The 144,179-nt window shown below is 37.6% G+C and overlaps 1 protein-coding gene and 1 long non-coding RNA gene across 3 annotated transcripts; one reads left to right on the top strand and one right to left on the bottom strand.

The window, feature by feature from the left end:
* Positions 1-7,680: 7,680 nt before the first annotated feature.
* LOC131381905 (uncharacterized) lies at positions 7,681-10,023 on the bottom strand. Its single transcript, XR_009210946.1, has 2 exons — positions 9,891-10,023; positions 7,681-7,992 (listed from the first exon to the last, which is right to left on the bottom strand). It is a non-coding gene; the product is annotated as an uncharacterized LOC131381905 (long non-coding RNA).
* A 32,161-nt stretch (positions 10,024-42,184) lies between these two features.
* MCHR2 (melanin concentrating hormone receptor 2) lies at positions 42,185-111,962 on the top strand. 2 transcript variants are annotated; one of them, XM_058430330.1, is made up of 7 exons: positions 42,596-42,644; positions 62,599-62,661; positions 80,243-80,450; positions 88,440-88,649; positions 92,899-93,093; positions 101,991-102,110; positions 109,232-111,962. In XM_058430330.1, the coding sequence occupies exons 3-7, from the start codon at positions 80,269-80,271 to the stop codon at positions 109,545-109,547; spliced, it is 1,023 nt and encodes a 340-aa protein (XP_058286313.1). In that variant the 5' UTR covers positions 42,596-42,644; positions 62,599-62,661; positions 80,243-80,268; the 3' UTR covers positions 109,548-111,962. The 2 variants fall into 2 exon arrangements, with proteins under 2 accessions (XP_032020961.1, XP_058286313.1); XM_032165070.1 differs by lacking the exons at positions 42,596-42,644; positions 62,599-62,661 and adding an exon at positions 42,185-42,472.
* The last annotated feature ends 32,217 nt before the right edge of the window (positions 111,963-144,179 follow it).

Here is a 144,179-nt window from a genome sequence, read left to right as displayed (position 1 = left end):
TAGGAAGTTCCAAAGTTTCCCACATGTTTTCCGTCTTCTTCTGAGCCCTCCAAACTGTTCCATCCTCTGCCTGTTACGCAGTTCCAAAGTTGCTTCCACATTTTTGGGTATCCTTATAGCAGTACCCCACTCCTGGTACCAATTTACTGTGTTGGTTCCATCTCATGCTGCTAATGAAGACATACCTGAGACTGGGTAATTTATAAAGAAAAGAGGTTTAATTGATTAACAGTTCCGCATGGCTTGTGGAGGGGGGCTCAGGAAACTTATAATCATGGCCGAAGGGAAAGCAAACACGTTCTTCTTCACATGGTGGCAGCAAGTAGAAGTGCTGAGTGAAGGGTGGGGAAGCCCCTTATAAAATCATCAGATCTCATGAGAACTCACTCACTGTCATGATGCCAGGATGGGGGAAACTGCCCCCATGATTCAGTTATCTCCATCAGGTCCCTCCCAAGACACATGGAGATTATGGGAGCTGTAATTCAAGATGAGATTTTGGTGGGGACACAGCCAAACCATATCAGTCAGTGAGGAATCTACTGGAAAACTCCAGGAAAAGATGATGGTGTAGCACAAAGTTGCAGTAGGGAGGTTTTACAGGATGAAGAAAGCAGAAATGACTTGTCTTCCAGGCTTAATTTAGAAGCTGAGCTCTTAACCACTGTCTGCTGCCTCCCACTGAGACCACTTTCAGCTCAAAAAATATCTAAGGAAGTAGGTATAAACTGCCTTTATAATGGCTGATCATTTCATGAAGTGAAGCTTCAGACCGTTCAAGGGAAAACTATTTTCATAGCCAAATTTCAAGTCCTTTCCACCCATCAAAGCCTTTATCAAGTTTTAAGAGTTATTCTGGCTCTAACTTGAAATCCTGTTGCACTATATTTAGTACTGCATGGTCTCTTTCACATCTTTATGCAGGTTTTTATGATTCCTCAACTGTATTATGAACCCTTTAGGGAGGAAGACAAGATTGCATTTATTCCCAACATTGCCTGAAATAACATAGATGTCCTAAAATAAAATAGATGCATTGAAATTTTTAAAGATTGTCTGATTGATTGATTTTCACTGGAATCTCACCTTGAAAGTGGCCTACAAGTAGTGCAGATGTAAAGTTATTTTTAAATTCTGATATAGAAAGAAAAGAAGAAAATAAAATGTTTGTGCTGTATGTGTAAATACATGCAGAACAATAGGAAGAGGAAATAACAATATGTGATAATTAAAAAAGAATTTATTATAAAAGTAAAATTCTTCATATTTATATAGCACATTATTGTTTACTTAGTCCTTTTATTCAAATTATTTAATTTTATCACTGTAGCTCCCCATGATTTTATTCTCATATTGATATTTTTTTTGACAGGATCAAAATTATCTGATGAAAGATACCTAATGTATTGAGGGAAAAATCGATCTATGTATTTAAATTTCATGCAGTGTAGCTTTAGGATTTATATTTTATATTAACTAGTGAAAAGCAGAAAAGATAATTAAGCAAGAGTGCATTCTGCTGACCTGAAAGCAGTGTTAGTTCTACTGTAAATATTTTTACTTTCTTCAGATATGTTCCATGCACAGATCTGCACACATTGGTTCTCACAGGTGAATTAAGCACATCCTTAAAGATGATCTATCTGTCCTTCTTCAGGACCTCACCACTTGGTGTGGGTTTTAAATGTAATTTACTATTATATCCTTTTTTTCCTCAACCACACAAAGACCATTAATTATGCTCATCTGTGTGCAACATTGCACAGTGTCATATTAACTCCTATGCATGCCTGTAGCTCCGATGGCTCTCAGATAGAATTACCACATCTAGAGTCTCAACACTTCTTCAGCTTTTCACCATGCATCGCTTCCATTGAACTCTTAATCCCTTAATACAGCTCTCTCTCTATTATCTGTGCTAATGACATAGCAGGGTAAGTGACAGCCACAGAAAACTTGTAACCTCAATTTAGCCTTTGATCCTCCCCCTTACTGCCCTTTACATGAGTTGCTAATGAGCAGTGAAGTTGACAGATTGAAATATCACCTTTTTCTGCCCTCTGATACAAGTGTTAATAAAAATGAATATGACAAGGGTTTAACAGGACATTAGGAAGAGGAAAGCAAAGTCCTGGCTGACCTATATGACTGTCAGCTCTCTTTCATAATTAAGTTTATTTTAGATATTTCCTTTACAAATTATCCCGTAAGTTGGGGTTGAATATTGTACTCTTCCCGTTTCTGACTCTGTGACCGAATAAGTCATTGAGTACTTTCAAATCACAGATTTTTCATCTATTCAGATCAGTCAACTAAAATATTCATGGCAATTTCATGACTCAAAAGTATAGGACGTAGCTTTCCATTTCAGATTTGGTCTCTTCCAATTTCTCACTAATAGATTCATAAAAACACAAAAATGGATTGCAAGTCATAACAGAAAATCATGACTCAAAGCCATCTTATTGCCAGGAAATGAGAGGATTTTCTACTAACTGCATGATCAATGGAGCTGATTCAGAATCCCACATGGCTGCTTATGCATATTTTGCTGCCATAAGTGGAACATATCTACCAGGTTAAAGACAAAGAAAGGGAAATGTTGTACCCTCATAACTCCCAAAATCCTTCACAGAGACTCAGAGTATATCGCAACAGGAAATTCAACAGCTACTCTTCAGAACAGGATACTTTTCGAAGCAACCCACTTCCCTAATGCCTCTTTTTCTACTTCTCTTCAGAGACTGACCTGGAAACCAACACAACAGGAAATACGAAGTAAAGAGAGCTAACAATGATTTACGCCACATTAGAGATCTAGCATTTTACTTCTTTGAGTCATAACAACACACGGTAGAAACAGACTCTGGAAACAATACATATTGATATGTACAAGGCCCCTCTCAGGAGAAAATACCACTAAATTCAGAGCTATTCTAAAGTGATGCCTGTTGGAAGATGGAATTTGAAGAGAAACTATAAAATACCAACCTGTCTTCCAGTTGAAGATCTGAGAAGGTGATTTTATCAAGGTCCAAGTAGCCAGGAAGCTAGATGGGGAAGAAACCACTTATCCTGCTTATTGGTAAATGTCAGGATTGGAGACAAGTCATGCCATTTCAGCACGAGTAAATGAAAATAACACGGAATTCTGAAAATATGGAGCAGCAGAAGAAAGGGAAGATCATCCTGAAAATTTAGAGTAAAAGATATTTTTCAAAATAATTTGCTACCATAACCAGAGAACATTTTTTAAAAGAATAGTATTATCAAAAGAGGTTGTAAGATTTTATGATTTCATTTATGAAAGAAAATCATGAAAAAAGAACATGTCGATTGAAGACAACACAATAAGTTATAAATACAGTATTCTGAGATATATTTTCTGATCTGAGTGAAATAAAGAAGGATTAAAAGGAATTAAAAATGCAAAATGAGAAAGAAGATGATGCTAAAAAGAAGAGACAATAGAGATTTAGTCCTCAAGTGATAGGTATTCTCAAGGAAGAAATCAAGATATTGATGAAGAGGGAATCCCTAAAACTGTAAAACATTGTCTAAACGTGTCAATTTAAATCATTTATCTTATTTCTTGAAAAATTATTGAGAATAGACCCATATTGAGATACATGTATTACTTAAATGTTTTAAATATAATACTTTAAATATACAAAACATAAAATTATTATAGTGAATACCTTAGTACCCACTACGCAGATTTGGCAAAAGCAAACATTTTGCTGCACTTGCACAAATACTTTTCTTTAAGAAGTAAAGCTTTATATGTACTATTAAAGCTTCCCAAACTTATTTCCTTCCTCCTCAGAAATAACAACTATCCTAAAGTTGATATGTATTCATGTTTTATAATGTCCTATACATATATGAATTCATAAATCATACACAGGACTGATTTTTATATTTTAACATTACATAAATATCATCTGTGTGGTCATTGTAGATTATTGTAAGAATTTCATTTTTCATGTTGAATGAGTTAAGAAACCATTGGAGGGCTTTGGGCAAAGGAATAGCATGCTCTCACTTAGTTTTAAAAAGACTGTCTGACAAACTAGGAAGCTAACGGTAGAGGCGGATGAGATTAGCTTGGATCAAGAGTGATACAAGAGTAAGAGTAAGAAGTGAATATATTCTGAATCTATTTTCAAGATACTGTCAAAAGCATCATTTCTAGCTTATTCATACTTGTATCCCCAGTGCCCATCACAAGGTATCGCACACGGTAGGCTCGAAGTGTGCTATGAATCAATACTCCTTCTATGCTACCCCAAATTTTCAACCTACATGTGGTAGGAAGGATTAGCAGGAGGCAAGAACTGCTAACTGTAATGTAGTCTGCATCACACATTGATGTAGGTAAACTTTCTCTTAATTATAGTCTACATAACAATGATACTATCCGATTATATTGATTAATTATTTTGTGGATAAGCTGACTGTTTAAATTAGATAAATTAGAATATTCAAAATATACTTTATGTAGAATCAATTCTCAATGATGACTGTATAGGTTAGCTGGCTGTAGTTTATCCTGGCCCTTAGGCTCTTGGAAATGTTCTGTAGTCTTGATACTTGAAGCTTGATACTTGAGCTTGGCTGAATATATAATCTCGTTCATACTCTTTTTCTCTTGAGTGTTTTGAAAAGGCTGCTTCGTTGTTTGTTTTCTTACTTTGATTTTGAGAGGTCAAATGCAGTCTGCTATTTTGCCCTTACAAATTACTTACTATTTTTTTTTTGGCCTGGAGAAGCTCATGTCATTTTTAAAGTCTAATAATTATATTAGGATACGTCTCAGTGCTGATCACGGCAGGTCAATTTTCCCTGATACTGGGCCTTGTTTTGTTTTTTTTTTTTTTGTTTCGTTTTGTTTTGTTTTTTTTGAGAAAGGGTCTCACTCTGTCACCCAGGCTGGAGTGCAGTGGTGCGATCTTGGCTTACTGCAGCCTTGACCTCTCGGGCTCAAGCGGTCCTCCCACCTCAGCCTACCGAGTAGCTAGGAACACAGGCACGTGCCACCAAGCCCAGCTAAGTTTTGTATTTTTTGTAGAGATGGGGTTTTGCCGTATTGCCCAGGTTGGCCTTGAACTTCTGGACTCAAGTGACTCACCCGCCTTAGCCTCCCAAAGTGCTGGTATTACTGGTGTGAGCCACTGTGCCTGGCCACTTTTCTCTTTCATAAAACAGAAACAAAGAAACAATTTGTAACTTCAGATCTTTAAGGAGAATGTCACAAAATGCACTCACAGAAAAGAGCAGTGACAAGAAAGTGTCGGGAATGAGCATTGGCTGTTTTCTGGACAGGACCAGCCCATGAGTGAAACATGGCTCTGAAATGAGGCAGCATCTTGGAAGAGCAATTATTGAGAAAATGGAAGTTCCTGTCATTAGAAGAGAGGAAAAAAATGCTAATTTTTTATTCAGACTTAACATTTTCTTTCCAAAACCACAAAGTTCTGCCTACTTAGCATAATTGGGTTTATCACATCTTATTTTTTAATACAAAATTTAGAAAAATCATATGTATTTGAAAAAGTAAAAACCATAATAAAGACCAAGATAGAAAACCCTCTAATGTCTTATTTAATAAAGTTTATCGCACATAATTTTTAAACATTTTTTCAAGTTCAAAGAAATTCTTCGGTATAATATCTAATTTGTGGTGGCTTTTAAAAAAAATCTAGTGAGATAATTGATACCTTTAAGAGAAATACTGGATTTTTCTGCATTTTTTAAGTGCTTTGGGTTTGTTGCTGCATTTATTAGGTTCTTTTCCTAGCATTGCCAACTCCAAACATTTACTTAAAATATGTAACTCTCCCCAGTAAACTATGCTTAGTCTTTTTTATTGTGGTAAAATACACATTACATAAAATATACCATTTTAACCATTTTTAAGTGTACAGTTCACTGGCACCAAGTAAATTCGCATTGTTCTATAGTCATCACTGCCATTCATCTCCAGAACTTCTCATCTTCCCCAACTGAAGCTCTGTACCAATTAAACACTAGCTTCTCATTCTCCTCTCCTCCAGTGCCTGGCAACCACCATTCCATCCTGTCTGTGAATCTGACTACTCTAAGTATCTCATAAAAGTGATATCATACAGTATTTGTCTTTTTGTGACTGGTTTATTAACTCAGCATTATGACTTCAAGATTCATCCATGTTGTAACATATGTCAGAATTTCCTTCTTTTTTAAGGCTGAATAACATTTCATTGTATATGTATATCACATTACATTTATCCATTCATCCACTGATGGACACATGGGTGGTTCTGCCATTTAGCTGTTGTGAGTAATAATACTATGTACATAGGTATGCAGATATCTGTTTGAGCCCTTGCTTTCAGTTCCTTTGAGCATATACCCAGAAATGGAATTGCTTAATTGTGTAATAATTCTGTTTAACTTTTCTGAGGAATCATTATACTGTTTTCCATGCAGCTGCACCAGTTTATATTCCCACTAGCAATTCACAAGGGTTTCACTTTTTCTATATTCCTGCCAATATTTGCCATTTTCTAGTTATTTTCCTTAACAGCCATCCTAAAGGGTATGAAGTGGTTAGTCTTATATCTTAAATGCCATTAATAGTCATTAATATATCTATTCAAGTTTACATGTAATTAAAAATTCTTACAAGATAGCTGATGACTTTTTTTAATTTATGGAATTGTATTATTAACTTTAATTGAAATTTACTCAACATTGAACCACATTTACTCCAGAACACTGCTATTCCAGATCTACCAACGATATTTCTGAAGACTAAGCAGACAAAAAAATTACTTATGGCTGTCAGAGAGAAGGTTACTGAGGCATCAGTGCCAGAATTCTTGCTTTGTTAATTTAATTCAATAGGCAAAATACACTCGGGGTGAAATGAAGCCAATGAAATCCTAATGTTTCCTTTCTGTGACATGAGAGAGAATTCCCAATTTAATCCTAATGACTATATTTATTAAGACATTCCCCCTCTTGCTATCATTATTTATTTTCTATTCTTTTCCCAAACTCTTTCCAAAGTCCAAGTCTCAAAATTGGCCAGACTTTGCCTTATTTCCACCTTAAGCCCAAATGGTTTTTTAACTAGAGAAAGAATGACTGTCAAAGCTGAGTTAAGGAATAGGCCTTTAAGGTGAACTAAAACACCACCTAAATAAATTAAAATGATGCTTTCACATCACTTAGTTTCTTCATTGACTTTCTTACATAAAGCTGACAAATTGTAAATTGGTTACTTTCCTACCAAAGTATGTGGCACTCTTGAGTTGGGGAGGGAAGGTAGTGGCTCTAAACTCTCTCTGCTGAATACTCAATTTGATATTGGCAAAAGTCAATAGCTGCAGTCGATTGAAATTCTGAAACCAAATAATGCATGACATAAACCTGTTTACTGGTGATTCAGTGGGATATTTGTTATATAAATCAAAATTTAAAAGGCTTTATTACCCTTCCTTAGAAGTTTCCTGGTTTCACAAAAGAAACTGAAGAGATTAAGAGACACGAAAATATAGAAAATGTTTTGCACACATGGAAGCCAGAGAAAATATGATTTAGACATGAACTTGATTTGAAAATGACTTTGTAACTAAGGTCATGAAGGTCACTATATCAGTTAAAGTCCATCAGGAAAGAGACTGCACACTCAAATTGGGTAACTGAAAAGGATTTAATAGAGGGAGTATCTACAAGTTGTGAGTAAGATTTAGGGAAGCCAATAAGAGACTTTGCCATCCAGTGAGGCATCATCACTCCTAGGACTGCATGGGCAATGAAGGAGTGTTTTCCAGAAACCAGGGCAAGGATGAAGTCCCTCTGCAGCAATCAGCAGGGAGTAATCCAGGGGAATAGGTACCCCAATTTTTCCTTTTGGTCTCCCATTAGCTGTTGATGCTTCCTGTTGTCTGAATCTAATTGGAAGCTAGAGGACAAAGTAGCCCATGGATGTAGTCCATCAGCCTCCTGTAGCAAAGAGCAAGGGGTAGAAGTGTGGTGAGTGTATCCAACAGGGCTGCCTCTGTTTTTAGAGATTCTGTGTAATTAACACTATTCAGTTATACGTAATAATTGAGAAATAACTACTGAGAAAAAAAGACTATCGAAATAAGTTAAAATATGCTTTATATTGCATGGTTACTATAAATTTAAAATGTTCAATACAAAGAGATATGTAACTTCTATCACATAAAAAAAATTTTTTTTTCTCCCACTGGTAAACAAATGTGAAACCAATATCTAAGAATGGAAATTAAAGAAAGTCTCAGTTACCATTCTGCCTGAGACTCTCATCTACTGAAATCCACTTCTGGTTGGGCTGATCTAAAAACAATTGGATGGCCCTTCCACTTACTTCTGATAAATGCAGGTACATTGTTTTAGCACCTTTGATGTAGTGAGGTGAATATTTTTCATAAATGTTTGTTAACAGTAACTCCATTTTGATAGACCAACAACATTTCTTCATTCTTAGTCTATAATAAAGTTTCACCTTAGACCTTGTGGTTTGCATCTCTAGATGTTTAATAGGGCTCTTCTCTATATCTTCTGTCTCCACTTAAATTTTTAAACACATAGAATACAATTATAATAGCTTTCAATGTACTTGTTGGCTAATTCTAACATCTGTGTCAGGTCTGGTTTGGTTTCAAATTGACTGGTTATTCTCAATACGGGTTTTATATTCAAATATTTATACCACTACTTTTTGCATGCTAATAATTTTTTATTGGATGCCAGAATCTGTAGATTGTAACTTTGGGGTGCTGAATATTCTTACACTCCTATAAATATTCTTGAGCTTTGATGTAGGATATAATTAATTTACTTGGAAACAGTCTGATCCATTCAGATCTTGCTTCTCAGCTTTATTAGGTGGGAACAAAGCAGCTTTTAATTTTGATCTAATTTTGCCCCACTACCGAGGAAAGACTCTTCTGAGTATCCTACACAATGTTTGATTTATGAGGTTTTATACTCTGGCTGGTGGGAAAACAGGAATTATTCCTTGTCCTGTGAAATCTCTAAAGATAATTACTTGTAGTTCTTTCCAGCAGTTCATGTCCCAGCCTTGGTGTTTTCCTCACAAGTGTGTGATGATCAGTCTTCAGATGAAGACTCAGAGACCCTCTACAGCTCTCCAGGGTGCTCTGCTGTGCAGCTCTCTCCTTTCCACTGCTCTGCAAACTCTGACTACCTTGGCCTGCCTGGAGTCCCAGCTCCATCTCCTCGTCCCAGGGATACTGCTGGGCTCCACCTGGGTCCCCCCTCCCTGAGCCACGGCCTCGAAACTCTCATGCAGAGGGGTAGTAAGCTGGAGAAATCATGCCTCATTAATTTCCTATCTCTTTGTGATTGCTGTTCTTCATTGTCAGATGTCTAAATTCTTGAAAGATAATTGTTTCACATTTTTCCCAATTTTCTAGTTATTTTAGGTGTGAGGATAAATTTAGTCCCTGCTACTTCGTGTTCGCCAACGGTGGAATTTCTTGCCACTGTTAAGCACTGCTTTTATTTCTAATTAGAAGAGGATTTTTAATATAATTATCAATATTTATTTAGGCTTCATATTTTTAAAATATGATACAAATTACTTTTCCCATGGATGACTTTTAAACTACAGAAAATAAGTACTAGTAGCCATTATTATTGGATTTCAAGTCATTTTTATATAAATGTCAATCTGAGGACATTAACTTTTTTCTGATAAGTACAATAAAATTATGCTGCTTCTATTTCCAATATTTTAGAACATTTCATTCAAGCAATATTTCTGAACCCAAAGGAGAAATTTCGAAATAGATGCCTTTCATCTTTGTGCCTTGACCACAGCCTTCACCTTCACCAACATCACTTTTATTTACCTTAAAGATAAATTGTCTTCTGGTTTGTGGTGCCTGTTTCCACTACAAGTAAAAATTAGAGCTCTCACAGTCTTTTCCAACATGGCACTAGCTGCAACTGTAGCCAAAGGACAGTTTAACACTTCAAAGTAATGCCAACTAATTACATCATGGGTTAGCCAACAATTCAAACATTCCATGCATCCCTTCTTCTCTAACATTCCAGTGTGTACTGGGACTTAGAAAGTATAGATGTGGTCTGTCCTGGAAAAATGCCAGGTGTGTATAATGATATACATTATTCAAGAATAAGCAATCTTTATGTGAACACTGGTTCTAAATGATGCTTAACTACCTGCTGTAGTCAATAAACACAGGATGTGCTGTATATATATCAGAACCACATCCATAATCAAAATTCTTTAGTTATATCTACTATAGTATTAAAGATTTTGCCTTTTACTCTAGAGCTCTGAGATTATCAGGGATTCTTCAGGAAAATCTACCTATTTTAACCAACACATGGCATTAATTAGGATTAAACTATTGAAGATGATTGGAAAATAAAACAATACATTTTCTACTAAAAAAGTACACAATTTTCTGTTAAATTTCTCCTTTCTATGTTGATGGAATCATAAGAAATGAAAAAATATTCAGTTTTGCAATAAACACTGGCTAAGGGGTGACTGGATCTCTTCTTTGGTAATTAACAGGAAAATCCGAATTGTCCAGTTCTTTAAAATGGGGCCTGCTTAATTTCCTTATTTGCTTAAACTCTAAACAGAATTTTTTACATGTAATAAAATCTGTATTTTACGTTTGCATGGAGTAGGTAACTATCTTGCAAAATAAGAAAACAATTGAGGACGCAAGATAATCAATATATGTTCTGAAATTTCAATAAATAATGTTTGCTAAATGCTTTAAAATAAGACAGATGGAGAAATGATTATTTTTCTGAAAAAGAAAAAAATGATATTGGAATCTATCAATCAGAGCTTTTCATCTGGCAAATTTCTAACAGAGTTTCCTTCCTCCCTGATGGGGTAGACCAGGCTTTCCTTCCATATGATGTGTGTTCTGACCCCCACATCACATTCCCTTCCCTCCCTCTTCACTCAGCCTCCCAGGGAGCTTCCTAGTCTCAAGAAGTCGGAACTGACACAGCCTCCACCCCTCTTCCTGGCTGAATGGGCTAGTATCCCCAGTTTGATTGCTTCCCATTCTCCCTTTTTCATCCCTTCAGTGCAGTAGTCAAATGTAGAATTTTCATAATCCTGGCCCACCACCTCACCCCCTCTACTTCTCCACCAGTACATCACTGACTACTCAGTCACCTATTGTCCATTGACAATTAATGCTTTCAGAAATTTTATCATTGTTCAGTTTCCCGGGGTATATGTAGATTATTCCCTTCATAAAAATCTCATCCAAATTCCACCATTGCAGTTGTAATAAAATTCAGAAGTATACAAGTGAGACCAGAATGCAAGTGTCCGGGATGTCCCAATTTATACAACTCAAAGGTCATCAAACTATAGGCCTCTTGAGGACATAAGTCAGTGGCCAATGATAGCTGTTGAATTATGCAATTAAAACCAATAATTTAATACTTTAGTTTTCATCTAGTTATTGGCATGTAAACACTGAATTAGATTGATGCAATAAAATTTTATAAAATTCTAGTTAAACTCTAACACCTAAAATAGCTTAAGCTAATTAAAACTTGATACATTTCAAAATCTCCAAAGACATTCACGCATCGTAAGAAACGACTTGAACAATGCTATGTATGTGTAAGTCCGTAATTAGGACAAAGATTAATTTGTAGTTATTAAATATAGCATTTTTCCCAAGTAACATAGAGAACATTTTTTTTTAGATTAATCTCTCTGCCTCAGCTCTTTGGCCTCTTCATTTCCTGGCATTTCCAGGCTCTAGTGTCTATATTCAATAAATTATTACACTCTGTAGAGTGTCATCTATTCATTTTGTTTTTCACAGTAGTATTTTTTGCATCATTAGAATTAGTATTCCGTTTTTTCAATCTGGCTAAGATAATTCCTATTTTAAATTGATCCTATACAGCTTCTATATACTATATTAGCTGTTAATTTCCTATTAAACTTTTCATAAAAGTAGCAATAACCTTCCATGTGTCTTGGTTTTCAAAAGCACCTATGACAGTACACACCTCACTCCAGCCTTACTTGCATCCTAGCTTATAAATGATTCATAAGCGGGGCTAGGATGGTTGCAGGTCAGCCTGGACTCAGGGTTTCCATGTCAAAGTACTCATCTGTAACCAATACAGTGCCATGCATTCTCTATACTTTTCAATCAATGTCTGCTAACTGAATTAAAGGGAAACACAAGAATTTCTCTCATAAAGCAATATGCAGAATTAGGCAGTATGCAGAAATTTATCAAAGCCATATGCAAAAATGTGTAGTGTAGAATGTGCTTGTTTCTTAGGGCATTAAAGAATACTGCCTTACTAGTTAATTAAGGAGAGTGGAAAACTTTGAAGATATAATTTTTATTATGTTGATGTTTAAATTCAAGATACTTTCTGGAAAAATTACGGAAAAATAAGTGTATCAATGTCAAGCTTTTGACTATGTGCTTTCCTGGAGCTGTGACGTATCTATAAAGCATTGTTCTGTGAATATATAACTTTATGCTTTTAGATATATGAAGAGTTTTCAAATGTACCCAACACTGCTCAAATGGTTTATATGCAATAATTTTTTTTATATACATGTTGCTCTGCCTAAATGATTTCTATTGTAAATATTCAGATCTCAAAAAAGTCATTAGAAAAAATAACCTGTTGACATTGTAATTAATGTTAATAGTCTCTGCTATAAATAATTAACTTATATTACTAAAGTTAAAACCACAGATATTATTATTACGGGTTATTCTAGTAAAACTGCGCAAACTACCTAGAGCAGAATAGGTGGCCTCTAACTTCAGCACAGCCCCTCCAGACCACAGGCAGACAGGAGATATGCCTTTAATCTCCACAGCTGACATTTGATATTTTTTTCACCTCAAGAGTTTCTAATTTATTTATTTTTATTTGTTTTAATTTTTAATTTTTGTGGGTACATTATATACATAATACATATATACAAATATCCTATGTACTCTCTCTATATATTTTTTGATAAAGGCATACAATGTGTAATAATTACATCAGGGTAGGTGGCATATCCATCACCTCAAGCTTCTTTTCTTAACAAAAATCCAAATATACTATTTTAGTTATTTTAAAATGTATAATAAATTATTGTTGACTGTAGTCATCTTGTTGTGCTATCAAATACTAAGTCTTATTCATTCTATCTAACTATATTTTTCTACCCACTAATGAGCACTATTTCCCCACCATCCACTACCCTTCCCACCCACCACATTTCTGTGATGATCAATGATGTTGATCATCATTTTACTCTCTGTCTCCATGAGGTCTGTGTTTTTAATTTTCAGTTTCCACACTTGTGAAGTTAGTTTGCCTTTCTGTGCCTGGTTTATTTAACTTAACAAAATACATCCCAGTCCATCTATATCGTTGCAAATGACACTATCTTATTGTTTTTTATGGCTGAATAGTACTCCATTGTGTTTATGTAACACATCTTCTTTATTCATTTATCTATTGATGGACATTTAGATTGTTTCCAGATATTGGCTGTTGTCAATAGTGCTGCAATAAACATGTAAGTGTAGACATATCTTCTACATTCTCATTTCCTTTCTTTTGGGATATACCTAGCAGGGGATTGCTGGATCATATGGTGTTTTTTTGAGGAACCTCCAAACTGTTCTCCATAATGGCTTTACTAATTTACATTCCTACCTCCAATTCTCTTTTCTCCACATCCTAACCAGCATTCATTATTCCTATCTTTTGAATAAAAGCCATTTTAACTGGGGTGAGATGATATCTCATTGTAGTTTTGATTTGCGTTTCTCTGATGATCAATGATATTGAGCACCTTTTCATATACCTGTTTGCCATTTCTATGTCTTCTTTTGAGAAATGTCTATTCAGATCTTTTGCCCGTTTTAAAATCAGATTATTAGATTTTTTTCCTATAGAGTTTTTTGAGCTCCTTATATATTCTAGTTATTGTTCGTTTGTCAGATGGGTAGTCTGCAAATATTTTCTCCCATTATGTAGGTTGTCTCTTCACTTTGTTGACTGTTTCTTCTGCTGCACAGAAGATTTTTAACATGATGTGATCCCATTTGTCCATTTTTGCTTTGGTTGCCTGTGCTTGTAGGGTATTTACTCAAGAATTCTTTGCCTAGACCAATGTCCTGGAGAGTTTCCCCAAAGTTTCTTGTAGTAGTTTCATTGTTTGAGGTCTTAGATTTAAGTATTTAATCAATTTTGATTTTTTTTGATATGGTGAGAGATAGGGGTCTAGCTCCATTCTTCCGCACATGGATATCCAGTTTTTCCAGAACCATTTACTGAAGGGATTGTCTTTTCCCCAGTGTATGTTCTTGGCACCTTTGTCGAAAATGAGTTCCCTGTAGATGTATGAATTTATATCTGGGTTCTCTACGCTGTTCCGTTGGTGTATGTGTCTGTGTTTATGCCAGTCCCATGCTGTTTTTGTTACTATAGCTCTGTAGTATAATTTGAAGTCAGGTAATGTGATTCCTCCAGTTTTGTTCCTTTTGCTTAGGCTATCTTTAACTATTCTGAGTCTTTTGTGATTCCATATAAATTTTAGGATATTTTTTCTATTTCTGTGAAGAATGTCATTGATGTATCTTTGTATGGTTTTGGTATCAGAGTAAAATTGGCCTTGTAAAATGAGTTTGGAAGTACACCCTCCTCCACTATTTTTCAGAATAGTTTGAGTAGGATTGATATTAGTTCTTCTTTAAATGTTGGGTAGAATTCAGTAGGCCCCAGGCTTTTCTTTGCTGGGAGACTTTTTATTATGGCTTTTATCTCATTACATGTTCTTTGTTCAGGCTTTGGATTTCTTCAGGGTTCAATTTTGGTAATTTTATGTGTCTAAGAATTTATCTATTTCTTCTAGATTTTCCAATTTCTTGGCATATAGTTGCTCATATCAGCCTCTAATGATCCTTTAAATTTTTGTGGTATCAACAGTAATCTGTACTTTTTCATCTCTGGTTTTATTTGTTTGGGCCTTCTCTCTTTTTTTCTTGGTCTAGCTAAAGTTTTGTCAATTGTGTTTATCTTTTCAAAAAAACAACTTTTCATTTTATCAATTTTTTATTGTTGTCTTTGTTTCAATATCATTTATTTATGCTCTGATCTTTATTATTTGTTTTCTTCTACTAATTTTAGGTTTAGTTTGCTCTTGCTTTTCCAGTTCTTTAGATGCATCATCAGGTTGTTTATTTGAAGTTCTTCTACTTTTTTAATATAGGTGCTTATTGCTATAAACTTTCCTTAGTATTGCGTTTGCTGTATACGATAGGTTTTGGTGCATGGTTTTTCCATTATCATTTTTTTCAAGAAATTTTTAAGTTTCTTTCTTAATTTCTTCTTTGACTCACTGGTCATTTGGGAGCATATTGTTTAATTTCCGTGTGTTTGCATAGATTCCAAGGTGTTTCTCCTTCATGATTGAAGGATATTTTTTCCAGATATATTATTCTCATGTAAAAAATTTTTCCTTCAGCACTTCAAATATGTCATGCCACTCTCTCCTGGCCTGTAAAGTTTCCACTGAAAAGCCTGCTGCCAGACATATTGGAGCTCCATTTTATGTTATTTTTTTGTTTTCTTTTGCTGCTTTTAGGATCTTTCTTTATCCTTGACATTTAGGAGTTTGATTATTAAATGCCTTGAGGTAGTCTTATTTGGGTTAAATCTGCTTGGTGTCCTATAACATTCTTCAACTTGAATATCATATCTTTCTCTAGCTTTGGGAAGTTATTCATTATTATCCCTTTGAATAAACTTCCTACCTCTCTCTCTTTCTTTACCTCCTTTTTAAGGCCAACAACTCTTAGATTTGCCCTTTTGAGGCTTTTTTCTAGTTCTTGTAGGCATACTTCATAGTTTTTAGTCTTTTTTCTTTTATCTCCTCCAAATGTGTGTTTTGAAATATCCTGTCTTCAAGTTCACTAATTCTTTCTTCTGCTTGATCAATTCTGCTGTTAAGGTACTCTGATGCATTCTTCAGTATGTCTAGTGTAATTTTCAGTTCCAGAATTTCTGCTTGATTCTTTTTAATGATTTCAATCTCTTTGTTAAATTGAACTGATAGGATTCTGAATTCTTTCTCTATGTTATCTTGAATTTCATTGAGCATCCTCAAACCGCTATTTTGAGTCATCTGTCTGAAAGGTCACATATCTGTCTCTCCAGGATCGGTCACTGGTGCTTTATTGAGTTCATGCGGTGAGGTCATATTTTCCTGGATGGTCTCCGTGCTTGTGAATGTTTATCAGTGTCTGAGCATTGAAGTGTTATTGAAAAGTTATATTATTAAAGGACTTCAGGGAAAAGAAGTTTTTGTTTAGTAATTCAGTGGGAGAAAATTGGATTGGAAGAAACTAGAAAAATGTAGGATCCAGTTCAGTCTATAGGTAGATAATAAAACTTGAAAACATGTTTCAGACTGTAAGCCAATAACAAGAACATTGTATTCATCTCAATTTTTGCCAAATATAATCAGATTAAGACTAATTTGCTCTAAATAAATATAATTTTATGAGATTTGGTCTTATTATTTACATAAATGTAATAATAATAGTGACTAGATTTCATACTGGACTTAAGAAAATTTTCAAGTCTAGGAAAACAAGTCAAGGAAGGCTTTAGGTTTTATCTGTAGTACCTATAAACTGTTTTCTGTTTTCTAAAAATCTTTTTTGTGATTATAATTTATATACCATAAAATCAACTGGTTTAAAGTATACAATTCCATAACATAGTACCTACAAACAACTTTAAATATGACAACCTAGTTAAATCTTGCTACTATTTTAAATTATATCTTGTTATAAAGAAAACATTTGCATTGAACTTATGTAAATAAATATAGGGTCATAAAATAAATATAGCCACAAATAGTTTTTGAATTTTGAAGGGACCAGATAGAGAGAAAAGGCAAATATTTTAATTCTGTTCACAGTATATTTTACCAAATTGTTGTACACTGGAGGGACCTTATGAATTTCCTCAAATCTGAAAACTAAAGAACCATAATTCATTACAGAACCATAAATATTTTAAATAAATATGATAAAAATCATATTCCTTTATCAGTTTAGTCCATATAATTAATTCTTGCTTTGTCTGATCTTGGTTAGCAGTTTCATGAACTCCTCAATTATTTTTTATAAGCATTTTGGACATTTTTATTTCATGCATTGATTTTAAAGTTTTCAGAAACTGTATTCAAAAGTACTTGCTAGAGTATTTGCTATGAATCTGATTGGAGATGGCTTTAGAGAAAAATCAAAATTGTAAATGACAAAAACTTAAAATAGCCATGGTTAAAAATCTGACGAGAATTCTTTGTAACTAACACAAGGAAATTTAGTCACTTCTACTGTATTTTAAGATGACCAGAATTATGACTGACAGTGTCACAAAAGGACTATCAGAGCTTTATAAATTTTACATAATTTTTAAAACATCAACACATCTGCATAAATAAATTTTAAGAAAGATTTACCATCACTAATTAGAGATGATTCAGTTTTTCTAAGTAATCAAAAACCTAATAAGGACAGCAGAAAGCACAAGAAACTATATGAATAAAACAAAAAAAAATCCTGTTTCTTAGGCTTATTACTTAAAACATTAAAAAACAACCACACGCACACACACACACACACACACACACACACCCCTCCTGCAGTATTAGTGCTTCTCTTTATTGGAAGCCCATTTAGATAACCTTGAAGTAGAAACCTGTTGAAAAGGTACTTCAATTAAATTGGACACTGAAAGAGTATATGTCCATGATTATGAGTGTACACCATATTATAAAATAACAATGCAAACAAGAGAACCATTACCTTGAGCAGGGGAATCTACAGCTTTGAGAAAAAGTAAAAGCATGTGAAATTGTCTGGTTACATAGAACAATTTAGAGGCATCAAGAAAAGCCAAGAGTGTAGAATCAAGTTATAATGGAAGAAATATTGTTTTCTTAGTCCTTTAAGACAAACTTTCTCAGTGTTAGACCACAATAGCAGAGTCAAACCTGGAAAAAAGCTACAGAAATGGATGAAAAGGTTAAGGAAGAAAGTAACCACTCTAGTTAAGCAAAAATATGTATCTTATTTTCAAGGAGATAAGGAAGAAAAGCAGAAAGCAATGATGCATGACCTGCAAATCACACGTAGTGAGATGCAGTAAAAAGCCAAACCCTAGGCATATGAATCTGAAAGGCTTTAAGAGGAAAAGTCTACCCCAAAAATGTAATTATCATTTTAAGTGAAAACAGCACTTCCAACTTGAAATTAGGTAGAAGCCGTAAAACAAGGAAAAGCTGTAGGTCAGAAGATGGTTGAAAATTTAAAGAAATGGATTTGAGAATTAAAATCCAAACCTCTTGCAATTTTTTTTTTTACTAAGAGTAGATCAACATTCTAGGAAAACCTTGTTGCTTCAAACACAGAGAATCAGATTCTGGTCCTGTATCAGTGTACCCCTGACATTAATGCTCAGTTCTTAGAAAAACTTATAAGCAATTCCCTTCTAATCCCAGCCAACCCAATTACACACAAAATTCTCTTTACAAGATTTATAAACCCCCCATGACTTGTTTATACTTTTCATTATTCTCTTAAACCCCAATCTTTGTCCTATACTGTGACAATTCATAAATTAGAACTGTATAGGTCTAGATTTCTTAGTAAAAAGAAAATATTTTCTCTTATCTATCAGAATGGCCAAACCACAAACTCATGAGAGAAATTCAATCAGTAGTATTCTAAGGACTAACCTGATTCTAAAACTCTGGTCGTGACTTACTGGGTACTCCCATAAAGACAGAGTTTTAGATGAAATGTCTATTTGCATTTGGACTTTTTGGTAGAGTGTAAGCAGTGTGAAAGGAAAAAAACTTGGGATCCCAATTCACTATGCCAAAAGGAAAGAATTAAGCCAAAAGCTGTCATGCAAAAAAACCACCTTTCCTAGGGTTCCTAAGCAGATAGCTACGGATAAAAGGTTAAATATCTGCACAGGTAGCTACTCAATGTTCACCTTATCTTATGTAAACTGCCGATTTACTGAGCGTGAGACTATTACATAATTCACGATTCCCCCGTCTGCTTCTTTTCTCTAACAACATGTGGATTACTGTACCCCTCCTCTTTCTCTCCAGCCTGCTTTTCCCCTTTAATTACTGAAGCCCTCAAAATCATCTTTGGAGAAAGGCACAAACCACAGACTGTTTCTGCGATGTTATGTTCTTTTCTTCCAGGTATGCCCTTAACCTTGCAAAATAAACTTCTAAATTGATTGAGACCTGTCTCAGATACTTTTTGGTTTAGAACAGAAAGGCATTTATTAACACTTCCACCTTGTTTCTGAGTTATTCCCAAACAAAGCCACAAATAGAGTTAGAATCATAAGAACAGTTAAAAACGTTTTTAGTGATTTTTGTTTCACATGTGTATGAAGTGAGGCTCAGAGACACAAGAATTTTGGTGCCACAGTCATCCTGGAAGTAAGTGGAGCAGGACCCCTCAGCCAAGGCCTCTTACAGGTGGTAATATCCCTTTGAAATCCTGTAAGAGTAATGGGAAGAGCAAGGAGATTTAAGGTGATGGCACTTTTTGCCGACTTGGTCAAACCTTTGATTAATCTAAAACATGGTAGTCACTAAAGTCTTATATCTAAAGGATTTCGCCTTTGTTATTAAAAATCAGAATAAATGATGGAGATATCTAAAAGGAAAGGTGCAGACAAAATAACATTTATCAGTTCCATTATCAAAAAGATAAAAAAAGATCTGAGTGTTTGAAATTCTAGATTACAAGTCAGCCCACTTTCTTTTGCACAGCATTACTTCTTTTCCTAAATGACAATATTTCATCTGTAAGACACCCTTAGGTCTCTCAATTGCACATTACAATATAAATCCTCTGTGGTGTAAGAGACAGTACATTCTGAACTGAAGATACTCCACTTGGTCACTTTGCCTACTCCCAGTAATCTCTGGTCTGCCTCAACTCCACATGTGAATGACAGGAAAGACAAAGGCAAGCCAGGGGGTTGAATGGGAAGTACGGCTAAATAGTTGTGTTATTTGTCTTCACTTTATGTCTATGGTTAACAGAAAATGTAGCTGTCCTATCTCTTGGATTTAACTCTTTCACAACTGAAGTGTTCCTTCACTCCATAATCCACTCTCCTACACCGACTGGTTATTTATCCTTCTGTTCCCTTTGGTGACAATGGGGCTCAGAGGAGAATGGTTAAGATTGCCCTGAAGGAAAACAGTCAAGAATACCCTGGAGGAAAATGGTCAAGATCTTTCTAAGGTGGAAGTAGGATCAGCTACAAGTCATGCTGGCTCCTCCACAACTGGCTGAAGGAGAAAAAGAGAAACTACCTAATAAGATTCATAGGTGTACTTTGGGAGGTCGAGGCAGGCAGATCACCTGAGGTCAGGAGTTCAAGACCAGCCTGGCCAACATGGTGAAACCCCGTCTCTACTAAAAATACAAAAATTAGCTGGGTGTGGTGGCAGGCGCCTGTAATCCCAGCTACACGGGAGGCTTAGGCAGGAGAATCGCTTGAACCCAGGAGGCAGAGGTTGCAGTGAGCCGAGATCGCGCCACTGCACTCCAGCCTGGGTGACAGAGTGAGACTCCATCTCAAAAAAAAAAAAATAATAAAATAAAATAAAAAAGATTCATGGGTGGAAGATGTCAGGGGAGTGGAGGAAGCTCTTGTGTGTATTGGCTGTGATGGGCTGAATAGGTGACACATTCTAACTTTCTGTAGGTAGGCAACACAGTCCAAGAGGTGCCCATCTACTGAGTTAGACAAAGCAGCAGGTTCCTCTAGCCCTTAGCTGTATGATAAACAAGCAATCTCATGATTCATGATAGTCCAGTGATTTGGTAGTTTGGACCCACATTCAGGCCACATAGTGGCTAACATGAAGAAAACATATCCAGCCCAGGGGAGGGAACCAACCAATTAGAAGGCAAGATCAGATCTGAACCTAGGCCCTGAAAAACTCCAGGATCACTATCAAATTATACTCTATGCAAATGAGCTCACATCAGCCAAAGGGAGATTGAATCTAATGAAGAAGAGCAGATCAAAGGACTGGAAAGCGTAGGAGAGATGGGTTCCTGGTATTCTCTTATTCAGACATACAGTATACCAGACTTAAGACTATTTTTGGAGACCACCGGATCCTTCGTTGATCTAGAAAATTGAATTCAATATAAGGACTTATCAAAGGTTAATAAAAAATAAATAGGACATTGATATAATAGAGTATTAAAAATATATCATCTTATATTTAGTGACTTTCATTAATTCAACAAATATTTATTGACTATTTCTATGGTTCCAAGAACCGTCCTAGACAATAAGATACAGGATGAAGAAGAAAGATAAGGTCTTCTCTCACCAGAAACTTCTATTTTAGTGGGGAGACACTAAAAAAAGGAAATAAGATTATTTTAGGTCCCAAATCCTATGAACAAAACTAAACAGGTTAGTAGTATACAGAGTGGCATTGATCAGAAGAAAAATGAAATGGAGTAGTTAGGGAAAAGTTCTTTGAGGAAGCAACATTCGAGTTGAGACCTGCATGAGAAGAGGACATCGGCAATTTAAGATCTGAAGGAAGAGCATTCTAGGCAGAGGACACAGCAAGTGTAGATCTGAGATTAAAGTAAACCTGATGAATTTGAGGCATAGAAAGAATTCATGGGTATCTGCAGTGTAGTGAAAGAAAGGGTAGGTGGCAGCCACAGAGGTCAGAGAAGTTAACATCTCATTATATAGCATCACGTCCAATTTAATTAAGAAGTTATACTTTATCCTAAATTCTTAGCAGAAAATTTTAAGCAAGGGTGTAACACAGTCTGATTTATGTTTTGAAAAGATCACTTTGTCTATAGTATAGAGAATAAAGCCATTAGGAACCATTATAAGAATGCAAAAATGACTTAGAAGGGATTTATTGGTCCATGTTACTGAAAGTTCAAAGGAAGAAAGGGATTTAGGGGTGGTTTAGTTGGGGATTTTACTCCACTTCTCTGAGATTCCAGTGGCTTTGCCTCCTACTTGGTGGCTTCTTTCTCAGGCTGTCTGGGCAAAATGGCTACCAGTCTGTATACTAAATCATGCTTTCTCCTTCACATCCAGGAGGAGAGAACAGGACGGCTCCCTCTATCCATTTGACAAATGCCCTAAGATTTGCACAGTTGAACTACCTTGAACCAATCCTTTGGCCAGATAAATATCAGGAGCTGCTTGGGTTAGTCCTGGGTTGTCTGAACCGAGTGCTGCAACAATAGCAGGTGGATTTTCCTGATAGGCTTTAAGCCATCAGGGTTTTCCCTAGAGATGGTGGTGGGGTCAATCCCACACAAACCACACAGCTGCCACAATACAGAGTTGACTGGAGGCTGTCAACACAATCACCATGTCTACTACAGGGAGGAATGGCAAAAAAAAAAAAAAAAAAAAAAGCAGAATCAGATAGAATACTTTTGACACAGTTGTCCATTTACAAGATAAGAGTGGGCCAGGCATGGTGGCTCACACCTATATTCTCAGCACTTTGGAAGGCTGAGGCAGGTGGATCATCCGAGGTCAGGAGTTCGAGAGCAGCCTGGCCAACATGGCAAAAACCCGTCTCTACCAAAAATACAAAAAATTAGCCAGGCGTGGTGGCAGGCACCTGTAATCCCAGCTACTTGGGAAGCTGAGGCAGGAGAATTGCTTGAACCTGGGAGCTAGAGGTTGCAGTGAGCAGAGATCATGCCATTGCACTCTAGCCTGGGTGACAGACAAAGGCTCTGTATAAAATAATAATAATAATAATAATTTTTTAAAAATGACCTGGACTGGTGGCAGTGGAGGTGGAAAGAAGTGAATAGACAATATATTTTGAAGGTAGGGACAAGAAGACTTACTGCTGAAACTTACTTGAGAGTTTATGCTAAATTTTTAAGTATGAAAAAGCAGGTTAGAAAACACTGCATCTCTCCCACATCTACTCTAGTTCCTCTTTCAGGCCAAATAAAGATCAGGAGAGCAATGAATGGCAAGCCTAGGTTCCAGCCTACTGACACCAGAGAACAAGCTTCTGCACTTGCCAGTCCAAGTCCCTTCTAGGCAGCAGTGTCAACAGACAAGTCAGGCATGAAAAACTTAACAATTGGCACTTGCTATATCTTTAAAACAAAGGAAAAATAGAATGTGGGTTTTACTAAGAAATTCTTGATCAAGCAGGCTCAATTCAGCCCTATTACACACAGCACAGGTTATTTTCCTCATGACCTAGGTCTCTCTCTGAGCCACAGACTCCTTTGATTTTCCTCCTCCAGCCCCATCTCACTGTTACCACTACAAGGCTGAAGCCTTAATGAATTAATTACATCCCACGTGCCAAGCTCCTTGCTGGAGTTTGCATACATTGTCTCATTAATTTGAATACTGCCTCTATAAGTGTTATCTCCTTTCCAAAAATGAGAAAATTCAAGGTGTGTGGGCTGCCGATTTTGAGCAAAGTAAACTATTTTCTAAAAGCCCCCTATGTATTGCTTCACACATTCTATGTTACACAACTGACTAACAATACTAAGATTGTTACACAAATAGGAAAAATAAGACTTGGAAAGATTCAGTAGTGTGTACCAGGTCACACACCAAATTAAATATTGATGTGATTTTGCTCTGTGTCCTCACCCAAATCTCATATTGAACTGTAATCTCCAATGTTAGGGGAGGGACCTGGTGGGAGGTGATTGGATCACGAAGGTAGATTTCCTTGTTGCTGTTCTCATGATAGCCAGTGAGTTCTCAAGAGATCTGGTTGTTTGAAAGTGCGTAGCACCTCCCCACTCACTCTCTTTCTTTCTCCTGCTCAAGCCATGTAGAACATGCCTCCTTCCTCTTCGCCTTCTGCCATGATTTTAAGTTTCCCAGGGCCTCCCCAGCCGTGCCTCCTATACAGCCAGTGAAACTGTGAGCCAATTAAACCTCTTTTCTTTACAAATTACCCCGTCTCAGGTATGTCTTTATAGCAGCATGAGAACAGGCTAACACAAGGTGGAGTCAAAATTCCAGCCCTGCTGTTTTATCTGTTTTTGGAGTCTTTCCACCACCTCACAATGTTTCCTGGGTGGGGATGCACAGCACCACTAAGTTGGACGGGAAAATACTGAACTGGGCTTCGGTGGATGTAGAGAGAGTGAGAAAACTCCTTTAAGAAGCCAATAGAGCCGCCCTCTTTCCTGACTTCAAAGTGTCCCAGGCCATTCTTGGGAGATGTTCTGACCCTAGTGAATAAACTTTCATCCTTTCTCCATCCATGGATGTGAGTCATATACAAATATATGAGCTGAAGAGACAGGTAATAGTAGTAATAACACATTTTTTTTTACCTTCATACACATTCATTTTCTCATTTGATTTTTCAGCAACTCTGAGGGATAAACATGGTGAATATTTTTACTCATTCTCCACTTATGAGGAAACTAAATCTTAGAGAGGTGAAGGGATTGATTCAACACTGTTTGATGCCAGAAGGGATACATTTTATCTAAATGTATGCAAATATATGCTACACGGTAAGACTTCCATGTAAACAAAGAAATTGAGTAATTTTAATTGTTTTCCTCCTCTAACAACAGCATAATAGGTTAGGTAGTTACTTCACGAGCAGTGTTTTAGAGAAGGATGGGCATGTAAGTGGCATTATAATTATCATAGAAACCATCTAAAAATCCCCAGATTTCCCATCTGCAGATGACATTGGAGGAGTCAGCGATTTGGTGTGGATGGCTCTGAATGCTAATGTAGTTATTGTTTTCTACTCCCGTGCACATCCTGGGACCCACCACCCCAGCACGGATGTGCTGGGGGTGCTGTGTGAGCCGCACAATCCCGCTGTCTTTCAAGGGCAGCCTTAAGGTCACAGTATTCTCCATCAGGCTGGCACAGCTTTTCTTCTCACCCTGCAGGGCCTCACACTGTCATCTCTCAAGAGCTTCCTCCACATTTCAATGCAGATGAAATTTACTCAGACCATGTGTGACATCAATTTGAAAATAGCAATATGCATGGAACAAATTTGAGTTCATTTGTGCAAAAGGCATTTATTGAGTGCCTACCATTTTCTGTACAAATTCTGAAAGAAGACTTAACGTCATGGATAATGAAGCATTTATAATAGTATCATACATATATAATATGTATATATATGTATATGTATATATATAAAATATATATAGCATATATATAGCATATATATAAAATATTTGATATATACCAAAAAGCGGGAAGTGAAAGAACATGTATCAGCATGTTTCTCTTATTTATACTATTAGAAAATATCTTCCAAAGCAGGAGCCATATTTGCTATCTTTTCTTTACCTATTCTCAGCACCTAGTAACTGCTATTCATTGATTCAATGCAACGAATCAGTCTATTTTAATGAAAGGAGAATCGATTTGGATTGGTGCCTATGCCTGCTTTATTCCCTGCCCCCCCCAAAAATGCACAGTTAATTTCCTAGCAAGAGTGTATAGAGAAAATGGAGTAAAATTTAAAATACCTCTTTATCACCCTATTTTGTTGTTTATTAGCACAAATAATAATTAACATGTGGTAGCAGGTCATTTAACTTTAAATGTACTCACATATAATGTATGTGGAAAACCTAAATTAAAATCATGCCTTCAATGTGTAAAATATTTCTTTTCAAATGTAGTTATTGTGCTTCAGAAATTGCTTGATGGAAATTTTACCTAATATTTTTGAGGAGTAATTATCAATGAATTCTAAATGATTACTTCTTCAGTGAAATAGCTGGATTTTTTTCCTTGACTATATGGAAAGGAGCCCCTAAGTCTTGTATGTCAAATGAAATATCTCCTCATTCTCTAACTGGCATTTTTGCCTAAAAGCCCATCTCCCTAAATCATCCTTGTCTAGTAAAAGGGAACTTGACCACATGTTCTTAATTCACTTTATAACATTTTAAAAACTAAAGAGTAGACAATAGGCCAGTCTGCAAGACTTGTTGAAAAAGCTAGTGATGTGAAAAATGAACAAAAGAAGGCAGGGACTGTTCTAGATTAAAAGAGATAAAAGAGACACAGACAAATGCAATGCCTGAAACTTCATTGGATACAGGTTTAAAGCAGCTAAAAATAATATCTGGGGGACAATCAGGAAAATCTAAGTGCATGTTTGACAGTATAAAATTATTAATTTTCTGAAGTGAAAGAAACACGGGTGTTACCTATATTCTTCTTTCAATTTTTTGGTAGATTTTAAAAGCTTCAAAAGAAAAAAATTGAGGCTATTGGAATCCCAAAAGGAGCAAGCAGCTGTGAGAGATGAATGAGGCACTCCACTCTGCACCTGGGTTTCCACCATGCAGCACCTGTTTAGGGTTCACCCAGGTGTTAAAGGTCCACATGCCGCTAACAGGAAAAGCATTCATGTCAAGCTTTGCTACTGCTTACCTTTCATTAGTAGCAGCACCATTTAACACTCTGCAGGACAAAATGTACATTCATTTATTCATCCCTTCAACAAACATGTATTAAATATCCCCATGCTAGATGCTGAAGATACAACAATGAATACGAAACTGTTGCCTGTCTGCAGGCTGCTCAAGGATATCTTTATGTTAAGTGACCATAGAATTTATCCACGTGAAAGTGTGTTTGAGAGTGAAAGAGAATATGTTAACACAATCATGAAAATTACATAATTAAAATATTTATTGAGCAACAAATTGTGTTTTTACTATGTTGGTCCTATTGTATTACATTGGCAATTCTATTAAAAATTTTTAAAAAATAAAATTACTTCTAAAAGTTGAAAATAACATACATTCATGCACCTTAAATAATTTTTTAAATTATTTTGTTATATTGACTACCTGAATGCTTTAAAAATGAAATAAAACAACGACTGTGGTGCATATTCAGTTGCTTAGCTGCATCTGTCTCTAATATGTTAGCAGTATTTTCTTGACGAGTGCATTTTTTTAAATAAGTATCTTATTATTTTTAATTTGTTCATCAAATTGTAATCTGCAAAGTGTTATTTTGGTGGTGAAGACATTTGAAATTGTTAACACCTGAAATTGATACTTCTCTATTTTTTCATTTGGATAATATGTTCTCTCCATAGGCACTGAGGTTCCTGGCAAACTCAGAGCCAATTATGAAGAATAGTCTCAATTCTAATTTCTTCTAATTGAAATGTATAAATGTTTTACCCCAATATTGTCACAAGCACTGCTTTTTGCTTTCCTTCAGAGTACAGTTTCTTTGACAAATTATTTTGTAGGAAAAAAATAACTTCTAAAAAAAATAGGCTGAATTTATATACTTTTGAATTTTTTGCCAAATATAAATCCTGCAAAACCTAAGAGTTCTCGATATCTTTCAATTCCAGATGTCAATATAAATTATCCAATTAAAAATTGGAGCTCCATCAAAATATTCTTTCTACAAGTCAAGATATTCAAATGTATTCTTGCACACACTGTTTGAGTTCCCCATAATTTCTTCAGTTTCTCCTTGGTTTTGTAGAAATAAAGTTTTTTGGTTTTTGTTTTTGAGACAGGGTATCGCTCTGTCACCCAGCCTGGAATGCAGTGATGTGATCTCAGCTTGCTGCAGCCTTGACCCCCCAGGCTCAAGTGATCCTCCCACCTCAGCTGCCTGAATAGCTGGGACCACAGGTGTGCACCACCATGCCTGGGTAATTGTTAAAATTTTTTTGTAGAGATGGCATCTCCCTATGTTGCTCAGGCTGGTCTCCAACTCCTGGGCTCAGGTGATCCTTCCACCTTGGCCTCCCAAAATTCTGGGATTAATACATTTAACATTTTCCATATTATAGGCTTTCTTTTTTAAATCAACTTTTTCTTTTAGAATAATTTTGGAGTTACATAAAAACTGTAAAAGTAGTACAGAGAATTCCTGTATATCCTTCACCCGGTTTCTCCTTTTGTTAACATCATGCTTTAACCATGGTACACTTGTCATAACTAAGAAATCGACACTGGTACATTGCTATTAACTAAACTCCACCCTTTATTCTGATTTCATTAGCTTTTCCCTAATGTCCTTTTTCTGTTCCAGGATCTCATCCAGGATACCTCATTACATTTAGTCATCATATCTCCTTAGTCTCATCTTAGTCTGTCTTTATTTTTGATGACCTTAATAGTTTTGAAGAGTACTGGTCAGATATGTTATAAAATGTTCTTCAATTTTTGTTTGATGTTTTTCTTATGGTGCACTGGAGTTATGGGTTTGGGAGAATACCACAAAGGTGAAATGCCTTTCTCATCACATGATGTCAACATGCCATAGCACTAGTGATGTTAACCATGATCACTTGCTTAAGGTAGTGTTTGCCAGGTTTCTCTACAATAAAGTTATTATTTTTCTTCCCTTTCATGCTCTATTTTTGGAAGAAAATCATGAAGCCCAGCCCATACTCAAGGAGGAGGGAATTATACTTCCATTGCAGGGGAATTGTATATATGTATTCAGTGCAGATTCATGTATAATCATACTATGCTTTCAGTAATAATCCAACATTATTATTATTTTGTTTTTCAAATTATTCCAGTGTGGCCACTGGGAGCTCTTTCAGGTTGGCTCTTTTGTCCCTTCGGCATGCCTTTATCCTTTGTTTTAGGGGTTCTTCCTTGCTTCCTGGGGCTACAAATGCTCCAAGCTCATCTTATATTTTCCCTGTTCCAATCCTAGCCGAAACTGAGAGTTGCTGACATCAACCATTTCTCTAAGGACCCCTGGTTGCTTTTATTGGAGAATGATATTTAGAAAGCAACATCTGGTATCTGGGTGCAGACTTTCTTTTTAATAATTTCAACTCAGTAAATGCTGCCAAAGCTGACTTTTTGGCATTACGTTCACAAAACAGTTTAATGATTGATAGATTTACAGTTGACTTTTTAATATACTAAAAGGTTAAAAAGCTCATTTACAAAAAGTTGAACGCTGTTGTAGAACATTAACATCGACTTGCAAAGTAGTTCTTCAAAGGCTGAAACACTTGTAAATTCAATTGATGATGGGAAGAAAAGAGATAAAGTGCAATTTGCCATGTCAAAGCTTGTTTTATTATTCAACCTCAACTTCATCGCAAATATTTTATGACATTAACCATGTAAGATATGTTAAACTCTTTAAACTGCGACAACTACAGACTCTATTTTAACAGATATGATATCATAGTTTGTTTGAATACAATTATGGTTTATCTATACATGACAAACAGCTTCAAATTTATTTCTTCTCCATAGATTTTTATATTAATACAAATGTTATATTTACCACAAAGCCTTGCTCCACCAAAATTTAAATTCATGTCATTACCACAAAACAAATAGTTTCTCTGTAATGTTAAACATTTTATCTAAGTTTCCAATAGCTTCAGAAAGTTGTCATTTGTTTCACTTTTTCAGAATGCACTTCCAAAACTTTATGCTTAGGAGTTTATGCTGAATAATATGAAAAACCAAAAATGAATTTAAGCAAATCAGATCTTCCTGTTTGAAATTCCCTCTTGCAGGAGTTTGGAGAATTGGTTTATTGGGAGAAGGAATGAGCAACTTATTCAGTAATTTATGGGGGAAAATGAAGACAGCCTGAGCTAAGACAGTGGCTACGGAGATGGAGAAGTGAACTATCTCAGTAGATGTAAAGGTACTACATTTAACTGAATTTGGTGCCTACCTAGATGTGTGAAGTGAGAGAGAGGAAGGAGTAAATCCTGACTTCTAGGTTTCCAATTTGAAAACTAGGTGGTTAACAGAACCATTAATGAGATGAAGAATAAAGGATGAGAAGACTTGGTAAAAGACTGTAATCTCAGCACTTTGGGAGGCCGAGGTGGGCAGATCATTTGAGGCAAGGAGTTTGAGACCAGCCTGGCCAACATGACAAAACCCCATCTCTACAAAAAGTTCTGGCCAGAGCAATCAGGCAGGAGAAGGAAATAAAGGGTATTCAATTAGGACAAGAGGAATTAAAATTGTCCCTGTTTGCAGATGACATGATTGTATATCTAGAAAACCCCATTGTCTCAGCCCAAAATCTCCTTAAGCTGATTAGCAACTTCAGCAAAGTCTCAGGATACAAAATTAATGTACAAAAATCACAAGCATTCTTGTACACCAATAACAGACAAACAGAGAGCCAAATCATGAGTGAACTCCCATTCACAATTGCTTCAAAGAGAATAAAATACCTAGGAATCCAACTTACAAGGGATGTGAAGGACCTCTTCAAGGAGAACTACAAACCACTGCTCAATGAAATCAAAGAGGATACAAACAAATGGAAGAACATTCCATGCTCATGGGTTGGAAGAATCAATATCGTGAAAATGGCCATACTGCCCAAGGTAATTTATAGATTCAATGCCATCCCCATCAAGCTACCAATGACTTTCCTCACAGAATTGGAAAAAACTACTTTAAAGTTCATATGGAACCAAAAAAGAGCCCGCATCACCAAGTCAATCCTAAGCCAAAAGAACAAGCTGGAGGCATCACGCTACCTGACTTTAAACTATACTACAAGGCTACAGTAACCAAAACAGCATGGTACTGGTACCACAACAGAGACATAGATCAATGGAACAGAACAGAGCCCTCAGAAATGATGCCGCATAGCTACAACTATCTGATCTTTGACAAACCTGACAAAAACAAGAAATGGGGAAAGGATTCCCTATTTAATAAATGGTGCTGGGAAAACTGTCTAGCCATATGTAGAAAGCTGAAACTGGATCCCTTCCTTACACCTTATACAAAAATTAATTCAAGATGGATTAAAGACTTATATGTTAGACCTAAAACCATTAAAATCCTACAAGAAAACCTAGGCAATACCATTCAGGACATAGGCATGGGCAAGGACTTCATGTCTAAAACACCAAAAGCAATGGCAACAAAAGCCAAAATTGACAAATGGGATCTCATTAAACTAAAGAGTTTCTGCACAGCAAAAGAAACTATCATCAGAGTGAACAGGCAACCTACAGAATGGGAGAAAATTTTTGCAACCTACTCATCTGACAAAGGGCTAATATCCAGAATCTACAATGAGCTCAAACAAATTTACAAGAAAAAAACAAACAACCCCATCAAAAAGTGGGCAGAGGACATGAACAGACACTTCTCAAAAGAAGACATTTATGCAGCCAAAAAACACATGAAGAAATGCTCATCATCACTGGCCATCAGAGAAATGCAAATCAAAACCACAGTGAGATACCATCTCACATCAGTTAGAATGGCGATCATTAAAAAATCAGGAAACAACAGGTGCTGGAGAGGATGTGGAGAAATAGGAACACTTTTACACTGTTGGTGGGACTGTAAACTAGTTCAACCATTGTGGAAGTCAGTGTGGCGATTCCTCAGGGATCTCGAACTAGAAATACCATTTGACCCAGCCATCCCATTACTGGGTATATACCCAAAGGACTATAAATCATGCTGCTATAAAGACACATGCACACATATGTTTATTGCGGCACTATTCACAATAGCAAAGAGTTGGAACCAACCCAAATGTCCAACAACGATAGACTGGACTAAGAAAATGTGGCACATATACACCATGGAATACTATGCAGCCATAAAAAATGATGAGTTCGTGTCCTTTGTAGGGACATGGATGAAACTGGAAAACATCATTCTCAGTAAACTATCGCAAGGACAAAAAACCAAACACCGCATGTTCTCACTCATAGGTGGGAATTGAACAATGAGAACTCATGGACACAGGAAGGGGAACATCACACTCCGGGGACTGTTGTGGGGTGGGGGGAGGGGGGAGGGACAGCATTAGGAGATACACCTAATGCTAAATGACGAGTTAATGGGTGCAGCACACCAACATGGCATATGTATACACATGTAACAAACCTGCACATTGTGCACATGTACCCTAAAACCCTAAAATAAAAAAAAATAAATAAATAAATAAAAAAATACAAAAGTTAGCAGGGTGTGGTGGTGCACACCTGTAATCCCAGCTACTCGGGAGGCTGAGGCACGAGGATCACTTGAACCCAGGCGGCAGAGGTTGCAGTGAGCTGAGATCATGCCACTGCACTCCAGCTTGGGCAACAGAACGAGACTTTATCTAAAAAAATAAAATAAAATAAAATACTTGGTAGAAGACATGAAGGAATGGGGAGTTCAGGTTTAGACCAGCTGCCTAGAGATATTGTTTCGGGAGTATATTCTTCAGTATATAATTGATAATTGAAGCCATAAAAGAGGTCACATGGGGTTGTATAGAGAGAAAAGAAGTCTAAGGAAGAATTCCAGCAACACTTAAAGGGTTGTCAAAGGAGCCTGGGAAAGAATGAGCCAACACACAGAGAGGAAACGTCTCTGAATGAGTTAAAAAAAAAAATAAAAAATGAAGGTATTTGTGTCCCATCTGAATGCCTGCCAAAGGGTAACCTCTGCAGAGGAGAATTTTAATAATCAAGTAGGTAGAATGACCTGTCGTGTGGATGCCAGCCAGTCTCTTTCTTTCCTGCCACTTCTGTCATTGGTCAATGGGCTCATTAACAATGTGGTCATGATGGCAGAGATGGTGGTTATGCATGAGCTCGGCAACATGGACTTTTACTCACCAGAGTCAACTTGGATATGGCCACAGTTGAGTGCCCAATCTGCCAGCAGCAGAAACCAACACTGAACACTAATATGACACCATTCCCCATGGTTATCATCCAGCTGCCTGGTGGCAAGTTGACTACACTGAACCACTTCCGTCATGGAAGGGGCAGTGTTTTGTCCATACTAAAATACAAATTTACTTTGGATACAAACTTGCTTTTCTTGTATGCAATGCTTCTCTGCCAAAACTGTCATATATGGATTTACAGAATGCCTTATCCACCATCATAGCTTTCGACACAGCATTGTTTCCGATCAAGAAACTCCACAGCAAAAGAGGTGCAGCAATGAGCCCATGCCATCACCGACGCAGGTGGACACTAACCCATTCACTGAGGGCTTGCACAGAACAAATAGGTGGACTAATGGTGAATTCACTCTCCCCGTTTGAGCTGGGGCATCTGTCTTATCCTGCCCCTGGACATTGGAGCTCCTGGTTCTCTGGCCTTAGGAATTAGACCAGGAGTTACACCACCAGTCCTCCTGGTTCCCAGCTTGCAGATGCCAGCCAGACTGTGGGACTTTTCAGTCTCCACAATCATCATATGAGCCAATTTCTATTATAAGTCTTTATCTATCTCTATATCAATCTATCTCTAATCTATCTAATCTATATATCTATCATCTATATTCTATTTATTCTGTTTCTCAGGAGAACCCTAACACAGAAGGGTTGCAGGATGGACTATGGAACCTGGAAAACAGGAAAAAAGAGAAGGGCTCAAGAGACTGTAATCTCTGAGAAAACACACCTTTGCTGTAACAGCAAAGAGGGAGAGATAGGCCGGGCGCGGTGGCTCACGCTTGTAATCCCAGCACTTTGGGAGGCAGAGGAGGGCGGATCACAAGGTCAGGAGATCGAGACCACGGTGAAACCCCGTCTCTACTAAAAATACAAAAAAATTAGCCGGGCGTGGTGGCGGGCGCCTGTAGTCCCAGCTACTCGGAGAGGCTGAGGCAGGAGAATGGCGTGAACCCGGGAGGCGGAGCTTGCAGTGAGCCGAGATTGCGCCACTGCACTCCAGCCTGGGTGACAGAGCGAGACTCCATCTCAAAAAAAAAAAGAGGGAGAGATAGATGTTTGTGGTCAGAGAACAGAGTTTAAGATTTATGAGGTGGAGAAGTTCAGGGTAATAACCAGTTCTGGGATAGGACCTGGATTATGTTTGACCTATGTGTGATGTCAAGATAGAGATTATTAAAAGACACTGAGGAAATTGCCATTATTCACCTTTTCAGGTGTATCCTAACTGGGGGCCTAACCTAATGTCATAAATTAGGGTAAGGAATGTATTTTAAAATTGTTATATAGCCTCTTTGTCAGTAAGCAAAGTTTACCTTAGCCCATGTGATTGACCAAAAACCCCTTGTAGGTCCTAAAATTTGAATGAATAGAAGTTAGGAATCACATGCTTGTGTGCACGCCAATGGCTTGAGCTGGCACTTAGTTGGCACTGCCACCAAGTGGCCAGTAGGGAGAACTGCATTTGGTGCTAGAGCTAGTTCTCAATGAGGTATTTGCCGTTCTGAGATCCAACTCTCAAGCTCTGGAGCTACCAACTCTCCAGGGGAATATTTGTGTGACAGCTTTCTAGTGAAATGTGCAATCTGTCAATCCTTTAGATGAGAAAGTACTTAAAGGATGTAGCTTGATGGATGAACTACTCTAGCATAGTCACAATTTTTTCTTTGACAATTTGGGAAAAGGTTGTTTTCAGAATAACTGTACACTTATAAAAACAGAGACTCCAAACATCGAAAAACAGAAAAAGTATGTATATTTGATGATACCCTTTCTATATACAGACCTGAGTCTTCAGATCCTTGCAAATTTCTCAACGGGGAAGGACATTGCAGCATGGCAGACCACATAGATATACACAGGGAAGCATCATGAGCATGGCCTGTCCATTGCCTTTTGCCTGTGTCTTGTGTAATGGAGCCATTTTTACCAAATACACGAGGACACTGTGTACCTTTGAAATACATATTCGAAAGACAAAAAGGTGAAATTGGTCAGGATTGAGAAGCAAAGAGTAAACCAGTGGACCCGGTCCAATATCTCCTTGACTCTACTGTGGATCTTCATTAAAATTAAGAAAAAAAATGGTGATTGGGAGATGAATAGCTACCTTCATTTGCTAAACAAATTCCACAACTATTAATATTTATTGAGTATTTACCACGGGCCAGGTAAGTGCTTCCTGTATAAGGTAACATCCGTAGTGCTTACCATGTTCTAAATGATGGAGACACAGTAATAAACAAAAGAGGCCAAAGTCCCTGCCCTTGTCGAGCTGACATTCCAGTAGACTGAGGTAGATATTATTACCCCTGAACCACAGATAAAGAAGCTGAAGCTCAGAAATGTAGCAAGTAATTGACCGAATAAGGTATTAGGCACTTGTCTGTTCTACAACAAAATCTGTGCTTGTTATTTTTATACTAGGAGCAAGGAGGTGTAATCTCTGACCCTTTGTTACACCTGAGAACTGTGCCATAATGATCATTACAGAAGGCTTTCTGACATACACAATATCGTTGGCACCTGAAATCTTTCTTTAAACTTACCTTATGAGAGTCAGGTTTGCTAAGTGTCTCCACATTCTTCTGTGACTTTTTAAAAAAATTATACTGTTTATTACATTATATTGAAATTAACTTGTGTATGTCTGTCTCCCTCATTGGATTGTGGGCTCTCTAGAGCAGAACTGTGTCTTATTTATCTGTATAACCAAATCAAGTTCAGTCACTGGCAAGAGTAGGAACTAGTGGTGCAGAATTTGCAAAGACTAGCATCTTTGAAATGCCCCATTGACTAGCAGTTTCTGCCCACCTCAAACCCATTGCTGTATCCTGATCAATTCTTGGCAAATTCTTGTTGGCTTGAACTTGTTTGAGCTTTAGTCTGTATAGGGGGAATGGAATTGCCAATGGAAAGAGAGATAGGCTAAGAAATCTCACCTTTCAAGTGGATATCTTTTCTTCTGTGAGTATAATACCTCTAAATAGCCTGAAGGACAGAGCTCTCTGCTACCACTTATGATCACATATTGCTTTGCATTTGATAAGTTATTTTTACATTAATCACATTTGTTTGCCTTATGAAGTGGGTAGGGCAAGTTTTACTTTCCTCATTTTATCCATAATGAAGTTGAGGCTCACAAACATTAAATGACTTCCCTCAAAGCACACAACTTACACAAGGGGCCTTTAGACTTGATTCCAATCCATACCTAGACCCATTACATAGATCTGTCTTCCCTACTGTACTGCTGCTATGAATTTTATCAATTCCGCTATAAACATGTTTTATAATCTCGAATTTGTCAAATAAAGTATGCCTTTGTTATTAGATAGTGGAGCTATTTTTACTCAATACACAAGGACAAAATGTATCTTTGAAATAAAGAGATGAAATTCACCAAGATTGAGAAACAGTAAACCAGTGAGTTCTCTTCAATTTCCCCTTGGATTTATGGTGGTGCTACACTAAAACTGAGTAAATTAAATCATTCTCTGAATATCTATTCCGGTAAAATAAAGGTCATTTATAAATTATTTATAAATCATTATAATTCAAAAATAATTCAAAAAACATAAATGTAAATATTAAATGCAGGCATTTAAATATTTCACTCTCAAAGAATGAACGCATGGGGGGGTGAAGGAAATGAGGCTAATTTGATGGGGACATGAAATGGTAAAACCTTAGAATTCTGAACTACTGCCCCCCAAGAAAGATATTAATGTGCACACAAGGAGTTTCATGGCACCCACATTTCTGCTCTGTTTTTAGCTGTTATCTCAAAGACAAAGAGAGCAGACTATAACACTCCCATCCCTTTTCCACAGGGTGAGAAGGAAGGACTAATAGGTGGCTGCCCCATTAATCCATTACACTGGCATAAGATACAACTAATAGTCACACCAGAACAGCAGGCATTAATTGGGATTGTCCCAGATAAACTGAGATATATAGTAACCCTTGTAATAAAAGCATGCATTTCCCAGATCATTTGGGGAGGCAATTATCCCTACAAACTCTGAAGCCAAAGTGAAACTTGTGCAAATTAATTGAGACTGAAAACCAGCCCTGGCATTTCTACCTTAGCCCAAGAAGCACTGGAGACATAGCAGAGAGTTACGGAACCTGATGCAGCGGGAGAAATACAGATGGATTAAGCCAAAAACAGTTCATTTAAATTTGTTTCCTCAAAGTTTCTCATAATTCCTAAGGATGGAGTTGGATATTAACATCCACTTTCTCTTTTTATATTGTATATAGTTTATTATCTATAACTAGGCTTAGGAAAACTATTTAGTAGAGTATGCAGTTCTCATTCCAAATATTAAAGGCAGTAGTTCACAGTGAATCTTGGTGATTGTCTCTCTTAGAACCCAAGGCAAAGCATCCTTCATGTTTTTTCAAAGAATAAAAACTAGACTGTATACCTCAACTCACTAACCCGTCACAATTCTGCTACTCAACATGAGCAAACTCATAAAAATGACTTCCTGTAAGAATACTCAATTAAAATGTCTTACTTCTATCTTAAGAGTGCATATCATACTTTCATTTCATTTGTACTGTAACTATTCATGTGTTTATTTTCACCATAAGATTCGAAGGTCTTCATTGGCAGGGATAATATCTTATTCATCTTTGTATCCCTAGTATCTGGAATAATTCTCCAAGCATTTTATTACTGGGAATAATAAATGTCTTTTAAAAGTACCACTTTTAAAATGAAAGATTTTTAAAATGAAAGAGTTTTACTAACACTTTAGTTAATAGATAGCACCTTACCATAGACCAGCCAGCCAGGGGCAAATACAGTGAGAAGAAAGAAGTCCACTTAGAAGAAGGAAAAAGTATAAAAGGTCAACTGATTTTTCGCTTAGTTTCAAGACATTCCAGGTCATAGTGTTTTATGCTTACTGAGACAGCTTATATGATGAGCTATGACCATTCTTCAAGAAGTTGGAAAGAAATAAATTCTTGTACAAACATCACTCCCAATGGTGTTGAACATGAGCACCTGTGTTTGAAATGAAAGCACAGGCCAAGGCCCCTTAAGGAATATAAACAGATATCCACAATGATTCATAGTTACCAAATTAAATGAAAAAGGAGGTGTTTTCTATATGTTTCCTGAAACCCGTGTGTTTTCTTTTGTGCTTGAAAGCAGTCCCAAGCCTTGGCATTGTGACTAAGCTTGAAAAGTTCTACTGAAAGTGCTCCCCATTTCTCAAAAATTAAGAGAAAGGCAGATCATCCAGTATTTTAGGTTATTCATTCTCATTTTTAACACGAACATAGCTGCTAACTAACTTTAATAGCAAATATTAGATATGTTATTTGGAAAAAATGAATTTAATTAAAATTGATCAATATAATTCATTGGTCATTTACTTAAAAAATAAATGTTCTTTATACTGATTATAAAATCATTCTGAAATTTGGCTAGCACCAGAAGTGGAAAATAATTCTTACTCATTTAGAAATTTAGAGCCATACCAGACAAGTCACTGATGTGAAATTCAGCAGCCATGAGAAGGTAAATGGGGATTTACTAATAAGTAAATTTTTGAATCTGATTGATCGGCAAGGCTTGAAAATCATTGTCAGTTGTTCTAAGAGTTCATCCACATTTCTTAATAGCAAGTTGAGGACTTAGGCAAACTGCTCTTTGTTTTTTTTTTTTTAATCCAAATTGTATATTTTATATGATATTATTATAAAGGTAAAAAACGAAATGAGTTTGGGAAGTAATGAATTAATGCAGTCCTTCTCAAAGCCTTTAATATATTAATGTGGGTTATGACTCTGAGAAGAGGGAGTTATATGTGTCCTAAACTCTTTTGACTATTATATTAGTTATCTACTGCCACAATAATTCCAGATGGCAAACCACACCAAAACTCAGTATCTCAGAACAATCATCATTTGTTCTCACAGAGCTGAAGTTTCACTGGAACACTTCTGCTTCAAGCAACAGGCCTGGGAATTTGTGTTTTCTTTTTTTTTTTTGAGACGGAGTCTCGCTCTGTCGCCCAGGCTGGAGTGCAGTGGCGCAATCTCGGCTCACTGTAAGCTCCGCCTCCCGGGTTCACGCCATTCTCCTGCCTCAGCCTCTCCGAGTAGCTGGGACTACAGGCGCCCGCCACCACGCCCGGCTAATTTTTTGTATTTTTAGTAGAGACGGGGTTTCACCGTGGTCTTGATGTCCTGACCTCGTGATTCGCCCGCCTCGGCCTCCCAAAGTGCTGGGATTACTATGCTTCTCTCATCCTCCTTGGCCTAGCAGGCTAGCCAGGACATGTTCTTCTTGGACAATGCCAGAGGTACAAAAGAGGCAGTGAAAATGCACTAAGTTTCTTAAGTCCTACTCCTAAAATTGTCATACTGTGTCTGTAATCCATATTCAACTGGACAAAGCAAGTCACACAGCCAAGCCCAAAGTCAGGGAGTGATGAAATATGCTCCATCCGTGATGAGGCCATTGCAAGGAGTGGATCCAAGGAGGGGTTAAAGAGCTAGGACCAACAATTCTCTCACAACAAAACTCTTTGTTTATGGATCATCTCATGGAACTAGTGGTCCACAGAACACGCTTTTGGAAACACTGCAATATCTCAATGCTTATGTTAGTGGGCACAAAATGACATCTGACTAACTTTCTGAGAATTTCCTAATTCAGGCTAATTTCCTGAGATGCTGCAGCCTGAGAGACATTTTAAAATATTATAATCTCAATGGAACCCACTACTAGATTCCTAGCAGAAATTCTTCTTGTTAATAGGTCTTTAAAATCCCTTCTGTTGTCAAAATCAATGAAAATTCAGCTTATAGAGTCAATATGGACACAGCGGGTTCAGTTTAGAGAGAGATCATTTTCCTAGAGAGCCCCAGTCAGGATTCTGCAAAGGATTTTGGAGGGAATCAGATCCTTTGATAGGAGTGGATGATTAAGACTAAGTTCTCAGAGACTGTGCTTTGAGGAAGTGCAGCGCCAAAGACCAAGCTGGGTAGCAGATGATTGCAGAGACAAGTAACATCCCAGCCCAGGCCAGTAAGGAGCTCAAGAACAGCCTGGGTCCTCGGAAGAAAGCCATGCCAAGTCAGCACAGAGATGTTCCTGAACAATCCCTTAATGAGAAGGAATAGAGATCAGGACCCGCTGCGGACACTCTGCAGTCCATGGTATATACACGTGTGGAACACAATAAGCCTCATTCTCATCAGCACGAATGGTCAGTCATTGCACCAATCTCTTTTATTTTTATAAAACCAGAATTAATGAGACTCACCAAAAATCCTTGAACCAAATGAAAGTTTTTCTGATAAGCATAGTCAGAAGTCTGTAGCCATAGTAGGACAACACCAGGTCAGCAGGCACTCCACCCACAAAGCCACCTCCCAGCACATAAATTGCCAGTAACCTGAAGAGCTTTGTCTGACAAACTTCCCAGCTTCCAGCTGAGGAAAAAAGGCAGGGACTTTACAGGGGTGGGGTTTTAGCTGGGCATTCTGGCTCTCCTACGCTTATCTAAAGAAGGTGACCTCATCAGAAAGCTCAAGGTCCAGGGTGAGAATTAGGTGGGATTCTATTTCTGGTTCAGCCTCTGTTTCACTGTCTATGGTTTATTTTAACTTTTAACCTCAGTTTCCTTATTAGTAAAATTGGATAACACCCATCTTGTGTACCTTCCAATTATTATAAAAATAATGTAATGATACTTTTTAAAGTATACATAAAAAGTGGCACCAAAATGTAAGGTGAGGCCACATATCCTCCATTGACATAAGCAAGGATGCAATTAAGCCTTATATGCTAATATTTTCCTAAATAGTGATCTCTAGCACAGGCTTTTTAGCCACCAATGCTCCATAAAACACAATACAATATATTGGGATAGAAAAAAAAGTATTCTTCACTTTTCAATTTGGCAACAACAACAAAATGAGATTTATTCATCCTTCATTTAGAGTACACAACTAGATAGAATTTGTCAACATCATCATCCTCATCATTATCAATCACTGGAACAAAGAATTGAAGAAGCAAAAATTGGCATTGCCAATATCCCTGTCTTTTTTTAAAATGGATTGCCTACAAGTGAGAACTTCAATGAGTTTTCTTTGAAACCACTTAACATTTGGTCAGGGATAGGAAAGTTGAACAGGAAAATATACTTCAAGATTTTAACTTGGAAAAAAAATAAGGTGTATAAACTCATAGTGGATTGAATTTTTATATTATCAGAGAACTAGAAAAGGCTTTTCCACAAGGGTACTGTAGAGGGGGTTTAGATAATCAGCCTAATAATTGGGTCAAGTGTTTCTTCTTGTTTTTCTTTCCTAAGAGATGCTTTGAAATCTCCCACTTTGAAATCCAAATTCTTTTTAAATTTAATCTCCCATACTCATATCTCCTTGATTTTTCTGAGAGATTTTAGAAATGATGTCTTTTTGCACAAACACTAACTCTAAGGCGACTTCCAGTTCTGAAATGTATAATCATTGACTCTACACTTGCTTTTAAAAATTCTGATCTGTTGAATTTTGAAATTTTAACCAATTTCACTAACCTTTCAAGTTTTTCTTATTTTCCTAACTTAATGTGAAATACAGGACATTTTGCCATGCCACTCTGACTACTCATATTATAGATGAAGGAAGGATTCTGAAAGGTGCTCTAATGACTATAATTATCATAGGGACCACATATTGAGCACTAACTACATGGCAGGCCTGATTTGAGAGCTTTTGCATATGTCAAGCCAGTGAAGCCTCTTAGTATCCCTGGGAGGGAAGTTTTACTATTCTGCTAGTACCAAATGAGCAACTGAGGATTAGAAACTTTAAAGAACCTGCCCGAGGTCATAGGCCTAACAGTAAATGATAAAGCTGAGGTGGAATGCGGGGCGGGCTGCCTGTCTCCAAAATCGTATGAGGCTCCCTTGGGTGGAAAGTGATCCAACTCCAGCTTCGTCCTTGTCACCTTATTTGCTAAGTAGCCACTAAGGCCAGCAGATTTGATCAGGGTGCAAGCATGAAGCTCAAGATCATTATAAAGCAGTTGTACTGGGTGGATTAAAAGTTCGTGAAAACAAAACAAGTTCCTCGGTGGTATTACAGGTTTCTTCTTTCCTCTCTCCTTTCCCCCTTCCCTTCCTTTAAACCTTTGGTACATCAATAAACATTTGTTCATATAAAAAGAAGGTCGAGTTTCTATTACTGCTTGGCCGAAAACACCTACAAATGTTCACAGGAACTTTAGTGACTACCAGAGTCAAGATAAGCACTTGAAAATAAGAAAAAACAAGTTCCGCGAGAGCAGAGATGCCTTCAGATTTTATTCGCGAAGGCACCCCACGCTCCTAGAAAAGAGCACGATGCACCCGATGTTCGGATTGGATGAAGTGGCAAAGGAAACCCCGCTGGTTCGGGCGTTCGGCTGTTCCTGTGCCTTGACCCCCGCTTTGGAAACGGAGGTAGGGCTGGCTCCCGACCTGTCTCAGAGACCCTCGCACTCCTCCCCCACCTTCCGTCTGCTGGGACCCGCTGCGAGCCGTTTTCGGCCACGCGCGCTTATCGGATAGACCTGCAGTCCCGCAGAGAGGAAGGGCGCCCGGGCTGTCCGCCGCGCGGGGAGGACGCGAACACCCAGGTGACGTCCCGCGGGCCGCCGCGCGAGGGCCGGGCTCTGGCGTGGGCGCGCCCCAGGGCCCGTGAGCTGAGCGCCAGGAAAGGTCTGGCGCCTGCTCCACCAGTCGCCCCTCCCCGGGGCTGGCTCGCCGGTAGTGTCTGATTGTTGGCGGATCCCCCTCCATCCCCAGAAGGTACAAAGTTTGGCTCTGTGGAGGCACCTACGAGACGGAGCGGGGCGGGTGGGTGGCCGGCTGGTTTCACACTCAGCAAAGAAAATGGAAACACAGGTGGGAAAAGAAAAAGGGAGTGGCTTTCCGGGAAGCAGCGGCCCCGACGGAGACCGCTGGAGCGCGCGGGAGTAGTTCATACCGGCCCTCTATGGGGACTAAAGAGGCTGAACTGAAGTGGCGAAGGCGAGGAGGCGATCACTGGCTTGTTTGCTAAGAGTTCGGGAAGCCGTTTTTGAACTAGAAAAGACAAATTCAGTTCTTCCTCCAGGTAGATCCCCGTGTCCCCTGTACGCGCCTCCGGACGGCCTTCTGTGAAGCCCCCCTTCCCGCTTAGTTAACTTAGTTAATATTATTCCTCTGTCACTGGACTCCTGCACGGTCAGGTCATCTGAACTCCTCAGTGGCCCTAGGGAAGTTAGCAGCTGTCAGAGAACTGGGGAGAGGAGGCAGGAGGTAGCCTGGGCCCTTTGCAACTCAGCTGGGGCTTCTGACAGCCTTTGAAAAATTCTTTCTAAAAATGTGCGTCTTGTATTTTTTAATGAGGCTTTACCCCAAAGCCTAATATCTTTGTTTGAGGTGGAATCTTCTTATTAAAATGGCCCTGAAGCTACCACTAAAGAATCAGGCATGAACATAAAATCGTCTGGATTTGAGGAATGCGCAGTTCTAATTTCATAGAACTTAGCGCAAATGCGGAGGCAGTCTGTTTTCAATGAATGTTTACTAACTTCTTAATAATGCATTTTCCTACTCAAATAATAACCTGTTTGTTAGTATAACTTAGTGGGTAGAGATGGGGGGGTGGGGATGCTGACTGGCTGGAAATGACCGGATTGGGTTGGTAACCCATTATTTGTGTTTCATTTGGATCACGGCATATGTTTAATGTCACAATTGAATTGGCCTTTTGCAGAGCAGACATGCCCGCACTTACTGTCTTATGGCTATGACAAGATAATTACAAGGGCAATGTTATTCGACTCTTAGCCTAACACAGACTATCAGACTGCACAAAGCATTCCAATTACAAGAAAAAACTTTTTCAAGCCTGGGGAATAAAGTACCACCAATGCACAGGCCACAGAATGTTTCTAAAATATTAATGTAGATAGTTAAACAGAGATTGAATAGGGAAGGAGAAGCCACCAGGCACTGTAAAGAGGAGCCAGGAACAATCCTACGGGTCCAAGATGCTGTGAGAGAACCAATTTCATTTTTAGTGTCGGCCTGGCTCTCCTCAAAAACTAGAAATAGATTTTGAGGGGAGGTCTGTTGTGTATACTGCTAAGTCCAGTGTCTATTTTGAGAGGCGAGCCTGTAGATTTAACCCAAGTCGTGGGCTAAATGCATAAGAGGCAGCAATTATCCTACCAGACCCCCAAACTCCCCAGCCTAGCACTTTAGTCCTAGAGTCAGGTGTGCGGGAGGGAGCCTTCCTCTTCACAGGACCTTTGGAAGCCCATTAGAACTATGGCTCAGGACAGTGTCTAGTCAGAGGTCCTAGATGCCCTGCAAGGGACAGTCACAGCTCCCACTCCACAAGGGATGGAAAATGTCCCTGTGCCCTGAAGATGCCGGGATGCCTCTGCCTTCCGCAGTGACACCCCCTCACCCAACATGACTCCTCTTCCTTCAACCCAGCTGGAAGAAACCCAAGCTATCACTTATTCAGCCTCCAATTTACTCACCTCCAATCCCTTATGCATTTATTTTTAACACTCTGATTCTCAGAAATGAAATGAAATATATACACCTGGGGAAATTAGAGCAAAGCTGGAAATGAGAAGAAGAATCTTCTTCATGCCTCAGGGCTGAAGAAAAGAAAAACACTTTTGTCAAGAGCCTGCTCTGTTTCAGGCAATGTTTGCATGCCTCATTTCTTTTTTCTTTTTCTTTTTCTCTCTTTTTTTTTTTTTTTTTTTTGAGACAGAGTCTCACTCTGTCACCCAGGTTGGAGTGCAGTGTCGCGCAGTCTCTGCTCACTGCAAGCTCCGCCTCCCGGGTTCACGCCATTCTCCTGCCTCAGCCTCCAGAGTAGCTGGGACTACAGGCGCCCGCCACCACGCCCAGCTAATTTTTTGTATTTTTAGTAGAGATAGGGTTTCACCATGTTGGTCAGGATGGTCTTGATCTCCTGACCTCATGATCCACCCGCCTCGGCCTCCCAAAGTGCTGGGATTAACAGGCGTGAGCCACCACGCCCCAGCCTCAGATGCTTCGTTTCATTAAATCCTCACGATAACTATGTAGAGAGTATTATTCTCACCTCACCTATGGGGAAACTGAGGCTCAGACAGGTTGGTGACTACCTAAAGTCACACTGCTAAAAATGACAGAGCCAAGATTAGGTCCAAATTTATCAAATTCTTCTAGGAAGGCCAGTATGCTTTGCTGGTGAGGGCTGTCAGGAAAAGCCCAAGCAGCTCTGTCCTCCAGCTCCATCTGTCTCCCAGCTTCCCTGAGGAGGATGCACTGAGGCTAAATCTTCCAGAAGCTGTGCCTGGAGAGCAGGTATTCACCTCTAGGGTCTCCTGTGGAGGTCCTGGGCCCCACAGGCTGCTCTGCTCCCCTCTTTTCCCCACTCTTTATCTCCATGCCCGCACCTTCTCACTCCTCTGACCCCAAACTGTTCGATGCTACAATTTCAGAACCATTGGCATATGCCCTTTCTCTCCCTGGGGTTACCACCCTTTCACTACATGCCTGGGTTTCTTCTTTCTGTCCCATCCCAACATTATTGGGAATGTCATAAAGACCCCTCCAAATAAAGCAGGAGATGCATATCTAAGGACATACTAGATGTGGCTCTGAGGTCTGAAGAACCGAGGGCCTGGAGCTTCCAAGCAGCTGATACCCTGATCAGGGTGGGAAGGAGGAGAGATGGACACTGAGGCCTTGGGCAGGGTCCAAGATTGGGGCTCCTCTGTCTTGGTGAAGGGCAGGAAGATAAGAAAAAAAATGTAGAGAGAGACAGAGAGAAGAGGAGACAGAATTATGTAAATGGCTTTTATCCAGGGAAAAGTTTACGATTACAGAAAAGTTTTTAAAAATTAGATTGTGTAAAATTAATGCTGATGAAATGACAGTCTTTGGTAAATTTCTTATGACTTACAGCTAATTGCCATGCAGCTCAGTAACAATTGTGTATTCCATTAAATACAGTTCCAAATAACTTTACTGTGCATTTTACTTAATTAACATACATTTTTAAATCTTTCTATACTCTCAGGACTAATAAAGTTTCTCTTGAATACTAGCTTCTGGCATGATTATCAGATCATCGTTGAAGTAAGTGAATACACACGCACACATACAGGGTAAATAGTGTGTTTATCCTATGACTCTAACATTCAGAGAGACATAGATGGAAACCACGTTTTATGAGAAAAAGTTTTATCTTTGGGATTTGTATTAAGCGTGTAAAATACTGGCAAAGCTTTTGCTGTGCTTAACTCAAGTCTGACACATTTAGTAGCTTATTACTCCAATTTTAATGTAAGGTTGCAAAACACTGAAATCTCATCACCTGGGTCCCACCTTGTTCTAAATATACCTGACATCCCAAACCTTCTAAATAATTGAGCTAATTTGTTTACAATGCTCTGCTCACTTTCATTAAGATGGAATTTAGTTTTTGTTTTGTTTTTTAAAGCCAATGAACTTGCAAGTTTACTTGGTTGAAAATGCCTTTTAATCTTAGAAATGTAAAAAGATTATATATTGCTACTTAAAAAAACTAGGTGAATTTTTTCTCCAACTAAAATTCTTCAGAAATTTAAAAGAAGCTGCTCTCTTTGAGGGAGATTATTTCACGGAGCACATATAAAAACATTTTTTCAAATAAAAATGTTATAAAATTGTGTACTATTAAGGCATTTCATTGCATAAATTCTGCCTAAAATATTTTATATTTTCAAAAAGTGGAAGGTGAGTACAGTTTGTTCTTTATAGAGAGCCTCTGTATCAGAGACTTATGTAATGTTCTCAAAATATTTCTTGATTCTTTCAAGCAGCATTGATGACTTATTAAACAAGGTCTATGTAGCTCTTCAGGAGCAGTTTGGGACCCTAAAGAGAGAGGAAACATTTCAGGGGGACCATTGTTCCCATCGTCTTCTCAGGGTAGAGGTCAAAGGTCAACACATAGTTTTAGAGCCTGACAAAACTGGGTTCGATTTTTGGCCCTACCACTCACTTACAGACGAACCTGAGCAATATCCTTACCCTCTTAGCCTTGGTATTCTCTTTGGCAAAATGAAGATAATAGTAGTTTTGCCTTTGATCTGACTGTGAACTTTAAATGAGGTAATGTACATAAGGTACTTAATACAGTATCTGGCACATTACAAACATTCTATAAATCTTGCTTAAAATTGGTACTTTACCTCTTTATCTTGGTTTTCATGTCTTCCTTCATGAAAATCTAGGCAATAATTTTTTTTTTAATTTGATACAGGGTCATGCTTTGTCGCCCAGGCTAGAGTGCACTTGCACAGTCTTAGCACATTGTAACCTCAAACTCCTGGGCTCAAGTGATCCTCCTGGTAGGTAGTAATTTTAAACCTGTGGTGTATTTCATATGATCTTAAACCCTCTTTCAGCCATTGGAAGTGCTTGTTCTTAACCTGTGTTTAATATTTATTTTTCTCATAGGAGTCATAGGTGTTTTCATAAGTATGACTATGTACATGCGTGTGGGTAAATATCCATTTAGCTCATGGAGACATTCAGGCTGGTCTCTTAATTGACTCATAACGGCCTTGAGAAGCTAACATTAGTCATAAATAAATACTACCTGATGGCCATTCTGGAAGAGAAACCCAGTGTGCCATTCATTATATGGAAAAAGTTATATGCCTGCTGGTAGCAACTTGTGCCCGGTAACAATCAACTATTAGAAGATGCACGTAAAAAAGATGGAGTGATGTGTCTTCTAATCCTCCATAGTATTTAAGAATGTTCAAAAGTGAGAGGTAGAGGGTAAAAGGAAGGTCTTTCTGTTCTATTTTTACCTATGACAAATGTTGTCGATTGATTATCTCGTTTTTCCTTGCCTTGAGTTTGGTTGGCTCTGAGTTTCAGGCAAGTCTGTGTCCATTTCTAGCCCTGTGAGTGGGGGGATGAATTGAGATTATTTTAGACCAATTACTGTAATTGCACTCCTCCTACCAATGCAATGATTGGTTTGACAAAGAGCATGTGACACAATTCCAGCCATTGATACTTGTGGGCCAGTGTGCAAAAGAGGCTGCTGGGAAAGGACTGCACTTTCTTTAAAATGTCCACAAAGAAGGGATGGTCCTTTCTGGCTTTTGTTGTGCTTACATGAGGATGAGGACTAGCTGCTGTAATCATCTGGCATCCCTGTGGGGACCATCCTTGGAAAAGATTTGTATACTGAGGATAGCTGCAGTGGAAAAGAAGGAAAAGACCTGGACTCTGATGTCACCATTAGGCCACTGAAATGAGCAATCTTGAAAGTACCACCCTGTCTTCCCCTGTGAAAGTCCACTCTATGGACTTCACTGTTATGTTTAAGCTATTTAGGGCTGGGTCTTCTGAAACTGACAGTTGAAGACAACCCAAATGATTTACACACGAGCCATAGAGAACCAAATCAGGAAACTCTTGCAATGAATCCATCCCTTGAGGCATCAAATGAGTTAAATATTCTGAAGTCTATGGCTGCCTTAGTTCCAGAGACGCAAATAATCCCTAATGATTTTTAACTTAGCCTCCTGTTTTAAAGCCTTTTTGAAAAAATGATTAACCCTCTATAGACTTGTTGGTCTCTTGTTTCCTTTTCTTTTCTTTCAATATTGGCCTGCCAATCTTATCAATAAAAAAAATAACCTTTTGTGCCCACTTGAAAAATTTTAAAAGTGTTTATTTTGGGGTGCTAATGAAGTGACTTTAGTCACTTTTATATGTTTATCCATTTATTTCAATTTTTATTGTTTTTTAACTCTTAATTTCTTATATTTTGCTTACTTTTTCTGTGTACTGTTTTGATCTCTTTTGCTTTCAGTGTAGTTTAAGCATATGTCTGTATGTGTGTGTGTATGTAGACTGTCGGAAGAAGCATAATGTAGTGGAAAAAGCATGGAATGTTATGTCAAACTTTGGTTTAAATCCTGACTCTGTTATCTAATTTTTGTATAGTTTTTGACAAATTCCTTAACCCAAAGCAAAAAGAACGGCAGCGAGCATGGAATGTGTTTAATTGTAGAACTAATCCTAAAGCAAGGGTGGGGATTTAGATGGCATACTATATGCTGTGAAAAATTTTAATTACATACCTATCCAAAACTGGAAGAGGAAGAGGGAAAGAAGGTGGAAGGTAGTGTAAATTCACTTATGGCCTCGTGTAATATATCTGAGTCAAAGGATATATTATTCAACCTTACAAAACAAGTATTTAAAGTGTAAGGATTAGCCAGGTGCAGTGGCACGCACCTGTAATCTGAGCTACTTGGGAGGCTGAGGCAGAAGAATTGCTTGAACCCAGGAGGTGGAGGTTGCAGTGAGCCGAGATCACGCCGCTGCACTCCAGCCTGGGCAGCAGAGCAAGACTCCGTCTCAAAAAATAAATAAATAAATACAACACAACACAACACAACACAACAAACACAATAAAATAGAGTATAAGAACATTAAAATGTACAAAGCTAAAACTAAAAATATAATTTGTTGACCAAAATTGAGCAGTGGAGGGCCAGAAGAAAAAAGCAAGGAAGGGGAAATATGCCGATGTTATCATTTCCTTTTTTATATTTTTATATACTACAGGGTCCATGTGCAGTTGTGTTACATGGATATATTTCATAGTGGTGAAGTCTGGGGCTATTAGTGTACCTATCACCCAAATAGGATATATTGTACCCAATAGGAATTATTTCATCCCTCATCCGCCTCCCACCTTCCCACCTTTTGGAATCTCCGTGTCTATTATTCCTCTCTGTACCCATTGTTTAGCTCCCACTTATAAGTGAGAATATGTGGTTTTTGACTTTCTGTTTCAAGTCATTTCAATTAGAATAATGGCCTCCAGTTCCATGTATGTTGCCATAGACATTATTTCATTATTTTTTATGACTGAGTAGGATTCCATAGTATACATATATACCACATTTTCTTTATCTGCCCATCAGTTGATGGACACTTAGGTTGACTGCATGACTTTGCTAATGTAAACAGCATTAGATAAACATACAAGTGTAGGAGTCTTTTTGATACATGATTTCTTTTTGGGGGGAAGATACCCAGTGATGGGATTACTATATCAAAGGTAGTTCTTTTTTCACTTCCTTGAGAAATCTTCATACTGTTTTCTGTAAAGTTGTACTAATTTACATTTCCACTAACAATGTGTAAGTATTCCTTTTCTCTGCATCCTTCCCAATATCTGTTGATTTTTGACTTTTTAATAATATTCATTCTGGCTGGTGTAAGATGGTATCTCATTATGGTTTTAATTTGCATTTCTCTGATGATTAGTGATATTGAGCATTTTTCATATGTTTTTTGGCCATTTGTATGTCTTCTTTTGAAAAATGTCTGTTCATGTCCATTGCTTGCTTTTTAATAGGGTTATTTGGTTTTTTTCCTGTTGATTTGTTTCAGTTCCTTGTAGATTCTGAATATTAGCCCTTTGTCAGATGCAATGTTTGCAAATATCTTCTCCTATTCTGTAGGTTGTCTGTCTACTCTGTTGATTATTTCTTTTGATGTACAAAGGCTTTTTAGTTTGATTAAATCCCATTTGCCTATTGTTTTTGTTGCATTTCTTTTTGAGGACTTAGTCATAAATTCTTTGCCTAGGCCAATGTCCAGAAGAGTTTTGCCTAGGTTTTCTTCCAGGATTTTTGTAGTTTCAGGTCTTACACTTAAGTCTAATCAATTTTACATTAACTTTTGTATATGCTGAGAGATATGGGTCCAATTCCATTCTTCTGCATATGACTATGCAATTTTCCCAGTACCACTTATTTAATAGCGTGTACTTCCCCAGTGTATGTTTTTGTCAACTTTGTCAAAGATTATTGGTTGTAGAGGTATGTGGTTTTATTTCTGGGTTCTCTGTACTGTTCCATTGATCTATGTGTCTGTTTTTGTGCCAGCATCATGCTGTTTTGGTTACTATAGCCATAGTATAATTTGAAGTCAGGTAATGTGATACCTCTAGATTTATTCTTTTTTGTTTAGGACTGCTTTGGCTATTCGGACTCTTTTTTCATTTCATATGAATGTTAGCATTGCTTTTTCCAATTCTGTGAAGAATTATACTGGTAATTTGATAGGAATTTCATTGAATCTGTAGATTGTTTTGGGCAGTATGGTCATTTTAATGATACTGGTTCTTCCAATTCATGAGCATAGGATGCTTTTCCATTTGTTTGTGTCTTCTCTAATTGCTTTCATCATTGTTTTGCAGTTCTTTTTGTAGAGATCTTTTAACTCCTTGGTGAAATCTATTCCTAGGTATTTTATTTTATTTTGGTAGCTATTGTAAATGGGATTGAGTTCTTGATTTGGTTCCCAGCTTGATCATTATTTGTATAGAAATGCTACTAATTTTTGTACATTGATTATGTATTCTGAAACTTTACTAAAGTCATTTATCAAATCTAGGAGTCTTTTCAAGGAGTCCTTAGGGTTTTCTAGGCATAAGATCATATCATCAACAAACAGAAATAATTCAACTTACTTTTTTCTGATTGAATGACTTGTATTTCTTTCTCTTGCCTGCTTGCCCCAGCTAGGACTTTCAGTACTATGTTTGAATAGTAGTGGTGAAAGTGGGCATCCTTGTATTGTCCCAGTTCTAAGGGGGAATGCTTTTAACTTTTCCACATTCACTATGATTTTGGCTATGGGTTTGCCATATGTAACCCTTATTATTTTGAAGTAAGTTCCTTCTAGGCCTAGTTTTTTGAGGGTTTTATCATGAAGGGATGCTAGATTTTACGGAATGCTTTTTCTGCATCTATTGATGTGACCATAGGGTTTTTAAAAATTCTGTGTATGTGGTGAGTCACATATGAAAGAACTAAAAGATATTATCTAAAGAATTAAAGTCTGAAAGTAGCATGTAAAATTAAACAAATGTAACCTATAAAACAAAAATATACATTTTCCTAAACATTGTTAAAAAACAAAAAGATACAGTGAAAAATGTAGAGAAATAAATGTTTCTCTTTCATGTATAAGTGTATATATATGTATGTATATATGTGTATGTGCATGTATGTGTGTATAACAGAAGACAAAATATGAAATACTTCTGGACTTCTTTATTATGAAATGATTCACCTACCAGCTAAAGGATACCTAATCAGAAGCCCCTTGTAAAGAGTCCAATCCTTCCTTCCAGAGCTAAAAACAAACATATCTGTCATTATGATGGATGTAAAGGAGTTAAATTCTATCTCTATTATAGAAAAATAACTTCAGATTGGCTTATAACGGAATATCCAACCCTTATGCTGTAGATAAGAAACATCCCTTAAATAAGACAGTTCAGAAAGGTTGAAAAATAAAAATATAGGCAAAGGTGTATCCGATAAATGCAAACATTGCCACACTTTTTTAATAACAGGTGAGCATCATGTCAAGGAAGTCAAGAGAAGAGAGTGTTTCGAGGAAGAAATATTCAATGATGTTGGATGTTGCCAGGAAACCAACTAAAATAAGGACAAAGAAGAATTACTTGGATTTAGCCAACAATAAGATTAAGTAACCTTGAAAACAATGGTTTTATTAGAGTGGTGAGGCAAAAGCTTGAGTGTGACAATTTCAAATTCTTTTTTGGGGAACAACTGGGATCAGGCTTGCTTTAGAAAGTTCAGAGTAGTGGGCAGGTCCATGTAAAAAATAGTATGTATAGGGCCTAGTAAAAGGAAAGATGAGTGACATGCATATTTGGCTTTTTGAGACCTAATTCTGCTTGTGACATCCTCTATAGACAAACATCTAAGTATGAGGACTCAAGAGTGAAAACAATTCTTTTCCAAAAGTTGTTACTAACCCCATGGCAGGGGCTGGGCATGGTGGCTCACACCTGTAATCCCAGCACTTTGGGAGGCCAAGGATGGAGGATCACTTGAGCCCAAGAGTTTGAGGCCAACCTGGACAACATGGTAAAACCCTGTCTCTACAAAAATACCACCAAAAAAAAAAAAAAAAAAAAAAGAAATTAGCTGGGCATGGTGGTGCACTCCTGAAGTCCCAGCTACTCAGGAATCTGAGGTGAAAGGATTACTTGAGCCTGGGAAGTTGAGGCTGCAGCGAGCCATGATTGCACCACTGCACTCCAGCCAGGGCAGCAGAGCAAGACCCTGACTCTAATAATAATAAGACAAACAAAACAAAACAAAAAAACAAAAACATCATGGCTGGCACCAGCCACATATACCTTAAGAAAGACCACTCTCACCAAGACAGTGCTCTGTCTTGAGTCCAAAAGGGAGAAAGGGAGCATCTAGTGTCACTTTTCATTTGTCTCAGCATCTAAATAGTAACTTCTTTCCCTAACGTCTAATGTTTGAGTGCTCAATTTGATCAGCCTGCATCAGAGGTTTAGGGAGAAATGGAAAAAGCCACTTCCCCATCAAGAGTTCATCCACCCAACTCATATGGCACCTATATTAGCACCCCAATTAAAATTGGGTGTGGTTTTTTTTTCTGGAAAGTAGGTCTTACTCTGTTGCCCAAGCTAGAGTACAGTGGTGCAATCTCAGCTCACTGCAACCTCCACCTCCCAGGCTCAAGCGATCCTTCTGTCTCGGCCTCCTGAGTAGCTGAGACTACAGATGTGCACCACCACACCTGGCTAATTTTTTTGTTGTTGTTGTACAGGCAGGGTTTCTCCATATTGCCCAGGCTGGTCTTGAACTCCTGACCTCAAGTGATCTGCCCGCCTCAGCCTCCCAAAGGGCTGGGATTACAGGCGTGAGCCACCGTGCCCAGCCCCAATTAAAATTCTTTCATATATCAATGTTAGATTTCTGAACAGCCATTCTGAGTAGGGTTGGGGAAGGTGGGCTGATGTGAGTCATTAACTGAGGCTTAATTTAGGAGGCAGATTTGAAACGGACCACAAAAGACTGAGAAGTAATTTTGTCGAAGTGTGAGACAAGGCTGCCATAACTGCAGTGAGAAGTAATAAAGGAAGCAATGAAGCTGTGAGGAGGAAAACCTGAAGTTCCATCTGAATAGAAAAGAGACAGATAGGGAGCGGGGGGTTTAGGGAGCTGTGAAATCAGTATCTAGAATATGGAATTAGATGCAAGATATGTGGGAAGTTGTCGGGAGGGATAAAGGGTTGGAGAGTAAAACCATCACCTCAGTCGACAAGCATTGTGTTGAGCTTACACTAAATGTTTACAGTCACTAGCAGTTTTGGGGAAGTGTATGTAAACACACAACTAATAATTATGAGGTATGTATAAAGCCTGAGAGTATACAGAAAGGGGAGACTCACAGAGCTGGAATTAATCACCGACTGTTTCTTAGAGGTGAGCCATTTCTGAAAAGAAGAGCTTTCCACATCAACAAGGAGGGAAAGAGACTTTCATGCAGAGAGAACATGAGAGAAAGCACAGATATGAAATTAATAGTAACAGCAATGGTAACCAACACTCATTTCCTAGTTGCTGTGTGCCAGCTGCCTTACATCCTCACAACAGCCTTATGCAATGGGTTATATTATTCCCATTAAACAAATAGGAAACTGAGGTTACAAAAGAGGTTAATGAATTTGACCCCATTCTCAATCCCTGTAGGGTAGAACCGGATTCAGTCCCAACATCTCCATGTTTAACCACCATACCACTGGCCAGATCCCCACAGAGAAAAAGGATTTTCCCAGAGGCCAGACTCCGGTGACCGGAAAACAGCTCCAGTCAGAAGCCACTGTCCAGTAGTGAAACATGTTTTTTCTTATGGCCACCCTCTTCTTTGTGCTTGAAACGCTTACCCCACAGGGAAGTGTTTAGCAGAAAAGTGCCAGTCAATTTTATCTCAACTCTAATAAGACATCTTTGTGTTTTGCCTTCAGTCTAGAATGTTACATGATAGACATAGGATTGCTACGTTAATGTTTGGACCACAGCATAGGACAATCTGTACTTTTAAAGTAAAAATAGTAACAACAATAATAATAATTAATTAATAAGCAAAAGGATTGACAGAAAAACCTCTAGATGCTTATTTTTACTGTGGTAGATTACTGATTGTCAAAGTAAAATGTCTCTTATTTTATAAGCATTTGACCTATTTGAAAGACATGAAGATTATCTAAGATTTTTCCTTTGTTAAATTTGCAACCCTGCTTTGACATCCACTCAAATATGTAATAACTTTTTATCATAAAACCTGCAGCAGAAATGAATGCTAATATTTTCATGCATCCTTCTGGGATTGCAGTGTCTGAATGGATATATCTTTTCTTTGATGTTTTTGGAGCTTGTTTCATGTAATCAGTACCTGTCAGTGGAGCACTGAATATTGGCAGAATACAAAATTATCCCACATTCTCATTGCTATTAAATACCTCACTCCCAGTTTTAAGTCATCCATGATTTGATTCAGAAGTGAAAATCCCAATATAGAGGGTATTTTTTTGCCAATGGTAGTATCTAGTCCTTGGAAAGGTTATATCTCGAAAATTTCTTTTCTGTCTCTCTCTGTCACTCTCACGCACTTGAGCGCATGTATGTGAGCACACACACACACACACACACACACACATATGCTTTCACATGAAGTTTCTCAAGTCCATCCCATTGACTATTTGGACAGCTCTTCCCTGCCTCTCAGGAAGCCAATGGATGAACCACAGTTCTATAGAATTATCTTGACCTCTGATAGCTTCCGCCAGGCTCTCAGAACTGGATCCAACCAGGACATTAGCACAAACAACTTCCATCTCAGCCTGCCCTGACCTGGCAACCAGATGGTCCCAAGTAAGATTATTTTTCCTTAAAGTGAGCTTAGTCCAGATTCAGTGGAGCACATTGCCTTCTTTTTTTTTTTTTTTTTACTTTTTTAAATTTATTTATTATACTTTAGGTTTTAGGGTACATGTGCACAATGTGCAGGTTTGTTACATATGTATCCATGTGCCATGTTGATTTCCTGCACCCATTAACTCGTCATTTAGCATTAGGTATATCTCGTAATGCTGTCCCTCCCCCCTCCCCCCACCCCACAACAGTCCCTGGAGTGTGATGTTCCCCTTCCTGTGTCCATGAGTTCTCATTGTTCAATTCCCACCTATGAGTGAGAACATGCGGTGTTTGGTTTTTTGTCCTTGCGATAGTTTACTGAGAATGATGTTTTCCAGTTTCATCCATGTTCCTACAAAGGACACGAACTCATCATTTTTTATGGCTGCATAGTATTCCATGGTGTACATGTGCCACATTTTCTCAAAGGACATGAACAGACACTTCTCAAAAGAAGACATTTATGCAGCCAAAAAACACATGAAGAAATGCTCATCATCACTGGCCATCAGAGAAATGCAAATCAAAACCACAGTGAGATACCATCTCACACCAGTTAGAATGGCCATCATTAAAAAAGCAGGAAACAACAGGTGCTGGAGAGGATGTGGAGAAATAGGAACACTTTTACACTGTTGGTGGGACTGTAAACTAGTTCAACCATTGTGGAAGTCAGTGTGGCGATTCCTCAGGGATCTAGAACTAGAAATACCATTTGACCCAGCCATCCCATTACTGGGTATACACCCAAAGGACTATAAATCATGCTGCTATAAAGACATATGCACACGTATGTTTATTGCGGCACTATTCACAATAGCAAAGAGTTGGAACCAACCCAAATGTCCAACAACGATAGACTGGATTAAGAAAATGTGGCACATTGCCTTCTTTTAAAACATCTCACTCATCCCCATAGGTGAGACTGTGGTGCTAGGAAAATTTGTATGTGTACCTGAGAACTAGTGTTTAACAAGAGGCCATAGCAGGTGGAGTCAAGTGTGCTACTGTGCTTTTAGAATGTTTACTTTCTCATTAATTTATAGATGAACTATAAAACAGAATAATCATCATGTAACTTGAAATGACCAAATTAAACAAAGATCTTTAACAAGCATGTGTCACCAAGTTCACATGAGAGTACTTTAATGCTAGCAAATTTCAACAACAAACAACTCTCTTCACCGAATAAAATCTTGTAGATCAGTTGAGCAAAGTGCCAAGCCATTTAAAAATTTTTTTCTTCTTAATTTAACTGTCTCTGCAAAGGAGCATACGTTTTTCAGAAATTTTCTTCTTTAACCCTATTAAAGATCCCTCCTCGTGGAATTCGTAAAAGGGATATAAGGTAAATCAGAATTATATTAATTAAAGGATATTAAGTTAGCAACAATGTAAATAATCACGGTATGAATTGCTGTCAAGGCTATTGTCTATAGTCAGCTTTCCCAGGCAGCTTTGCCCAAGACAAATAGGAGGAAAAAATACAAATCACATATGTAATCTTAAATTTTTTAGTAGCCACATTAAAAAGTAAAAAGAAACAGGTGAAATCAATTTTAATAATACATTTAATTTAACCTATTCTATTAAAAATTTTATTTCCATGTGTAATCAATACAAAGTAATTATTAAGGATTTCTTTTACATTTTTTATACTTAGTCTTCAAAATCAGGCGCACATTTTACACTTACTGCACATCTCAATTCAGACAAGCCACATTGCAAGTGCTTAGTAGCCTCTTGTGGCTAGTGGCTACTGTGGTTGTAGGGAAGTTCAGTGGACCATGCATACTGTGCTGCTGTCTTAGGTGATAGGAAAAAATAAAAAAGATGAATAAAACATGACTCCTGCCCTCAGTGAGCAAAGTACAGGGATTCTTTCAGGCTGGGACAGATTCTTTCCTTGCGTGTACAGTGCTGCCTCTCTGGACCTTTCTGCCAATTAGAGACTCTCTGTGTTCCCAAGTCACTGGACTTCCATGTCAGAAAATGGGCATAATGTGCTGATTTTATTAAAACAAGACGCTCTACCACTGTCAACTGAAAAACTGTTTTAATAAATACACCAACCTATTATGTCTATGAAGTAAATGATATTCCCCATCCAACCCACCTCCCTCCGCCCCACCTCCTACCACCTGGATGTGGCACCTTTGAGCAGTGCACAACCTGCACAGCCATACCAGAAGACCTGCTTATTCCCTTTGCCTAGTACTGGCCATGGCACCTTTTCCTTTCCCCAGTTCTTTCCCTGCCTGTACTCCAACCAACGTCAGAATAGGACCGTCTAATTGAAAGCCCACTAACCATCTCACATTGACTGCAGCACAAACTGTGAAGCAGGGTACATTTTTTTGGTGTCCTAGTCTTTTTTAGCCACCCCCAACATGCTATCATCCTCTTTCAGGGAGGGCCAACGGATGAGCTTTTCTTCTAAAGAACTGTCTTGGGCCAGGCACAGTGGCTCACGCCTGTAATCCCAGCACTTTGGGAGGCCGAGGCGGGCAGATCACGAGGTCACGAGATCGAGATCATCCTGGCTAACACGGTGAAACCCCATCTCTACTAAAAATACAAAAAATTAGCCAGGTGTGGTGGCGGGCCTCTGTAGTCCCAGCTACTCGGGAGGCCGAGGCAGGAGAATCACTTGAACCCGGGAGGCGGAGCTGGCAGTGAGCTGAGATTGTGCCACTGCACTCTAGCCTGACAGAGCGAGACTCCGGCTCAAAAAAAAAAAAAAAAGAAAAAACTGTCTTGACCTCCCATAGCCTCTTCCAGACTCTGTAAGATGCGCAAGTGTAGGAAATGTCCTCTTAACACAACCTGCTTTCAGAGAAGAGTCAGATGGCAGTCCTTAATTCTGTGTCATGCATTGAATACAGTACTTCATCTTAAGGGTTTTCACATTATAAGCACCATTTGTACTATTGAGATGAAAGTCTACATTCTCAGTTAAATTAAATGTCAGATAAGTAAGAGGTGGGGCATCTCCTTGGAGCTGCTGAAATGCTGCTAATCAAGTGGAAACCTACCTTGCCTCTGATTGTGGCCCTGCCAGAGAGGCCCATCGGCTGCACTTTCTTCCTTTGCATTCCTCTATACCTTTGCCAATTCATGTCGGGATCCCGGTTTATATTGATTCTTGAAGTGTTTTTTCCCTGTGCCTGCTCACTTAGTGGGTATAATTTTTGAGTTTACCTCATATTCGAAGTATTTACATTGTTTGTACTAGTTTCCAGAAAAGCAGTCATACGGTCCAAGATTGAATATTAATATCATAAATTATACTTATCATCTAGCAAACTTTATTATGGTTGAATTACCTAGCAGTAGCCTTGTTTTTAAGTAGATGAGTCTTCTTAATTCTGAAGCTGAGGAAATAGCATGACATTTCAAGTTTTTAATTTAAAACTTTGCTACCTTTTTTTAAAGGATAAGGATAAGTGGAACCAACTTATCCACTAGGCATAGTAGCCATTATGCCCAGGACCCACAGGACCTCTAGGGGCCAATGGAAATGTTTACATTTCTTTTAAATTCAGAAGGGAAAAAAATAAATGTACCCCAACCTGGAGTACATTTGCCTTTATACCAATGCAATGGTAAATATGACTTTTTTTTCTTTGCAGAGGAATGGGCTCACAAAGACAAAAGTGTCTGGAGCCCATGAAAGTAATGATACAGCCCTACTCTGTATGGTATCACAACTCCTGTGAACAGTCTTAGGAGCAGGGTACATTTTCTTCTGTTCTTCCTAAGCAGAGTAAATTTTCTTCAAAATTTCTCTCCAACTATGTGTGAAAACTTCTCTAGCGAAATGATGAGCTGGAGTTTTCCTAAGAATCTAATAGGTCTTAGAAGGCATAGAACTTGAGTCTGAGCTCCCTAACTTCTTTTTAAACCCTCAGAGAACATTCCCTTCCAGCTAATACAGTTCAAGGTCAAAGGAGATTTTGAACATGCTAATTAAAATGTTAGATATTGCTTGAACAGAAGAAAATTAACTTTTATGCACACATTTTGAGAGTGATTCACGAATGAGTAGGATAACATGTCAGACTGCATCTCAGACCCCAGTTGCTTATCAAAAGCTAAGTATTTACTTTTACCAAACCAAATCCACTAAAATATAACTTTGTTATAAAAATGAAGTCAAAAGAAAATCAGCAGGTCAGGTAAATATTGGCATTCTGGCCTCTGTGCGCCTAAGGTTGCTTTTCATGCTGTGGAATGTATGAGTTGCTGACAAAAATATCTGTGGCAAGGGGCCAGCAAGTGTGTGAGGCAAGAACGTCAGCAAAGGATGTCAATTTCTTACAGGCAAAACTGGAATTTGAGCAGTAGGCCCTGGTTCCTAGTCAGCAGGCCTTACCTTAGCAAGGCTTAGGCAGTTCCTATGCAGGGCTGAATGGGGAAGGTGCAAAAGCAGGTGTCAGAAGGTAAACTGAAGTAGGAGACAGGGTTGTGAAGATGCCTAGAGGTCCATGTGGGTGCATTGGCAATCATGAGGTAGCTGGGGAGCACTGTAAAAAAGCCACAAGTGGTGCTCCATGAAAGTAGACAGATGTGTCTAGCTGGCAGCAGCCACACCTGGAGTGGCTTGACCAAAAGGCATAGATAGATGGTGGTTTGAGAGATGAGCTGTGGCACAACTATGGCTACACAACTAGGGCCTACAGCAGTCCTGCTCCTTCACACCATCAGTCACCATCCATGGCTTCATCTCCTAGGACACTAATGCCACCTGGAGATGCCCCAAAGCTGCACATAATTGGTGCCCACCAGATTATGGCTGGTTTTCATATAGGCTGAAAATGCTCAGACATAAAAAGGTTGAGACTTGTGCAAAAATCACATAGTTTCCTAAGGCTATAGATTCTGAACTGGATGTTCAGAAATGGATGTTATATCATCATTGTCATTTGAAGAGATAACTAAAGATTATGCAACCCAAACATGTTGGAGAAAGATACAGGTTTGTTAGGCAGTTAATCAAAATACTATATTATTTTCCTGGATTTTATCTTTGGGATATTTTTAACTTTTTAAAATTTGTAATGTGCTGTCATATCTGTCATATCTTTTTTGCCCTTATATTTGTGTTTGTGAATTTGTGTTCTTCCTAAAGACCTTCCCCTAGTTGTATAAGCTGAAAGATCCACAAATCCTTCACCTGCTCCTGACTGTCTGCATACCCACCCTCAAACTGTGAGATTCAATTCCTGCATCATTCTAGCAGATAGAAATTTCTCTCTGGTCACTTAGCAAAACAATTCAAATGAAGGATGCTATGAATGTTTGCGATTGAAAAGTGAAGTGCCTTTCTGTCAGTCAAGAATTACATTATAAAGTTCAGTTGTTTAAGCTATATTGATTTAAGTGTTTAGCCACTACTTATCCTAAGGAGGTGGGTAAGAGGCAGAAACAAAGTAGTGAGTATGTTTAAGATACATTCCCAGCCAATATGACTGTAATTTTACATCATGATCACCAACTCATGGTGTATTCTTCATTAGGATAAACTGCATTAGTCTTTTCTGTCTAGCTTCTCCTTATCACTTAGAGATATGTGGGCAACTGAGAAGTGAGAGGTAGAATGACCCCTAGCTTGCTTTCTAGCTATGAGAGGAGACCAAGCCTAATTTCCCCATATCTAAATCCAGTCATTCTAGCTGCTGTCTAAACAATATCAATATATAGAGATGGGATCATGGGAGTGATCCACTTTCCTCTGGTTCTATTCACTGTCTGAAGTGTTTTGAACTAAAAGCTGGTGCTATGTTTCAAAACCCATTCCCTGTAGATTAAGGACTAAAAACTGACAGCCTTAACCTCAGCCCTGTCTTGGTTCACAACTGATTCCTACAGTTCTTACCACCTCCTCTCCATCCCAGGGTTCCATACCCCCAGTAAACTAAATCCAGTGCATAATGATGATCATGATGATTATTGTAATAACTGACATTAATTGAATACTTACTAGAATACATTATTCTCAATACTTTTTTGGATTATCACATTAATCATCACAACCTCACTATGAGATAGGTACTATTATTATTACTGTTTTACCAATGGGGAACCTGAGACTAAGAGAGATTACTAAACCAAATTCTTTGCTATAGACACTATAATGTGTGTTAAGTGAGTGAATGACATAAAATAGAGTATGCCTGGAGATCACTGAAATAGAGATTTCACAAATAAAGGTTGAATAGAATGTAAGGAGATGGGTGGATCAGGTGAAAAATGAGATCCTCCAGTTAGTTGGGACATAACTTGGAGAGCAAATGTATAAAACCTGGATCCATAGGTGTGTATGGAGGGGGGATTGCTGACAGGTAAATGTAATTGTGCTATTTTGCACATTGTGGCTATTGAACTGTCTTCAGTGGTTTTCCATTAGCAGTAGGCTTTTTCCCCAGATGATTTTTTTCCCTGATATTTAACTTGAAAATAGTAACAAAACAAGCAGCCAAAAGCTGGCTTACCAGTTCACTTAATCTCATCATCATGACTTTACTGAAATAAGTTGAAGATAATTATTTTAGGGTTTATGTTAAAAAATAATCAAAACTATGAAATTATCACTGCAATGTAAGTAAGCTCATCATCTGTTAGGTCTTTTCATTTAATCTCTGCATCATGTTCCTCCCTCTTTGCCATATATTTTTTGTTATCACTTTTCAGACTTCTTAACACTGTCTTTTTGCTTTAAAAAGCCTAACGTTCTTTAAATGCATTTCTCCTTTTGCTTGTCCTAGTCATCATGAATAAATTGTGTATGTATGAAGATGTCAGTGTACATAGATGAACGATGTGAATCAGAATACATTAAACTGACACTGTCAGTCTTCTTTCAACACCAACCTCACAAACATAAATTTCTCTGTTTTTTTTTAAAGAAAATAATCTTGCTACCAAAAGACTCAACTGTTTAAGACCTGTTTTCTGGGGTCATATTTCAAGTAAGTGTCAAAACTTGCAATTTAAGGAATGAGAAAAAAGTTTATACTTTGAAAAGTATCAAAAAAAGTACTTTTTTCTTTAATATTCAGGATGGATGGGTTCAACCCAAAGTTACCGCATGAGTACAGATGGAGAGACAGTGCAAGGGGGCTTTTGCAAAGGAGTTTTTATGCAGTTAATCTTATTTAGCATTGGCTTTCATTATAAAATTACGGGGAGTTTTCCTGGATGAAAATGGCCCCTAGGTATAATGAAATCATACTGAAGAATTGAGAGATTCTTTATACAAAATATTCTTTAAAATAACCATTTGATTAAATATTAACAATAATTAAAATTATGAACATAATTTAAATACTAATGCTTAAACTTTTTCAATAGCTAATATTTAACAACCATCAGTGAATTAATATTTTGTTTCTGTATATTTAACTAATGAAACAGTCTATTAACACAAAGATAAGAATATGGTAATTGCTGAACTGGTGAAGTACCAAATATTGTTGGGCATTCACTCTTCAAGTTTAGCAGCCATATACCTGGAGGGAAGGCAGGCTGCGTCCTGCCACAGTTCACAAAACAAGAAGAAAGACAAGTAGGTTATTTTTCTTGACATGGATTTCTTATTTGATTTGGTGAGTTTCCCAATTTGAAATTATATTAAGTCAATAAAGCAACAAATTTCTTATAAATATGACAAGGATTCACTAAATTATATTTATGATGAATTTCCACTGATACACCAATTTGCCTTTACTTCAAATTCCAACATTTACAGGAGATGGTAAACATGAAGTTTTAATTGACACCGAAGAAAAACAGTGACAGCTAAGGTAAAAGAGCTCTTACTTTTTCAGGTATTTAAGGATAAAAAGGTTACAGTTTACTTTCAAGTCCTTTCCACACACAGTATTATTTAACATATTTCTTTCTTTTCTACTCTTTGAAGCTCCCATCTTCCTCAAAGGACTTGAGAGCTGGAAAATAAATAAAGCAAGTTGTATAGAGAGGTGGAAGGGTGGGGCTACAAAGCTTTGGGCTGAGATTTCATTAGCCTGGGAATCGTCAATAACAAGTAAGTCTTCTGACTGCAATTCTTTTTGAGTAAGCATTAAAAGAAATTAATACGTAGCCAAACTGATTATACTCCCAAAACTTATGACGTGAAGCCATTAGTCTTGGAAACACATGTGGCAAGCTATCTTCCTGTAGATTATATTTGGAGAAGTGATATTGAAATTCATAAATGATTTGTGAGATCATAAAAATTGCTATACATAATTCATTGGAAAAAGTTTGCCTATGGCTTAAACTTAAGTCATCATTTTAAAAAATGCATATGCCTCCCAAACCTATTCATTTGCATATATGATCCATATTTTCTTTTTTAAACTTATAGAAGTGCTTAAAAAACAAATGTCATAAAAGTTAACTTTTGGGGGTGCAGCCAAGATGGCCGAATAGGAACAGCTCCAGTCTACAGCTCCCAGCATGAGCGACGCAGAAGACGGGTGATTTCTGCATTTCCAATTGAGGTACTGGGTTCATCTCACTGAGGAGTGCTGGACAGTGGGTGCAGGACAGATTGCTAGGACAGCAGTCTGAGATCAAACTGCAAGGCGGCAGTGAGGCTAGGGGACGGGTGCCCACCATTGCCAAGGCTTGAGTAGGTAAACAAAGCGGCCAGGAAACCCGAACTGGGTAGAGCCCACCACAGCTCAAGAAGGCCTGCCTGCCTCTGTAGACTCCACCTCTGGGGGCAGGGCATTGCCAAACAAAAGGCAGCAGAATCCTCTGCAGACTTAAATCTCCCTGTATGACAGCTTTGAAGAGAGTAGTGGTTCTCCCAGCACGCAGCTGGAAATCTGAGAACGGACAGACTGCCTCCTCAAGTGGGTCCCTGACCCCCGAGTAGCCTAACTGGGAGGCAACCCCAAGTAGGGGCAGACTGACACCTCACACGACTGGGTACTCCTTTGAGACAAAACTTCCAGAGGAACGATCAGGCAGCAACATTTGCTGTTCACCAATATCCACTGTTCTGCAGCCTCTGCTGCTGATACCCAGGCAAACAGGGTCTGGAGTGGACCTCCAGCAAACTCCAACAGACCTGCAGCTGAGGGTCCTGACTGTTAGAAGGAAAACTAACAAACAGAAAGGATATCCACACCAAAACCCCATCTGTACGTCACCATCATCAAAGACCAAAGGTAGATAAAACCACAAAGATGGGGAAAAAACAGAGCAGAAAAACTGGAAACTCTAAAAATCAGAGTGCCTCTCCTCTTCCAAAGGAATGCAGCTCCTCACCAGCAATGGAACAAAGCTGGATGGAGAATGACTGACAAGTTGAGAGAAGAAGGCTTCAGACGATCAAACTACTCCGAGGTAAAGGAGGAAGTTCGTACCCATGACAAAGAAGTTAAAAACCTTGAAAAAAATTAGACGAAAGGCTAACTAGAATAACCAATGCAGAGAACTCCTTAAAGGACCCAATGGAGCTGAAAACCAAGGCACAAGAACTATGTGACAAATGCACAAGCCTCAGTAGCCAATTCAACCAACTAGAAGAAAGGGTATCAGTGATGGAAGATCAAATAAATGAAATGAAGTGAGAAGAGAAGTTTAGAGAAAAAAGAATAAAAAGAAACTAACAAAGCCTCCAAGAAATATGGGACTATGTGAAAAGACCAAATCTACGTCTGACTGGTGTACCTGAAAGTGACAGAGAGAATGGAACAATGTTGGAAAACACTCTGCAGGATATTATCCAGAAGAACTTCCCCAATCTAGCAAGGCAGGCCAACATTCAAATTCAGGAAATACAGAGAACACCATAAAGATACTCCTCGAGAAGAGCAACTCCACGACACATAATTGTCAGATTCACCAAAGTTGAAATGAAGGAAAAAATGTTAAGGACAGCCAGAGAGAAAGGTCGGCTTACCCACAAAGGGAAGCCCATCAGACTAACAGCTGATCTCTCAGCAGAAACTCTACAAGCCAGAAGAGAGTGGGGGCCAATATTCAACACTCTTAAAGAAAAGAATTTTCAGCCCAGAATTTCATATCCAGCCAAACTAAGCTTCATAAGTGAAGGAGAAATAAAATACTTTACAGATAAGCAAATGCTGAGAGATTTTGTCACCACCAGGCCTGCCCTAAAAGAGCTCCTGAAGGAAGCACTAAACATGGAAAGGAACAATCGGTACCAGCCACTGCAAAAACATGCCAAATTGTAAAGCCCATTGAGGCTGGGAAGAAACTGCATCAACTAACGAGCAAAATAACCAGCTAACATCATAATGACAGGATCAAATTCACACATAACAATATTAACCTTAAAGGTAAATGGGCTAAATGCTCCAATTAAAAGACACAGACTGGCAAATTGGATAAAGAGTCAAGACCCATCAGTGTGCTGTATTCAGGAAACCCATCTCATGTGCAGAGACACACATAGGCTGAAAATAAAGGGATGGAGGAAGATCTACCAAGCAAACGGAAAACAAAAAAAGGCAGGGGTTGCAATCCTAGTCTCTGATAAAACAGACTTTAAACCAACAAAGATCAAAAGAGACAAGGCCATTACATAATGGTAAAGGGATCAATTCAACAAGAAGAGCTAACTATCCTAAATATATATGCACCCAATAAAGGAGCACCCAGATTCATAAAGCAAGTCCTTAGAGACCTACAAAGAGACTTAGACTCCCACACAATAATAACAGGAGACTCTAACACCCCACTGTCAACATTAGACAGATCCACGAGACAGAAAGTTAAAAACGATATCCAGGAATTCAACTCAGCTCTGCACCAAGTGGACCTAATAGACATCTGCAGAACTCTCCACCCCAAATCAATAGAATATACATTCTTCTCAGCACCACACCACATCTATTCCAAAATTGACCACTTAGTTGGCAGTAAAGCACTGCTCAGCAAATGTAAAAGAACAAATTATAACAAACTGTCTCTCAGACCACAGTGCAATCAAACAAGAACTCAGGATTAAGAAACTCACTCAAAACCGCTCAACTACCTGGAAACTGAACAACCTGCTCCTGAATGACTACTGGGTACATAACAAAATGAAGGCAGAAATAAAGATGTTCTTCGAAACCAATGAGAACAAAGACACAACATACCAGAATCTCAAAGCAATGTGTAGAGGGAAATTTACAGCACTAAATGCCCACAAGAGAAAGCAGGAAAGATCTAAAACTGACACCCTAACATCACAATTAAAAGAACTAGAGAAGCAAGAGCAAACACATTCAAAAGCTAGCAGAAGGCAAGAAATAACTAATATCAGAGCAGAACTGAAGGAAATAGAGACACAAAAAACCCTTCAAAAAATCACTGAACCCAGGAGCTGGTTTTTTGAAAAGATCAACAAAATTGATAGACCGCTAGGCAAGACTAATAAAGAAGAAAAGAGAGAAGAATCAAATAGACGCAATAAAAAATGATGAAAGGGATATCACCACTGAGCACACAGAAATACAAACTACCATCAGAGAATACTATAAACACCTCTACGCAAATAAACCAGAAAACCTAGAAGAAATGGATAAATTCCTTGACACATACACCCTCCCAAGACTAAACCAGGAAGAAGTTGAATCTCTGAATAGCCCAATAACAGGCTCTGAAATTGAGGCAATAATTAATAGCTTACCCACCAAAAAAGTCCAGGACCAGATGGATTCACAGCCTAATTCTACCAGAGGTACAAGGAGGAGCTGGTACCATTCCTTCTGAAACTATTCCAATCAATAGAAAAAGAGGGAATCCTCCCTAACTCATTTTATGAGGCCACCATCATCCTGATACCAAAGCCTGGCAGAGACACAACAAAAAAAGAGAATTTTAGACCAATATCCCTGACGAACATCGATGCAAAAATCCTCAATAAAATACTTGCAAACCGAATCCAGCAGCACATCAAAAAGCTTATCCACCATGATCAAGTGGGCTTCATCCCTGGGATGCAAGGCTGGTTCAACATATGCAAATCAATAAACGTAATCCAGCATATAAACAGAATCAACAACAAATACCATATGATTATCTCAATAGATGCAGAAAAGGCCTTTGACAAAATTCAACAACGCTTCATGCTAAAAGTTCTCAATAAATTAGGTATTGATGGGACATATCTCAAAATAATAAGAGCTATTTATGACAAACCCACAGCCAATATCATACTGAATGGGCAAAAACTGGAAGCATTCCCTTTGAAAACTGGCACAAGACAGGGATGCCCTCTCTCACCATTCCTATTCAACATAGTGTTGGAAGTTCTGGCCAAGGCAATCAGGCAGGACAAGGAAATAAAGGGCATTCAATTAGGAAAAGAGGAAGTCAAATTGTCCCTGTTTGCAGATGACATGATCGTATACCCAGAAAACCCCATAGTCTCAGCCTAAAATCTCCTTAAGCTGATAAGCAACTTCAGCAAAGTCTCAGGATATAAAATCAATGTGCAAAAATCACAAGCATTCTTATACACCAATAACAAACAGAGAGCCAAATCATGAGTGAACTCCCATTCACAATTGCTTCAAAGAGAATAAAATACCTAGGAATCCAACCTACAACGGATGTGAAGGACCTCTTCAAGGAGAACTACAAACCACTGCTCAATGAAATAAAAGAGGATACAAACGAATGGAAGAACATTCCATGCTCATGGGTGGGAAGAATCAGTGTCGTGAAAATGGCCATGCTGCCCAAGGTAATTTATAGATTCAATGCCATCCCCATCAAGCTACCAATGTCTTTCTTCACAGAATTGGAAAAAACTACTTTAAAGTTCATATGGAGCCAAAAAAGAGCCCACATCGCCAAGTCAATCCTAAGCCAAAAGAACAAAGCTGGAGGCATCACGCTACCGGACTTCAAACTATACTACAAGGCTACAGTAACCAAAATAGCATGGAACTGGTACCAAAACAGAGATATAGACCAATGGAACAGAACAGAGCCCTCAGAAATAATGCCGCATATCTACAACTATCTGATCTTTGACAAACCTGACAAAAACAAGCAATGGGGAAAGGATTCCCTATTTAATAAATGGTGCTGGGAAAACTGGCTAGCCATATGTAGAAAGCTGAAACTGGATCCCTTCCTTACACCTTATACAAAAATTAATTCAAGATGGATTAAAGACTTACATGTTAGACCTAAAACCATAAAAACCCTAGAAGAAAACCTAGGCAATACCATTCAGGACATAGGCATGGGCAAGGACTTCATGTCTAAAACACCAAAGGCAATGGCAACAAAAGCCAAAATTGACAAATGGGATCTAATTAAACTAAATAGCTTCTGCACAGCAAAAGAAACTACCATCAGAGTGAACAGGCAACCTACAGAATGGGAGAAAACTTTTGCAATCTACTCATCTGACAAAGGGCTAATATCCAGAATCTACAATGAACTCAAACAAATTTAGAAGAAAAAAACAACCCCATCAAAAATTGAGTGAAGGATATGAACAGACACTTCTCAAAAGAAGACATTTATGCAGCCAACAGACACATGAAAAAATGCTCAACGTCACTGGCCATCAGATAAATGCAAATCAAAACCACAATGAGATACCATCTCACACCAGTTAGAATGGTGATCTTTAAAAAGTCAGGAAACAACAGGTGCTGGAGAGGATGTGGAGAAATAGGAACACTTTTACACTGTTGGTGGGACTGTAAACTAGTTCAACCATTGTGGAAGTCAGTGTGGCAACTCCTCAGGGATCTAAAACTAGAAATACCATTTGACCCAGCCATCCCATTACTGGGTATATACCCAAAGGATTATAAATCATGCTGCTATAAAGACACATGCACACGTATGTTTATTGCGGCACTATTCACAAAAGCAAAGACTTGGAACCAACCCAAATGTCCAACAATGATAGACTGGATTAAGAAAATGTGGCACATGTACACCATGGAATACTATGCAGCCATAAAAAATGATGAGTTCATGTCCTTTGTAGGGACATAGATGAAGCTGGAAACCATCATTCTCAGCAAACTATCGCAAGGACAAAAAACCAAACTCCGCATGTTCTCACTCATAGGTGGGAATTGAACAATGAGAACACATGGACACAGGAAGGGGAACATCACACACCGGGGCCTGTTGTGGGGTGGGGGAAGGGGAGGGATAGCATTTGGAGATATACCTACTGTTAAATGACAAGTTACTGGGTGCAGCACACCAACATGGCACATGTATACATATGTAACAAACCTGCAGGTTGTGCACATGTACCCTAAAACTTAAAGTATAATAAAAAGAAAGTTAACTTTCTCTGGTCATCTTACATTTTATAATTACAAAACACTAGATTTTTGTGTATCCTAAATCTCTCTTAAACACTGGTATTTCATTATCTAAACAATGAAAAGAAAATTAAAATAAGTTAATCATTTTGACTTTTTAAAAGAACCACATCAGTTATTTTTAAAACAACATGAGGTAACTAACTGAATATGTTTCTCCATACGAATTTCTTCAAGGAGTTCAGCCAGTCAGTCACATTTATCTGTGTTGCCTGAAAATAGCTCTTTTGCTACATTTTTGTAAACACTTTGGCATTAAATTTTTGTATAACAGAACCACAATCAAAGTTAACATCATATTAGCTGATTTTTCAAATTTGAAATAATCAGATTGGAAAGTAAAAGAGAGCAGTGGCAGAAAATTACGACTAAGGTAAGCATTAATAAAGAAGAGAACAGAGAGTTAGATTATTGCCTTGAAACCATATGATCAGATGTTGGACTGTTTTTTTAACAATACTTTTACTGTTGTTATAACCTGCAGAACCATACATAAAACACTGGCTACCCGGGCGTGGTGGCGAGCGCCTGTAGTCCCAGCTACTCGGAGAGGCTGAGGCAGGAGAATGGCGTGAACCCGGGAGGCGGAGCTTGCAGTGAGCCGAGATTGCGCCACTGCACTCCAGCCTGGGCGACAGAGCGAGACTCCGTCTCAAAAAAAAAAAAAAAAAAAAAAAACACTGGCTACCAAGGACAACAAAGCCAGAACATTGTTGGCTCACCAGGGTCCTTCTGAATCACTTAACCAGTCAGAACTTATTCTTTCTTCAGAGGTGGCCAACAATCTGACATTTGCAGTTATCACTTCTTTGCTTTTCTTTATATTTTTACCATCATTATATGTAGCCTTAGTAATATAGATTAGTTTTGCCTTGTTTTTTAATTCTATAAAAATGAAATCATACATATGAATTTCTGCTTTTTGCTCTTCCTTATGATTTTAGATCCATCCATGTTATTGTGTGTACCTAGAGTCTGTTCCCATCCAGTGCTATATAGTATTTCATTGTGTGAATATATCACAATGTATTTCTCCATTCCATCGTAAATGGACATTTGGTTAATTTGTTATATGGTTTGGCTGTATCCCACCCAAAACCTCATCCTGAATTGTAATCTCCACAATCCCCATGTGTCAAGGGCCAGAACAAGGGTGGAAATAATTGGATCACGGGGCCGTTTCCCCCATGCTGTACTCTAGATAGTGAGTCTCACGAGGTCTGATGGTTTTATAAACATGTGGCATTTCTCCTGCTTGTGCTCACTCCATCCTGCCACCCTGTGAAGAAGGTGCCTGCTTCTCTTTTGCCTTCTGCCATGATTGTAAGTTTCCTGAGGCTTCCCTAGCAATGCAGAATTGTGAGTCAACTAAACCTCTTTCCTTTATAAATTACCCAGTCCTGGGCACTTCTTCATAGCACTGTGATAACAGACTAATACATTCAGTTTAAGGCATTTTAAATGAGTATTTCTGTGAACATTCTGGAGCACATACCCTGGTACATATAAACATGTGTATCTTTAGGTATATCCCACCTAAGGGGAAGATTCAGGGTCATGCAGCAATATGTATCTATTCAACTTTAATAATGCCTCCTTGTTTTCTAGAGTGTTATATCCATTTATGCTGCCATCAGTGGTGGGAGTTTCTGTGGCTCCAACACTTAGAACTGTTAGACATGAAAATTTTCACCAATCTGATAGTTAAGCAAAGGTATCCAATTGTGCTTTTAATTAGCCTTTTCCTTATCTTCAGTGAAATTAAATGCCTTTTAAATATGTTTATTCACCAGCCAGATGCCTGTTCTGTAAATGCCTATTGAAGTCACTTGCCATTTTTCTGTAGGCTTCTCTGTCTTTTTTTATAGGTTCGTATAGATAGTTTATATATTTTGAACAAGAGCCTTTTGTTGTTTATATGTCTTAGAAATATCTTCACTCTGAGACTTGACTTTTGGCTTTCTTAATGGTGTCGTTTTTTTAAATTCCCATGTTATTTTTTATTTTTTGCAAACATAGTTTACCAATAGGACATTGAATGGAATATTCCACCTAGAACACGAACCAGTAAACTCTGCATCATTTCTCAAACGTTCATTTTTGTCCTCTACATGCATTTCTTATTATGATTAAAAAGAAAACATATAACATGATATCCACCCCCAAATTGATAAATGAACAGTACAGTATTATGAACTATAAACACAACATTTTACAACAAATACCTAAACTGTTTTCACCTTGCATGATTCAAACTTTATATTCATTCAACAATTCTCCATTTTCTCATCCTCCAGCCCCTAGCAATCACCATTCTACTTTTGGCTTGAATAAATTTGATTAATTTAGGTACTTCATGCAAGAGAAATCACATAGTATCTTTCCTTCTGTGACTGACTTATTTCACTTAGTATCGTGCCCTCAAGGTTCATTCATATTGTGGCATATGACAGAATTCCCCTAATTTTGTGGCGGAATAATATTCCATTGTATGTGTAAACTTTTTTTATAGATTCATCTATCAGTGTTCATTAAGGTGGTTTCTACCTGTTGGCTTGAGGAACCTCCACACTGTTTTCCATAGTAGCTACACTATTTTACATTCCTACCAACAGTACACAAGAGTTCCAATTTTTCCACATCCTCAATACTATTTTCTGGGTTTTTTGTTTTGTCACTTGTTTTTTTTAATTGCCATTTGTATGTTTTTATTGTTTGCTAGTAATGGCCATACTAACAGGGATGAGGTGATATCTCACTGTGGTTTTGATTTGCATTTCCCTGATTAGTGACATTTTATCTTTTCACACATCTGTTGGCCATTTCTATGTCTTCTTTAGATAAATGTCTGTTCGGGTTACTTGCCCATTTTTTAAATCGAGTTATTTGCTTATTTGCTATCAATATTAAGTTACAGTTATAGGAGTTCCTTCTATATTTTGGGTATTAACCATTTATCAGAATGGTGGTTTGCAAATTTTTCTCCCAGTTTGTAGGATGTATTTAGACTCTGTTGTTTCCTTTGCTGTTCAGAAGCTTTTTAGTTCAATGTAGACTCATTGTCTATTTTTGCTTTTGTTACCTGTGTTTTTGATATCATATCCAAGAAATCACCGTCAAAACCAATGTCATGAAGATTTCCCCTATGTTTTCTTCTAGGAGTTTTACCATTTCTGATCATACATTTAAGTCTTTAACCTATTTTGAGTTAATTTTTGTGTGTAGTGAAAGATAAGCGCCCAATTTCATTCCTTTGCATGTGGATATCCAGATTTTTCAACATCATTTGTTGAAAAGTCTATCCTCTCCCCAGTTGTATACTTTGGCACCCTTGTTGAAGATCAGTTGACAATACACTAGTCCTTCCTTATCTGTGGTTTCACTTTTCAAGATTTTAGTTACCTGTGAACAACCACAGTTAGAAACTAGTAAATAGAAATTTCCAAAATAAACAATTTATAAGTTTTAAATTGTGCACCATTACTGGAACATGGTGAAATCTCATGCTATCTAACTTCATTTCTCCCAAGACATGATTAATCCTTTTATCTACCATATCCTCGCTGCATATGCTACCTGCCTGCTAGTCACTTAGTAGCTGTCTCAGTTATCAGACTGACTGTCACAGTATAGCAGTGCTTGTATTCAAGTAACCCTTATTTTACTTAATAACAGACCCAAAGCACAAGACTAGTAATGCTGGCAATTTGGCATGCCAAAGCAAAGCTATAAAGTGCTTTAAGTGAAAAGGTAAAAAGATTTTTACTTAATAAAGAAACTTTAAAAATCATATGCTGAGTTCGATATGATATACCATTAGAAAAAGTCTTTCTGTGAAATTGTGAAGAAGGAAAAATAAATTTGTGCAGTTTTGCTGTCACAGATTTCATTCCATTGTGGTTGGAAAAGATACTTGACATGATTTTCATATTCTTTTTTTTATTATTATACTTTAAGTTCTAGGGTACATGTGCACAACATGCAGGTTTGTTACATAGGTATACATGTGCCATGTTGGTTTGCTGCACCCATCAACTTGACATTTACATTAGGTATTTATCCTAATGCTATCCCTCCCCCAGCCCCCCATCGCCCAACAGGCCCTGGTATGTGATGTCCCCCACCCTGTGTCTATGTGATCTCATTGTTCACCTCCCATCTATCAGTGAGAACATGCAGTGTTTGGTTTTCTATCCTTGTGATAGTTTGCTGAGAATGATGGTTTCCAGCTTCATCCATGTCCCTGCAAAGGACATGAACCTATCCTTTTTTATAACTGCATAGTATTCCATGGTGTATATGTGCCACATTTCTTTTTTTTTTTCTTTTTAAAGGTTAACATTTATTCAAGCTGCTGATCAGAAGACCCTAAATTAAACACAGTGCCTTTTCTATTATTTCTATTTTATTTTATTATTATTACACTTTAAGTTTTAGGGTACATGTGCACAACGTGCAGGTTTTTTACATATATATACATGTGCCATGTTGGTGTGCTGCACCCAGTAACTCGTCATTTAGCATTAGGTATATCTCCTAATGCTATCCCTCCCCACTTCCCCCACCCCACAACAGTCTCCAGTGTGTGATGTTCCCCTTCTTGTGTCCATGTGTTCTCATTGTTCAATTCCCACCTATAAGTGAGAACATGCGGTGTTTGGTTTTTTGTCCTTGTGATAGTTTGCTGAGAATGGTGGTTTCCAGTTTCATCCATGTCCCTACAAAGGACATGAACTCATCATTTTTTATGGCTGCATAGTATTCCATGGTGTATATGTGCCACATTTTCTTAATCCAGTCTATCCTTGTTGGACATTTGGGTTAGTTCCAAGTCTTTGCTTTTGTGAATAGTGCTGCAATAAACATACGTGTGCATGTGTCTTTATAGCAGCATGATTTATAATCCTTTGGGTATATACCCAGTAATGGGATGGCTGGGTCAAATGGTATTTCTAGTTCTAGATTGCTGAGGAATCGCCACACGAACTTTCACAATGGTTGAACTAGTTTACAGTCCCACCAACAGTGTAAAAGTGTTCCTATTTCGCCACATCCTCTCCAGCACCTGTTATTTCCTGACTTTTTAATGACCGCCATTCTAACTGGTGTGAGATGGTATCTCATTGTGGTTTTGATTTGCATTTCTCTGATGGCCAGTGATGACGAGCATTTTTTCATGTGTTTTTTGGCTGCATAAATGTCTTCTTTTGAGATATGTCTGTTCATGTCCTTCGCCCACTTTTTGATGGGGTTGTTATTTGTTTGAGTTCATTGTAGATTCTGGATATTAGCCCTTTGTCAGATGAGTAGGTTGCAAAAATTTTCTCCCATTCTCTAGGTTGCCTGCTCATTCTGATGGTAGTCTCTTTTGCTGTGTGGAAGCTCTTTAGCTTAATTAGATCCCATTTGTCAATTTTGGCTTTTGTTGCCATTGCCTTTGGTGTTTTAGACATGAAGTCCTTACCCATGCCTATGTCCTGAATGGTAGTGCCTAGGTTTTCTTCTAGGGTTTTTATGGTTTGAAGTCTAACATTTAAGTCTTTAATCTGTCTTGAATTAATTTTTGTAAAAGGTGTAAGGAAGGGATCCAGTTTCAGCTTTCTACATATGGCTAGCCAGTTTTCCCAGCACCATTTATTAAATAGGGAATCCTTTTTCTATTGCTTGTTTTTGTCAGGTTTGTCAAAGATCAGATAGTTGTAGGTATGCAGCATTATTTCTGAGGGCTCTGTTCTGTTCCGTTGGTCTGTTTTGGCACCAGTACCATGCTGTTTTGGTTACTGTAGCCTTGTAGTATAGTTTGAAGCCAGGTAGCGTGATGCCTCCAGCTTTGTTCTTTTGGCTTAGATTGACCTGGCGATGCGGGCTCTTTTTTGGTTCCATATGAACTTTAAAGTAGTTTTTTCCAATTCTGTGAAGAAAGTCATTGGTAGCTTGATGGGGATGGCATTGAATCTATAAATTACCTTGGGCAGTATGGCCATTTTCACCATATTGATTCTTCCTATCAATGAGCATGGACTATTCTTCCATTTGTTTGTGTCCTCTTTTATTTCATTGAGCAGTGGTTTGTAGTTCTCTTTGAAGAGCTTTTGTTATCTGAGAAAGTCTTTATCTCTCTTTAATTTTCAAAGAATATTTTTGCTGGAGATAGTATTCTTGGTTGCCAGTTTTTTTTTTTTTTTTCTTTCAGCACTTTAACTATATCATCTCACTCTCTCCTGGCTTGCAAGGTTTCTGCTAAGAAATCCACTAACAGATGTATTGGAAGTCTCTTGAATCACTTTTCTCTTGCTGCTCTCAAAATTTTCTCTTGTCTTTGTGGACTTCTTTTGATGTAGCCTATTTGAGGTAGGGTGGTCTTCTTGAATCTGGATGTTCATTTTCCTTCCCAGATTTAGGAAGATTTCAGCCATTATTTCTCTAAATAAGCTTTCTGTCCCTTTCTTTCTCTTCTTTTTCTGAGATGCCCATAACATGTATATGGATCTTTTCAATGGTGTCCAATAGTCTTTTAGGCTTTTTTTACCCTTTATTATTATTATCATTATTATTATTGTTTATTTTTGCTCCTCTGCCTAGTTTATATTTGAAATCAGAAAATTTCAAATTTTCTGATTCTCTCTGTTGCTTGATCAAGTCTGCTATTGAAACTTTATAGTGAATTTTTCATTTCAATTGTTGCATTTCTCAGCTCCAAAATCTGTTTGGTTCTTTTTTATATTTTATATCCCTTTGCTGAAACTCTCATTTTGTTCCTGTATTGTTTTAATGAGTTTATCAATCGCCTTTATGGTGGTTATTTTGAATTATTTGTCAGGTAATTAGTATCTAACTGTTTCTTTAGTATCAATTTCTGAAAATTTACTTGGCTTATTTGATTGGGCAATTTTTCTCTGCTTCTTTGTGTTCCTTGTAACTTTGCATTGGTATCTACACATTTTAACAATATAGCTACCTCTCCCTGTCTTTGTAGACTGGCTCCAGACAGGGAAACATCTTCACCAAGCAGCATAGCTACAGATTCAGGGGACATCTCAAACATTTTCTGTGGACATGTCTCCTCTGGACATGTGTGTCTAGGTTCCTACTTAGAGAGATTTACCAGTTTCTTTTTTCCTGGAACTCATAATTTCTTTCTCCATTGGTATCTATCTTTTGTACCACAGGTTCTCCAAAATAGCAGCATGCCACCTGACTCTTTTTGTTCCCAGTGGCCTTCCAGGCATCCAGAGTACATGAGGTCTCATCAGTGCCCCAATTTGGGCTATGTAGAAACCAGTCCCTCTGGAAACCCCCCAAAAGCCAGAACACTGCATATATGCTCCAATCTTCACTACTCCTAAGGAAGAGACTGCCAAGGAGCATTGACGTCTGTCAGCTATACCACAGGTCCTCTGGAGCAGCAGCACACTGCCCAACTCTTTTGTTCTAAGGAGCCCCCAGGTATCCAGAATATGCCATTTCCTGGCAATACACTGAGATAGATGAGACAAAAGCCTGTCCCCAAGGAAGCCCCTTGAAAGTCAGAACAATGGACATATGCTCCAGTTTTCTCTCTCTCCCCAGGGAGAAGCCAGAACTGGAAGTTTCCCCCGATCACGTGGGACTGTGCCAGAGAGACTGTGGCAAGAGGGTGCCACAGGTTCTTCTATTGGCTTTGATGTAGCTGGCTCCCCATTTGCCTTGGATGCAAAAGTTTCTTAACTGGTTTCTGGGTTTCTCACAAAGGGAATTGTTCCATGTATGGCTGTTGAATCAGTGTTGCCATGGGAGAAAGAGGGTCTGAGATTTCCTATTTTACCATCTTAATGGTGTCTTTTAATGAACAGATTTTTTTCATTGTAATCAAATTTTTCTGGTTTTTATTAAACGTCTGTGTTTTCTGTGTCTTGTTTATGGAATTTTTTACTCCAAGGACCTAAAGATACTCTATATTCACTTCTAAAAGCCTTCTACATTTGTTTTTAAGCCACATGGAGTTTATTTTTGTGTATGTATAGATTTTAAATCAATGTGCATATAAATGTATGTAAGCATATATGAATTCATGTATATGTGTATGTATAATATATATTTATATAGGTGAGATTGGGTTTTTTTTCATTTAGATAGGCAATTGTCCCAGCACCATTTATGGAAGAGTCCATTCTTTCCTCACTTCTCTAAAGTGACATCTTTTCATGTATCAAGTGTAATATATATGTATGGGTCTGTTTGGGGGCTCTCTTTAATGTTCCTTTGATCTATTTGTCTATCCCTATTGAAATATCACACTGTGTAGATTACTGTATCTTTATAATTTGTCTTAGTATCAATTAAATTAAGTCCTTCTATCTGATTCTCTTTTTTCAAGAGTTTATTTACTATTCTTAGCCTTTTATGTTTAAATTTCAGAAGTAGTATGTTATCATCTTTCACAGAATAAAACTTGGAATTTTATTGGAATTGCATTGAATCTATAAGTCACTCTGGGGAAAATTGGCATCTATAGAATAATGAGTCTTCAAATTCATTAACTTGGTATTTTTCTCCATTTACAAATTTTCTTTAACATCAGTTAAATGTTATAATTTTTCCAGTAGAGTTCTTACAAATTTTTGCTGGGTTTAGCATTAGGTATATATATTTTTAACAATTAAATGTTAACTCTTTTAAACTTTCTTTTTCTAATGGTTCGTAGAAAATATATGCAAATATAATTAAATTTTTGCTTGTTTTTATATCCAGCAAACTTAATTCTCTTATAGCTACATAATAACAACTCTGAGACTTTCTTGCTCTCCAAGTCTCATACATCCTATTTTTTTCTTCCCCCATTGTACTAGAAAAGTTCAACATTGAAGAAAAGTTGTGATAGTGGACATTCAAGTTTTGAAAGGGAGATGTTTAGCATTTCATGATTAAAGTTTTCTTCAGGGGAGATTCAATTATCAAAGTAACATGACAGACATGAAAAAGAACCAAATGAAAATGAAGAATTTTTTTTTTAAATCACATCACTCTCTCAATTGATGGAAAAAGCATCTTTAATATTAAACTAAAAATCTACTGATGATAAAAAATGCTTGATGAACTGGGAATAGAGGGAATTTTCTTAATCTGACTAGATAAAATACACTTAACTATGAAGCCCCTGAGGCTCCAGCTCAGAGGAGGGTATCTCTTGTAAGATTCCCCAGCCTCAGTAGGCCCTGGACCCTGATTTTTCTCTGAACTTCATCCAGACATGGAACCAGACTTCAAATCTTATGTCATCCATAAGTGCCTTCTAAATCAAGATAGCACTGGTGCTTCAGTATTCCACTTACTTTTCAAGATTTCATTCAAAACCTAGCCAGGGAAGGCCCACTGATTTTTCAGACCTTGAATATTTTTAAGTTGCTGGATACACACACACAGACACACATAAATATAAATACACACACACACACACACACACACACACACATTTTGTCCAGCATATTTTATTTTCAGTAGGAAGATTAATCTGAGTAATCCAATTTATCATTTCCAAATATCAGATTTAGATGACATTTTTAAAATGTCTTTTATCAAAACAGTTGATCAAGCAAATAATTTTCTAGTTCTATTTGGCTTTATTTACTTGTTTATTTTTTGGCAGTGAGCATTTGGCCTTGAATACTTCTTTGCACATGGTGCCTCCGCTGGCTACAACACTTTTCCCTTCCCACAACTCTACTTTGCTGAGCTAACGCTCCCTCATGCTTCAAGATAGTCCCATAATCACATCAGGAAGTCTTACCCATTCCATTTCTAAACAATCCGAGTTCAGTAGACCCCATGCATTTTATAGCAGACAGAGAGGATATATTTAACAACGTAAGTGTTACAAGAATACTAGCCAATATGAACAGATCTGCAGGCCAATAAGAATAGACGTGATCTGTAAACAACCAGGACCAGTATATACTAGGTAAATATCACCTATGCTCAAAGCATATAGTACAGTAAGATGTGGTAAGATACAAAGATTATCATGGTGCTTCTCATGTTGTTCTGTAACTTGCTGTTTACCTATCTCTTATGGTAATCTGTGAGATTACTATGAACAGGGACCAATCATACTCACCCTGGAATCCTGTGTTCCATGGAATCTTGGTTTTAAAAAAAGAGGTTCCAAAAATATTTGAATTAGGTAAAGGAAGTTCTATTGAGGGAATGTTCACTAAATAAATCACTTCCTATTACTTCACAGCTTTAATCCCTGGAATTCCACGAACAATGAATCCATTTCACGCATCTTGTTGGAACACCTCTGCCGAACTTTTAAACAAATCCTGGAATAAAGAGTTTGCTTACCAAACTGCCAGTGTGGTAGATACAGTCATCCTCCCTTCCATGATTGGGATTATCTGTTCAACAGGGCTGGTTGGCAACATCCTCATTGTATTCACTATAACAAGGTAAGGGCTCCTTTTTTTTTCCTTCCATACTTTAGGAAACTACAGTCGAAGCTCCCTAAATGAATCCTTTCACCTGTAGCATTTTGCTTAATGAAATGCAACTTTGGAAATATTTGCTTAAGATAATTAATGAAGATTCTACAGATATTTTCTTCATGCATTAGGTAACATCTCAGCTGCAAATCTCAACATGCTAAGACCTAGGCCAATGCTTACTGCTGGGTCAGTGAGTTTTTAGGGAAATGACTCTCAGTCTTAGCTGCATATTAGAATCACCTGGGGAACTTTAAAAACTCTTGATATACAGTTTCACCCCAGACCCATTAACTCAGAATCTCTAAGGGTAGGGCCCGGGTAAGATTTGAAACTGCAATGCAACATTTTATTTTCCAGCAATAAGAATTATCCTAAAAAGCTGACCTGTTTAGGCAGGTGAAAGAGATTCTTTTACTCACTTGGACAAAAGAGAAACTTTATCTGATCACCAGAAGATGCAGGAAATCATAGGTAGTGGGCTGTTCCCATTCGTGTAGACCAGCCTATATAGACCAAACTGAGAGACATCTGCCTCCGAGTACCTCCTGCCTGGGCACCACATCTCCCACCTAATTCAGGTAATTTCCTCCTCTCAAGTAGAGAGACAGAATAAGAACTTTACTTGGAGAATAAGAACTGATTATTTGTTTTCTAGGGACCTGACAAAATGGATTCAGAATTAGTGCACACAAGCCCTATAGCTACTTGGTATATTTGCTATCCTGATTATTTTCACATGTAAGTTTTGCTAGTTTTAATAACTATAGGATGTTAACTTTTTCATCCTAGTTTCTGATTATACTTAAAATCGCCATTTTCAAAATGTTTGTCCATATTCATATGTTATAAAAGATATTCTAGACTGCAGGTTTAGTATCCCTTATCCAAAATGCTTGTGACCAGAAGTGGTTCAGATTTCATACATTTTTTTATTTTGCACTGTTTGCATATGCATAATGAGATATCCTGCAGAAGGGAACAAGTCTAAATACAAAATTCATTATGTCTCGATTATACCTTATACACATAGCCTGAAAGTAATTTTATGTAATATTTTGAATAATTTTATGCATGAGACAAAGTTTTTGTAAATCAAACCATCAGAAAGTAAAGGCGTCACTCTCTTAGCCACCCATGTGGACATCTGTGGTTGTTTGGCATCACCATCATTCCTGACTCTATATTTACATCCAACCAATAAACAATCACTTTCTTAAACTTATTCACACAACAATACTTAGCAATAAAAAATATGACCATTAATACCACTAATACAGTGAAAAATAATGTGTTCAGGGGAACTAAGCAGCCCAGTAACATCACCAGAACACCTGCACCAGCTGCGAAACAACAGCAGCTGAAGGGGGCTGGGAGGGTCATTTTTCCCTTGGAGACGCTATATGCTGTACAGCAGCATTTTGACTGCAACCCATCACATGAGGTCAGGTGTGGACTGTTCCACTTGTAGGATCATGTTATTCCTCAAAAAGTTTCAGATTTTGGAGCATTTCAGATTTTGGATTTTCAAGTTAGGGATGCCCAACCTGTATTACCTAACAGGTGTTTTCAGCATCATATTAACACATAACTGCAACAAACTTTTGTGGAGCATATTACACTTAAAAAGCACAGCAGTACTATTATTATACCCATTTAAGAAAAGAGGCTCGGATGAGTAAATAACTGGTCCAGCATCACAGAGCTAGTAAGTAGCAATCCTGGCAATCGAACTCAGATTTATTCTGAATTCAAGGCTATTTCCTCCACAACTAATGAAAACAAAGAGGTCATCAAAATTATAGAGACAGTTGTTGGATTTGCCGTAAAGATAAAAGAATCCTCACAGGCTTAATTGAGAGCAAGAGGAGCCCTCAGGATGGTCATGCGGATGGTGCTTATCACCCCTGAGAAGGCTTATAACTTGTCACTTCCCCAGGTGGCGTCTCACCAGCCAGCCCTCTCTCAAACTTTCAGTTTCGCTATCCCTGCAGTTAGAAGTAGAGGATCAATGGTATTTTTTATACCAGTCACAGCTGAAGATTTATTTAGTACATAGAGATTCTACTCTTAATAAATTCAAGCATTCCTTATTGTGTCCTGTAAAGCTATTTGTGAATATCAAGCATTTTAAACTTTTCTTTAAGTGCTAGAAGAAATTCAATTCAATATATATTAGTAAATACATATTGCATGCCCTGCATTGCCCTAGGGTTTATGAAAATACAAAAAAAAAGCAGCATCTGTCTAAAAAGTTCATATTCTAGTGGGGAAGATGAGATTTAAACTCATGGAATAATTTGAAAAATAATACAAGAAAGACTTTAAAAACAATCACTGGGGGGGAAAGATGGCTCAGATAAGTTACAGGAAAGAAAATAGAAGTAATCAAATATTCTAAGGGTGCTTCAAAGAGGCAATAGTGCTGAGTAGAGAGTTAATAGCTAGAGACTTGAGAATGTTTCTAGCTCACTCCCGTTTGCCTGTTGGACCTGCCCAGTTCTCCTTCCATCTCTCCCTCATGGCCTCCAGTATTTCTGCCCTGCTTTTCTACAGATACATATGGTGTGTCCTACACTCAAAAGCCTTGGTACCACCATTGAAAAACCAAGTCCTTAATAGGTGTTAGCCCTTCCGAAATGTTTGCATTTTCACAGGCAACTTTTATATGCAAAACCTCATCAGTGTGGGATTCCACCTCTTGTGACAAGCTGTTGAAGAGATGTCTGGAGCCAGAGAAATTTCTTGGACCCCTCAATTTACACCAATAGATAACAGCTTAATCCCATCTATTTATACAGAGACAAAGTTGAAAAAAAGGAAGACATGTGCAATGTGAACTCTTCTAAAAGTCAATTCTGAGCTATAATTTATGGAAACAGATTTTCAGCATAAAGTCAACCATCATTTAACTGAGGAGAAAAACACCTGAGCCATTGTACGGACCAATTTGTTTGCATTATTGTGAAAAATCTATCACTTATTCATATTTTCATTTTATACATAATGTGAAATATACATTAGATAAAGAAATGCTAATGGAGCTTTTAAAATAAATATTTTAATCTTTCAAAAAGTATCGGGAACAACCTTTAATTAAAACAAGTTTTAATTTTTTGCTAAGATTTTAACACTTTTCCTTGCAAATTGCTCTCCAAAAATGTATTAATCTTTCAAAAGTCATTCGAAAGCAACTTACATGTCTTTATTTATTTGGCTAGGAATTTATCAACTTTTTTGCAAATTGCTCTCTAAATATTTTAAGGCAATTTGTATTAATGTTTTCATCATGCTTTGCCATGATCTTTTATTTGTTACGTTATGAACAGACAGGTGAATTAAATAAAATATTAAGACTACAGTAATGATAAGGAGAAATAAATAACATTTAAACAAGATGTAATGACTTTTATAGTAGTAATTGTATCAAAAACATTGTTCATCAATAGAACTAAAAGTCAATAAAATCATTAATGATGCTGGAAAGCAAGCAATGAACTAATTTCTGACTTTGCCAAATGAAGACTAGAAACATATATAAAATAAATATGTTTAAGGAAGATGGAGCTTCAAGAATAAGATGTTCTGTGTGCCTTTTTTAAAAAGCAAGAAGCAACTTGTGCATTAGGAGGGTAACTATAAAATAATGAGGCCAGATCATCACTGGTCTGTTGTACATTAAATTTATAGCAGGTCAAAGGAAGCCAGTTTAGAAAATGTAGGCAGAAAATTGAGCCTATTATAATATTTTCCTCTTGCATTCCCAGGAGACAGATTGATGAACTCAACCCCGTTACTCAACTAGTCACCACAGGCACAGCAGGCCGTGGGAATCACCTGTACTTCAATAAAGGGACGACTTTGTTTTGTCAGACCCCCACATCCACCTTCTGAACACGTCTTTCTTCTGTTTACTGACAGACTCCCTTCAAGTGGGCAGAGTCTGTATAAAAGGTGCCCTATCCTCCAAAAATAGAGTTCCCATATTGTCACTTCCTGCCCTCATCTCCCTGTCAGGTCAACTAATTCACACTAAGTCATGAATTTGTGAAAAACAGGTTACGAGATGGACAATGTGTTAACCTAGAGGAATCCTGTCTAATGGTAGAATTCCAGCTGCTGACAGGGATGGGAAACGTTTTAGAACACAGGTCTCTTTTTCCCCACCCAGATTAAATAATAACTAACAGCTCCCTCTGACCCAGCCCTCTACCATTCCAAGTGTCAGCCATACACAGACTCTTGTTGGAATTGACCCATACCCTTGACTGCACGGATATGTTTTCGATGCCAGAGTACCATGCAACAACATCTGTTCAGATGAGCTGTGGTCCAGTTGGCCAATATGCAAAGCTGGCTAGGGAATCTAAGGAAGTTGAGTTGCTTGCCTAAGGGCACAATGAGCGAGGGCATAGAAATGAAAATAAAATTCCCAGTTAGGTTATCTTTCCACTCTATCACTCTATGTATCTAGGGAAGGGTTGGCAAATATAGGACTCTACTGTAAACTCTCTCACCCTTAGCAGTCATCTCTAATCACACAGGTCTGTCCTATATAGCATCTGTCCTGTATAGGTCTGTCCTGTGTGAGGACTCAGAATTCTTCTCAGCACAGTGCTTCAGGAAATGACTACTAATCCATTGGCATAGGCTCATGATAGCAATTTAATTCAACTAGAGTTAAATGCCAGATGGGATGGTGAGGCAACCCAGAGATTAACAAGAGCAGGAAGCCAGTTCTACACCCTGTCCCATTCCTCACCCCAACACCATTTTCCTCTCCCTGCCCCAAGCTGGAGGGAGAAAGGGAGAAAGAGGTTTTTCAGCCCTCAGGAGTCTGGGCTGCCTGGTGGGAGCTGGAGCCCCACTGGTATCTTGGACCATGGAGTGAAGGCTACATTCTGGCTTCTCCCCTCCTCCTTACTCTCCAGTTCCCACTGGTGCTTCTGACTGGCCAAACCTAATCAGAAGCCAATTGGCAAAGGGGACTGAGGACAGGCTGGCGAATGACAAGCACGGCAGCCTACATGCGTAGTGTTATGTTTTGTTTTACTTAATCCATATCATATGTTGTTATTTCTGATTGCAAAAGGTAAGCATGGTTTTAATAGAAATTTTGAAAAATTGTGAGAAAATGCAAACAATAAAGTAAAAAATCAGTCATACTACTACCAAATAGATGATCACTGTGATCACTTGACATATTGTTCCTGCAAATTTTTTAACAAATGTTTAAATAAATTTAGAGTCATGCTATACACATTATGAGTATTCTTTCCTTTTTTCTTTTTACTTAATAGTATAAGTATTTTCTCATCTGATTAAATACTCTTTCAAACTATGACTACAGCTACATCCTATTGAGTGTGGTAGTGTGGAATACCATAATTTATTTTATCATTCCTCAAATTAATGAGCATTAGATATGACCACGTTAACCATATGGAGCACATGTTAGCCAAAATTATCACAAGTCTTTGTATTTTATATTAAATGTTTATATCATAAGAAATACAAATTTCATGAAGTCTGACAACGGGAAATCTGAAGATAAATTAGACCTAAAAAGGGATATAATTTATATAGTTAGAAATTTTACAATTTCTATTTGTTTTTAATTTCGATGCTGTTGCTTTCAGTAAAGAAGACAATAATAAATATAATGTGTTATTCATATTGCCCTAGTAACTTATGTCCAGATAAATTTATCAATTGCTTCAGAATTCTCTTTGTACTATACAGAATATCATCTAGACACACTTTTATTTAATTCTTTTTGATTGCCAGTTAATGGCCTGCACTGTTCCCACAATAGAATTACCATAATTCATTATCAGTAAATGATGGGTACCCCTCTAGAGAAAAGCAAGGGCCATGGATCTAATTGCTGCAATTGAGACCTAAGCAACTGCTTATGGTTTATATCCCAATTCACATGCAAATAACATCTATTTATAGACTAAGATTTATAAATTTTTTTGTTTTTTTGTTTTTTTTTTAGTTTGGAGCTCTTTCTATCTGACTGCTAATATCTGTCCCTCTTCCCTGTCCCCTCTCCATTTCCCACTCTAATGGCCTGAAGAGGACAGGGGATGAGAGACCAAGGACAGTTAGCTGGCTGGTCTTTTGTTTGACATGATCTTTTCTTCATGTCTCCTCTCCCTCTTGGTCATTCTGGTGTGAGGCACCAAGCTCCTGAGGGAAAGGAACCTATCTGTATTTTCAGTGGCAGCAACAATGCATACAGTATGATTGCTGAATAAGGACTCCATGGCAGTAACTTCCCCACACAGTGGATGCTGCCAAGGCCTGGAGAAGAGATGGCTTCGCCCAGTCTGATGTTTCACATGAGAATCTGATAGCTGAGAAATGAAGTTCACAGGCTATAGAAGTTGTAGCCAATGAATAATAAAGACACACACTAGCTTCCAAACAGCAGAGCACTAGCCCTGAAATAGGAAAAAACTAGCAATTGTGGCAGAATCTTAGGACTGGTTCTTACATGCTCTTTAAATTCTTATTTGTCCACATCTGCCAATAAACCTGTCTTGACAGTTCCCAAGAAAGAGGAGGGGGCCCCTTCTTTGTGCTTCTTGTCCTTGTACTTGTCTGTAGTTTTCTCTCATCAAATTGTAATGTGATAATTTATTTATGCATGTCTAGACTATAAGCTCCTTGATGACAGGGTTTATACATAGTTTAGCTTTACAGCCTTAGAGCACAATATTATGACTGCCATGTAATTGGTGCTCAATAAAATGTTTGTTGAATTAATGAACAGAATCTCCCAGATAAAGATGGTACCTGCTTATTATTGAATGTGTCAGCTCCTTGAAGTAAGAACCAACTAAATTTTAAATTTCTGCTCTCAGAAATGTATTTCACCTGCTGATGAGAAGGCCACTTCTAGATAGCATTGAATTCACTTCTCCCACCCCCGGCTCCCCACAGGAGACATGAGATCATTCTCAGTGCCATCTACCAGCTCCGTCTTTTCAGATGACTCTCCCTGTCTGGATCTCAGGGTCTTTATTAATAGTCTTTGCTATTTGTTAGATTTTACTGGAATATTTCTAAGTCATTGTTGAAATTTTAACAATGGCCTAAGCTGCAACAAGAAAAAAAATGCATTAGACAACAGAAATCCTTTATTTTCAGTCTTCAGCTGTTTTAAATACTAGGAATGAGTAAAGACTAAATCTTTTGCCTGAGTGTATTTAAAGTTGGTATAACTTGTTGCTGCATAAAAAATTACCCCAAACATAGTGGCTTGAAACAATAAACATTTACTGTCTCATGTGTGTCCAATGGTCATGGATTCAGGAGCAGCTTAGCTGGTTGGTTCTGGCTCATGATCTGTCATAAAGTTGCTGTCAAGCTGTCTTCCAGGGTTACAGTTATCTGAGGGCTTGGCTGCACCTGGATGATCTACTTCCAAGGTAGCTCATTCCCATACCTGGAAAGCTGGTGCTGACTGGTTGTTAACTGGACCTTCAGTTCCTCTCCACATGGACCTCTCCATAGTGTTGCTTGAGTATCCTCACAAGATGGCAGCAGGCTTCCACCAGGGAGAGCAATCCAACAGAGAGCAAAGAGAAAGCCACAAAAACTTTGTGACCTAATTTCAAAGTCACACACTGTCACTTCTGCCATATTCTCATTGTTAGAAGCAAGTTAATAAGGTCAGCACTCAGAGAGAGGGAATTAGGCTCCACCTACTGAAAGGAATATCAGAGATTTTGTGGACATATTTTTAAACCACCACAGTAAGTTGTCAAATAAATAGTTCAAAATGCTTAAATATACACAAGACTAGGCATTTTCTCTATGCATTTGTGTAGGTTTTCCTTTAACATTTAAAATGCATTATGGCAATTAAAATTTGTATCAGGTAGCATATATCGAATAGTCTGTATACATCCAATATCAATCCTCAGTTTCCTCTATCTCTTTCAGATCCAGGAAAAAAACAGTCCCTGACATCTATATCTGCAACCTGGCTGTGGCTGATTTGGTCCACATAGTTGGAATGCCTTTTCTTATTCACCAATGGGCCCGAGGGGGAGAGTGGGTGTTTGGGGGGCCTCTCTGCACCATCATCACATCCCTGGATACTTGTAACCAATTTGCCTGTAGTGCCATCATGACTGTAATGAGTGTGGACAGGTAAGTGAAGGACTTTGAAATATCTTAATATAATTCAGAGGTGCCTGTGCCTCCCCAAGCTCATTCCAATTCCAACACCAGTTTTGGTTTATAACAGCAAAGGTTCTCTTCCTTTGTTTCATTGTAGGACTGATTACTTAAGAATATTTTGTTCAACTTTCACAGAGGAATATTTTTAATGGAAAACATAAAACACAAAAGTCTCCTTTTTTCTAATCATTCTTTTCGACTCAGTTTTATTTGCAATTCAGTGCAAGAAAAAAAATCACAACACCAGGAAATATTAGAAACCAGAATGAATTCCCTCCATCAATTTCACAGTAAGGAAGCTGAGGCCCAGAGAGGTGAGGAGATTTGCTAGAAGCACATAGAGAATTAGTGGCAGAGCCAAGAATTAAAGTAGGTTTCCTTAGTCTCTGTCCAAGGCTATTTGTGATATGTCCACTGTCTCATACACTTGTTATTGCCTCATAGCTTTAAGGAATCAGTGGAGTAAATAGATGTTATTATACAACCATGAAGCAATTTCCCAGTGCCAGGGAGATCATCTTTTACAAACATTATTGTGATTGGTTAATACAAATGCTGTTATTTTATATTATTAGAAATGTATTCCACTATGTCCTGGAATGTGCCATAGCCCTTTTCACCATCCATGTAAGCTAATGTTATTTGAGGAGATGATGGTGATGGTGAGTACTTATGGAACCCATAAGTGGTAGAATCCAGTTCAGACCCAAGCCATCTGACTCTAGAGATGGCAGATAGTTGTAACTGCCTCACTATCTGGCCTGTCTAGGAAGCACACAAGCTAGGATGTGCCCTGCATTATCCAGATGCCAGAACGTCCACACCAGGTCCTAGCAGCTCACCCCAAACAAAAACAGGGACTAAAGACAACCATAGTACTTCCAACAGTGATACTCTGTCTTCTAGGACAACCCACTTAAAATCTCCATCTGCCTTCTTCCCAGCCCAACCCTAGCCCAACACATTTAATACTCCTTGCTCTGATCTACTGTCTTTTTCCTTTGATTCAAATATATTACATAAATCACGTGTGTGTGTGTGCATGTGTGTGTGTGTGTGTGTGTGTATTATTTATTGTCTCATTCCCTTGCAAATGTAAATTCCACAAAGGCAGGGTCTTGGTCCACCAGTATATCATAAATGTGTGTGTAACAGTGCCTGGCACTCAGGTGCTCAAAAAATATTGATGAATGAATGAATGAATGAATGTCTTGAAGGGTATGTTAAATTTCCCTGGGTCTATCCAGAAATCGTCCTGAACCCTGCCTCTTTCACCCTTCCAAGTGGGACTTTTGGGTGGAGAAGTGATGAGCCATTCTTCAGATGAACAAAAAAAGAATTGCAAGGTTCATATAAATCATTCACTCTGACAAGAACGAATAATAATGGTAAATTTTTAAATATCCTTTTGTTTTTCTGCAAGAGAACTTTCAAAATATAGAATGTGCTTCTCAACTCGTAACTAACACATTTTTAAATCAACATACTGCATAGGTCTGGTTAGCTCAGCTGATGCCAGCCAATGTGACTGTGTCATGAGAAAAGCCCCATAAGCTCGTCAGGGTTCCAATACCAGGAAGAGGGTCTTGAACAGGCCAGGCTCACTGTAGAAAAGTGACCTAAAGTACAGACCATATCAACAGTAATCCCATTCTTGGGGATAATACGAGCTTCTTTATACACTGTGCCTTGGATGCAGGAGAATATTGGCTTTTTTTGAAAAAAAAAAGCGGGTATACTCCTATAAATCTCTTACTGTAAATGAAGTGAATGGGCATTTTCTGCCTTGGAACAGACAAACTGTGTATGTTTTTAAATATTGACAGGTTTTTCTCTGTGTATATATGTGCGCACACATGCATGCGTGGTATCTTACTACTAGTCTTTTGTTTTGTTTTGTTTTGATCCAATGGACATAGTATGCTAAAATTTCATTTCACATTTAAGACATTCTGCCCTTTCCTTCCCCTTGCTCTGGAAGATCAGGTGGTAAGAAACAAGTGAAGAGGCTATAAAACTGAACCATTTCCTTTCTCACATTTCTTGTAATTCTAACTCCAGTAAATTCATAAAAGTTTAACAAAATCTGCAATTTTGTAAAAAAGAAATGAGGCTTGCTTTGTAAGATCATAACTAAATGTCGGTGCCATCAGTATGCCTTAGTGTTTACATATTTAAATCATTTTAATTGCCAGTTTAATGGATTGTACATTTCAAGTGTTTCCACTAACTCATTTTGCTTTCCCTAATTAGTGATAACTGCAAGTGTGTAGAATATTTAGTAGTGGGCTTCTACCTCCGTAGCCATACAAAACAATATATAAACATCCAAAATATTAAAAATGTTTGCCTTCAAATGAAAGCTACCTAGACGTTCATTAGTGGCTACTTTTAAATTCTCTAAATAAATTCTCTAAAACATCAAGAGTCAGTAAGTAGGAGCCAAAATTTGCAACGATTCATTCATTTATTCAAAAAATATTTATTGAGCATGAACCATATGCCAGAGATTGTTGGACACAGGGGATACAGTGACCTTAAACTAATAGTCAAGGCTCCTGCCCTCATGGGGCTTTCATGCTAGTGGTGGAGACAGACATTAAGTGAAGAGTCCCACACGTAATTGTATATTTCCACATAGTGATAATACACTAAGAGGGAAAAGTAGAGTCTCCCTATAATCTTCTTTTATAATCATAGTCCCTCGTATAGAATGGGTGGTCAGAGAAGTCTTCCCTAAGAGGAAGACTGTTAAATAGGGACTTGAAGGAAGAGCAAGAAGAAGCAGAGGCAGATCCTGCCAGGCAGGTAGAGCAGCATGTGCCTAACCTTGAAAGGGGAAGAGCTTGAGGAAGTCAAGGGAGAGACTGGCACAGGCAGCAGGCAGCAGGCAGAACCAGGTGGGAAAAAAGACCTGTGGATCATGGGAGGAATTCTGAAAATTGATGGAAAACCACTGAAAGGTTTTCAGCTGAGGAGGGATGCTATCAAAGAAGATTCTTTAATTGCTTGATCCCATGACTTCATCATCCTATAATTCCAGTAAAAATGATGGCTGGACTGCTGTGCAGCCACTACATCTTCCACTTCCCCAGCAGGGAGAAAAGAGGCCCTTCCCTCGTTAGCCATGGGGAATGCACGTGCAGTGTGCAGAGGATGGGTAGCTGAGGAGCCCTGGCCAGAAACCACTCTCTGTAACCAAAGGCCCCTTAACTGAATGCAAATGTCCTGCTTCTGGTGCAAAATTGAAAGAGCAACAGGACAGGATATTTGTTATTTTTGTGAGTCTTCATTAAGTAGCTTTACAAAAACTTGGAGAAAATTAAGTGACCATAAAAACCATTTTTACATTTGTGTAATTTCTACCAATACTATCCTCCACCACCCCCAGCCCCCAGCAAAGTTGTGCTTTTTCAAATAGCCTTCCTTCTGAATCCGAGCTTGTTTTTCATTCTTCAGCTTTCATTTTGCTGTGAAAAATTCTTGGATTTGCTGGAGGACCAAATATATCTGATATGTCAGAATTTCAAGTTTGATTAATGATTACCCCTTTTTTTCCTGGCTCTAAAATGAAAAGAGAACAAATAAAGAAAAATGCTTCCCCATGAAATTAGCCCATTTCTTCCCTCTGGCTTCTAGCCTAAGTTCCTTAAGGAATTTGCATTGTCTATACTAGCCACAGTTGTTCATCCTCACTGTGACTTCTGTGAGCTGAAATTCCATGAGCCTGGTGACTTTAGTATAAAGCCATCAGGGCAAAATGTTTGTTCTATGTGCCTGAACCACTTTCTGCTGAGGGATTCTCTTAGCCCCACATTTTCTTCCTTCCTGCCTCTGTGTCAGTAAGTCTTGCTGGAAAAAGGGTCATTTCCTCCTGCAGGAAATCGCTGTTCAGAGACAAAGTTTTCCAGAGTCTCATTTACAGGAAAAGCCGCTTTGTAAAGAAAGAGTTTGCACCGCAGAGTTTTACCATTATCAATGTATTCGTAGAAGGAACAGCTATTTCAGTGAGTGGTTTATTCAGACTTGCAGGGTCAAGAATTGTTTTCTCTACAGATACCAGGCAGCTCTTAAAAAATATAACTTTCTTTTGCCCTGATAGAGGTGTGCTTCAGAAAGGAAAATAATGCTAATAATTTACTCTCATCATGAACCTTTCATCCTTGGAGCTCAGTGCTTTCATTGATTGTTCCAAAACTCTTCCTGACTGCCTTTGCAGGTACTTTGCCCTCGTCCAACCATTTCGACTGACAAGTTGGAGAACAAGGTACAAGACCATCCGGATCAATTTGGGCCTTTGGGTAGCTTCCTTTATCCTGGCATTGCCTGTCTGGGTCTACTCGAAGGTCATCAAATTTAAAGACGGTGTCGAGAGCTGTGCTTTTGATTTGACATCCCCTGACGATGTACTCTGGTAAGTTGTTAAAACTTAAGAAAAATGAGTTGAATTAAGTTGTGAAGTACTTCATTCTCCTTGTCAACATGTGAGCAGCCTCAAAGAGTATCCTCGTGGATCCTCTTTTCGCCAGTATCTCCACTTAGGTTTCTCCACACATGCAATCAAGGTGATAGTTTGATTTTTAAGGAGAGGGCAACCTTTAGAAAAAGATTTTGAATTCAATCATGTAACCTCAGTGGACACAAATATATTTAAATATGGATTTTAAAGATTCATAGCAGCCGGATGCAGTGGGAATGCAGCAATCAAGGGAGGTAAGGAATTTCCAGAGTCGCTCAGACTCAACCTCATCAGTATGCAATTGCAGTTTGCTTGAATTGTGTCCCCTTTAAAGATATGTTCAAGTCCTACACCAGCTCCCCATACCTGTGAATGTGATCTTATTTGGAAACAGGGTTTTTTCAGATGTAATCAAGCTAAGTTAAGGTCATACTGGATTAGGGTGGGCCCAATGACTATTGTCCTGATAAGGAGAAGCAGATTTTAAGAAACACAGAGACACACAAAAAAGAGAATACATGTGAAGACAGAGGCAGAGATTGGAGTGATGTGTCTGTAAGCCAAGGAACACCAAGGATTGCCAGAAACCAGCAGAGAGGGTAGGAAGGGGCATAGAGCAGATTCTCCTTCATAGCCTCTAAAGAACCAAATTTGCCAGCACCTTGATTTCAGATGTATAGCTTTCAGAGCTGTGAGAGAATAAATTTCTATTGTTTTAAGCTATCCAGTTTGTGCTAATTTCTTATAGCAGTCCTAGGAAACTAATGCAACTACCATAGCCATTTTATACATTTTAATTTAAAAAGAAATTAAAAGTCTTCAACTTGAAATTTGAACACAGAATTGGAGTTCATGATTAAATTATTTGAGCAACTACCAATGGCCAATAACTGTGTTAGATATTTTTACACATACTATCTCAAGTCAGTCTGGCAGATTACTTTCTCTTACTCAATCACTTGTCAAATAGATAAGTCATTTCTGCATTATGTGGACACAGCCAAAGAAAGATGGTGGAAAGGACCTGCAAATCCACTAATCCAGTGAAAAAAAAAAATTCATATGCTTGCATGTCTTGTTCAGTTTAGTATAACAAAGTGCTATAGACTAGGTGGCTTGTAAACAATAGAAATTTATTTTTCACAGTTCTAGAAGCTGGAAATCCAAGATAAAAGTGCTAACATGATCAAGTTCTGATGACAGCCCTCTTCCAGGTTGCAGTCTGCCAACTTCTCATTTTATGCTTATGTGGCAAAAGAGAGAGACAGGAAGCAAGCTCTCTTGTGTCTCTTCTTATAAGTACACTATTCCCATTCATGAAGGTGCCACTCTCATGACTTAATTACTTCCCAAAGACCCCATTTCCTCATACCATTATATTGAGGGGTTAGGTTTTCAACATAGGAATTTTGAGGGAACACAAACATTTGGGACATTAACAGTGCAACATAGATAGGACTGCACTTCCAGTTCCAAAATGGCAGCATAGAAGCAAGCTGACTGAATGCCCCCACTCCCAGAGCCCTCAGAAAATCAAAGACAAATATACAGCACCAACGTTATCATTAGCAATATCCCAGAACTCCAGAACTCAAATATGTGGATAAGATGGTTCCTCAGGATTCAGAGAAGTGGAAAAAAAAAAAAGCCTCCAAGCCGACTGTAACAGAATCAGACTTCCACGTCCATGACACCCCTCTCCCCCATTCTGCCTGATACCAAACACATGAAAAACTTCCCCCCAACTCACAGTTTCTACACTGAAAAAAACGAGATCAAGGTAGGCAACCAGCTTTCCCACCACCTTGGGTTCCCTGACAAAATACATGTCTCTGACTTAATCTATGGGAAGTATCATAAGTGCTGGAAGGGAGAAATATCCCTGAGAACAGGCAGAGACAAAGTAGGGAGGTGGGACAGTTGCTCTGTAACGCAGCCAAAGGAGACACTAAATTAGAGTGGCTATTGATAGCACCACACTCCAGGAGGTACATTCAGCAGGCCCCCTGGACAAACCCCTAGACCAGGATTCCCACACCTTCGGGATATCTCCTTTGGGACTTCCCCCATTCAGGACAGCCAGTGACTGATGGGTCACTAGAGCCAAAGCAAGCCTGGGCTTAAGGCACCACCTAGAGCCAAAAGAAGACAGCAACCTAGCGACGATGACACTCTAAGCAAATACAGGAAATGAAAACCAAAACAAGTCAGACAGAGAAGACTGGAATAAATAGCAAATCCTCAATGCAAAGACATAGATGTACATCCACAAGAAGCAACAGCAAACAGCGAACCATCAGGGGACCAGTAACTGACCCTAATGAAACAGCAATATGTGAGCTCTCTGGCCAATAATTCAAAATGGCAGTTTTTAGGAAACTCAGTGATCTCCAAGATAACACACAAAAGCAATTCGGAAATATATCAGGGAAATTTAACAAAGAGATTGAAATAATTTTAAAAATTAAAAAAAAATCTTGGAACTGAGAAATACACTTGCTGAACTGAAAAAGTTACTAAAAATTCTCAACAGCAGAATGGGTCAAGCAAAGGAAAGAATCAGTGAGCTCAAAGACGGGCTATTTGAAAATACACAGTCAGAAAAAGGAATGAAAAGAAATGAAGACTGTATACAAGATATAGAAAAAATTACTTCAAAAGACCAAATCTAAGACTTATCGGTGTTCAAGAGGGAGTTGAGCAAGAGCAAGGAGTAGAAAGCCTATTCAAAGAAATAATAACAGAAAATTTCCCCCAAATTGAGAAAGATGTAAATATCCAGATATGGGAAGATCAGAGAACACCAAACAAAATTAACCCAAATAAGACTGTACCCCAAGGCATATAATAAACTCTCAAAAGTCAAAGACAAAGATAGAACTCTAAAATCAGTAAGAGAAAAGAAGCAAATAACGTATAAAGGAGCTCTAATTCATCTGGAAATGGACTTCTTACTAGAAACCATACAGGCCAAGAGGGAGTGAAATGACATTTTCAAACTGAAAAAAAAAAAAACTTGCCATCCAAGATATCGCATCCAGCAAAACTATCCTTCAGCTGTGAAGAAGAGATAAAGTGTTTTCCAGACAAGCAGAAGTTGAAGGAATTTACCACCACCAGATCCATCTTACAGGAAATGCTAAAGGGAGTTCTTCTGTTGGAAAGAAAAAAAAACACTAATGTGCAAAAAGAAAATACTTGAAGTTATGAAACCCCTGGATAAAATTAAATACAGGAACAAGCCCAGAATACTCTAATACTGTAATTATGGTATACAATCCACTCATAATTCTAGCATGAAGCCCAAAAAACAAATCTATCAAAAATTGTAACAGCTATAGCAACCTGTTAAGAGACAGATAATATGGAAATATGTAAATTGAGACAACAAAAAGTTAAAATATAGGGGAATGGAGTTAAAGTGTAGATTTTTTACACTTTTTTCTTTGATGTAAGATAAATTATCATCTCTTTAGAATAACTTGTTATATATATGTTTTTTTATCAGCATCATTGCAACCACATCACAAAAATCCATAATAGATTTTTAAAATAAAAAGTAATGGACTAAGGCATTCCACCAGAGAAATTCACTTTTCCACAGAGGAAGATAGTAAGAAAAGAAGAAAGGAAAAGAAAAGTTACAAAACCAGAAAACAAGCAACAAGATGGCAGTAGTAAGTCCTTGCTTATCAATAAGAATACTGAATGTAAAGGGTCTCAATTTCCCAATTAAAAGGCAGCGAGAGGCTTGATAAAGAAACAAGACTCCAGGGCCCATTGTAGGGTGGGGGGAAGGGGGGAGGGACAGCATTAGGAGATATACCTAATGTTAAATGACAAGTTAATGGGTGCAGCACACCAACATGGCACATGTGTACATATGTAACAAACCTGCACGTTGTGCACGTGTACCCTAAAACTTAAAGTATAATAAAAAAAAAAAAGAAAGAAACAAGACTCAACTATATGCAGTCTAGAAGAAACCCACTTCACCTATAAAGACACACATAGACTGAGAGTGAACGGATGGGAAAAGACATTCCATACAACTGGAGGTCAAAAAGAGCAAGAGTAGCTATATTTAGATAAAATAGACTACAAATCAATGACTGTAAAAGAGGACACAGAAGGTCACTATATAATGATAAAGGAGTCAATTCAGCAAAAGGATATAACAATTTTAAGTATCTCTGCACCCAACATTGGGGCTCCCAAATATATAGAGCAAACACTAATAGATCTGAAGGGAGAGAGAGGCCGCAATGCAATAATAGTAAGAGATTTTAACACACAATTCTCTGTCATTGACAGATCATCCAGACAGAAAATCAACAAAGAAACGGCAGAGTTAAACTACACACTAGACCTAATAGGCCTGACATTTACAGAACATTTCACCCAACTGTTGCAGAATGCAAATTCTTTTCAACAGCATATAGAACATTCCCCCAGAATAATTCTATCAGGCCACAAGACACATCTGATCAAATTCAAAAAAGTAGAAGTTATAGCAAGTATCTTTGACCACAATGGACTTAAAACTAGAAACCAAGGGGAACCTTGGAAACTACACAAATATATGTAAATTAAACAACACGCTCCTGAATGATCAGTGGGTCAATGAAGATATCAAGAAAGAAATTTAAACATTTTTGAAACAAACGAAAGTTGAAATACAACATACCAAAATCTATGGGATATAGCAGAAGAAGTACTAACGGCCGGGCGCGGTGGCTCACGCTTGTAATCCCAGCACTTTGGGAGACCGAGGCGGGCGGATCACGAGGTCAGGAGATCGAGACCATAGTGAAACCCCGTCTCTACTAGAAATACAAAAAAATTAGCCGGGCGTGGTGGCGGGCGCCTGTAGTCCCAGCTACTCGGAGAGGCTGAGGCAGGAGAATGGCGTGAACCCGGGAGGTGGAGCTTGCAGTGAGCCGAGATTGGGCCACTGCACTCCAGCCTGGGTGACAGAGCAAGACTCCGTCTCAAAAAAAAAAAAAAAAAAGAAATACTAACAAGGAATTTTATAGTGATAAATGCCTATATCAAAAATGTAGAAAGACTTAAAATAAACAACCCATGAATGTACCTCAAAGAATTAGAAAGGCAAGAACAAACCAAACCCAAACTTAGTAGCAGGAAAGAAATAATGAAGATTACAGCAGAAATAAATAAAATTGAGACTAAAAAACTACAGACAATCAACAAAATGAAAAGTTGGCTTTTCAAAAGATAAACAAAACCAACAAACCTTTAGCTAGACTAAGAAAAACAGAGAAGTTCTGAATAAACAAAATCAGAAACAAAAATGGGAACATAACAACTGAGACCTCAGAAATACAAAGAGTCATTAGAAACTGAAATGAATCACTAAAGTCAACAAACTGGGAAATATAGAGGAAATAAATAAATTCCTGGACACATACAGCCTGCCAAGATTGAACCATGAAGAAATAAACAGCCTGAACAAACCAATAGCGAATAAGGAGACTGACGCTGTAACAAAAAGTCTTTCATCAAATGGAAGTCCAGGACCTGATGGCTTCACTGCTGAATTCTACCGAACATTTAAATAATTAATACCAATTCTCTTCAAACTTCAAAAAAAATGAAGAGGAAGGAATACTTCCAAACTCATTCTACAAAGCCAGCGTTACTTTGATACCAAAACCAACCAGAGACACACAAAAAAACAAAACTACGGACCAATACTACTGATTAACATAGATGCAAAAATCCTCAACAAAATACTAGCAAACAGAATTCAACAACATATTAAAAAGATCATATATCATGAGCAAGTAGAACTCATTCAAGGAATGTGAGGATGGTTCAACAGATGCAAATCAATAAATTTGATACATCACATTAACAGCACCAAGAATAAAAACCATATGATTATTTCAATAAATGCCAAAAAATTATTCAATAAAATTCAGCATCCCTTTCTGATAAAACCCTCATCAAAGTGGTTATAAAAGGAACATATCTCAAAATAACAAAGGGCATACATGACATACTTACAGCTAATTTTGCACTGAATGGGGAAAAATTGAAGGCCTTTTCTCTAAGATCTGGAACAATACAAGGATACCCGCTTTCACCACTTTTATTCAATGTAATATCAGAAATCCTAGCCAGAGCAATTAGGCAAGAGAAAGAAATGATGGGCATTCAAATTGGAAAGGAAAAAGCCAAATAGCCTTGTTCACAGATGGCGTGATATTATGTTTAGAAAAACCTAAAGACTCCACCAAAAAACTGTTAAAATTGATAAATGAATTCAATAAAGTTGCAGGATACAAAATGAATGTATAAAAATCAATAGTATTTATATATGCAGTAATAAACAATCTGACAAAGAAATCAGAAATGCAATTGCCTTCAAAATAGCTACCAAGAATATAAAATACCTAGTATTCAATTCAACAAAAGAAGTGATATATCTATACAAGGAAAACTATAAAACTCTGATTAAAAAAATACACACATACATAAATACCTGATGAAAGAAATAGGACACAAAAAAGGATATTCCGTGTTCATTAATTGGAAGAATTACTATTGTTAAAATGACACTACTACCCAAAGCAATGTACAGATTCAATGCAATCTCTCTCAAAATACCAATAACAATTTTCACAGAAACAGAACAAAAAATTCCAAAATTTATATGGAACCACAAAAGACCCTGAATAGCTAAAGAAATCCTGAGGTAAAAGAACAAAGCTAGAGGCATCACGCTACCTGACTTCAAAATTTACTAGAAATCTATAGTAACCAAAGCAACATGGTATTGGCATAAAAAGACACACTGACCAATGGAACAGAATAGAGTACCCAGATATAAATCCACACATTTATAGCCAACTCATCTTCATCAAAGGAGCCAAGAATGGGGAAAGGAAAGTCTCTTCAATAAATTGTGCTGGGAAAACTGGAAAACTACATGCGGAAGAATGAAACTAGACCCATACCTCTCACCATACACAAAAATCAAACCGAAATGAATTAAATACTTAAATCTAAGACTTGAACCTATGAAAACTACAAGAAGAAAAGATAGGGAAATGCTCGAGGACATTGGTCTGGGCAAAGACTTTTTGTATAAGACCTCAAAAGCACAGGCAACCTAAGCAAAAGTGGATAAATAGGATTACCTCAAACTAAAAAGCTTCTGCACAGCAAAGAAAACGATCAACAAAGTGAAGAGACAACCCACAGAATGGAAGAAAATATTTGCAAACCATCCATCTGACAAGTGACTAGTAACCAGAATATATAAGGAGCTCAAACAACTCAATAGCAAAAAAACCCAAATAATCCAATGTAAAAAATGGGCAAAAATCTGAACAGCCATTTCTCAAAATAAGACATACAAATGGCCAATGGGTAAATAAAAAGTGCTCAGTATCACTAACCATCAGAGAAATGCAAATCAAAACCACAAGGAGATATCATCTCACCCCAATTAAAGTGGCTTTTACCAAAAAGACAGGCAATAGTGGATGCTAACAAGGATATGAACAAAGGGGAACCTTTGTACATTGTTGGTGGGAATATATATTATTACAGTCACTATAAAGGTTCCTTGAAAAACTAAAAATAGAACTACTGTATGATCCAACAATTCTACTACTGGGTTTATATCCAAAAGAGATGATATTAATATACCAAAGAGATATCTGTACTACCATGTTTATTGCTGTACTGTTCACAATAACCAAAATATGTAATCTAAATGCCTATCAATAGGTGAATGGATAAAGAAAGTGTAGTATATATACACAATAGAATATCAATCATCCATAAAAAACAACGAAATCCTGTTGTTTGTAGCAACATGAATAGAAATGAAGGCTATTATGTTAAGTGAAATCAGCCAAGTAAAGAAAGACAAATATCACATCTTCTCACTTATATGTGGGCACTAAAAAAGTGAATCTCATAAAGATAGTAGATAGTAGATAGCTGGGAAAGGTAGAGGAAGTGGGTAAAGAAGAAAAGATAATTAAGTGGATACAAAGATACAATTTAATAAAAGAAATAAGACCTAGTGTTTCATGAATCAGTAGGATGACTATACTTTAAAATATCCTATTGTACATTTCAAAATAGCTAGAAGAGAATAATTTGAATGTTTCTAGCATTTTTAAAAAGACAAATATTTAAGGTGATGGATATCCCAAGTACACTGATTTGATTTTTACAAATTATATGAATGTATTAAACTACCACATATACTCTGAAACGATGTACATCTATTATGCATCAGCGAAAATTGTTTAAAAGAAACATAGATAATATTGTTTATTCATTATTTCTCCCACCAGCATTGGCTATCCTGGGTTCAAATTTTACCTTTGCCAGTTCCTGCTTGGGTAATCTTGGGCAAGCCACTTAACCCCTCTGTGCCTCAGTTTCTTCTTCTGTAATGTAAGGGCACTAATGGCATCATATTCATAGGGTTTCACAGATTCAGTGGGTAAAGATATACAAAATGCTTAGAACAGTGCCTACTATATAATAAATGTTACATACTGTTGCCTATCATTGTTAAACACTGAAGATTGGTAATAGGTAGCTCACCTATTCTGCACTCATTACAGTTGGGTTTGGCTAGCGAAAAGACAAGCATTATTGTTAGTGAACAATGAAGATCATGGCTTCTCTACAATAAAGCAACCAAAGATCTTGAGCTTTTCCACAAGGACTTTTATCTTGGACCCTGAAAAATGAAAGAATTATGTCTTGGAAACTGCAAAAGCCAATTCCTAATCCAATTAATGTAATGGTGTTGTTCTCTCTCTCTCTCCTCTCTCTCTCCTCTCTCTCTCATTTTACAGGTATACACTTTATTTGACGATAACAACTTTTTTTTTCCCTCTACCCTTGATTTTGGTGTGCTATATTTTAATTTTATGCTATACTTGGGAGATGTATCAACAGAATAAGGATGCCAGATGGTAAGTGTTTGCCTTATTTTGTTTTATTTGTTAAAAGAACAATTTAGATAGCCTAAGACACCTACAGTAGAAACTTAGGCAACAGTGACTTGAAACATACCACATTTAGACATGTGGACATTGATATACGTCTATAGAAAGAATTTTTGGAAAATAAGACGTGCTAAATAAACTGCTTAAGAATCTCTCAGTGACAAATGTTGAAATCACAGAGGCAATGGTTTCATTAAAATGCATACGGAACTCAAGATTCTATTTAAAGAATAATTTTATATTTGTTATTAACAGTTATTTAACTGTTTTCATTGCACATTTTGCAGAGTTGCATGCATATGTAAATATCTTAGATGTTATGTGCAACCTTTTAATTTTTGTGTTTCAATTTTTTTTTAATTTAAAGGAGAAAAGTCTCATTAATATTTGAATTTTAAAGGAAGGGTTTTATTAATATTAAAAGATTAGTTAGGAGCAAATAAAACCAAAGAGTTAACCTAAAGTCAATAAACTTGAGAAGGACCTTTGAAGATACTTGTTTCTAAAGCTGCATAAATAAATCTAAATTATTTTCACCTTGAGATTGTGTATTCCACAATCTACTTGTTCAAATGAGTACGTCAGTAATTATATAACCGGTTGGTTAAAAACACACTTACATTTATTAAACATTATATTTTAAATATATTTTTGTGTTTCTTATGGAAAGGCAAGTTTGCTGGGTTTCCCTGCACACTACAAATTTACAAATTTTACATATTTTTTGTTTAAAAAAATGTGAGCAACTTAACCACCATTCCTCAAAATTTGTGGCAAACCCTTGAACCAAAGGTTTGTAAGTAGTCTGTTGGCTCACAACATTTTTTTCCCACTTAGTTTCTTGGAATTCTTTGAAAGTCTTACACTAGTAAAGTGTGGTCCATTTGGGAAGAAAAAGGAAGTAGCCACAGTTACAGAAAAAAATTAGCTTATAAATGTATCCCAGGGAGCTGAGTTGGTGAGAAGGTTAAAATGAAATCATACAGAATATTAAAGATACCAACAGCTGGAGAGAATGCTTGAGCCTTTTTTAAACAGTTCTCTAAATCAGATCATTTTGCTCCTGACTCTTTTCTCAGAAATGCTAAGAGGATCTTATGAAACAAATCTCATACACGTCAAAATGCAAGAAATTAGAGGAATGGTAGTGCCTACTCTGATAAATTGCAGGGGAATCAAATGATTTTTAGCTCCCATGCTTTTAAAATTATTCCCAAGTTTTATTCATCTGTTACCCCCATGTCCCAGGGAAATTTCCATTAAATCCCTAAATATGACATAACCTGATTAAATATGGGAATTTTAAAATGTTTTATTTTAAAATAATTTGCATTTCTAAAAAGTAGATAGTAGAGATATAGTACAGATAGTACAGAGATAGTATAGAGGGTTCCCAAATACCCCTCACTCAGTTTTCCCATTGTTAACATCTTACATTACCTAGGACATTTGTCAAAACAAAGAAAATTGCAGTACATTACTGTTAACTAAATTCCATTCTTTATTGGACCTCACTAGTTTTTCCATTAAAGTCCTAAATCTGTTCCAGATTCAATCCAGAATAGCACATTGCATTTAGTTGTCATGTCTTCCCAGTGTCCTCTGATCTATGACTTTCTTGCTCTTTCCTTATTTTTCATGACCTTCATGGTCTTGAGCACTGGCCAGGTATCCTGTAGAATGTTCCCAATCTGAGTTTGCCTGATATTGTATCATGATTAGACTGCACTTACATGTTTTTATTTAAAAAAATCAACTCTTCTCATCACAGTATATCAGGGGTCACATAATAGCCATGTTACATCACTGTTGATACTAGCCTTGATTACCTGGTTAAGGTGGTGTTTGCTAGGTTTCTCCACCATGAAACTACTATTTATCCCTTTCACTATTCTATTCTTTGGAGATGAGTCACTAACATAGCCTACCTTCAAAGAGGAAGCAGGAAGATGGGAATTAAGCTCCATCTCCTGAAAGGGGAGTATCTATGTAAGAATCCCTATATTATTTGGAATTCTTCTGTAAAAATGGTCTGGCTCTTCTCTCCTCATTTTCTTCAATATTATTTATATTACTATAGACTGATATGTTTATTTCATACACTGAATCACAATTTAATGCTTTGTTATTTATTTGGTCTCTCAAAATGTTCCAGCTTTGAACCTTACATGCCAGGAGAGAGTGGCATAACATATTTAAACACTGAAGAAAAAAAACTTATACCCTAGAATAGTATATCCGGCAAAAATACCCTTCAAACATGAAGCAGAAATAAAGACTTTCCCAGATGAACTAAAGCTGAGGAATTTTATCAACACTAGACCTGTCTTACAAGAAATTCTAAAGGGAGTACTTCAATCAGAAATAAAAGGACATTAATGAGCAATAAATAATCACTTGAAGGTACAAAACTCACTGGTAATAGTAAGTATCAAGAAAAACATAGAATATTATAACACTGTAACTGTAGTGTGTAAACTACTCTTGCCATAAGTTGAAAGACTAAACAATGAACCAATCAAAAATAATAACTATAACAACTTTTCAAGACATAGATAATACAATAAGATATACATTGAAACAACAAAAAGTTAAAAATTGGGGGGACAAAGTTAAGGTGTAGAGTTTTTACTAGTTTTCTTTTTGCTTGTTTGTTTATGCAAACAGTGTTAAGTTGTTATCAGGTTAAAATAATGCCTTATAAGATAGTATTTGTAAGACTTATGGCAACCTCAAATCAGAAAACATACAATGGTTAAACAAAAAATAAAAAGCAATAAACTAAATCCTATTACCAGAGAAAATCACCTTCACCAAGGGAAGACAGGAAGGAAAGAAAGAAGGAAGAGAACATCACAAAACAACCAGAAAACAAATTTTAAAATGGCAGGAGTAAGTCCTTGCTTATCAATAATAACATTGAATATAAATGGACTAAACTCTTCAATCAAAAGACAAAGACTGGCTAACTGAATGAAAAAATAAGACCTGTTGATCTATTGCCTTCAAGAAACACACTTCAACTATAAAGACACACATAGACTGAAAAAAAAGGAATGGAAAAACATATACCATACCAATGGAAACCAAAAAAAGTAGGAGTAGTCATATCAGACAAAATAGATTTCAATTCAAAAACTATAGCAAGAGACAAAGAAGATCACCATATAATGATAAAAAGGGGTCAATTTAGCAAGATGATATAAAAATTTAAAATATATATGCACCCAACACTGGAGCACCCAGATATATAAAGCAAGTATTATTAGAATTAAAGAGAGATAGGCCCCAATATAATAGTAGCTGGAAACTTCAATAACCTACTTTCAGCATTGAACAAATCTTCCAGCCAGAAAATCGACAAAGAAACACTGGACTTAATGTGCACTGTAGACCAAATGGATCTAATATATATTTACAGGACATCTTATCCAATGGCAGCAGAATATACATTATTTTCCTTAGCACATGGATCATTCTCAAGGATAGAGCATATGTTAGGTCACAAAACAAGTCTTTAAAAATTCAAATAATTGAAATAATACCAAACATCTTCTCTGGCCACAATAGAATAAAACTGTAAATCGATAACAAGAGGAATTTTGGAAACTATACAAACACATGGAAATTACAAAATATGCTCCTGAATGACCAGTGGGTCAATGAAGAAATTAAGGAAGTTGAAAAATTTCTTGAAACAAATGATAATGGAAACACAACATACCAAAACCTATGGGATACAGCAAAAGCCGTACTAAATGGGAATTTTATAGCTCTAAGTGCCTACATCAAAAAAGATGAAAAATGTCAAATAAACAGTCTAATAATGTACCTTAAAGAACTAGAAAAGTAAGAGCAAACCAAACCCAAAATTAGTAGAAGAAAAGAAACAATAAAGATCACAGCAGAAATGAATGAAATGAAAATGAAGAAAACAATACAAGAGATCAATGAAACAAAAATCTGTTTTTTTTAAAGTTAAACAAAATTGACAAACTTTTAGCCAGACTAACTGAGAAAAAAGACAGAAGAGCTAAATAAATAAATTTGGAAATTGAAAAGTAGACCTTACAACTGATACTGCAGAAATTCAACAGATCATTAGTGGCTACCATGAGCAACTATATGCCATTAAATTAGAAAATCTAGAAGAAATGGACAAATTCCTATACATATGTAACCTACCAAGATTGAACCAGGAAGAAATCTAAAATCTGAACAGACCACTAACAAGTAAGGAGATCAAAGCCATAATTAAAAGTCTCCCAAGAAACAAAAACCCAGGACCCAATGGCTCCACTGAATCCTACTAAACATTTAAAGAGCTAATACAAATTCTACTCAAATTATTCTGAAATATGGAAGAGCAGGGAATAATTCCAAACTCATTCTACAACACCAGTATTACTGTGATACCAAAATCAGACAAAGACACAACAAAAAAGAAAACTACAGGCAAATCTCTCTGATGAATATTCATGCAAAAATTCACAACAAAATATTAGCAAACCAAATTCAACAATATATTAGAAATCTCATTCATCATGACCAAGTGGGATTTATCCCAGGGATGCCAGGATGATTCAACATACGTAAATCAATCAATGTAATACATCATATCAACAGAATGAAGGATAAAAATCATATGATCATTTAAATTCAATGTAACAAATAGAAATATCAAATGCTGAAGAAACATCTGATAAAATTCAACATCTCTTTATGATAAAAACCTTAAAAAAACTAGGTATAGGAGGAACATACCTCAACATAATAAAAGCCGTATATGACAGACCCCCAGCTAGTATCATACTGAATGGGGAAAAAACTAAAAGACTTTCCTCTAAGATGTGGAACATGACAAGGATGCCCACTTTCACCACTGTTATTCAACATAGTACTGAGGTCCTAGCTAGAGCAATCAGACAAGAGAAAGAAATAAAGGACATCTGAATTGGAAAGGAATAAGCCAAATTATCCTTATTTACAGATGACATGATTTTATATTTGGAAAACTCTAAAGACTCCATACACAAAAAAAACTTCTAGAACTGATAAACAAATTCGGTAAAGTTTCAGCATACAAAATCAACATACAAAAATCAGTAGCATTTCCATATGCCAATAGTCAACAATCTGAAAAAGAAATAAAAGAGTAATCCCATTGATAATAGCCATAAATAAAATTAAATACCTAAAAACTTAACAAAGAAGTGAAAGATCTCTATAATGAAAACTATAAAACACTGATGAAAGAAATTGAAGAGGACACCAAAAAATGGAAAGATATTCCACATTCATTGTTTGGAAAAATCAGTATTGTTAAAATGTTCATATTACCCAAAGCAATCTACAGATTCAAAGCAATGTCTACCAAAATACCAATGATATTCTTCACAGAAATAGAAAAAAAAAATCTCAAAATTTATATGACCACAAAAGACCCAGAATAGCCAAATATATCCTAAGCAAAAAGAAGAAAACTAGAGGAATCACATTACCTTACTTCAAATAATACTACAGATGTGTGGTAACCAAAACAGCCTGGTACTGGCATAATAACAGAGACATAGACCAATAAAACAGAATAGAAAACCCAGAAACAAATTCACACACCTACAATGAATTCATTTTTAACAAAGGTGCCAAGAATATACACTGGGGAAAAGACAGCCTCTTCAATAAATTATGCTGGTAAAATTGGATATCCATATGCCGAAGAATGAAACTAGAGCACTATTTCTCATTATATACAAAAATCAAATCAAAATGGATTAAAGACTTAAATCTAAGACCTCAAACTATGAAACTACTACCAGAAAATGTTGGAGAAAATCTCCAGGACATTGGTCTGGGCAAAAATTTCTTACTCCACAGGCACAGGCAACCAAAGCAAAAAATGGACAAATGGGGCTGGGCGCGGTGGCTCACGCCTGTAATCCCAGCACTTTGGGAGGCCAAGGCGGGCGGATCGCGAGGTTAGGAGATCAAGACCATCCTGACTAAAACGGTGAAATCCCGTCTCTTACTAAAAATACAAAAAATTAGCCAGGCATGGTGGCGGACGCCTGTAGTCCCAGCTACTCGGGAGGCTGAGGCAGGAGAATGGTGTGAACCCAGGAGGCGGAGCTGGCAGTGAGCCAAGATCATGCCACTGCACTCCAGCCTGGGCAACAGAGTGAGACTCCATCTCAAAAAGAAAAAAAATGGACAAATGGGATCGCATCAAGTTGAAAAGCTTGGCTATATAAATTGCCAAGATTTAGAATCAACCTAAGTGTCCATCAACAGATCAATAGATAATGTGATATGTGTACACAATGGAGTACTATTCAGCCATAAAAAAGAATGAGATGCTGTCATTTGCAAGAACATGGATGGAACTGAAAGTCATTATGTTAAGTGAAATACACCAGGCACAGAAAGACAAACATCACATGTTCTCACACATTTGTGGGATCTAAAAATCAAAACAACTTTACTCATGGACATAGAGAGTAGAAAGATGATTACCAGAGGCTGGAAAGGGTAGTAGGGGCCTGAGGGTGAGGTGAGGATGGTTAATGGGTATTAAAAATAGTTCAAAAGAATGAATAAGGGGTAGCATTTGATAGCACAACAAGGTGACTATAGTCAATAATAATTGTACATTTAAAAATAACTAAAAGAGTGTAATTGGATTGTTTGTAATACAAAGTATAAATGCTTCAAGGGATGGATACCAAATTCTCCATGATGTGATTATTACACGTGGGATGGATACTCAATTATCCATGATGTGATTATTACACGTTGCATGCCTGTATCAAAACATCTCATTTACCCCATAAATATATACACCTACTATGTACCCGCAAAAAATAAAAAAAATTAACAACAACAAAAAAATGTTCCAGCTTTGGAAACTTTGGAAATTTTTCAACAAGAATAAAAAAGAATGTATCATAATGCACTAAGTAGGAATATAATAATGAGCTTCATATTTCACTGCAAAGCCATTATGAACTGTCCAAAAGGTTCTAGGAACACAATGCCCCATAATTTCTATGGTTGTTTATACCCTGTCTATCTGAATGTTTCCTTTGCAGTTGCAATCCCAGTGTACCAAAACAGAGAGTGATGAAGTTGACAAAGATGGTGCTGGTGCTGGTGGCAGTCTTTATCCTGAGTGCTGCGCCTTATCATGTGATACAGCTGGTGAACTTACAGATGGAACAGCCCACACTGGCCTTCTATGTGGGTTATTACCTCTCCATCTGTCTCAGCTATGCCAGCAGCAGCATTAACCCTTTTCTCTACATCCTGCTGAGTGGAAATTTCCAGAAACGTCTGCCTCAAATCCAAAGAAGAGTGACTGAGAAGGAAATCAACAATATGGGAAACACTCTGAAATCACACTTTTAGGAAAGTACATGGATCACCACGAGTCTAGACATGATTGTCTATCTTACTGGTATTATTAGAAAGGGCAGGTGTACCGATATGTTTATGCCCATTCTTCTTGTGTACTTGTGACTCTTAGCAGCATGGAACAGAAGTGTAACTGTGCAAATGCAATGAGCTTAATATGCTAACTTTAGCAAGATGTAAAATGTCGATCTATATTGTGGGTAGGGAATGGGATAGTCTAAGATACCCAAGCTTCATGATGGTGTATATTATTTCAGCATATTATAAACTAGTCACTAATGAAAATGGCCATCCGTGACCATTGACTCAAAACTCACCAAGGAACCTGACCTTGCCCTCCACCCTGTGGCCTCACTGTAACAGTTTCCTCAAGGTTCCTAGGAGGGTATCACCTTACAGTGAAGTTGAAGTTTGGCTATTTTTTATCTACAAAAAATGTCAGTTTTATATGGTCCAATCTAATACCCTCAACAACTAAGCCCCACCTTTTAAAATAAGTTACCATTTATTGCACACATGCAATGTGTAAGATTACATGTAACAAACCTGTGAAATAAGTATTATTACATTTGTTTACTAAGGCTCAGAAAGGAGAAATGATAGGCCTAATGCTGCAACAGCTATCTAAGAGCTGGGCTAACATTCTGCTCTGCCCGTTTCTTTTCTACTGCACGACCTTGACAACCTTTACTTATCATACTGGAGAACGCAGTAACTTGGAGTTTCTTTTGCTTTCTCCTGTAGTCCTACAAGAGGAGAACTAAAGTCTGATAGAAATGAGTTGATGTTTTAAGCATCATTTTGGATTACCTTTGTTCTCACACCTGCTAACTGTAGAAACTGGCATCTGCACTTTAATAATAATACTTTACTTCTGGACTTTAAGCATAATTAAGAAACATTCCTGGCCGGGTGCAGTGGCTCACGCCTGTAATCCCAGCACTTTGGGGGGTGGAGGTGGGTGGATCACAAGGTCAGAAGTTCAAGACCAGTCTGGCCAACATAGTGAGACCCTGTCTACTAAAAATACAAAAAAAAAATTAGCTGAGGATGGTGGCGCGTGCCTGTAGTCTCAGCTACTCAGGAGGCTGAGGCAGGAGAATCGCTTGAACCCAGGAGGTAGAGGTTACAGTGAGCCAAGATCACGCCACTGCACTCCAGCTTGGGCAACAGAGTAAGACATCATCTCAGAAAAAAAAAAAAAAAGAACAAAAACAAGAAACATTCCCTTTTGGTTACAGTATACATGTTTGTTCTAAGGTACAAAAAGTAATTAGCCCTTAAATTTTCATATGTATTCATTATCTTTATCTTTTCCTCTTTAGACTTATACATAGTTAGGAAAGGAAACAATGCATTTAATGCCTGGGTTCTACACTAAGACAAATATTGTTATTTTTGTTTGTGGATAAAGTCTGTAAACCCACCTTCTTCATCTAAATACATTAAATTTGTTTTCTCCATAAACATCTGAAACCAATTTTCAATCAGCCCTTTCTAGAAAAAGAATTAACCATTTTTATATCTGATCTCCATTTTTATATCTCAATTGTGTTTGGATAAACTTGTATTTGAATCAACCCAGATGTGATTTTTAACACTATTTATTTTACTCTAGAATTTTTTAGGCACCATTTCAGAACTGGATAGTATCCAAATGCATACCTGGATGAATGGCTCCGTAAACAACATGAGAACTACACACTGAAACAGGTAGCATCTGAAACATTTTATTTCCATAGCTGAGGTCTAGAGACCTACATACGCAGCTGGATGCTCCTATAAAACGTCAATAAGAAGCTGTGTCATGGCCACAGTTTCAGGGGTCTTCATTCTCACTTTTCTAAGATGCAACAGTCCGGGCTCAGTGAATAATATTGACTTCTGAAGACCCAGCACAATGGGTCAGTAACATCTTATTATGTGATAATTGAAGAGCAATTGTTTACTTTCATTGTCTTTTTTAATACAGAAAAACATTATGATTTTAAAGACTTAGTTTTAAACCACAGACCTTTTTCTAGTAGCAGTCCCAATAGTCCTCAAATAATTGGCCAGTTAATTATTTTAAATTATATTTACTAAGAGTTGTAAGGAGCTTTAGCATTGAATCAAAGTAGAAAATGAAAAGGGTGACTAATAAATTTATTTTTGTCCCTTTATATAGACTTTCTATGCATAAGCATATTTATATGCAGATTTACAGAGGTGGTTTGATAGAGATTCTTTGTGTGTTTTCTGTGTTGGGCCATGATATGTATACATGTTTACTTTCAAATGAATTTAATAATGATACTTGGGTATTTGTCACTCAGTCAAATAATAATCGCATCCTTATTCTATTCTTATTCAATTCTAGGTGCCTCTTTAAACTTTGATCATCAATTAATAAAAATGAATGAGTAAAAATTGCTTATATGTTAATTTACCTCTGGCTTGTAGCTTCTACTTTTAAGATTTTCTATAAGGGATTTCATATTCTCTTAATAGAAATAGTTTCTCCTGAACAAAGACCAAATGTTTCTGAATTAGTAGAATGTATCTTAAATATGGCCAGTAGTTTGAAGGCACTCATTATCATACCAAATTGTCAGAAACCTAGACTCTTGTATTATGTCTCAGAAATTACTGCTTTTTGTGGGTTATAATGTCACAGGGTCATGGAACCTTGAATCTGAAACATACTTTAGAGACTATCAAGTGTTAAAGATGATAAAAATGATCCACAAATAAACCAAATTATTTTTAACACAGTTCATTGTGTGTCCAGAGACCCACATCTAAAAAGCAGCTAGAAACCAACCCTGAGTCCTTTCTACCAAACCATAGTCCCTCCCTTTTGGAACACTGATACAGTTGATAATAGCTATAACAAATACTTAAACGTTTACTGAGTAAATCAAGATTGTATAATTACGCTCTAAAAGTTGTCAAATTTTAAAGAAATACCTGACTCAGAATTTACTTGGATTTCTTGTCAGAATGGCAGACATTAATTATCTGTTCTCTTCACAGAGCTCTATGGAATCAGCCCAAAGCAAAATAGAGAAATTAACAATATTTTCTTTTACTGCCCCCAATTTTTTGTTGACAGCTCTCTACACTAATAATTTAGTTCATTCTACAAAATGCCTCCTCTCTCGCCTAAAGTTAGGAACAGTGCTACACTTCCTACAGTTACAATTCCTTTATGAGTTCACCCTAGCAGGGGTAGCATCAAATCTTTCCATTTGGCCATTTTAGCAATTAGTTGAGATGTAGCTATAGTCCACTCAAAAAACTATACTTAATTGGTATCTCGATTTCTTGTGTTTGTAAATTCATCATTTAACACATATTTACAGAACACTCCATCTCTGAGGCACTGTGCTGAGCTCCACTAAGAATAATTTTTTTTAACGCCTAAGACATTATACCTCATCTCAAGAACTGAAAATCCAGTGTCTCCTATGCTTCCTGTAGATCAACTGTACCCACTTAGGTGTCCCAGAGAATCATCTACAATGGTTTCTTGATTCTAAAATACAATTCATAAAATATACCATTAATTTAATAACTGCTTTGGGAGGTAAAAACACAACATTCACATTAATGGATATACCCTCCAGAAACACACATGGAATGCACATCACAGAATTGAGGGGAAGAAAAAAACTGTATCGACAACTGTCAGTACATTTTCTTCTAAGATTAAATGTACACATCTTATCAGTTTATGAAAGGATTCTTCATTAAGTGATTTCATTGCTACTAATGTCTGAATTTAAAGACAAAAGTAAATCATATCAAAGGGTCAAAATTGATTAAATATCTCACAATGTTTACCTTTTTCATGTAAGAACTGAGAAAAATGGGAATAATTTTGAATTAAATGTATTGCAATAGCAGCAAAACCACAAGAACTTGCTAACTTAACAACAGAAAAACTTAACATTGCATTATGAAAATAGAGTTTTGAGCTTCTTGAGGATAAAAAGCTACCTCTGGCTCCTCACACCATCACTGGGAGTGTAATTCTGGGATACTACTTCAAAGGTATTCTCTTCTATCAGAAACCAATTTGAAAGTATAAAGTAGCCTTTTAATCAGAAGTAGGGGAAAAAAGCATTTCTAAAACACTGTATGATTTTTACTGAGACTACAGGTGGTTCCTATAGCTTATTAAATGTGTTGTTCTTTCTAATTTATAAAACTGAATACATTTGCTATTTCTCTGAAAAACACTCAAGGCAAATATACTAGACACCTTTTAATAACAGCTATCTAAAATGTCATATGTAAGTCTATTCCCAAGCAATTGACAAAATTATTTCCAGGAATAAGAAATAAGGAATGAGGTTCCTCTCCTCAATTTTCAATGTTGTGTTGACTGCTTTGGAATTCCTGGTGTCAGTAGACTTGGTTTAAGTTCCACCCTGGTCAATTACTAGATGTAAGACCCTTGCAAAGGACATGAGCAGATACTTCTCAGAAGAAGACATTCAGGCAAGACAAACATATGAAAAAAAAGCTCAACTAATCATTAAAGAAATGCAAATCAAAACCACAATGAGATACCATCTCATGCCAGTCAGAATGGCAATTATTAAAAAGTCAAGAAACAACAGATGCTAGTGAGGTTGCAGAGAAAAAGGAATACTTTTACACTGTTGGTGGGAATGTAAATTAGTTCAACCACTGTGGAAGACAGTGTGATGATTCCTCAAAGACCTAGAAGCAGAAATACCATTTGACCCAGCAATCCCATTACTGGGTATATACCCAAAGGAATATAAATCATTCTATTATAAAGATACATACATGTATATGTTCATTGCAGCACTGTTCACAATAGCAGAGACATGGAATCAACCCAAATGCCCATCAATGATAGACTGGATAAAGAAAATGTGGTACATATACATCATGGAATACTATGCAGCCATGAAAAATAATGAGATCACGTCCTTTGCAGGGACATGGATGGAGCTAGAAACTGTTATCCTCAGCAAACAAATGCAGGAACAGAAAACCAAACACTGCATGTTCTCACTTATAAGTGGGAGCTAAACAATGAGAACACATGGACACATTAGGAAAAACAAAACACACTGAGGCCTGTCAGTGGGTTGAGGGGAGTGAGGGCATCAGGAAGAATAGCTAACGGATGCTCGGCTTAATACCTAGGTGATGGGTTGATCTGTGCAGCAAACCACCATGGCACACATTTACCTATGTAACAAACCTGCACATCCTGTACAGAAGAAAATATTTTTTAAAAAACTGTTAACTAAACTACTTAATTTATAGATTTGGAAACTGGAACCCAAAGAGGGTAAAGTGATAACTCAAAATCACAAAGCTTTTTGTTGCCAGAACAAGGGCAAAATTTCGAAGCTCCTGACTTAGGCCTTCCTGGGTTTCCACCATATCCTTCTTTCTCAGGCTGTACTCAGAAAGTAGGGGGCTGTGGATTCCATGCCAAGAAGTTGGTTTATAAATGCAGTGAGATACCTTGAAACTTTTTGAGGAGGGCAGGATCACAATCAGATCTGTGCTCTTAGAAATAGGTGGCACTAGAGTGTGTGATGAAAAGAATGGGAAGAGCCTGAGGCTGAAAATCATAGGAAGTTATCACAATGGGCCAGGAAATAATGTGTCAACCAGCACAATGGCAGTAAAGGTGTATACATTTACCTACCATTTCTTGAGTGCATACAGTGTACCAGGCATTGTGCATAATCTCATATAATCCTTGCACAGCCCTCAGAGCTACATACCAGTATTGCCCACATCTTATACCTGAAGAATCCAGGGCTTGGAAAGGTTAAGTAACCTGCCTATGGTTACTCAGCTAGCAACCCCAGGCTGATGCTCTTATCCACTGTGCTTCTTAGCCTTCACAGTGGATGCATGTCACTTGGAGATATCGTTAAAATGCAGATTCTGATTGGGTAGCTCTGGGGTGCAATCTGAGATTATGCATTTGTAACAAGCTCCCAAGTGATGCTGATGCTGCTGTTCCACAGAACACACTTTAAGCTGAAAAAAGTTGTGTCCAATAGAAATGCAAGGGAGGAAAGAGATAGGAGAAACCTTCAAAAATAAATTTGGTTATGTGGAATGAGGAAGAGAGAAGATGATGAAATGATTTTGAGATTTCTAGCCAATGGGAAAGCTACTGATTAACGTAAGAACCCAGGAGAAGGACCAGCTGCAATCCATATTCATTAAATGGAGTTTCTGCTCATCTGTTTCTAGATCAATCTTAAAAAGAAAAAGAATTTAACATACTTTTTTGGCAGGCTACTAGTAGAAATTAACAGTGTGTACATATCTACATGCTCATTCAACCATATTGTTTATTAGCAACCCAGCCACGCAATAATTTTTCTAGTTTTATAATATCATTATTAACCCTTTATAGTTTTGTATCGTTTCTTAAAATCAAGACTGTTGTTGACATGGAAAGGTATAATACAGACACCAGGGATTAATTATTGCATAAAGAATATAGAGAAGTGGGAGAAGAGAGGAAATACCACAGGGTATAAAGCCAGTAAACCTGGGTTTGCATCCCTAAATTGCTACTTAGTGCCTGTAAGACCTTGAGCAAGTTCAAGAACTACTCAGTTCCTTATCTGTAAATTGAAGATGATAACATCACCCATTTCAAACTGTTGTTGTGAGACATGGATGCTTAAGGTGCTTCAAACACGCCTTAGATAGTGCAAATAATCAGTAGTTTTAGTGTCCTTATCATTCCCCTCATCATCTTCATTATCATGATTATCAACATCATTACTTAAAAATACTTGATTGAAAAAACAGCCACAGTGTTTTGCAATTTCTCCCATTGAGAAGTAGTCTATTTTGAATCTAGACTGCCTTGAAACTTCCTTTTACCAATAGAATATGGCAGAAGTGATACCATGTAAATTCCAAAGCCTAGGTAGGCCTCAAGGAGCCTTGAACCTTCTACTTTTGCCCTCTTTAATCTGCTTGAGACACTACATAATGAAGCCAGTCTAGCCTACTGGGGTTGAGAGGCTACATGAAGGAGAACCGAGGTACCCGAGATGGTAGCCAGCACCAACTGCCAGACATGTGGGTGATACCCTCTGGACTAGCTGACTCTCCAGCATTCACAGCCATGAGAGTGGCTCAGATGTAACCAAAAAATGAGCCATCCACCAATCCACAAAATTGTGAGAAATAATAAATTGTTCTTGTTTTTAAAGTCGTAAGTTTTGGGGTGATTTGTATTATAGTATAGGTTACCAAAATAGCATCCATGTAAGTAAAAATTAGTAAAATAGTCCTTGTGATTAAAAAAATTGTGAGCCTCTAAAGCATGCAGTTATTATGAATCTTGATTCATTCATTCATTCATTTATTCCATTTGAATATGCTAGCTGCTCCATAAATATCTATAGCGTGAATATAAAATATGTTTCAGATACAGCTTGGTGTAAAAACATTTTCCTGCCCTTACAGAGTTTATAGTCCAGTTAGCATTAAAAGCGCGAACACACAAGTCTATAAATTGTAATAGATGCCTATAGGAGAGGATAACAAAGAGAAACCCAACCCGCACTGGGCAGTTTTTCATCAGTACTTAGAGAGCAGCTGTGAAACAAATTCACTTCCAGCAATTTTATTCCAAAAGAAATAGCTATAGCATCGAACAAAAAATGCTTAAAGTATGAGGAAGCTGTTCTATTTCTTTTCTATTTAAAAGGGTAGATATAAATAAACTGCCTACAGAGATGGGGAAAACAGATGGATTTGAAAATTCAAACTCACACTGAATGTAATTAACTTGAAAAAGGAGAGAACCCGATGATGTCTGACATCATAAGTGCCCGGGAGACAGGCAAAGGGCTAACTTATTTTTAACACCACAGTAGTCTCAGCAGTAAGGAAGATTCAAACTCGATTACAGTCTCTGAAGAGGTGAAAGAGCAAATGAAGAGAGAGAAAAAAAAAGTGTAGCTGTTGGAGAGTAATTAACATTTTGACCCAGTTGCCAGCCTGAGTAGGTATTTGCTGCTCTTTAACAGAGTTTGGGATTCCCAGATCATTGCAAATGAGAAGGTCTCCTGAAAGCACTGTGAGTACTGTTTACTATTTGATTCTGAAAAAGGTACACCTGAAGAGAAAAATGGACTTACTTAAAACACTTCTTCAGCAAGAATGGAGGGTTGCCTTCTGCACAGAGGGGTACTGATTATATACCTACAAGGAGCACTCTGTGATAACTGGAACAGAAGAACAACAAGAGGATCCTTGGCCTTGAGACAAAGGACACTCTGGGGCTTGATCACAGTCATGCTCCAGGCCACTGGAATTGAGGCTTCAATGTAACCTGATGTACAAAGCCTTTCACAGTTGAGCCACGGTGACCATTCTCCTCTATTCACCCTGTAGTTTGGTCATTCCTACACGTGGGGTATACATTCACAAATCTAGGGGGCTTTTTCCCCTCCACCTAACAAACCTCTACTCGTTACACCAAATTTAAATATTATTTCCTTCCATTCCTAATCCCAAAGCAAGCCAAGTTAGCCATCCTCTTGTTAGTACTTACATAATACTTTGTAACTCCCTCTATTATAGTATAATCAGTGATATTACTTGCATAATTATCTTATATACTACATTGTAAGCGTCTTAAATCCAGAATGCATCTGACTCATCTTAGTATCTGTGGTACCTAAGTATCTGTTACATAATAAGTATTCAGGAAACACTTAGTTAATGAAATAAATAAAGGAATGATTAATGAGAAAGGAAGGGAAACAAAGAATACTCTCAGGGATATTGAGGAGTGTCTGTGTGCTTGTGTTGTGCATATATTTATACTCATATTTATATGCATGTTCATAGTTACACATGGATGTGGAAAGATATCTATCTAGATGTTAACAAATAGAAAGATTTGTCATATAAACTGAGAAAACATGTTTATCATTCAGGTAAATATGTTTTAATCTCTTTAAACCTCCTCTTTTTATTTCTTTATTCTAAATGTAGTGATAAAGCACAGACATATCACTTATGTATTAAAATCCTTGCAGACATTTTGCCTTTATTTGAGCTTAGGATTTTCTAAAAGGCAACCAATTTGCATTCCTTAAGATTTCATGTGAAAAAATATAAATAAATGAGATAAAAAAGATTTAATGTGGCTTCAAATGCCTTACTGTGAATCTACGAAAATGGTATTTAATAAATAATACAAGTGCTTAATTTAAAGCCTGCATTTCTGTAAACCAATTTCTGAACTTCAAAAATGTCTACCACATTTTAAGAATGTTTGAAAGTTCAAAGAATAACCTTTTCAAAATTATAAAATTAGATTAGGTATCAAGTGGAAAATGCTCAGTTCTGCCGTCTTTTTCAATGAATCGAATTCCTGTAAATGTTATCAAGCTAAATAACTACAGATTCTAAAGACAGCTGGTTCTATAATACCAGGTGTCTTCTCTACATGAATACTTTCTATCTTGCTTCCATATAATTATTATAATATGATGGCATTATTTGAAAAACATTTTTAAATATATTCTTGTAGTCCAGATGTGGGTTTTAAAGGTAACACTTTTTTTTTTATCTCTGAACTTATAAAAGGTATAAGAATATGCTCACTATAGAGAATTTGGAAAACAAGTAATACAGGCACTGTGAATAACAGTCTGGAAGTTCCTCAAAAACTAAAAATAGAACTACATATGATCCAGCAATCCCACTACTGGGCCACAGGCAAAGAAATCAGTATATCAAAGGGACATCTGCACTCTTATGTTTATTGCAGCACTATGCTTAATAGCCAACACGTGGAATCAACCTACACGTCCAACAGCAGAAGAATGGACAAAGAAAATGTGGCATATATAAACAATGGAACACTATTCAGCCATAAAAGAGTGAAATACTGTCATTTTCAGCAACAAGGATGAAACTGGAGGACATTATGTTGGGAGAAATAATCCAACAACAGAAAATTAAACACTGCATGTTCTCACTCATATGTGGAAACTAAAAGAAATTGATCTCACAGAAGCAAAAAGTAGAACAGAGGATACTAGAGGTTGGACAGGGCATGGGGAAGGGAGAGATAGGGAGATATTTGTTAAAAGATACAAAATTACGTCTAGATAGGAGAAATAAGTTCTAGTGTTCTACATCACTATAAGATGACTATAGTTAACAATAATATATTACATAGTTTCAAACAGCTAGAAGGAGTATATTGAATATTTCCAACATAAAGAAATGATAGGTATTTAAGGTGATGGATATGCCAGTTACCCTGATGATCAATATTATATGTACCAAAACATCACTATGTACCCCATTTATATGTACAATTGCTATGTGTCCGTTTTGTAAAAAGACAACTCAAAAAAAGAAAAGAAAAATCATCCCTAATTCAGAAACCAGAGATAATCATTGCTAATATTTTATAATAATATTTCATTACAAAAGTAATAAAAAATAGGAAATTTAGAAATACAAAAAGAGAATGTAAAATGAAAATCACAATGGTTTCTGTTTTTTATTTCTAAGCCTATAGGTTATCTTAACACAATTTGAACGATGGTATATTTTTTTAAATAGAACTTAGGTTACTCCCAGTTTTTTAAGGTTATAACTAATATTGCAATGGACATTTTTGATATGTAAGTATTGTCTGAGCTTTTGACACTTTTTTGGAACAGATTCATAGAGGAGAAATAAATAAATAAAAGAGTACCCAGTTCTTAAAATTCTTAATACCTTTTGCCACGAACCATGGAACCACCTACCTGCAACAGATAACAGCATCTATTCCCCATCTTCTCAACACCATTCAGTATTATTATTTTTCTTCTCTACTAATATTACAGGTCAAAATTGTTTCTCAACAATTCTGTGCATTTCTTTGATCTCTAAGTACATGTAGGCATTTTTCATATGTTAATTGACCATTTTCATTTACTGTGAATTAAGCTCCTTGAAGACAGGATATTTGTCTATCCCAAGACCCTCTGTGTCAGCCACATGGTAATCAGTCAATAACTGCTGTAGGAAAAATGGTATTTTCATATACTTCAGCCATTTTTTACATTTTTAATGTTTTCTTATTGATTTTAAAAGGCCTTTCATATACTAAATGTTGGCTGTAATTATTTTCTCCAATTTCTCATCTTCCTTTTAATCTTGTTTATGGTGTCCTTTGATGAACCATCTTTTTATCTTTTTTTTCTTTTTTTTTTTAGACGGAGTCTTGCTCTGTCGCCCAGGCTGGTGTGCAGTGGAGCATGGCATAATCTCAGCTCACTGCAACCTCCGCCTTCCAGGACCAAGAAATTTTCCTGCCTCAGCCTCCTGAGTAGCTGAGATTAGAGGCGAGTGCCACCACACCCAGCTAATTTTTGTATTTTTAATAGAGACAGGGTTTCACCATGTTGACCAAATGGGTCTCAAACTCCTGACCTCAAGTGATCTACCCACCTCGGCCTCCCAAAGTGCTAGGATTATAGGTGTGAGCCACTGCACCTGGCCCCATCTTTTATTTTTATATTTTTACATCATATCCATCAACTTTTTTCCTTTGTGGTTTTCTCAGTTTTTATGCTTTATGAACTCCTTTTCCATTCTCAGATTATTTTAATGTAAATATAATTTGGTTATTGTTGGGCGGGGGATATGGTATTTATTACTTCCATTAATGTGTTTCATTTACAAAGAAATTCAATGCCTCTTGAGAATAACTTGAGGACTAGTTGATGTGTCCTGGCAGTCCCTAAAAAGTAAGAATATGAGACACTGGAGAGAATACATTTTTCTTTGCAAAGGTTTTTTTTTTAATAAATGCACATAGTCTTGGGATGTATGTGATAATTTAATACATTAATATAATTTGTAAAGATCAAATTAGTGTAGTTGGAATATTCATCTCCTTAAAGGTTTGTGTCTTTTTTATTCAAGAACCATTCAAATTCTTTTCTAGCTATTTTGAAATATATAATTATCATAAACTATAGTCACCCTATTTATCTATCTAACATGGTCTTATTTCATCTATCAAACTGTATACCTGTACCAGTTAATGAACTTGCCTTCTTTATCCCCACCTCTACCTTCCCCACTCCCTGGTAACCACCAATCTACTCTCTATCTTCATGAAATTCACTTTTTTAGCACCCATGTATAAAGGAGAACATATAATATTTGTGTTTCTGTGGTTGGCTTATTTCACTTAACATGACCTCTAGTTTTATCCATGTTGCAGCAAATGACAGGATTTCATTTATTATGGCTGAAAAATATTCTGTTGTGTATATATGCCATATTTTCTTTACTCATTCATCCATTGTTGGGCACTTGGGTTGATTCCACATTTCGGTTATTTTGAATAGCGCTGCGATAAACTTGGGAGTGCAGGTGTCTCTTTGATATATTAATTTCCTTTTGTTTGGATATATATGCAATAGTGAATTGCTAGATCATGTGGTAGTTCTATTTTTAGTTTTTTGAGGAACCTACATACTGTTCTCCATAGTGGCTGTACCAATTTACATTTCCATCACAACGTATGAGGCTTCACCTTTCTCTACATCTTTTCCAGCATTCATTATTGCCTGTTTCTTTTATTAAAGCCATTTTAACTGGGATGAGATAATATCTCACTGTACTTTTGATTTGCATTTCTCTGATGACTAGTGATGTTGGGGTTTTTTCCATATGCCTTTTGGCCATTTGTATGTCTTCTTTCGAGAAATATCCAGATCTTTTGTCCATTTTTTAATCAGATCTTTCTTTTGCTACAGAGTTATTTGAGGTCCTTATATATTCTGATCATTATTCCCTTGTCGAGTGAAGAGTTTGTAAATATTTTTTCGCTAGACTTTTATTGTATTTTACTTATTTTTGTGGGTACATAGTAGGTATATATATATATTGGGTACATGAGATATTTTCATACAGCATGCAATGTGAAATAAGCACATCATGAAGAGTGGGGTATCCATCATCCCCTCAAGTAGTTTGCACATATTTTCTCCCTCATTCTGCGGGTTGTCTCATCATTTTGTTGATTGTTTGATATAATCCCATTTTTCTATTTTTGCTTAGGTTGCCTGTGCTTTTGAGGTCTTATTTTAAAAAGTATTTGCCCAGACCAATGTCCTAAATCATTTCCTCAATATTTTATTCTAGTAGTTTTATGGTTTCGGGTCTTTGATACTTTCAGGGATCATTTCTATTGCTAGTTACGAGGATTCTTAATCTGGGGTGAATCCTCTAAGCCTGTAAAATTCAATGTGCACTGTTCTGGGCAGGATCAAAAAGCATCCATGATTCCAAAATGATTAAGAACCATTAGAGATTCTTCAAGGAATTTTTATGCCTGATGTTATCTGGATTCCCTAATATTTAAACATTAACAATTTTTCTGCAAACGTAGAGCTTGACACACCAGGAACAGGAAGAAGAAAAAGGCTAAAGAATAGTGACTGAAGTTTTTAAGCTGAAGAACAAATTCAACAAAGGATTTTCTGTAGTTGCTACCATACTGAACCGAGACTTTGCAAATGATAACTTGGAATATTGGGTGCCAGCCCACGTGCCTGTCACTGAAAATTCAATAGATCTGAAAGCTAAATATGACAATCTTTTCACATAATTTAAACTCATAGAATTTCTCAATGGGCTGAGACCTTACAAACTATCTAATTCTACATTACTGTCCTTCCCAAAGTGTCTCAAACAAGTAGTCAGCAAGCCTATGATTAAGTATATCTAGAGATGAGGAACTTTTTCCTTCTTAAGACAATTCATTGCAGAATTTCTCCCTTAGGTCCCTATTTCATGAAGATCTAAGTTTTCCATTTATCTTAGTGAATCAGTGGAGCCCAGGTAATCAGACACACCTGCAGGAAATCTGCTGAAACAAACTTTCAAGCCTTTTAAATAAATGAGCTGAGACACAATCAAAACAGCATGTCACTGCCCTGTACAGATTTGTGCTGAAAGGTTTATGAAACAGTGTGAGATTTCGAATACCAAGTGCTCTTTAAAAATGAAACCAGAATTTAAGTTATAAAAATCATGTAGTGCAGTATGAGCTATACTGATTTAATTTTATTTTTTGAAACAGGGTCTCAGTTTATCACCCGGGCCAAAGTGCAGTGGCATGATCTCAGCTCACTACAACCTCCACCTCCCAGATTCAAGTGATTCTCATGCCTCAACCTCTCGAGTAGCTGGGACTACAGGCATGCACCACCACACCCAGCTAACTTTTGTATGTTTAGTAGAGACGGGGGGGTTGCCATGTTGGCCATGCTAGTCTTGAACTCCTGGCCTCAAGTGATCCACCCACCTCAGCCTCCCAAAGTGCTGGGACTATAGGGGTGAGCCACCCTGCCCGGCCTATACTGATTTTTAGAACTCCTAAGTTGAGGAAACAGGGACAGTAGTTAATTTCTGTGTAGGTGATTGTTAAGGCATAAGGTCAGGCTATTTCCACAAAACTGGCCAGTCATTTTGAAACAGTGAAAGCAAATGGGCAGAAATATTCTCCATTTTGACTTGAAGAAATGTCTCAATGCCAACACAGACAAATGCCTGAATGGCCTCTGGGGATTCCCAGTGCTGGATGGTGACAGAAAACAGACTGTCATCTAGATTTCTGTGGAAGAATGGAAGAAGGACTAGAACTAAGTGTGTAGTTATCGTCTAGCACAAATATGCATGTAACTGCAAAAACTCATATGAAATAACTTTAATCTCTTTAAACACTCATTTAAATAATAATGTTATTATTTGTCAAAAGATACCATATGAACCAGGTATGGGAATTAGCCTATTAATTTCTGTATTGCTCACAGCAATAAAAAGAAAAAAGTTCAATCAGAAACCTCAAGGGGGAGTCAGTGCTCAATTAGGGCGAACTCCGAAGCAGCTTGTTATAGGCTTTTACGCCCCTGCCAGGTCCCTGAAGAAAACAACTCTGGCCTAGTTAAACAATTACCTGATTCTTGTGCTTTGAGTTCCTGCTTTGAATAATTTCTACATAGGGTTTTGGCATAGATATTTCTAAATGCTTATCTGTTTATTTAGGATATGTACTAGTAGTGTTTTTTAAGCTACAAGTTGCAACCAGAAAGCCATGAAACCAATTTAGTAGCTCAACCAGCTGTTTTACCTCCTTTCCCCCTTAACTGATAGAACAGAGCAGAGTTGTGCATACAATATACGTTTCCAGGTGTGGTGTGCATACATGCACACACTAGTATGTGATATAAAACATATTTCTTACTCTAGGTTAAAAATCAAATACATGTGAAAGACATTCCTCTGGGGAAGAGAGATTCGAGAGATAGGGAGATGAATAGATAGATTCTAATTTATTTAGGAAAAGATTACGTCCCTATCACAAAAATCTAGATTTAATAGTATTTTTCTAAAAAGCCTTTTCTACAATATGCTGTCAAAGAATTTTTTTTAATGGCTTCATTAATCTTCACAACTCTCCTGTGTGGGAGAATTGGGCTTATATTAACTGATTCTGTCAACTTTACCTCAAGAGAATGGATTTCTACAGATAGTAGCTGTCAATTTTTATTTGCCAAACCAAGGATTTTTCAAGAACGTAGAATAAGATTTTAGAGTTGTGACTAAAAATGAAATGTCAGTAGTGATTTATTTCTGATGAAAACAACTTAGACCAGGTCAAAGCGCAGACTCAGAAAGCATAAAACACCCTCCACGTAGCATGCCTCTTCAACTTTCTTCTCTCTACTGCTAAGTCTCAGTCATCTAGGAATACACTATCTGCATTACGAATTATTTGTGTAAAACTCTCTCACACACCAAGCATATACACATATTTCCCATCGCCATACTCCTTTTGCCTCCTGCCTCTTTGGCTCAGACATAAGGTGTCAAATGCTTGCCTGAACCACATCTGGGAATCCAAGTTTCTTGATCACCATGGCTTACTTGCCTAATTGAACCTCTGATATTAGCCAAGCCCACTATTGACCCTACCGTGTGCCTATTCACCCTTAGTAAATAGCTTCTGCCAAGCGCTGTGCACCCACCTTTTCCTGACTGGTAGGCTGACAGGCGTGGAACTCCAATTTCACCATGACTCAGGGCTGGAGCAAGCTGAGTTTTCCATCTATAAGATTAAGGCCCTCTGGTTTGACCTATTAGGCATCACTCTCTGAAAGCAAAGAAATAATATAGCAGGTATGCTGAAGCTGTTAGCATCCTGCTAGGACAATGTCCACTGTGCACTCAACTGGAGCGTTTACTCTGGGGAAAAAGTGCCATTCATTACTCTTTACTCTAGTGGAAAGACTGGGTAATCCTTTTACCCAGCATAAAGCTCTGGGGGTTGACCCAGTGTTATACACAGCTATTTCTCCAAAAGAGTTAGAGAATCAGTTCACTTACTTGTATTTTTCTTCATTTTAACAATGCTATTTTTTTTTTTTTTTTTAAGACGGAGTCTCGCTCAGTCACCCAGGCTGGAGTGCAGTGGCGCAATCTCGGCTCACTGCAAGCTCCGCCTCCCGGGTTCACGCCATTCTCCTGCCTCAGCCTCTCCGAGTAGCTGGGACTACAGGCGCCCGCCACCACGCCCGGCTGATTTTTTTTTGTATTTTTAGTAGAGACGGGCTTTCACCGTGGTCTCGATCTCCTGACCTTGTGATCCGCCCACCTCGGCCTCCCAAAGTGCTGAGATTACAAGCGTGAGCCACCGTGCCCGGCTTAACAATGCTATTTTATAGAATCTAGAAAAGAATGGCAAAACAAAAAAAGGAAAATGTGATCTAGGAGGAACTTACTGGGGTTGAATGATTATATATATATATACTTTTTTTGAGACAGGGTCTCCCTCTGTGGCCCAGGCTGGAGTGCAGTGGCACCATCTTGGCTCACTGCAACCTCTGCCCCCTGGGTTCAAGCAATTCTCCCACCTTAGCCTCCTGAGTAGCTGGGATTACAGGTGCACACCACCATAGGATGGCTAATTTTTGTATTTTTAGTAGGAGCAGAGTTTCATCATATTGGCCAGGCTGGTCTCGAACTCCTGACCTCAGTTGATCCACCCACTTCAGTATCCCAAAATGCTGGGATTACAGGCATAAGCCACTGCGCCAAGTCTAAATCTAGATATATTTAGGAGAGGCTTTGCTGAATCAGAGGAAATAGGCTTACATGCAGCATGAGAGATTTTAGTTATTAGGGACAAGGTGTCAGCTGAGAGTAAATGGCTTCTGCTGAAGATCATAATTTCTCCCTTCCCAGAACTCCCCAAGAAAACTGTAAAGAGCCCTGAGTTCTGGGGTTTCAGACTTCCATCTGCCCACAAGTAGCAGGAGAATGGAGAAAATGCGTCCTGAGTACTTTCAACAAACATGTGTCAGGTGCTTATTCTTTGGCAAAGACAGTTTCAAGCACTAGGACCCAAAGACAAATAAGTCTCTGCCCTCAAAGTTGAAACAGAGCAATTAATGAAGTAAAACAAAGTAAGTGCTATATATCGAAGATAAATGAAAGATTAATTGGGGCACAGAAGATAAATTTTACCTCTGCCTGAGGGTAACAGCAGGAAAGCTATCCACAAAGACTAAGAAGAAGTTGTATCTCTTGGCTTAAGTCTTGATAGCTGAGTAAAAGCTCACCAGGTAAACAAAATGGGGCAGGACATACTAGGCAGAGGGAATAGCACATGCATGGAAGTTTTGGAGAGTAAAATCCAGTCAGATTTACGTATAACATGTGCCAGGAGGGGTGGAGGTGGGAGGAGGAGGCAACTTGAATAGGTAATTGGACCAGTAGGCAGATGTTAGGTGATAAAGGGCTCATTGGCTAGGCCATCACCTTCGGAGGACAGCCTCCCACACAGACACATGTGCTTGGTTAAAGGAATGAATATTTGGGCATCAAGATTTGTCCAAGATCTGGACCAGGAGGGTTAACAACAGATGTGCCATTAAGAAGCCACTTAAGAGAACAGCGGAAATATGACATCTGGAGCAAGAAGTCCCACCTGAACCCCATTATGGTAACCTAAGTATTGAAGTAAAGGGAAGACATCCAGATAAACGTGGCTAATTGACCACACATTTTATGCCCTCTTTCTTCTGAAGCCCCATTAAAATTCAGTGAAGGAATTTTTTTTAAGTGTGTACATACACAGGGGCGAAGAGTTAAAAGAGAGGACAATAGCAAATGAACAATATTTTTTAAAACATAAAAAATGAAAAACAAACAGAAAGTGGTAACTGATGTAAAAGAGGCTGAACCCTAAGTGTCTACAGAGAAAGAGGACAAAGGGAAGCAAACCCATAAGACATAGGAAAGGCCAAGTAGGTATTGGTAAAGCAGGGGCAAGAAACGAGACTGAAAAGGAAAGCGATGAAAGTTTCTATGCTGAGTAATTACACACCCCTAAATTTGCGTCACCACCTTTGTGGCCAAGAGCAGATCATCTATTCCTCCCCACTCTTGCCGTCAAACGTTGACAATCAGGCATATTCTCCCCAAGCAGAGAACTAAAGGGTTATTTTCTGGAGAAACTGGCCCGTATTAATCAGAAAGAATAGGCCTTGCTGTAACAACTAATAAATCCTTTAAAAAGTGTGTTTCTTACTCTCATCAGTCTGGAACAGGTCAGATTGTGTTTCTCTATATCATAGCTAAACATCTAGAACATGTAGAATCTGATAACATTACAGGAGGAAAAGAGAGAGCTTGAGGATTGTGCAAGATGTGCACAAATTGACCCACACCTCATTGGCCAGAATCAAGTCATATGGCCCCACTCTAACTAAAAAGGAGATGGAAAATTTAGATAAGCACATGAGTATTGGGTAAGCATTTACAATCTCTGTCACACAACCTCAGAGAAATGATTACAAACTCTAACATTTACTGTTTTCTCCTAAAAAATAATTACCCCATAATTATCCTTTGATAAACTCTACTTAATAAACTCAACCCATGCACGTGAGATTCACTTTAGCTGTTTAGTGCCAGAGTACAAGATGTCTGACAAAGTCTTCCAACATGGAAAATAGAGACCAACATGAATAAATGGGAAAAAGAAAACAATAAAAAGAAATAAAGATGATACAGAAAAAAGAAGAAAACTTTTAAAAAATCACAAATAATATCCTCAGGTAGGAGTGAAAATATTGCATCACTCAAAACAAGAATAGTCTATTAAAATAAAAACACATCAGAAAATAAGAAAGAATTCTTAGAAATTAAAATAGCAATATCCAAGCTAGAATTTAATACCCAAGCTAAAATTTAAAAGAAGGGTTGAACAATTAAGTCAAAGAAATCTCCACAGAATAATCTTAAAAAATAAAAAAATGGAAAGAAAAATAAGTGTCAGAGGATCAATTCACAAGTTTCAATATCTGACAAATAACAGTTTCAGGAAAAAGAAAAGAAAAAGAGAAGAAAATGTTCAAAGAAGTTACACATTTCTCAGTACTGAAGCATGTCAATTTCCAGACTGAAAGGACCTTCAAGTGCCCAGTAGAATAATTTTTTAAATATCTGCCCCAAAGCACATCATCTTGAATTTTCACATTACCATAAATGAAGAAAAACCTTAGTAGATTCCAAATGGGCAAATAATAAAAAGCAACATGGATCATTTTAACATTAGAATTTGCAAAATTATTTATTAATATATTGCAGTATCTTGAAAATGCTAAGAGGAAATATTTCCAATCTATAATTCTGTACCTAATCACCAATCCAGTATGATAGAGAATAAAATAAAATAAAAAAACATATTTACAATAATGACCAAAAAAAATGTATCTCCTATGAGCCCCTTTCCAAGGAGATTCTGAAGAATTTGCTCCACCTAAAATGAGAGAGTAGAGCCAGAAAGTAGAAAATCCTATGCACAAGACAGGCAAAGAAAATTCTCACAATGGTGGTGAAGGCAGTCCCTGAATGACAACTTTGCAGTAGACTTGAGAGCAATCATTCCAGTCCAGAGACTATGAAATTCCAGGAGGGAGGTCTCCAGAAAAAAAAAAAAAAACTCATAACTTATAGATTACGTGATGTATCTGAACACACAGAAAATAGTACTGCAAAGCAGCACTATTTTACAAATATACTGGGACGTCCATGTTTGTGTCAACATATAAGAAACATGGAAGTCATCATCCTTGTCCTCACATTGCCTGATCTGTAGTAGGTGCTCAGTAAATGTTGATTCCCCTTTTTCTTATCACCCTGGAAATCCTAAAGGCACTGTGTGGCCCCTCACACTAGGATCCCCTAGGGCTGAAGAAAAGACCTTTCTTTTTCTGCTAAATGGAATAGGAGTCAGCTGGCTCCCCCATCCCCTTCTTTCTGCCTGGAACACCGACAGGTACAGTAGCATCTATATTGCAACCACCAAGGAAAGGCCAAGAGAATCACAGAAATGTCGCAGATACAATAGCTTTGCTCTATTGAATCAATGCCACCAGATGCCATATCAATCAGAGTACCAGCAGGAAAGAGGTGGCACACTCAAAGAGTGACTAAACAGAGGTTCATACAGGGCCTCTCTTTACAAAGGTGTGGGTGAGCCGAGAGAACCAATAAGGAATAATGAAACCTCAGGAACCATCAACAGTGAGGAGCCATTACAACTTCAAGCTTGAAAGGGAAGGAGAGGAAGGTATTAATACAAGAGGCTTGAACCAGGAGAAAATAGAGAAGGGATTCCCCATAGGAATTGTTGTTTTAGGTAAAAGATTCCAGTCACAAACCAACTGGGTCCAACATAGAGGAAGCCAGGGAAAGAAATATCCCAACTTCTCTCTCCTCCCTGTTTGTGATCTCCAGCTGTTGGCCAATCCAATCCAAAGTTGGCCAACCTAATCCATTTTTGGCCAACCCAATCCAAAGTCCAGGGGTTAGAGAGCACAGGTAACACACTCCTTAGAGATTACCTTCCCAGAGCACAAAGCAGGGCAAAAAGAGGTGGACAATGGGCACAGCCAACTACCTCCAAACTTTTTATCATATGACACAAATTCCTGTTTGTTAAAGCCAACATTAAATTTCCAAACACATTCTAATATAACACATCCATTAAAGATAGGTCATTAGACAGACTGCCTGGTGAAGGATAGCCTGGAGTTGGAACTAGTATGGAGTTCTGCTAAGAGGCTGTAGGTAGAAATAGGAAAATGATGATGGGGGAATATCCCAAAGATTAACAATCCTTACATCAATCAAATGGGATCTGGGGATAGAGGCAGAATTTTGTATGGTCTCACAAAGCTGCTCACATTTAGGGTCTTCTGGTTTGGCTGCTGAATTTATGATGGCAATCAAAGGTCAAGTGCATTTTAAATCAGAGATATTGGAGAGGGCTCTACAGAAACAGACTCCTGCAACCATCTGAATTACAATATTACTTCATGTGGGAGGTCATAAATTCTGAATATTTCACAGAGGAAGAGAGTTTCTAGGTCACCTATAGCCACAGACCCAGGGCCTATTGTTGAGTACATTTGCCAGGATCAGTTGGGCCCTGGAACCAGGTCCCCTAATGACAGATCTAGTCCTTCAGCTTAAAAGTGTCAACAAAAATTTATACCAATCTAGGTCATGTAGTAGTTCAGTTGGAGAAAGCACACCTAGGGCCCCAATAGGTTGGTTAGAGGCAAGGTTATATGTCCGAAAGTTTTAAAATGAGGTTTCCAGGATGGATGACATGGAAATTGAACGACATGAATAACTATTATTTATTTACCTGTCACAAGTTAAGTTGCTTGTGGGGATTATATATTGGAATTTAAGGGCTCAATTAAGTAACACCCCATTGTCAAGTTTTGAACTGATTGAGAAATAAGAACCAAGAGACAGACAGATAGAGATCAAAAGGTCAGCTTTACTTTTGGTAAAGCAGATTAGAGAACATGGATTTAAATCAGTGGTCTCCATTGCCATCCTGACACCAGCTTCAGAAGTATTCTTACCTGCTCCATGACAGGTTGAACTGGAAATCAGGACACCCATTTAAGGGCAAAGTTCATCCAGTAATCTGTCCATATACTGAGGACAGACCCAAATACACCTGCTATGCAGGCCAGCAGTTTTGAGAGAGAGCTTGGGAAGTTTGAATGGAGCAATTTCATTTGCTTCCACCTAAACTCACCGATCAGGTAAGGAGCAAGTGAGGGAGCTGGAGAGGGCTGGAAAGAGATGTCATTGTAGTGGAAGCCCCTCGTGGCGATGAGAAGCAAGTGGAATGGAGTTCAAATGGCTACTCTCTTTTACTGTTGTGACGGAGGGGCAGAAGGGAGGCAGATTTTTCCTATCAGCATGGAAAAGTTCAAGTCAGGCCCATTCAAAAAGTAGCACTAGGCCTTCATGGCCATGACTTTGTTCTCTTGACATAGTCAGATGGATTTTATTTTACCAGGGATTGGCACAAGCAAATGAGAAAGCTGAAGACAGAGAGAAATGTATGGTATATCAAAACATCCATTTCTATCATAAAAGAATAATTGGCTTAGAAAACACCAGAAAGGAAGTGAAATTATAATATAATAGTATAATATAATTAATATAATATAATATAATATAATATAATATAATATAATATAATATAAATCTTCCTAGACAACCATAGGCCAGTAGAACAGCTGATACTTCATCAGTAGGTCCACAAGAGAGGACATTTGAAAAGGGATGGAAGGAACCACAAGAAACCACAAATATCCTCCTGTTCCCTGCCTATCCCATCCCAGCATATCACCAACCAGATGATAACTGGCAGGCTCCTTCACAGTGAATGCCTAATGACAGTGACCATCTTGGCATGGGCTTGGAAAGATGCCTGTCCTTTGTGTAGGAGCAGGCTTTTGCTAAGATTTAGTCATGAAACTAAACAAAGAAAATAAATAGGTAAACAATGCTAATAGAGTCCTCTTCAAAAAGCAAGTGTTAAAAGCTTGAGAAATTTCTTATTGATCAAAACGTTTCCACACTTCTCCTACTCACCCTCCCATCTACCATCTCCCGGGAGGAATTCCATTGAGTGGAAAGTGATCAGATGCAGGAGACTGCCCTCCATGGATATTCTGTTTACTGCTGAGGCCAGTGGGCCATGCACAGAAGTGTCATGTGGAAGGACTTTATCCAGCCTAGATACTGGGCCAATGTGAGACTGGACTCAGCTTATAAAGTTGTGGTTTGTCTTATAGGATATTACTCCATCACCAATAACTTGGGTTTTCCCCTAGAAAGTTATCTTTCCCCAATAGAGGATCTTGTGTTGCACATATGAGCCCATTTTTCTGTTGCCCTAGCATCAGTTAATTACCAGTGTGCTCCCAGCTAGGTCTGGGGTTCCCATCAGCCTAGGCAAGGGCTTATGTCCAAAAGATGTTAACTATCACCTCTAGCCTACACGAGTCTAATTCTTAGTCTTTGGAAAGGATTTCCAGCCTGTAGAAAGGACCGAGTTGCCCCCAATTTGGTTGGTCAAAACACTTCTTTTAGTGGATAATCAGTCTTTATTTTGTAACTGCTAATTCTGAAATCAGGAATAATCTTTGCCATTCTTATAATAGTAGTTTCTGTAGCTTACAAAACAAACAATGAAGCATTTCCCAATGTTTTTACTTTGTCAAATATGAACATTTTAAAACTAGCTACCATTCTCCTGTTTCTATCACATTGTGAAAGAAAGGGCATTTAGACTGGGAGCAGTGGCTCACACCTGTAATTCCACTTTGGGAGGCCTACACAGGAGGATTACCTGGGGCCAGGAGTTCAAGACCAGTCTGGTCAACATAGCGACACTATGTCTCTACAACAACAACAACAACAAAATTTAAATAGCCAGGCATGGTGGCACCAGCCTGTAGTCCAGCTACTTGTAAGGCTGAGGCAAGGGTATTCCTTAACCCACGAATTCAAGACTGTGGTCCATCATGATCATGACACTGCACTCCAGACTGGGCAACAAAACAAGATCCTGTCCCTACAAAGCAATCCAAATAAACAAAAGAAAGAAAGGATATCTAACAAAAATTGCAGAACGACAGGTACTTTTTCTTTAAACTGAAAAATCGGTAGCCTTATGAAAAAAAAATTAACATTATCTTTATTTGCCAAACTTTATTGAGAGCCGGTGAAAACACTCTTACAGTCTGGCATTTGGGAACCACTGCTCTTCAACTGTAGGTTACAGGGACACAGATAAGTATAGGATACAAATAATTTTTTAAACATATGAGAAAGCAGGACTAATAACATGCATTTTTACTCAGGCAAGTTATTTACAAAGGCTAGATTCTACCAAATATTTGCAAAGCAGCTTTTCTTCTACCAGTCGCTTTCTTGGAAAACAAAATTGTAATTTTTTTAAAGAAAATTACATATGTACAACAGTACAAATTCAAATAAAAGCTAATTTTAATGCCAGGCATCAAAATGAACAGCATGCATGAAATTCCAAGGGCACAGTTGGCAATAAATTTTCTTCATTATAAAGGCAATGTTTTTCCAGTGGGTGGAAGCAGGTTTGGGCTAGCAGAATTTTCAATAAATTAAAATACAGACGCTGAAAGCAAATAGAGGAACAATGCCAGAAAGGTCCTTTTCAGAAAGCATGTTTTGAGAGGCTGCACAAATTGATGTTTATTTATCTTGATAAATATATTCTCCTCTGGTGCACCCCACTTCCTCCCCTGTCCCCGCCAATCAACATTCATGCATCATCTCCTAAAAGAAACTAATCTGTGGTAAACAATGAATCACAGTTGTATCATTAAGACTGTGGCCTCATCCCTAGAATATCAGCACTGCAAAACAATAAAACATGGTGACAATAAAACTGGTTCCAAAAAAAATTTACTGGAAGGCACTTTTTGTATGTTGAAAGATGAAGAGTTTTACTTGAAACTCAGAAGCAAATTACTCAGACTCTCAGACTCAATGGTGCTATGTATATAATTCAATCAATAAATATTGTTTATAGGCACTGTGGGACATTCAAAAATGAACAAGACACAATCTCAGCTCTCCAGTAACTCAAGCATAGTAGTTAGAAATGATATGCAGTCCTCCTTGGGGACCATTAAAGTGGGCCCAGTGCTGGGCTACACTGTAGGCAGATTAGTTCCAAACTGAGGACATCAACAAAGAAGGGCCACTAATAAAGTAAAATCACAGCTGGAAGAGTTGTTCACACCTGTAATCCCAGCACTTTGGGAAGCCAAGGCAGGTGGATCACTTGAGCCCAGGAGTTCAAGACCAGCCTGGGCAACACGGTGAAACTCCATCTCTACAAAAAAAAAAAAAAAATCAGCTGGGCATGCTGGCACATGCCTGTAGTCTTAACTACGTGAGAGGCTGAGGTGAGAGGATTGCTTGAGCCCAGGAGGTCAATGATGCAGTGAGCCGTGACATGCCTCTGCACTCCAGCCTGGCTGACAGAGCAAGACCCTATCTCAAAATAAATAAAATAAAGTAAAATAAAATAAAATAATAAAATAAAATAAAATAAATAAAATAAAATAAAATAAAATAAAACAATGAATTTTATCCAGAGTTTTATGCTCAGAAAACCTAGAAAAAAGTTATTTTGATTTCAGCATCTATATAAATTTTGCATCGTGTTTTAAAATATATTTTATTTTGAATTATTCACGTGGGCAACAATGTAGTCCCAAGGTGTCAGGCACCCTAAGGGTGTCGCCTGTGTCCAGGGGTGAATGTGGCTTTTCCTTCTGAGACCTGGGAGCATTTTGAAGAATTAAATATTTGTTTTCATAAAAATCTATCTAGGATAAAAATTGACTATGCATGTATAATGATTGTGAATCATTAGTTTTATACATAGGGTATTATCTTCACCCTGCATCTTTACAGTGATTTATATACTATCTTACACTGTCTGCTTCTATCTGTGAGCTTTGGACTTCACACTTTCCACCTTGATGATAAACAATGGAAGGCAGTGACTATACCTTATCCAGGACATCTGTATTATAAGTCAATCCTTCACATGCCATTTCCTACTGATGTTACTCATTTTTATAACACATTTAGTTGTGAGCCATCATGTTCACAATCATATCTATGATAAGCCAAGCAGTCACCTTGGATTCAACTTTGGCATATTACCATAAATTTCTTGGGTAATTGCCTTAAGAGAAATCGGCTGTTGCATTTTTACTGTCCTAAGACAAAACAGAAGGAAGGAAAAATCCTAAGTGTTAAGCAAAAGGCATCTCTGTCCCTTCAGCAGCTAGTCTCCTGGTTAAGGATGTGCACCCAACAGATCTGTATTTATTCACTAATATCAGATTCTATCTCAGAACTAGCTAATTCAAGATCTCTAGGAGTGGGCCCAGGCATCACTATTTTTCAGAGCTCCTCAAGTGATTATCATGTGTCGCCAAGGTTGAGAATCAGCAACAGTGGTGGTTCCTCTACCCCACCTACCCCTTCTGTCAATTTCACACTGATTCAGAAACAGATTGTTATGACTTTGCTTTGGTAACACAGCCCGATATATTCTCCAAATCCATTAGGTTCGGTGTCAACATTTTTAAGGTTAATAATAATCACACAGGCCGAGCGCGGTGGCTCATGCCTGTAATCTTTGGGAGGCCAAAGCAAGCAGATGGCTTGAGGCCAGGAGTTTGAAACCAGCCTGGCTAACATGGCGAAACCCCATCTCTACTAAAAATACAAAAATTAGCTGGGCATGGCAGCGCACATCTGTACCCCCACCTCCTCAGGAGACTGAGGCAAGAGAATCACTTGAACCCAGGAGGTGGAGGTTGCAGTGAGCCAAGATCGTGCCACTGCACTCCAGCCTGGGTGACAGAGTAGGACCCTGTCTCAATAAATAAATAAATAAATAGAAAAATATATATTTTATATATTATATATATATAATGTAATTCTATTTAGCCTTAAGAAAGAACCCCTGTCATTTGTAACAACATGTATGAACCTGAAGGATATTATGTTCAGTGAAATATGCCAGGCACAGAAAGACAAATACTACATAATCTCACTTAAATGTGGAATCTTATAAAGCCAAACTCATAGAAACAGAAAGTAAAATAGTGGTTGCCAGAGGCTGAACAGGAGTGTGGGGGATTAGGGAGATGTTAGTCCAAGACACAAAATTCCAGTTAGAAAAGAGAAGTAAGTTCAAGAGATCTATTATACACCATTGTGACTACAGTTAATAACAATATATTGTGTACTTGAAAATTGCTAAGAATATTTTAAGTGTTCTTAACCACAAAAAAAAAGTTGGTAAGTATGTGAGTGTCTTAATCCACTTTTGTTGCTACAAACGAATACCTGAGGCTGGGTAATTTATAAAGAAAAGGTTTTTGATTTACAATTCTGCAGACTGAACATGAAAGCATGGTGTCAGCCTCTGCTTCTGGTGAGGGCTTCAGATTGCCACTCACAGCAAAAGATGAAAAGGAGCCAGTGTTTGCAGAGATCACATGGTGAAACAAGAAACAGGAAGGGTGGGGAGATGCCAGATCCCTTTTAACAACCAGCTCTCACAGGAACTAACAGAGCGAGGACTCACTCATTATTACAAGGATGGCACCAAGATATTCACAAGGGATCTGCCCCCATGACCCAAACACCTCCCATTACGCCCCACCCCCAATGCTGGAGATCACATTTCAACATGCAATTTGCAGGGGTCAAACATCTAAACTATAGCAGTGAGGTAATGCATATGTTAATTAGCTTGGTTCAGCTATCCCGCAATGTATACATATATCAAAACATCAAGTTGTACAGCATAAATATATATATAATTTTTGTCAAGTTAAAAAATGCTTTTTAACTGCCCTAGGGCAACCGTGTGAGATATCTCTGGTATTAAAGATACTTAAAATAATTAATAAAAGCTAAAGCAAATACATAAGCAATCATTTTAAAAGAACAAATAGTCTCCCTCCTGCATAACTGGCCGAGGGAAACCTTCACTCAACAGCCACTTAGTGAGTACATCAGGCAGGCTCCCTCTGTCTTCTCCTCTCTCCATCTTGACTGAGCAGGCACTGTCTGTGCTACCCTCTGATGTTTTTTCAGGGCTGTTACCTTTGGCTGCAGCTGCCCAGTTTTGCAAACTTACAACAATCAAGTGAAAAATAAACATCTCCAAGGTTAAAGTTATTCTAATTAGCAATAAGCCCTGAGCAAGTTAAGTCAAGAAAATTCCATAAATACGTCTTAGATGCTCACTATCTGCAAACATTACTTACTACTGTGGAAGATTTAAAAGCAGGTAAAGTAGTACAGCTTGTTCCCTCAACTTCACTGTTGGTGGAAGTGACGAGTTGACCTCAAAGAAGGCTTTGGTGTTATGAACCTCAGGAACTGTGGAAATTAAGACTCCATCAACAAAAACAAAATGATGGTAAACAGGGTTAGCTTCCATGGAAGATATTTTAGATGCCTTAGATTTCCAGCCCAGGAAAGAAGTTAGGGATAGAACTATAGATATGGGAGTTTTGCCAAATACCTTGTTTACCTCTTCAGATCTACTCTCCACCCTTTTCTGCTCTGCTATCCACTCCAGAAGCCTGATCTGAACAAACATGGATCATGGTACCCTTGGACTTCCCCTTGGGTTCTACCAGCAGGTGATTGGAGGCAGGGAGGTACAGTGAGATCACTGTTTATTCCCCAGGTTCCCTTCCTGTGAGATTGTCTCACGCTGGCCACATCCCTTACAGAAGGCCATTTTTCCTCCATGTACACCTCTCTCCTCCTGGGTTCCAATCACCCCTCCCAGGCCTGATCCTTCAGACTAAATCATACTTTCCCCCAAAAAGGGGGGAATGCAGAAAAGGAAGAATCACCAGAGAAAAGACCACTTGAGAATCCTTTGTAGTAAAGAGGAAAAAGCAGCCACAACAAAGGAATCAGCTGAAAGAGAGAACTAGAAAGTAAACAAAAGGTCAAATGGTGTAGACATAAGTCAGTCCCCATCCTAGCCCAGCCATTGAAAAATACGTGATAATAACAGTCATGAGAAGGTGAATGAAGATGAAGGTGGCTATTTTGAGGTTGTATGCTTGGATCCACATCCTTCCAAACCATACCTACTCTTCTTCCCCTTAAGTTAGCATTGAGAAGACTCAGTGGCTGAATGCACCCCTCCATCATCAGCCACCACCACCACCCACCCCCAATCACACTGGGCAACCACCCTCCGTCTTGCTGTCCACCATGCTATAGTGGCCCCGACTCTGCTTTTGGATTGAAGAGCTTTTTCCCCAGCTGCTGAGTCCTGACAGATGAATGTCCTCAGTTGACAGTCCTCTACAGAATTTTCCAGGCAATCATGATCACTGAACTATTGCTAGGTCAGTTAGAGAATGCTTCAATTTTCTTTCTATGTGATGTCTACAAATAGATTTTTTAGTCAAAGTGCACGAGATTTAGTAAATAGAGGTTGATGCTCCAAAGTTACATTAAAGCATGTATTTTCTAGTTTTGTACAACCGGAATGTGAGCTTTCATTGCTGTAAATTTTTAACTAGAAATGTAAAGTGATTCATTTGTGGAATATCTGATGTCAATCTATGTCTTCATAAAGGAAGCATTTCTATTTTTAATCCAGATAACTTCTACACTTGTCAAAGACCCAATATCCCTAAAAAGTCTCCCTATTTGTTTTTAAGATAAACCCTGCTCTAATAGTAACACATGGTAAAACTTTGGCTTCTATGACATTGACATGCCACTGATGACATTAGACAAAAAGTAATCAGAAGTTTTGAAAGTGTTAATTTATATATTTTTCTTAAATAATTCATGCACGATTTAACCTGAAACTCATAACCACTTATTTATTAAGTGCCTCCTCTGAGCCAGGAAGCACCCTAGGCATTTTATATTCACATATGCATTTATCCAAAAATATTTATTCTTAATTCTCATGAAAACACTTTGAGGTTAGTAATTTTCCATTGTTCACATATTCGTACTCTCAGTGAATATTTACTGACCCCCTACTCCATGTAAGACTCTGTGCTAGGAGCTAGATAAACAAGGCAAATAATAGCATATGCAATCACACAATTTAGTGTACAGCTGTGATAATTGATAGAAAGAAAAACTGTATCTTGCAGAGAGATGAAGAAAATAAGGGTCTGAGAGATTAAGGAATGTTCCGGCATCCTGCCTCCTTTGGTGCATTATAAGGAGTTCATAACATCATAGTTGCACTGGGCATCCCCAGCTGCCTGGCCCTCACCAGCAGCAGCCTGTTGGCCCCTCTGTGAGAGGACACTACCACTCCACAAATTGCTCTGCATGCACCACAACCCAAGCAGTTGTTTATCAGCCTTACTTCTGAAGCATGATGAAGTTGGACGGAGTGTCACCTAACTCTCAGGGCAAGAAATCTGGCACCAGGACAATAATCTAAATCCTGGTGGCTTGGAGTTCATTTTAGAACAATGCTTGCATACTGAGAATACTAGAAGCACGTTACATTAATCTTCTCAAAGCAGTCATTACTTCATGGCTCACATTATAGTAGTATGTGCCTGTGTCAATGTATTCGTCTTTGTAGCCTCACCTAGAAGCACTTATCTAAAGAAATTTTTGTTGGTAGAAAGAAAGAATAAAGAGAGACAGAAGGAGCTAGAGGGAGAAGAAAAAGGGAATACCAAACATGCCACTGTTTTGATGATTGCCTTTTTAGAGTGATGGGGGCATGGGGCGGGCAGTCTGCCCATCCCCTCGGGTCTTTGGAAGGGGCAGTCCACAGATATGGGCAGTGGGGACCAGGGAAAGCACAGCACCCCCATGGCCACCAGACTGTGACCATCGTACAAGACTTGGGAGGGGCAGCGGAGCTGGGCAGACGGTGTCAGAGGCCCCCACTCACCAGGCCCCCCAACATTCAAGTATTCTTCAAGAACAATTATAGGCAAACAAGGGGAAAAATGTAGCACAAAAATAAAGAAGGTAATTTTTCAGAAAATATCAACTAAAAATTTTAAAAATTAGTATTTCTATCCTTAAACAAATTAAGATATAAGTAATGTGCAATAGGCAGTGCTATGACTAGCGATTATATCTACACAGATATATTCCTCCGTTATACATCAACATCTTTCTAACTAGCATGTGAGAAAAATATAACAATCAGGTTGATTTTGTAAATGTTCCACCAGTTCCCAAATATAAAATTTACTCTTCCCATTTTTAGCTTTGCTGGGTAAGTTACAAATCTCATTTAATAGTTTAATATGAATTTTTGTTTGAAATGGATATGCAGCAACTCGCCTAATCTGGCCACAGCACTGAACAGACACGTGGCCAGGGCTGAATTATGAATTGTGCAAAACATATGTGCTTCACTGGGCACGTGCTATAAAGCTCTCTGGCACATCCCAGACCTGGAAAATGGGATGAACCAAATCATGGCTTCTGTGAGCATGGTAATATATAGTGCATCTCATTAGAGTATTATGATATATGGAGCATTGCACTTCTTCCCAATACATAAAACATTAAATTACAATGAATTCCACTAAAAAATAGAAAAAATAATCAGCACTTCCCCTGAGTGGCTCAAGTTCCTGATTGTTTAATGTGAACATTTCCTATGTATAAGCTGCAAAACAATAACTACAAGTCCTCTTACAGATGAAGACAGGAAACAATCAGCAAGAGATTCTATCACTTTCTGGTTTTATAGAATTTCTTGGTTACTCTCCTGATAAGGAATAACAGAGTAATGATCATTGAATTACTTGACCCACATCCATTTGAAACTACAGGCTACAAAACTGTGTCAGGTTGTGAAGACTTTGCCATCTGTTCTAATCACTTGTGACAGAATTTTTTTAATGTAATTATAAAATTGTTACCCTAATGAATAGTTCAATATTGGGTTATAAAATGTTTTTCTAACAAAATATGATTTAAAATATAGCAACTCTGTGACTTTCATAATTTCCTTACATTTGTTTGAGCCTTTATTTCTGAATCCGGTTTTGGTTTAGTAGACAGCAGAAAAATTAGGCTTCAGAATTTAAAAAACAAAAAACAAACAAACAAACAAAAACAAGAACAAACAATAGCCACAACAAAAATTTCCCATTACATCCTATAAGCTCTTCTTAGACTACTCCAACTATTGATCCCATCAAGCCTGGAACACAGCAACTCAACCCAGAAGGCCCCTCGCTGGTGCCCTGTGGAGGCTGATCTCAGATCTATGAGGGGAAAAGGGATCTCTGAAAAGGACACCTCTGGATAGAAAAGGAAATGTCTTTCTCTCTCCAAAGAAGTCTTTTCTTCTTTAGTTTCTTCCTAGAGAACCCTTGTAGGAGTGCTAATCTACTGGGAGTGGCTGCCAGGAACACAGTGTTGAGGATTCTGAAGATCTATCTTAGTTTGGAGGGAAAGAGGGCTGTAATTAATTACTCCTTTCCTCCTTGGTCATGAAATGCCAAGAATTTTCCAAATAAAAGTTCTCTCCATCCTGTCATTTCTGATCTTTTTTCCAGAATAGCTTTTCTGTCCTTTGATGACTTAACCATCTGAGGCGACACATTTTCATCTTAGCTGCTAAAATCACTTGTGAAATAAGTTTATCCATTCCCTTAATCCTCACTCTTGAAGTTTTCTTTGGGGTTCATCACCCCCATGAAAAAGCTTCCCATTAATTGCTATGACCTTAAAAAGTGGGGTGAAATCTAGTAATATCTCTTAATTAGGACAAATTTCATTAAAGCTAAGGGAATCCATCAACTGTTTAAAGAATGTAAGAAAGGGAAATATACATTATATTCATGTACTTATTTCAATCCTCATAATGATTCCTCAAAGAAGTTATTATCCTCATTTTACAGTTGAAGAAACAGAGGCTCAGAGATATTGAATAAATTCTTTAAGATCTCAAAGCTAAAATATGAGCATAAGTCTGTCAGTCCCCAAAATTGCAGATGGTTGAGTGAGTTATCTGCAAGATTTGGGGAATATTCTTGGCAGTCCTACAGCACATGGAAGCCAATTTATACCAGTACTAATTGTGGTAGTACAAGTTTAATAGGATTCCTTTTACTTCTCCGGATGAACTAAATGCTTTCTCCTTAGGTCTTTTCACATTTCTCTTTTCACTCTTCACTGGCTAATCCCTACTGGCCCTTTACAACTCAGTTTAAGTCACCCTTCCTCTAGAAAGTTTTTCCCAAATTTCCAAGAATGTGCCCCTCTAGAATCCAGTAGTTCTCTCCATCACTGTTTTAATAATTGCCTTTGTATTCTTCACCATACTATAAACTCCTTGAGGGCAAGTCTGTGTCTTCTTTGCCCTTGTATCTTCATCTGGAATGACACTTAGCCCACAGTAGGCATTCAGTATTTGTTGGAGGTACTATAATTTAAAAAGCAGGTAAGACAGTGCGTTAATCTCAGTATCCCACTGTGCAAAATTAGTTCCATTTTTGCCATCGTTAATAATAAAGTGGTTAATGATTCCTGAAGATGAAAATGAAGGCTGCTGCATAGTTAATAATTTAATGAATGACCCAAACCTCTTTTCAGTATTTGGGGCTTTTGGGGGTTCTTATAGTTATCTAAAAGAAAGTAAGTATGGGTCAAGTTCATTAAGCCTTAGGAGAATTAATTGGTATCATGAATCCCATAATATTAAGGGAGCTAAGTATGACTATTGTCTGCCTAGCTCTAAAAGGACCCTTTAAATAAGAAAAGAGAAAGGCCTCTTTTCCTAGTCTCATATTTCCATTTCCTCTAGTTCCGACTCTCTTCCAACACAATATCCAAGCCAGCTTCCTATTATGAGGAGTTGGGAGAAAGAGATGTAATCAATGTAATCATCTTCCAAATTCACTCACAATAAGCTCCACTATTCAGCAAAAATATAGTGCATGTTGTTCTAACTGATATGATCTATTTCATAATCTCCCATGTGCTAAGGAATGGTCTAATCCAGGAGTTCCCAACCCAGTACCAGTCCATGGCCTGCTAGGAACTAGGCGGCCTAGCAGGAGGTGAGTGGTGGGCAAGCGAGCATTACCACCTGAGCTCCACCTCCTGTCAGATCAGCAGTGGAATTAGATTCTCATAGAAGCACGAACCCTATTGTGAACTGCACATGTGAGGGACCTAGGCTGCATGTTCCTTTTAAGAATCTAACTAATGCCTGATGATCTGAGGTGGAACAGTTTCATCTGGAAACCATCCCTTCCACCACTGCAACTCACCACCCCGCAACTCTCTGACCTTGGAAAACTTGTCTTCCACAAAACTGGTCCCTGGTGCCAAAAAGTTTGGGGACCACTAGATTACACTGTAATCCCATTTGAAATATCATCTAATCTAATAAATAAAACAATCCTTTATTAGGATTGTTTATCTTCAGGGCAAAAGATAAATGGTGCTTGGTCTATTTTCATCCTGCCCTTTCCCTTGTTTACACGTGCCAAGTTGGCATCTGGGTTCACAGTAGCTGTTAAGTGAATAAGTAAATGAATGAGCTCACCCTCTTGTTGACGCCCAGGCCCTTGCAGGTTCCAGGCTGGCCTGGCATACATATTGGATGTGTTGACTGGTCCATCCATGAGC

Source organism: Hylobates moloch, unplaced genomic scaffold, assembly GCF_009828535.3.
Source record: "Hylobates moloch isolate HMO894 unplaced genomic scaffold, HMol_V3 SCAFFOLD_2, whole genome shotgun sequence".
In the NCBI taxonomy this organism is placed as follows: Eukaryota; Metazoa; Chordata; class Mammalia; order Primates; family Hylobatidae; genus Hylobates; species Hylobates moloch.
The sequence above is the reverse complement of the archived record's forward strand: the minus strand, read 5'-3'. Positions and strand labels throughout refer to the sequence as shown.

Bases quoted from the DNA above. Each gene is read 5' to 3' on its own strand.
- MCHR2 (XM_032165070.1), top strand. From the start codon at position 80,269: ATGAATCCATTTCACGCATCTTGTTGGAACACCTCTGCCGAACTTTTA. The intron at 80,451-88,439 runs GTAAGGGCTCCT...TATCTCTTTCAG, and splicing joins ATTGTATTCACTATAACAAG to ATCCAGGAAAAAAACAGTCC. The intron at 88,650-92,898 runs GTAAGTGAAGGA...CTGCCTTTGCAG, and splicing joins ACTGTAATGAGTGTGGACAG to GTACTTTGCCCTCGTCCAAC.